Source organism: Mustelus asterias, chromosome 14 (genome assembly GCF_964213995.1).
Source record: "Mustelus asterias chromosome 14, sMusAst1.hap1.1, whole genome shotgun sequence".
In the NCBI taxonomy this organism is placed as follows: Eukaryota; Metazoa; Chordata; class Chondrichthyes; order Carcharhiniformes; family Triakidae; genus Mustelus; species Mustelus asterias.
In genome coordinates this window covers 23,135,218-23,279,396 of record NC_135814.1, presented here as the reverse complement: position 1 = coordinate 23,279,396, position 144,179 = coordinate 23,135,218, and positions in this window count along the sequence as shown.

Below are 144,179 nucleotides of genomic sequence, written 5' to 3'. Positions count from 1 at the left end.
CAAAGATCCGCCCAGAGTTTCAGTGAGATCAGTTTGCTCACGGTGGTTTTGGAGTGTGTTGTGCTCAGTCACAGTTTTTCCATTAGTTTTCACGTACCGCATACGTTCTTTTAATTTATTATTGTCACAAGTAGGCTTACATTAACATTGCAATGAAGTTATTGTGAAAATCTACTAGTCGCCACACTCACTCTGGTGCCTGTTTGGGTATACTGAGGGAGGATTAGCATGGCCAATGCACCTAAGCAGCAGGTCTTTTGGAGTGTGGGAGGAAACCGGAGCACCTGGAGGAATCCCATGCAGACATGGGGACAACATGCAGACTTCGCACAGACAGTGACCCGAGCCGGGAATCGAACCTGGGGCTATGAGGCAGCAGTGCTAACCATTGTGCCACCATGTCACCCATGTACTGTAAATATTAGGGCATAAAATAGATAATGTAAATCGTGTTATCTTTACAAATTTGTGTGTATCTGTAAAGGTATAGTTGGGGTGAAGGAATATTATAATTTGACTCATAAACTGGTATCTGTATTGAAAACTTTTGAACCTATTTGTCTAATGCAATCTCGTTATTTTTTCTTGTTCAATAAATGTATTATTATTTTATTAAAAGATCATTAGCAGTCTCCTGTGAATCTGTTCAGTAACTGCCCTCCATGGTTCCTAAATAAAGAATCAAAGCTCGAATTTTTCAAGCCAGGTTTCACTCTGGGATCTGACTTGTCCAACCGTAGCATCAGCTGGGAACCTAATAAGATAATTCTATGGTAAAAGGTTCACTTTCCACACCAATCAATGGGGACGAAGTAGAAAGGGTCAAGAGCTTCAGGTTTTTAGGTGTCCCGATCACCAACAACCTGTCCTGGTCCCCCCATGCCGACACTATAGTTAAGAAAGCCACCAAAGCCTCTACCTTCTCAGAAGACTAAGGAAATTTGGCACGTCAGCTACAACTCTCGCCAATCTTTACAGATGCAACATCGAAAGCATTTCTTCTGGTTGTATCGCAGTTTCTGTTTTGGCTCATGCTCTGCCCAAGACCGCAAGAAACTACAAAGGGTCCTGAATGTAGCCCAGTCTATCACACAAATCAGCCTCCCATCCATTGACTCTGTCTATACTTCCCGCTGCCTCGGCAAAGCAGTCAGCATAACTAAGGACCCCAGACATATTCTCTTCCATCTTCTTCCGTCAGGAAAAAGATACTGGGGTCATATATCAACCGCTTCAAAAACAGTTTCTTCCCTGCTGCCATCAGACTTTTGAATGGATCTACCTCGCACTAAGTTGATCTTTCTCTACACCCTAGCTAGGGGCGGCACGGTAGCACAGTGGTTAGCACTGCTGCTTCACAGCTCCAGGGACCTGGGTTCGATTCCCGGCTTGGGTCACTGTCTGTGTGGAGTTTGCACATTCTCCTCGTGTCTGCGTGGGTTTCCTCCGGGTGCTCCGGTTTCCTCCCACAGTCCAAAGATGTGCGGGTTAGGTTGATTGGCCATGCTAAAATTGCCCCTTAGTGTCCTGAGATGCGTAGGTTAGAGGGATTAGTGGGTAAAATATGTAGGGGTATGGGGGTAGGGCCTGTGTGGGATTGTGTTCGGTGCAGACTCGATGGGCCGAATGGCCTCTTTCTGTACTGTAGGGTTTCTATGTTTCTATGATTGTAACACTACATTCTGCACTCTCTCCTTTCCTTCTCTATGAATGATATGCTTTGTCTGTATAGTGCGCAAAAAACAATACTTTTCACTGCATACTAATAGATGTGACCATAATAAATCAAATCAAATCAAACCAATTGCCAAGCACTGACTATATAGTTAACCATATCAGGATCTGGGTAATGTTAAAGTTAAAGTTTATTTATTAGTCGCAAGGCTTACATTGACATTGCAATGAAGTTACTGTGAAATTCCCCTAGTGGCCACAGTCCGGTGCCTGTTTGGGTCAGTGTACCTAACCTGCACGTCTTTCAGAATGACCTCTACACATCTACAGATGGTCAGATCTTTTTCATCAGTACAACGTTGAGGTCGAGTATCTCGCAGGTTCACACAACCGAATAGCAGACATGTTTATTTGTACTACTAGCATAAAAAACATTCAAGATAACAAAGCGACTTACAACTTTAAAGACAGGTTTGTGGTGATTTTGCACATGACCGCAAATCTTGTTATACAAAAGGAGTCAAAGGCAGAATTGGAGATAACATACTGCGGAACATAAGTCAGCATCTAAAACCCAAGTAGGCTTGTATAATAGAGGAAGATTTGGTCCTGTAGAGTGTGCGCAATGAACTTGCATTGTTTGATGACAACCGTATCGCATGCAGAAGTCAAACCCTTTATCATGAAACTTGCATTGCATCTTGCCATTGAAGGACATCTGGGTGTTGTTAAGATGAAACAATGAAGCAGTCTGGTGATCAACAATAGATCATCACATAGAAGATTTCACTAGAGAGTGTGTAGCTTGTAAACTCAGGTGAAAAATCTGTTAAACCATGCTGCAAACCTCTACAGCTGACCTATGGCCAACAACGCCATGGCAACAACTCCAAGTAGGTATTTCTGGAGAAGTGCAAGCAGCCCCTAGGAATCAATATTTTTTGTTTGTTGTTCATGACCTACGTGGCAAATGGCTGGAAATCTCTATCACAAATTCCATAACCACCACTTCGGTCATTGATATTCGAGACAAGTTATTTACAAAATGGAGACCAACCTACAGTTTGTTTCCAGTCAGTTCGTGGAGCTCCAAGCAAACTACATAATTCACCACGATCTGACATTGCAATACAACCCATAATTGAATATTGGCATCAGACGTTTCAACAGCGTGACGTCTGAGAGCTGACATGTCAGAGAGGAAAAAGCTTGAACAATCTATTTCTATGTTACTTCAAAAATATTAATCCACTCCCAACACTCTCTATTGCAAAAGTCACCGACTGAACTTAGGACTGGTTGAAACTTTTACATCACTGAACATTCTGAAGGTGACACCACGATCCAATGAGAATGTCAGAGCAACAGCAAAAGACATCGCAAAGCAACAATTTAAAACAGAAACATTCTTCGATAAGCAGACATGGGGAAGGGAGTCACGATTTGAAGTTGGAGACTGGGTTTGCATTAAGTGAGCAAATCATAAACTTGCATCATCACTATCTGGACCAATGTTGATCAAACACTTGCTTGGTGCGAATGTTTATCTGTTGGATGACAACATGAAGTGGAATGTAAGATGTTTGTTAACGAGCAGAGGACAGTGATTATGAGAATATATTTCCTTTTTTGAAGACTGTTTTGTTTATTCCTTCATGGTATATGCTGGGCCAGTATTTATTGCCCATCCCTAATTGCCTTTGAAGAGGAATTTAAAAGTCAGTCATATTGCTATGGATCTGGAGTCACATGTTGGCCAGACCAGATAAGGATGGCAGATTCATTTTCCTTCCCCAAAGGACATTAGTGAACCAGATGGGTTTTTACAGAAATGGACAATGGTTTCGTAATCATCATTAAACTTTTAATTCCAGATTTTTATTCAGTTCAAATTTCACTATCTGTCGTCCCCAGAGCATTACCCTGGGTCTCTGGATTATTAGTCCAGAATCTAGCCTTGGGTGACTGTGTAAAGGTTGCACATTTTCCCCCTGTCTGTTTGAGTTTAAATTGGATTCTCTGGTTTCCTCCCACACTCGAAAGATGAGGTGGATTGGCCATGCTAAATTGTCCCTTAATATCCAAAGATGTGTAGGATACCATGGTAAATGCATGGGGTTATGGGGGTAGGACAGAGGGGAGGGTCTGAGTGGGATGCTCTTTCGGAGAGTCAGTGCAGACTTGATGGGCTGGATGGCATCATTCTGCACTGTAGGGGTTCTGTGCTTCTTAATGTCAAATTGTGAAGGAACTTTGCCATTCCTCTCTTGCTCATCTGGCCTAAAGGTAATTCCAGCCCCATGGTCACAATTACAAACTTGTACTTGCCTTCTGAACTGATCTAGCAAGCCACCCAGTATCAATAGCTTAATTAGGGTGGCCAATCATCATTTTCTCTGGTCAGATAGGGATGGGTAACAAATGCTGATGATATCCAGATCTAAAGCTGTAAAATACATTCTCCTACTAATTCCCACTGTATATTGCATTGAGGTTTTTGATATTTTTGAGTGTTGTATAAATGAATGTTGTTCAATCTTTCTGTTTCCCTTCATTTATTTTTTCCCCTAGTTTCTGTTGGACTCCTTCATGTTCTTTTATTTGTCGCTGTTATTCAGTATTCCTCTTATTTCCATCCCTTGATGATCTCTCCCCTCCAGTCTTTACTTTTCTTGGCATGCAAAGCCTCAAGATCCTGAGATGAGCAGATTAGTTGCACTCCTCAATCCTTTCCCCATAGCCCTGTACATTTCCCACCTTTAAATATTTATCAAATTCCCTTTTGAAAGTTATTACTGAATCTGCTTTCACCATTCTTTCAGGCAGTGCATTCCAGATCATAACAATGTAGCGTGTGAAAAAATAATTCCCTTCATCTTACCTCCTAGTTCACTTGCCAATTATTTTACTTCAATGTCCTTCGGTTGCTGCCTTTGGAAACAGTTTCTCCTTAATTACTCTGTCAAAATCTTTCATGAGTCTTCCCTTAGCTTTAAGGACAATCTTAGCTTCTCTTGTCTCAACACAACTGTGGATCTGCATCCCTGATACCTTCTCTGCACTCTGTCTAGAGCCTTGCCAGGGTTCCTGAAATGTGATACCGAGAAATGGCCATCTAGTGATCATTCTTCTTGATGGCTAGGGAAGCAGGGCCTCTTTGAGATTGAGAAGATTGCATGATGCAACACCTGGTGTTACAAAGGAATGAGATAGAGAATCTGGTGAACTGTTGCGACAACAATAGTTGTCAACAAAGCATAAAGGATTGTCATCGACTTCAGGAAGCGTAAAGGAGTACATCAATGGGGATGAAGTAGAAAGGGTCGAGAGCTTCAAGTTTTTAGGTGTCCAGATCACCAACAACCTGTCCTGGTCCCCCCATGCTGACATTATAGTTAAGAAAGCCCACCAACGCCTCTACTTTCTCAGAAGACTAAGGAAATTTGACATGTCAACTACGACTCTCACCAACGTTTACAGATGCAACATAGAAAGCATTATTTCTGGTTGTATCACAGCTTGGTATGGCTCCTGCTCTGCCCAAGACCACAAGGAACTACAAAAGGCCATGAATGTAGCCCAATCCATCACACAAACCAGCCTCCCATCCATTGATTCTGTCTACACTTCTCGCTGCCTCGGCAAAGCAGCCAGCATAATTAAGGACCCCACGCACCCCAGACATTCTCTCTTCCATCTTCTTCCATCGGGAAAAAGATACAAAAGTCTGAGGTCACATACCAACTGACTCAAGAACAGCTTCTTCCCTGCTGCTGTCAGACTTTTGAATGGACTTACCTTGCATTAAGTTGTTCTTTCTCTACACCCTAGCTATGACTGTAACACTCCATCCTGCACCTCTCCTTTCCTTCTCTATGTACAGTATGCTTTGCCTGTATAGTGTGCAAGAAACAATACTATTCACTGTATACTAATACATGTGACAATAATAAATCAAATCAAATCAAATGAAGAATGCTAATGGGGGCATGAAGTTAAGATAGCAAAATATGTTAATAGGAGAACAGAGGTCAGTGTTCAGCGGGAGCAAAAGTAGACAACAAGGGACAGGTAGCCCTGTGGGAGAGGGGTGGGTTTGTATTGGGGCAAGCCAAAGGAATTGAAAGCCAAAAAAGGCAGTCAGGATGGAATTGGTGGAAATGGAAGAGAGTGATCCTTTGAATGCGGAGGCTGCTGGGCCAGAAAGTAAGAAGGTGAGGACAAGAGGGGCGCTGTCATGGTTCTGGGAAGGAGGGGAAGGAGTAAGGACAGAGATACAGGAGATGGCGCGAACATAGTTGAGTGCACTGTTACCCACAATGGGGGGTAGAATTCTCAGTTGAGGAAAAAGGCAGATATGTCAGAAGCGCTTCGAAGATGGCATCATTGGAACAGATGTGGCAGAGGTGGAGGAACTGGGAGAATGGGATGGAGTCATTGACTGAGTAGTCAGCCTCCATAGTTCTGGAGCTTGTAGGAGCAGTTATGTCCCTATAGGACTGGGATTCTTCCCAACTGACTCGAGCTAAGCCCACAATCTATTTACATTGTGATTTAGTCAGTTCCATTTTGAAAATAGGCTGATTACTGGGAGTTGAACATGTCCTATTTTTCAGGGAACAGGCCCTTTTAATATGGAAATACAATATAAATTGCTTCTGGATTCTATTTTTGGTGAGGGTCAGGCTGATCAGAACAGTGCTGTGCAGGCTTCAATCAACTTTGCAGGCAATGGAAACAAATGGACTCGCCAAAGGTAAGTGATCGCTGGTGTCCACAGGAATGGTCTGCACAGCTGGTACCTCACATATCCCACCCTCCTTCATTGTGAGTCCTCAATCCAGCAGGCTACATCAGAACATTTGCTTGACACACCACTACTTCATCTCATTTGTCAAAATTAAACTAGATCAGGTTCTCAAAGTCACATGAATCTCATTGTTGCAGAAACAGGTTGCCAGCAAGAGTGGGCAACCCAAAAGCCAAAATGGCCACCATGGATTCCTCAGTAGCTTGGTCTGGTAGTCTTCAAACAGGGTGAGATGTTTACACATGTGGCAGATACCAAAAGCAGCTTATGAATGTCCAAAAGAGGCCAGCAGATTTTTATGCCACTCCAATCTAAATATTTTATTAATTTGTTTAAATTGCCACTCTTAAACCTGGAACAATAATATCTCTGAATTGCATGAAGTCTATATACAATAAAATTCATGGTCAACTTATACATTCTGTGTGCTATGGACCCGTTTACATGCTGCCTGAACTTAAGACGTTAACCCCATGCAAAAAAAGGGAAACTTTTTATCTGATTAAAAATTAATGAATGAAGTATTATCTAAGTTTGATCCATTTCCTGTTTTAACTTTGAACAAATAATGAAAAGGTGAAAGGAACGTTTCATCTCATCAAAGAATGTTTGTGTTTTTAAAGTAGGGATGTTTAAAGCGTACTCAATCTATGGATTATTTATTACAGGTTGACATATGGACCTATATCATCATAAATTCTTCTAATGATTTCCTGGCAAAGGTTAGGAACTTTTCAAGCTAAACTGTATTCCTGCAACATCTTAACTCTTGGCACTTTGTAGTGTTTTCTTTCAGGCATGCTTTCCAAATCCTATGGGCAGACACCGGGTAATACAACAAAGGAAAAAACTGCAATTAAAGTACTTCTCTCGTAATTTAGCAGGAAAAAATATTATTCTATTTCACTCTAGCTGAGTCTTCCTTGATGGTTTTTAAATCAGTAATAATCATTTAATGCCATTTCAATTTTCTGGAGTATGAGTTACACTGGTATCAGATAACCAGCAGACAAACAAGAATAAGATGTACGTGCTTGAGACAGGTTTCCACAGCCATGCTGCAGTACTGTTTTGTCCTTACCGCTGTTTCTTTCCACTTTATTTTTTATAGTTCCTATTTCACCCAGTAGCATTTTAAAGAAACAAAGGCTTGTATTTATGGAGAGCCTTTTGTGACCTCAGGGTGTCCCCGAGTGCTTTACAGACAATGAAGTATTTTGCAAAGTAGTCATCATTGCAACAGAGGAAAGGTAGCAACAAAATTGGGCACAGCAAGCTCTCACAAATGGCAATGGGATGATGACAGATCATCTACTTTTTTTCTGATGTTCATTGTGGGGTAAATAAAGGTCAGGACACCAGCGATAGCTCTCTTGCTCTTCTTCAAAATAGTGTCATGGGATTTTATTATGTCCACCTGAGAGGGCAGATGGGGTCCTAAAGACAGCACCTCTGGCAATGCAGCACTCCCTCAGTGCTATCTAAAATATTAACCTACATTAATAAGTTCAGGAGTGGAACTTGAACACACAACCTTCTGGATTAGAAGCAAGAATGCGACCAAGTTTGTTTTTTATTCGTTCATGGGACATGGGCATTGATTCAGCATTTATTGCCCATCCCTAGTTGCCTGAGGGCAGTTGAGAGTCATTGCTGTGGCTCTGGTGTTACGTGTAGGCCAGACCAGGTAAGGACAGCAGATTTCCTCCCCTAAAGGACATTGGTAAACCAGATGGGGTTTTTCTGACAATTGGCAATGGATTCATGGTCATCAGTAGATTCTTAGTTCCAGATATTTGTTTTATTGAATTCAAATTCTACCATCTGCCGTGGTGGAATTTGAACCCGGGTCCCCAGAACATTAGCTGAGTTTCTGGATCAATAGGCTAGCAATAATACCATTAGGCCATCACTTCCCTTAAGTGAGGCATAATATGTATGATGACACTGACCACCCATTAGCTTTTGCTTATATTGCAGCATTGGACATTTCAGTGACATAATTTTCTTATTATGCGATAGGTGTGGATGATATGGATTAAAAGAGAGAGGCAAGTGAGGATTAGCCTCCACTATTTTCCTTACAGTGTTCTGCATAATAAGTATGACTACAACATTTAAGATGCATGAGTTGAAGTAGAGGAGTAGAACTTGGTTTCAAACTAAATATGGATTTGATTTGATCAGAACTGAGTTGTATTGGATACATGAATATATAAATTGTGCCTCAATTCTGACCATTGAGAATCAAATGCGAGATTATAAGATTACTGAATGTGAAGATTTTATTGGAAAACAGGAGAAAAGTCTACTGGCATAATGGGAAAAGAATATGTCACTGAAAAATTATCTTGCAATGATTCTATATGCATATTATGAAAAGGATTACAATATACATAAGATCCATTACCTAATGGTATTCCTCATTCACTATGGGTGTATTGTTTTCAAAGTTATCCAAACCAATGATCATAAACTGAACAGTATACTCCAGTCACACTGTTTGCTACTACTGCTCTTACTCTGACGGAAGGTTTAACATTTGTTGCAGAATAATGTTAGCACAATACCACTAATGCAATATTTTATCTGTAGTCTATCATCATGTTAGGGTCAGGGCACCAGGTCGATATCCTACAATTGATTACTGGCACTTTTTGCCAACTCAGTCATTTGAACTAACATACCTTGCTAAGTGGAGAAAAGGATTCATAAATTTTGTTCTGATCAAACTTCATCCTGGTATTTTTACCGTCATATTAGCCATGTTTGTTTTTTTTTTAATTTAAATCAACGTAAAGTCAATTTGGCAAATTGTTTAAACAGACCCTTCAAAAGCAGTCCTTAAAGGAAGTGGAAGCTATACGTTGGAGCGCAAAATTCACTGTGATGTCAATTAGGATGTGGTATAAGGTTGTTCAAACACATTTCATGCAGTAATTATGCAACCACAGTCTGCATTAGTTCAGCTGGTTTCAAACACACATCTCTATTCTATAGACAACAGGAATTTAATATTAATTGTCAGTCAACTGTAAGCATCAGGTAACTTGGAACAAGGGCAGGACAGTGGCGCGGTGGTTAGCATTGCTGCCTCACAGCAACAGGGACCTGGGTTCGATTCCCAGCTTGAGTCACTGTCTGTGTGGAGTTTGCATGTTCTCCCCATGTCTGAGTGGGTTTCCTCCGGGTGCTCCGGTTTCCTCCCACATTCCGAAAGATGTGTTGGTTAGGTGTATTGGTCATGCTAAATTCTCCTTCAACGTACCCAAACAGGTGCCAAAGTGTAGTGACTAGGGGATTTTCACAGTAACTTCATTGCAGTGTTAATGTAAGCCTACTTGTGACACTAATAGATCAACTTAAACTTTAAACTTTATTTATGGTGTGCCAAGATGTACTAAGCCAAGTTATAGCCAATTGTAACAATTCTTTGCAAGGGTTGACATGAGCAGCGTGGTATACAACCATGTCCCATTCCAGAACAATATAGGTTGACACTTCAGAGCATCATGAAGGAAGTCCTCCATTGTGAAGGTTCAGCCTACCCCTGTTAACAGCGAGGCAACTCACCGGGTTCCTGGAAATGTATATCGGGTGGCCGAGAGTTGATAGGTCATTCGTCAAGGCAAGTCTTCGGAGACCACACTCAGGAGGAAATTTCATGAAAATTGATCATGGCTGGGACCTGAACAATTTTTGTGCATTCTCGAGGAATATCCTACTTTTCTTCGCTGCAAAAAACTTGAAAGAGTTTACACTTAACTACAAAGCCTTCATGCCCACTGTGACACGGGGTCATCTCCCCCGCCCATCTCCCGGACCACCCATAATTTGCTCCAACCCCCAACCTACACTATCTTGGGAAGTTGACACCGTAGGTTCCAAAAAACCCAACAAATGTTTTCGTTAGAAACTACATTGCAGCATCTTACCCAGAAAACCTTAAAAAACAACGCAAAGTGCAACAGAAGCTAGAAATCTGCGCCAGAGTTCTACCACTCCACTCGACACAAAATCGGAGCGGGCGGAGCGGGAAATGTCCATTGACCTCCGGTGGAAATTTCCAGTCTCGCTCGAGCGAGGCCGTAAAGCCCCGCCCCTGAAGTTGAAAAATTAAAACTGTAAACACTCAGCAGATAAAAGAGCTTCTGTGGCTAGGAGAAGGCAAAGTTCGTGTTTCAGAATTGTCATATAATAGGCCATCACCTGAAATGTTATGCCTACCTTCCCCTGTACATAGACAGAGACGACCTCATGTATTTACTCAATAACGAACCACAAAATGGTTTGTTACAAACACTGGACAGACCAGCACAGTTCTTAAGATCATTTGCATTATTTGCTACTGTGTTGGTCACTGGGCACACAGTATACAAGAGACAGGAAATGTATTGTCCGCAAGAGTGCCCTAAAATTGGACAAAATGTGATCTATGGTGTTTGTTTTGAAATATCAAAGAATGGGAGCGATTTAATTTGTTCATCCCTGCTTCAAATGAGCTCAAAGATGTTTCTGTTCACTGGAGGTAAACATTTACCGTTTAGTCAAGCTCACAACAAAGTGTGTCACTTCAAAGTGTGCTTTCATGTCATGAATGATATTTCCAACCTGGCACTGTTAACGTAATTACACACAGTCAGAAAATAGGCCCCTGTGTTCTTCGAACGACTGTTCACAAAAATCTGGAATAGTCTCACAACATCATGTCTTTCTGTTTGGCATATCTGAGTAATGATCAATGATGTTAATATTTGATGCGACTCTACAATACCGATTCCATGTTCAATGTGCTATTGAGTAACTTTTAAACTTCTCAAGGAAAGAGATTAAAAGCTTTCAAAATCTTCAAATCCATCTTTCGATAGGTACAGGACAAGAGCAATTGATGCAAGGATTGGGAAAGCAGGTATGGAAAGAGTTGACCTTTCACACCAATCATCTAAAAGCTAAAATCCTCTTGTTAGATTCATTCATTGCAATCTGCTGAAAGACTTATTTTAATAGTCCTTCAGTTGCAAGAGTAGTGAATTGCGGTGGTGTTGGCTGGCTCCATGTCAGTTAAAAACAAAGCTGTATTTGTAGCTGGGTGTTTTACTGTAATTGGACTGTTCTTAATTACATATGGGCCTTCTAAACTGTTTGTAATAAGCAGGTGTCTGCTAATACTAAAGTTCGTCTTATCTTGAGTTGGAAACAAAGAACAAGAACAACAAAGAACAAAGAACAATACAGTACAGGAACAGGCCCTTCGGCCCTCCAAGCCCGCGCCGCTCCCTGGTCCAAACTAGACCATTCTTTTGTATCCCTCCATTCCCATTCCGTTCATGTGGCTATCTAGATAAGTCTTAAACGTTCCCAGTGTGTCCGCCTCCACCACTTTGCCCGGCAGCGCATTCCAGGCCCCCACCACCCTCTGTGTAAAATACGTCCTTCTGATATCCGTGTTAAACCTCCCCCCCCTCACCTTGAACCTATGACCCCTCGTGAACGTCACCACCGATCTGGGAAAAAGCTTCCCACCGTTCACCCTATCTGTGCCTTTCATAATTTTATACACCTCTATTAGGTCACCCCTCATCCTCCGTCTTTCCAGTGAGAACAACCCCAGTTTACCTAATCTCTCCTCATAACTAAGCCCTTCCATACCAGGCAAACACTTTTACTTTTTGTTGCTGATGTATGTCTTTGTTAAGGTAACATGAAGTCTGACTACATAGACTGCTGGGTTCTGGTGTTTATATATTGCAGCTGATAACAAGAGAGAAGTCATTATGTTCTAATAGAATAGACTCCAAACTGTTAGAGTTTTAGTGCAATGCAGTTGTTATAAACAATGCTTTGTCCTCTTTTCTTTCTGTCCCATGTTTCCGTTAATTAGGAATTAGTTCCACTGATATGTTAAAAGAGACTAAACACAGCCGTGATTCTCAATTACAAATTATGGCTGGAATGCTCCGGTCTTGCACGCCCCATTGCCGCTGCCAGCAAGAACAGAGAATTTGGCACTTGGCCAGATCTCCGTTCGCGGCAACGGGACAAAAGAAACCCGGCTGCAGGTGAGGTTGGAGATTTGCAGCCAATATTTCTGAAAGTAGCTCCATAAATAGCATTCCAGTGTACTGCAATGGAATTCACTTCAATGGTGGGAACTTATTTTTTAAATTTGGAAAGCATTATTCCATGGGGTTTTAGAATTCCAATCATTGTGTATCCCTTCGAATGAACAAGCCTTTTGACATTGTGCAGACTAGAGTCTGAAAAATAAATATTCCTGACCTTTGTGACTCCCATATATCTCTGCTGAAATTCCTGCAAAGAAAGAAAGATTGATATTATTTTCTCTTTTAGTCCTGATTAGTTCACATGTAAAACAAAACCTCTCTATCTCCTGAAGGCTAATTTCCATCTCTTCAATGTCAAGTTGCCTTGTCTGGTTCTGTAGCTTTCCACCACCACTTGATGCACGTTTTGCGCACTGTGCAGACTGGTGGTGTTGGAAAGTGATACTAATTGTGCTGCAGATGATTTCTCTTCTGGAGAGTGTGCAAGGAACGCACAACTTGATTTGTTTTCCAATTTGTGCTGTTTTTCTCCCTCCTTCCTCAATTCCATCTCCAATATGGCCTGGCAGAAAGTGGAAACACACCACATGAAGAATCACAGCTGTAAATTCATTCTTTTCATCACCGTATGGAGTAATGTATTTGTATATAAACAGTCTCGATCACTTGCCCATTGGAGTGAGTCCTTGGCTTAATGAGAGCATTCCTGCTTCTGAGTCTGGAGATTCTGGTTCTGAGCCCTGCTCCAGATATTCCTTGCAAGTGGAAATTTTGTTAAATTTAACCTCAAATCTGGATCCCAAACCATACTCACAGTTCAAAATTAGATCCTAATCTAAAGATTTTCCAAATCAACACAAAACATTGCCACCAACACTCTCCACCCTGTTCCCCTCAACCGAACAATGCCTTTTTAAACCAATGGGAAACACCAAATCAGATCACTTTATCCTTTGGCCACCCAGCTAATCAAAACCCATTGCAACAGCAACATCATGTATTTCACAACATTGGCTCATTATGAAAACATGAACAAAAAATACATCAGCAAAAATGATATATTGGCAGCAGCAAGAAAATATATTACTAATAACGAGATAGAAATATAATGCATTATGATAAAGGGTAGGATAGGAGGTATTACACTAAAAAGCGTAGTCTACAGAACAACAGAAAATGGAAAGGAAGTGGAGGGAGAAATACGGAGGCAAGTTTTTGAAATAAATTAATGGAAACATTAGGAAGGAAATATTAGGGGGTTTCATCTACTGCATATCAACTGGCAGAGTAGGGAAAAGGGGATGGAGTTTAAACAGTATGGAAAATACTTTACTTTGATCCAAGAAGTGGAGATGCTCGTGTTGGACTGGGGTGGGCACGGTAAGAAGTCTCACAACACCAGGTTAAAGTCTAACAGGTTATTTGAATCACAAGCTTTCGGAGCGCTGCTCCTTCATCAGGTGACTGCTGTCCATGTGATGTAGGTATACCCATTGTGCTGTTAGGGAGGGAGTTTCAGCTCTTTGATCCAGTGACAGTGAAGGAATGGCAATATGTTTCCAAGTTAGGATGGTGAGTGGGTTAGAGGGAAACATCCAGGTGGTGGTGTTTCCATGAGTCTGCTCTCCTTGTCCTTCTAGATGGTAGTGATCATGGGTTTGAGCTTTGATGAGTTCCTACAGTGCACCTCTTTGATGGTGCATGCTGCTGCCACTGTCCATTGGTAGGGGAGTGAGTGAATTTTCGTGGATAGGGTGACACTCTATCCTGGATGGTGTTGACTTCTAGAGTGTTGTTGGAACTGCACTCATCCAAGCAAGTGGAGAGGATTCCATCACACTCCTGACTTGTACCTGATAGATAATGGACAGGCTTTGGGGAGTCAGGGGAGTGGAATTATTCACCACAGGATTCCTAGCTTCTGACCAGCCCTTGTAGCCACAGTATTTTTGTATGGCTAGTTCAGTTCACTCTTTGGTCAATGGTAACCCCTGGGTGTTGATGGTGGGAGATTCAAGATCCTAATGCCACTGAATAGCAAGTGGCGATGGTTAGATCCTCTCTTGTTGGAGATGGTCATTGCCTGGCACTTGTGTGCCACTTGTCAGCCTAAGCTACATTTGGATATGGACTGGTTCAGTATCTAAGCAGCCATGAGTGGTGCTGAACATTGTGTAATCATCGGCAAACATCCCCATTTCTGACCTTACAATGAAGCAGCTGAAGGTGGTTGAGCCTAGGACGTTACCCAAGGAACTCCAGCAGTGGTGACCTGAACTGAGATGATTGACCTCCAACAATCACAACCATCTTTCTTTGTGCCAGATTTGACTCCAACCAATGGAGTGTTTCCCCCAGATTTCCATTGACTCCGGCTTTGCTAGGACTCCTATTAGCTATGCTGTAAAAGTTTGACAAGGGTATGGCAAGTTCTGGAGCACACATCTTTAGTGCTATTACAGGTATATTGTCAGGGCCCATAACCTGTAGTATCCAGGACCTTCAGCCATTTCTTGATTTCACGTGGAGTGAATTGAATTGGCTGATGACTGGCATCTGAGGCCGAGGTGGATCATCCACTCAGCAATTCTGGCTGAAGGTTGTTCCAAATGCTTCTTTCTTATGTTCTGCACCAATGTGCTGGGCTCCCCCATCATTGAGGAAGGGGATACTTGCGGAGCCCCCTCCTCCGGTTAGTTGTTTAATTGTCCACCGCCATTCGCGGCTGGATGTGGCAGGGCTGCAGAGTTTACATCTGATCCATTGGTTGTTATCAATAGCAGAGAGCAAAATAACATATTCAAAAAACAACAAATCCGAAGGAAGAGAATTGAGCTAAGGAAGGTGAATGGGAATTCTTTTTTGACATAGCGGTAGAAAACTGTGAGCCAAATTTAAAGAGATTAATTGAAGAGTTCAGGGGAAATATATTCCATTGAATTGTCTGAATAAAATAACCAAGAATAAGATGGTAAGTTTCAACAAAAATGCAAGGATAAAATTGAATCAGAGGGGAAACACATTCATCAAATATGTAAAAAATAGAAGTCAGGAAGACGTAGAGGAATATGATAAGCTTAGGGAAGTGGCTAACAATGCAATTTAGAAGGCAAAGAGGATACATGACATGAAAATATTCAGGAATATAAGAAATAATGAAGCATGCTATAGATCTGTAAGCAATAAAAGGAAAATTAAGAAAGTGAAAGGGATGAGCACAATAATCTCACAGGAGATGATACTGAAATGTCATGCTGAATCGCTGCTTTACCTCAGTTTTTATTTAAGGGTCTGACAACGGTAAAAACATCAGGAAGGCTATCATATTGGTTAAAATGGAAAGAAAGGGGAATCTGGTCAAATTAGTAAAACTTACCAGAACAAAACCCTGGGTTCAGCTGGATTATGCCTGAAGAAGCTTGGAAGGAAATACCAAAGGCTCTAATATCCATACATAAAAATTCAACAGAAGGAGGAATAGTGCCAGAGAACTGTCAAACGGCAAATGTAATTCCTATCTTCAAAAAGAGAGATAGACTAACTCAGGGATCTAGAGACCAGTCAACTTAACGTCAGGCTTAGGAAAGATACTAGAATCTTTGCTAAAAGATCAGATAACAAAACTTCAAGAGATAGTGCATATAAAAAAGTAAACATAGATTCCTAAAGAAAGGTCATGTTTAACCAATCCTGTTGAATTCTTTGAGAAAGTAACAGAAAACATAATCACAGAATCATCGAATTGTTACAGCGCAGAGGAGGGCATTCGGCCCATCGTGTTCACACCGGCTCTCCAAACGATCCACTCACTCCGTGAAAACGATTTTTCTCATGTCACATTTGCTTCTTTTGCAAATCACTTTAAATCTATGCCCTCTCCTTCTTGAACAAGGTTAATTCAGAACGCTTTTGACAAAACGTCACCTAATAGGTACATGACAAAAATCGAGGAGATGTTAAATCAGGACCAGGTAGCAGAATTTATTTTAGTACGGCTATAATACAGGATCAACTGCAGGTTTCTCAGACTAGAACAAAGCAGGAAACATTTTCCTGTAGGAATCAATGCTGCAACCACTGTATTCACCATAGGAATGATGTGGAGATGCCGGCGTTGGACTGGGGTAAACACAGTAAGAAGTCTTGGCTTTTGCTACCAAATAAACCTGTTGGACTTTAACCTGATGTTGTTAGACTTCTTACTGTGTTCACCATAGGAATACATGTTTTGAGTCAGGGATTAACAGATGATTATAATTACCATAGAACCAGGTTGCTTGACAATAGATCCATAGGATCCCTACAGTGCAGAAAGAGCCTGCACTCTCCAAAAGAGCATCCCGCCCAAGCCCTCCCCTACTCCTTATCCCCGTAACCCAGTGTATTTACCATGGCTAATACACTATCCACATAACCGACACATCTTTAGACACTAAGGGGCAATTTAGCATGGCCAATCCACGTAACCTGCACATCCTTGGACTGTGTAGGAAAGCGGAGCATCTGGAGGGAACACATGCAGACATGGGGAGAACGTGCAAATTCCACACAGTCACCCAAGGCCAGAATCAAACCTGGGTCCCTGGCACTGTGAGGCAGCAGTGCTAGCCACTGTGACACTATAGGATTTTTTTCTTTATTATTTCAAGGGATGGGGGATGTGGGCATTGCTGGCAAGGCCAGCATATGTTGCCTGTCCCTAACAGCCCTTGAATAAAAATAGTTTTTAAAAATCTCCAACAATAATTAAAATTTCAAGAAATGAGACTACATGATGTGCAGCTGAGGTTAAATATCCTTAGTCACGATATATTGTCAATCAAATCTTTGTACAGGTATGTGGTTTTGCTTTTTACATCTGTAAGAATCTTTGATTGTGCTTTGAAATGGAACCACACAAACCTGAAGTTCAAATATGTCAGCATGTTCGGTTCTCATCACAAACTCTCCTCTCTTGCCTTATTCTTCCAGTCCTATATCCCCACCCTCTCCCCCCACAGTGAATACTCTATTGTTCCAGCTCCACCACTTAGTCATACCTTTCCCTTTCTTTAATCCACCATCTGTGGCTAAGCCCTTAGTTGCCTTGGTCCAACTCTTTCAAATTCCCTCATTAAATCTCTCCACCTTTCAAAATCTTGTTTAAAGTCCTTCTCCTTGCCCAAGCTTTTGGCGAGCCTTTCCAAGCCCCCATTTCTTAGTTCAACATATTTTTTCTCTTACCTATTTGTGAAAGGCTTGCGGACATTTCTTTGCTAAAGGTACTACATAAATGCAAGCAGTAATTATTTAAAGCAGTACATTGCAAAAACAAAGTGTAGGGGTTAAATAATCCTTGTGGAGACATTTGCTTTAAAATGAAGGTCAAATTACCAATAATAAATGAAGCTCAACAATATATAACTATGGTAAATTAGTTCATTAGCACCAATCACCGTAGTGTCAAATGACACTTACAGCATGACCATTTTTGGAAAATTTAGTTACATTGTGTTGGTGTTATTATTACTTTTTGATTAACTGGCTTCATTTCGTCTTTTGAAGGTGAATTTTTATCCAATTTTTTTTTAAAGTACTACAATTTTAACCTCTTGTTCCCTTAATGTCAGAAACTTGGGTAGCATAAATCTGCTCAAAGCATATTTCGAAAGAATGGATATTTTATGGCATTTGCTGAATCTATCTTTTAAGATTCAGAAACTGAAACAGCATATTTATGGAATTATTGAATCATTTGTGCGTGATGTAGTTGGTCACAAGGTGAGAGCAAAGCCAGGTATGGTCAAGGTTAACTGGTGTGTGAGCTGTTCCAGAAGTCAAACATTTTCCTCAAAATCTCCCCTTACGAGTGATTTTATGTACGACTCCATTGTTAACAACTGATTTTGCCATCTCACCTGAAGAAGTTGATAATGAGTGGAAATTGTTTATTTTTAATTTCATCAAATTAATTAAATTCCAGTTTCAATCCAGCTTCTTGTTACAATGCCCTTAGGTGCTATGATGTGCGTGGTTAAACGGCAATGGAATGCAAAGCAGTGTTTGATCGTAAGCATTTAATTCACTGGGAAAAATAACGGACAGCATATTAGCTCATTATTGTTTTGCCTTTGCTACTCGTTCCACGCTTTTGATCTTCTTACTCCGTGTTCCTGCACCTCCCAAACATGCCTGTATCTCTTTCGCTGATTTGTGCTTCTTCGGTTTTAATGGGGGAAATCTAGAGCCAAGGGTCATAAATATAAGCAAGTGACTGACAAATTCAACAAGGATTTGAGGTGAAACCTCTTTAGTCAGAGGGTGATTAGATTGCACATGTTTCTACCACAGGAAGACTTTGGAGTGATTAATGAAGACGTACTTATGGAGAAGCTAATGATAAGCTTTAGGATAGTACGGTGGCACAGTGGTTAGCACTGCTTCCTCATTTAGACAATAGGATGCGCTGACAGAGGAGGTGGTGGAAGCAGGCACATTAATAACATTTAAGAGGCATCTGGATGGGTACATGAATAGGGAAGGAATAGAGGGTTACAGTCCAAGTTAGGGCAGAAGGTTTTGTTTTAGTTTAGTTAGGGCATCATGATCAACACAGGCTTGGACGGCTAAATGGCCTGTTCCCATGCTATACTTTTCATTATTCTTTGTTCCTTTTACCAGCATGACATAAAGCAAATAGAAGCATTCCATCTTCACTGTCTAAGATCTATTTGTGACATCAGGTGGCAATACAAAATCCCTAACACCGAGGTTGCTGAGTACAAAGTGCTGCAAACTTGGCATCGAGAGCATGCCCATCAGAGCTCAGCTTCTCTGGGTGGTCATGTGGTTTGCATGGGGGATTCCCTCATAGCAAAGGCAGTAACCTGCAGTCAGCTGAACATGGGAATTCGTGCCACAGGATGCCCTAAATGTAGCTCTAAAGACAATCTGAAAACCAACCTCAGGGCTTGCAAGCTGGATCCCAATACATGGGGAAAAACATCATTCTTGGACAGACGCAGATGGAGAAGTCTCTGTCATCATTTGAGGAGAACAGAATCAACCCTCCACCATTGACTTCAGCAATGTTTGCAATCGGTTATGCAAATCAAGACTTGGCCTACTGCCACACGACCTAGACTGTAAAGTAGTCTCTTTTGTGAGCTTGCTGAACATTCATGTGTCAAAGTGATGGGAGAATCCTTCATTGATGTGGGACAAAGGAGAAAGAGTAGAAGAATATGATGCAAAAGTGGAAGGAAACCCATGTGGATCTTAACCAGCATAAACTGATTGAACCGAAGGGCCTGTTTCAGTGCTGTAAATTCTATGTAAGTCACTAATTTTATGTTCAAATGGTACTCTTGTCTACTATCCTTTTTGGCGCTTGTGGGTAGTGTTCCTTTACTTATTGCCACTTCCTGCCTCCCTGTCAAATTCTGGCCCCTATCTGAAGAATATCAATAGAATTTCACTGTCATGGATGTATCTCACTCTCGCTGCGACATTAAATAATGTATTAATCTTCTTTACTCAAGATAATCTACAGGGGATGTTGAGTACCTCAGCCATCTTTGTTTCAGTCAAGAACACTGCTGAGATGTACATAGGGATTGGTATGTTGTATGGAAAATGAGTCCTCAGAGATACCATAGATTGAGGAGTTAAGCTGCACATTGAAGTCTGCTTCTACCAGCCCAAGTGCATGACCACATGACCACCCAGAGCATCTAAAATGTGCTATCTCGTCCATGCTCAGGAACAGCATATTTTCTTGCCCCAGACTATTAATATAGCATCAGAATCATTTGTTGGCGTCAGAAGAATGTGATCTGAAGTAGATCCAGAGACAGGCAATCTACATTGAGGTCACCTGGCTCTTGATGGTGACCAGCGGTTAAAAAGTCCCGATTGTCAATGGACATCTTGGGGATGGAAGGCTAAATTCTTAGATGTTTCAATTACACTTGTATTATTGACCTATCCTAAAACCTCCATCACCCTTCGCTTTCATAGAATCATAGATTCCTACAGTGCAGAAGGAGGCTATTCGGCCTGTCGAGTCTGCACCAACTCTCTGATAGAGCATCTTACCTAGGTCCCATGCTCGTGACCCCTCATATTTACCATGGCTAATCCCCTAACCTACACATCTTGAGACACTAAGGGGCAATTTAGCATGGCCAATGCACCTAAGCTGTACATCTTTGGACTGTGGGAGGAAACCGGGGCACCTGGAGGAAACACATGCAGACACGGGGAAAATATGCAAACTCCACACAGACAGTGACCCAAGGCCGGAATTGAACCGGGTCCCTGGCACTGTGAGGCAGCAATGCTAACCACTGTGCTACTGTGTTGCCCTTTGTAGGGATCAATGTAGACCACAACACTACTTCTAGCTTTTTCAATTCCAGATTTATTCATTGAAGCCCAGAGCCTCCATGTTGTTGCCAGTCCAGTGACATTCCCACTACGTCGCTACCTTCCCAGCAACAGTACTTCAGTGGGTGCCACTGTATAAGATGCCAGTTAAGTAACCCTCCAAAAGCATGAGATAGGACATTCCTGTCCTGGAGGGACAGCAAGAGGTCCCTTGGAGGGAGGAGGACAGCAAGTGGTCTCATGGCTCAAACAGTACGTTTATTGCTGGGTTCCAAGCAGACCCAATGGATGAGTATTGGTTGTGTGCAATTCTCCTCGGCCTACTCTTTCGCATAGTCAGAAAATTGCATGTGATTTTAAGAGAGTGGGGACAATTAAAGAAAAGGTAAGTTGTAAAAGAGTTTTGAAAGACATTTCAAACCATTAGCAGCCTGGGCTAAGGATAAAGGGCAAGCCATTAAAATAAAAGATAAACTGAATGGAAAGGGAATCTAAACTGCAGACATGCATCTACAGACAACTGAGATCGTGGACTAACACCGGAAGCCCTGTCTCATGGTTGCTGAAGTTAAGGGGGTGATTCTTCCCAAAGAATTCTAAGTGAAATGCACATAAAAACTGGAGTCAATCACACTTTTTTCAGTAGGAGTTTCAAAATGAATCTCCCAGACTCTGTACACCGCAGAGTGCACTAGCATGAATCCCACTGGAAATCAGTGAGCGGGATCTATCCCTGCTAGAGAGATAGCACTCCCCGCATAGCACTAAGTGGGCCACTGCGCATGCGCTAATCTGTCAGCGCCAAGACTGGCGCATGCACAGTAGCCCGCACTGCCGGCCTCCTGATTGCTGTCCAGCCCCGTGACCCCTCATCACCGGCTGTACGACCCCTCCATGACCCAATCGTTGCCCCCTCCCCCCCCCACCTCCCCCGATTATGTATGGGCCAGACTCGACCCCCTCGCCCGATGCCCACCTTGATTTCCCACCCCCTCTCCTCCGATCTCCCAATCCCATCCCAAACAGCAACCTCTCCCCCTCCCACCACCACTCGACAGGCCACCCACCGCCCCACACCAATGGCCAGCCCCGGGGTCCGGCCTTGGGGGCCCCCCACACCCATCGATTGCCCCCAGAGACCCTGCCCCCATAGGCCCTGTTCCCCATTAGGACCTTCCCCTTGGCACTGCCCAATGCCCAACGGGCAGTGCCAAGACGCCCCCTGGGCATTTGAACTTTTTGCCTTGGGCAGTGCCGGGGGCACAGGCTGCCACTGCCAAGGTGGCAATGCCCAGGGGGCACCCCCCCTGGTATCTGACCCTCTGGGGGGCCTTGGTTGCTCCCCCCTTCACTCCAGCGGGTCGGACTGCCAGCTCCCTGCAAGTGGGGAGCTATACTAAACCCCACTGGAGTGAAATACGCCTGGCGGAAGGCAGGCAGAGGCTAGCGGAACCAGAGATTTCAATCTCGGGCCCGCTAATGATATTTAAAGTATATTAAAATTCTAATTTGCATAATTCATTCAGCTCCATGCCAATTTCTGGTGTGGAACTGATGATGCCAGAAATCCGTCTGCCGGAGACTCGTGGAGGCCGCGGTGCCCAGCGAGGAGTTCGCAAAATGGCCTCCACTAGAGTCTCCCAGCCCGCTGCGCTACAAAAGCAGCGTGGCGGGGTGGGAGAATCGCCCCTACGTTTTGTGCTCTGTGAGGCGCTGCCAAGGTCCAATGTCCTCAGTGCCACTCCATGACACCATTCCATTAGTTTGCATTGCCAACATATCTACAAGGAGTTGAAGCCAAATTTCAGGTCACAGCTGACCATTACTGTTTGTGACTATGCCAGACATATGCTGTCCTTGCAGCAGATGGCACAGCAGAACAGCTGCCTTCCTGCTAACTAAGAGGCTGAAAAGACGATTCTTCACAGTCATTGTCTACTAGGTTGCCAAGGCCTGCAGAGAATAGTTGATGAAATCTTGGCAGCTGCAGCGAGTCAGGCAACACTGGCTCTTAATTATCCTAGCGTGCCTTCTTTTATGCAGTGTCACTGAAGGCAAGCAATGTTGCGATTGGTGTGCCTGGAGTTACATATCTTAGTCACCCTGCTAGAGCTGCTTTCTCAGTTTCTTTTGGAAACACAGGGCTGATTATCTGTTAAAGTGAAGTGTGTTCACCTCCACAGATGTGGGTGTGTGCATATTAGCAAATAGACTTCCGGGAGCTCAATTTGTGCCATCTCTCTACAGGTTGTCCCCTTAATTCAAATACATCAAACAGAAGGATTCCATTGGAAAACCCAATAATGTCGGGACAAAACAAAAAAACACAACGGGCGAGACTTTACGGCCTCGCTCGTCCCAAAACCGTAAAATGGACCTTTCCATGTTCAGTCCTTGGCCTGTTCCAATTCCCGAGGCAGGCGGTGCAGTAAAATTTCAGCCAATGTTTGGGAGAGAAGATCATTCTGATCTTCGTGAAACGATATAAAAAAGCAAAAATATAATTAACTTTATAAACTTTGTCTTGTGGTTCCAATCTTGACACTGCAAGATGAAATCTCACTATGGAAGCTTGAGAATTTTTATTCAGTTTTGGAAGGATCTGGAAATAAAAAAATCTGTTCTCAGTAAAAGTGTCCATGGAGGTGATTGGTTGTTGACTGGTTCACTAAATGCCTTGGAAATTTGTCTAGTTTTGCACCATAGTTCCACAACTCTTCATTGCTCATTGAGGTGACCCTGCAAGGTTCTCCAGTTGTCACCTCCACCTCCATCATACAAACTGCAGTGCTTCTGAAAGAAGGCCCAATACCTTCCTAGGGCAACTTAGAGGTGACCAATAGTTGTTGACCAGTAATAGAGATAACTAATAACTGCCTCATCATTGGTAGCTTGAAAATTTATGAACAGCACCATTTATGCATATGCAATGCTCTTTACGTCTTGTGGTGCAATGGGTACCATCCCTGCCTCTGAGCCAGGAACTCTAGGTTCGAGTCTTACTCCAGGACTTGAGGGCAAAGGAAGGTGCATTCATAATACAGCCAACGGGTTAAGCATCAACCCGCAATATCCTTCCAACACACCAATGGCAGGCGGTAAGATTGGGAGTCTCCTGGTCAGCCATGCTTGATGTGGAGTGGCGCCCCTCAAGCTATAAGCCTCTGGCGACAGGCTAGCGACCAGTTCCAGGAAAAATTCACCAAATGAACAGATGAAAGTTTATCTTGGGCACCACGATGTGCAGGAAGCAAAACAACAACAATCCTTTGTACGATCACAGTTATATTGGCCAGAATTCTCCCATCTTGCCCGCCACTGGAATTTTGACGGGTGGGTTACGGAGAATGTGAAACGCCATTGACGGTCAGGTGGGAATTTCCGGGTTTTAGTCCAGCGCGACCGGAGAATTCCGCCCATTGACTGTGACACATGTCCAACTTACACAAAGGTAGAGCCTTAAAGTAAAACGATAGTTCTGGTGGACATTAGTGATCCCAAAGCTCTATCTGAAGAGGGAGATCTGAGCATGCATTGCCGAGCTGAAATATCAATGTTTCCTGCTCTTTTTCTTTTGGAATGTTTGTACAGTTATAGGCTCAACTTTGTAAATACAGGGCTCCTAAAGGAGAACTTTACATGGCAGGAGCTGTTTCTACCTGGAGAACAGTACTGGAGAACTTACCCTCACCCTGTGCCACAACTTGCAAAAATCCTCCCCTAAATTTAAGACCATTGAGGAAATTTGGTACTCAAGTGGTTAAATATTTAAATTATTGATAGCTGCACTTCTGGATTTTTATAAGCTTCAACATGACAGCATTTTTGGCAGGAATATGGTACTTGTCATATTCACTCTGATAAACACATTTCTTGTCACAACGTTCAAAGTTAGGAAAATAAAATCCAAAAGGGCAACTATGTAAACTGTCCAACACTAAAAGGCTACTTTGTAAACAAGAAATAAAGTTAGTTATGTAAGAATAACCTTCCCAGCTGCTCTCCCTGCTGCAGTAAGCCAATGCAGTTCAACATTCTGAAAACAAGCCTATCTCTGCTGATAACCCTTTGATTGCTGTATCTTCCAGACTCCCAGTCACACTGCACCATACCTTCCATTGCAAAGAACTGGTAAAATAGCCACAGGCTCTCTGTTTAAAATCTAATCATTCCCAAAGGAAAGGAAAGGAAAAGCAAATCTGATGACCTGCCTAGCGGATATCTGCTCACCCATCTCTCTCTCGAAGAGAAATATTGGTAAAATCATCTTCTACAGGGTTGCTTAAGCCCCACTAACTCTTTAACTTATACTGGGCGGCATGGTGGCACAGTGGTTAGCACTGCTGCCTCAGAACACCTGGGACCTGGATTCGATTCCCAGCTTGGGTCACTGTCTGTGTGGAGTCTGCGCGTTCTCCCCGTCTCCGCATGGATTTCCTCCGGGTGCTCCAGTTTCTTTCCACAGCCTGAAAGACGTTCTGGTGAGGTGCATTGACCATGCTAAAATTCTCCCTCAGTATACACGAACTGGCGCCGGAATGTGGCGACTAGGGGATTTTCACAATAACTTCATTGCAGTGTTAAAGTAAGCTTACTTGTGACACTAATAAATAAACTAAACTAAAAAAAAATTAAAACCATTCCAGTTTGACCATAGAACCATGGAACCATAGAACTATGGAAGCCCTACAGTGCAGAAGGAGACCATTTGATCCATCAAGTCTGCACCGACTCTCCAAAAAAGTATTTTACCCAATTAAACACCTCAAGATTGCAGCCATGGGATTGTAACATTCTTTGTCCAACATTGAGGAAGAGTGGTGGGAGGTATGTCACATGACCTCCCTTTTGCATTCATTTGTGGGACATGGGTGGTGCTGGCTGGCCAGCGTTTATTGCCCATCCCTAGTTCCCCATGTACTCAGTGGCTTGTTAGGCCATTTCAGAGGGCAGTTGAGAGTCAACCACATTGCTGAGGCTCTGAAGTCTCGTGTAGGCCAGACCAGGTAAGGACGGCAGATTTCTTTCTCTAAAGGACATTAGTGAACCAGATGGGTTTTTCCGACAATCAACAATGGTTTCATGGTCATCAGTAGATTCTTAATTCCGGATTTTTAAAAAATTGAATTCAAATTCCACCATCTGGCGTGGTGGGATTCGAATCCGGGTCCCCAGAACATTAGCTACATTTCTGGATTAATAGTCGAGCGATAATACCACTAAGCCATCACGTCCCTTAAGTTGCATTGTAATATTGTCCAGCGGAACTGAACTCAGGCAGTTACTTTTTGACCTCCAACCAAACAGCCATTCCAGGCAAGCCACCTGCGCTGTATCCTATCTTACTATCAAGCCGGTAGCAGCAGAAAGAACTCTGGCCCTCATTTGGAACCCTCTAAATTTAAGGGTTGGGTAAAATATGCCACCATCTAACAAAGAGGGAAATCAAAGTAAAAAACATTTTTCTGTTTACAGACAGGTGGTGAGTGGGGTAGTTTAAATTGACCCCCCCCCGTCTTGTCTGTAACACTAGCAAAAGTTAGATCTGAACTTAACCTTATAAATAACACTGTGCTAATTGAGTGAATATATAACTACTGCAACGCAAGTCAGTAACGTGCACCATCCTATGTTATAATGTGGAGATGTTGGCGTTGAACTGGGGTGGTCATGGCAAGAAGTCTCACAACACCAGGTTCAAGTCCAACAGATTTATTTGGAATCATGAGCTTTCGGAGTGCAGCTCCTTCATCAGATGAGTAGAGCTGGGTTCACAAACAGGGCATATAAAGGCAAAGACACAATTGCAAGATAATGGTTGGAATGCGAGTCTTTACAGGTAATCAAGTCTTTACAGGTACAGACATTGTGAGTGGAGAGAGGGATAATTACAGGTTAAAGAGGTGTGAATTGTCTCAAGCCAGGACAGTTAGTAGGAATTTGCAAGCCCAGGCCAAATGGTGGGGGTTCCATGTCTCCACTCTCCTATAGCTCTCTGTCTGCAGTTCTCCACTCACCTGATGAAGGAGCAGCGCTCCGATAGCTCGTGATTCCAAATAAACCTGTTGGACTTTAGCCTGGTGTTGTGAGACTTCTCAACATCCTGCGTTATAAGCAGGGATTGGATGAATACGCTGATTTTTAAAAGGCTACATAGCCATCTCCAATAGCCTACAAGGGGTTTAATTTTATTCTAAAACACAGCAAATTCTTTTGTCAACCTAATCAGCCTCTGGGTAATTTGTATCAAACTTTCAAAATTAAATAAAATCTTTCTTCGCACCCTGATTCTGTGGAATATGCCGTAGACACTCAATCACATAGAATCATAGAAACCCTACAGTACAGAAAGAGGCCATTCAGCCCATAGAGTCTGCACCGACAACAATCCCACCCAGGCCCTAGCCCCATATCCCTCCATATTTACTCACTAATCCCTCTAACCTACACATCTCAAGACACTAAGGGGCAATTTTAGCATGGCCAATCAACCTAACCCGCACATCTTTGGACTGTGGGAGGAAACCGGAGCACCCGGAGGAAACCCACGCAGACACGAGGAGAATGTGCAAACTCCACACAGACAGTGACCCAAGCCGGGAATCGAACCCAGGTCCCTGGAGCTGTGAAGCAGCAGTGCTAACTACTGTGCTACCGTGCCGCCCCAATCTGCATTATAGTAGGAAATGTTGAGGCACCAATTATAAGCCAGAATCCCATTGTGCAGCCAGTTTATATGCCTCAGCGTTTGTGTCAGTACTCTGTAAAACGATGCTGCATCATGGATTGTGAAATTCTCTCAATTGGATAAAACTCAGATACTCAAGAAGAAATTGGAAAAAGCCCAATTTTATTGAACCTCAATTTTATGCAGTGGTTCTTGTGACTAATTTCAGCACAGAAACATTTTGGTGAGAATTTCGGTCTGGGGTTCTCCTCCCATTTGACGTGTTTTGGCAAGGATAGATTCAGCCTTGCCCTCTGCCACAGTTGGAATCCTGATACAGTAAGGTGCCCAGATCTCACCTTGCCCAAGCAGGCACTGGGAAATGCCACGCCAATAGACGTTAGGGACATTTCCTGGGTACCTGAGGTCTATTTTCTTCCATGCACCATTTACACACAGCAGGCAAAGAAGGAGGGCAAGTAGGCCTCACCACCTGAATTTTCCTGTACTCTTTGTTGCAATCCAGGTAGATTAGGTCTATTATCCTTCCGGCTTCTGATGACAGAACACCTCTAAAGAGAAATAAGTGGAATATTTATTCCATTTGCAGTTTTGGAGTTCTTTTCATAGAATCATAGAATCCCTACAGTGCAAAAGGTGACTATTCGGCCCATCGGGCCTGCACCCACAATCCCACCAAGGCCTTATCCCTTATGTCACTTTGCTAATCCCCTGACACTATGGGGCAATTTAGCATGGTCAATCAACCTAATCTGCACATCTTTGGACTGTGGGAGGAAACCGGAGAACCCGGAGAAACTCCACGTAAACGCGAAGAGAACGTGCAAACTCCTCACAGACAGTCACCCAAGGCCAGAATTGAATCCGGCTCCCTAGCGCTGTGAGGCAACAGTGCTAACCGCTGTGCCACTGTGCCGCCGACATGTGCGTAACTTGTCTAAAATGTAAGTCGACATAAAAAACTGTGAAATATAATTAATTCGGTGGTGAAACATTTTGAGGACATAATAAGTGTATGAGTGCAGATTCTGCCTTTTTGGGACCCTTGTGCATTCTGAAGCAGGACTAAATGATAAAATGCTTAACAAAGCAAAGGCCTCTTCAGCAAATGTGCAGAGAGACTTCAATGGCAACCACTTACATGAGCTCCATCTGCCAAGCACTATTTTGTGTAGCAATGTCATTCTGGAGGAAGAAGTGAAAAGAAGCAGAGGAAAATCTAAAGCGAATAGTATGCGTAACATAGATTTATGATCTCAATCACTTGAAGTGCCTCATTGATGAATCTCATTGTCCGGTAGTGTAAATGAAGACAGGCTCCAAACTGTAGTAACATTATAACAACTGCAAAGCATTTTAGTGCACTAATGATTGACGATACGCTAGTGCAAGCTGATTCAATGACAGGGAAGTATTTTTGTGTCGATTAATTAATGGTAATAACCAATAAATGGTTGATTCATTGCATTTTAACTATCTTTAGTTCCTGTACTACATCTGCAGGAATAGATCATTTGCATCTCAAAACTGCAGCTGCATGGCCTGTGACGCAGATGGTAGCAGATAGAATTAGCCCAAAAATGTCAGAAGAACATAGACTCTAAAGTAGCATGGAAAATTAAGAGGGAACGGCTATTTTTAAAATCCGTTTGTTGAATTCTCACCCCAACAACAACAGCAACAAATTGCATTCATATAGCACCTTTAATGTAGTAAAATATCCCAAGGTGCCTCATGGGAACATCATCAAACAAATTTGATGATGTCAAAAAATTTGACACCGAGCCGCACAAGGGGCAGGATTTTATGGCCTCGCTCGGGCGAGACTGGAAATTCCCGCCTGAGGTCAACGGAGTTTCCATTGTCGGACCCTCACCCGCTCCGATTCTGTGGCGGGCAAGGTGGTAGAGTTCTGGCCAAGAAGTTATTAGGCCACATGCTCAAAAACTTGGTCAAACTGATGCATTTTAAGGGACATTTTAAAGGAGAAAAGAAGAGGAGCAACGAATTCCAGAACACGACCACCATTGGTGCAACAACTAAAATCAAAGATGTTCAAGGGACCACAATTAGAAGTTTATTTTATTTATTTATTAATTAGTGTCACAAGTAGGCTTACATTAACACTGCAATGAAGTTACTGTGACAATCCACTAGTCGCCACACTCTGGTGCCTGTCCGGGTACACTGAGCGAGAATTTAGCATGGCCAATGCACCCTAACCAGCATGTTTTTCGCACTGTGGGTGGAAACGGACATGGCGAGAATGTGCAGACTCCACACAGATAGTGACCCAAGCCGGTAATCGAACCCGGGTCCCTAGCGCTGTGAGGCAGCAGTGCTAACCACTGTGCCACCGTGCCGCGCAAGTCCACAAGTATCTCAGAGGTTTACGAATCTGGAGAAGATTACACAGATTGGGTGGGGTGTGGTCAAGGAGAGATTTGAACTCCAGGATAAGAATTTTAAGATGGAGACATTGAATAATCTGGACGCAATGTGGATCAGTGTGCATAGGGGTGAATGGTGAACTTGGTGTGAGTTAAGAATTGGCAGCAGAGTTTTGGATGATCTCAAGTTTACTGCATCGGAATCATCCATTCTCAAGCTATTGAAAGGATGAATGAGGGGTGCAGCAGCAGATGAGCTGAGTGGGCCGCTGCGCATGCGCTGACTTGTCAGCACCGAAATCGGCGCGTGCGCACTAGCCTCATACTCACGGTCTCCTGATTGCCGGCCAACTCAATCGCTAGCCAGCCCCGCGACCCCACATTGATGCACCTCCGATCCCCCCACTCCCGCTGAGCTGCCAGATGTCTCCAGGCCAGCCTCGCACCCCCCCCCCCCCCACCCCTCCAGACAGACCTGATCTACCCGTCCCCCATACCCGCAGCCTCAACCCCCCCTGCACCCTCCGATGCACCCTCCCGCCATTCATATCTCTCCCCCGCAGTCCCGACCACTTACCCCAGCCTGATGGCCAGCCCCGATCAGCCCTTCCCTCCCTCTGTCACTGCGGAGTGTAGAGTGGTAGTGGGATCCCCCCCCACCCCGTGCTCCGCTTCTCAGCCCCGCCTTCCCATAGGCCCCACCCCTTCTGACCCAGTCCCCTTGGCACTGCCCGATGCCCAGTGGGCAGTGCCAATGTTCCCCCGGGCATTGCCACCTTGCCCCTTGGGCAGTGCCAGTGGGCCAGGCTGGCACTGCCAAGCTGGCAAAGCCCAGAGGGCATCCCATCTTACCCCCAACCTCCTGGGGGGCCTCCATGGGCGCTCTTCACTCCAGCTGGGTTGGCCGCCAGCTTCCCATTAGTAGGGAGCTGTTGTAAATCCCGCTGGAGTTAAATACTCCTGGCGGGCAGGCTGGGGGTGGAGGTGGGGGGGAGAAGCTAGCAGGCTTGGAGAGTTGAGCCCCAGGTCCACCAATGGCATTTAAATTTGAATTTGAATATTTTAATCAGCTCCATGCCAATTTCCGGCACAGAGCTGATGATGCTGGAATTCAGGCACGGAGGCCGTGGCGCCCAGCGGGGAGCCCACGAAACGGCCTCTGCTTATGTCTCTCAGCCCGCTGCACTTCTAGAGCAGCGCAGCAAGCTGGGAGAATTGTTCCCCCCCCCATTGTCAAATACAAGCTGATAAGAATTTAATTTATGTAGAAAAGACTATGAGCGCAATTTTACCTGCCATTTACACCACGCTCCCCACTGCAGCAAGTACAAATAATTTGGCGGCCAGCCAAATCTCTGTAAACTGCAGGAGGACCAGAAAATTCCACTGGCATAAACAGCTGGAAAATTGTGCACCAGATTTGTGAAAGACCAAATAAATGAGACAACTTGTGTGAGAAAAGATTCAAAAGCAGGAATCCAAGTGGGACTCTATAGATACTCTATGGACACGCTGGAGTCATTCAAGAACATTGAGATTAGAAAGCTGGTATTTACTCACCCTGGATGGTAAAAATGGGGCATACTGCTGGTTAACATCAGGTCTTGGGCTCCTCTACCTTATTTCCCAATTACCAACAATTTAATTTATCTGATTCTGGCAATGATAGATACTAATCCCAAACAAGTGTGGTCATAATAAATAAGAACATAAGAACTAGGAGTAGGAGTAGGCCATCTGACCCCTCGAGTCTGCTCTACCATTCAATAAGATCATGGCTGATCTTTTCGTGGACTCAGCTCCACTTACCCGCCCGCTCACCATAACCCTTAATTCCTTTACTGTTCAAAAATTTATCTGTCCTTGCCTGAAAAACATTCAATGATGTGGCCTCAACTGCTTCACTGGGCAGGGAATTTCACAGATTCACATCCCTTAGGGTGAAGAAGTTCCTCCCCAACTCAGTCCTAAATCTGCTCCCCTTTATTTTGAGGCCATGCCGCCTAGTTCCAGTTTCACCTGCCAGTGGAAAGAACCTCCATGCTTCTATCTTATCCCATCCCTTCATAATCTTATATCCTTGCCAAGAGTTCAATGGCACACTCTAATTGCATTATTTCTGCCTCCTTTTAACTTCAAATTCTGGAGGCATCACCCAATCTTGAACTCTTCTTCAATGGTGCTGTACTTGCTGCTGAGGGACTCCTCTTTCCAACCAGTATTATCTCTGCAGTGTAGCAGGTCCCAAGACAGAAGCTTCTTTTAATAGTTGTCTTGTTTTGTAGAGACGTAGAACAATCCCATAACTACCTGATTGTATGGCCTTACAAAATTATCAGTGGCGTCACCATTTGCTTTAAGGAGGAGTTACAGCGGCTGTGATGACGGTGGTCACTAAATTTTTTTTAATGAATTAGTTCCTTAGGTGGAATGTCTTTGGTTAAGAACCACGGAGTGAGTCCAAACTGGACAAAGTGTCGAATAACTTTTTGAATCGCACACTTCATGCCCTTGGATGAATGTTTATTGTATGTCTGCCCAGTTTTAGTGTTGGTACCGGCTGCTCGTGTGGACAGCATGAACATACTTCACGTACTTGTTGGAGAATTTGATTAAGAACTAACGGTTACAAACTTAGTTTGTGATTAGTTATGATTTCCCGTGGGTATCGCGGATGATCGGGCCAGAGGCGACGGGGGGGGAGGGGGGGGAGGGAAGAGTGTGTGCAAATCTGGTAGAGTCTGCTTCAGCAACCCATTAGCCAGGTGCCAATTGGTTTCACACAGGCCTTTGGAAGGAATTTTGACCTGCTGACACACTTAATGGTTAGGTGGGATTGGCCATTCTAAATTGCCCCTTAGTGTCAGGGGGACTAGCTAGGGTTAATGCATGGGGTTATGGGGATGGGGCCAGGCTGGGATTGTGGTCAGTGCAGATTCGATGAGCCAAATGGCCTCCTTCTGCACTGTAGGGATTCTATGATTCTTACTAATGTAAGCCTATGAAAAAAATCAGGAGTCACTTTCCAAGTGCAGGCAATGAGCAATGAGCCTTGCATATGACTTAGTTTGTTTAAACTAATTCAGCAGGGGGATGGGAACCTGAATTGTAGATCCAGTGTACAGGAGGTTGAGAGTAGTGAGGTCATGGATAAGGTTTCAGCGTTGCAGGAGTGTACTGGCAGGCAGGAAGGTGGTTTGAAGTGTGGATACATCAATGCCAGGAGTATCCGGAATAAGGTGGGTGAACTTGCAGCATGGGTTGGTACCTGGGACTTCGATGTTGTGGCCATCTCGGAGACATGGATAGAGCAGGGACAGGAATGGTTGTTGCAGGTTCTGGGGTTTAGATGTTTCAGTAAGAGCAGGGAAGGTGGTAAAAGAGGGGGAGGTGTGGCATTGTTAGTCAAGGACAGTATTACGGTGGCAGAAAGGACGTTTGATGAGGACTCGTCTACTGAGGTAGTATGGGCTGAGGTTAGAAGCAGGAAAGGAGAGGTCACCCTGTTGGGAGTTTTCTATAGGCCTCCAAAAGGTTCCAGAGATGTAGAGGAAAGGATTGCAAAGATGATTCTGGATAGGAGCGAAAGTAACAGGGTAGTTGTTATAGGAAACTTTGACTTTGCAAATATTGACTGGAAAAGCTATGGTTTGAGTACTTTAGATGGGTCAGTTTTTGTCCAATGTGTGCAGGAGGGTTTCCTGACACAGTATGTAGATAGGCCAACAAGAGGCGAGGCCACATTGGATTTGGTACTGGGTAATGAACCAGACCAGGTGCTAGATTTGGAGGTAGGGGAGCACTTTGGTGATAGTGACCACAATTCGGTTACGTTTACTTTAGCGATGAAAAGGAATAGATATATACCGAATGGCAAGAGTTATAGCTGGGGGAAAGGAAATTATGATGCGATTAGGCGAGATTTAGGATGCAAAGGTTGGGGAAGGAAACTGCAGGGGAGGGACACAATTGAAATGTGGAGCTTGTTCAAGAAACAGCTGCTGGGTGTCCTTGATAAGTATGTACCTGTCAGGCAGGGAGGAAATGGTCGAGTGAGGGAACCGTGGTTTACTAAAGAAGTTGAATCTCTTGTGAAGAGGAAGAAGGAGACTTATGTAAAGATGAGACATGAAGGCTCAGTTAGGGCATTTGAGAGTTACAAGTTAGCCAGGAAGGACCTAAAGAGAGAGTTAAGAAGAGCCAGGAGGGGACATGAGAAGTCTTTGGCAGGGAGGATCAAGGAAAACCCTAAAGCTTTCTATAGGTATGTCAGGAATAAAAGAATGACTAAGGTAAGATTAGGGCCAGTCAAGGACAGTAGTGGGAAGTTGTGCATGGAGCCTGAAGAGATAGGAGAGCCGCTAAATGAATATTTTTCATCAGTATTCACACAGGAAAAAGACAATGTTGTCGAGGAGAATACTGAGATACAGGCTATTGGACTAGACGGGATTGAGGTTAATAAGGAGGAGGTGTTAGCAATTCTGGAAAGTGTGAAAATAGATAAGTCCTCTGGGCCGGATGGGATTTATCCCAGGATTCTCTGGGAGGCTAGGGAGGAGATTGCAGAGCTTTTGGCTTTGATCTTTATGTCGTCATTGTCTACAGGAATAGTGCCAGAAGACTGGAGGATAGCAAATGTTGTCCCCTTGTTCAAGAAGGGAAGTAGAAACAACCCTGGTAATTATAGACCAGTGAGCCTTACTTCTGTTGTGGGCAAAGTTTTGGAAAGGATTATAAGAGATAGGATTTATAATCATCTAGAAAGGAATAATTTGATTAGGGATAGTCAACACGGTTTTGTGAAAGGTAGGTTGTGCGTCACAAACCTTATTGAGTTCTTTGAGAAGGTGACCAAAGAGGTGGATGAGGGTAAAGCAGTTGATGTGGTGTATATGGATTTCAGCAAAGCATTTGATAAGGTTCCCCACAGTAAGCTATTGCAGAAGCTACGGAGGCATGGGATTGAGGGTGATTCAGTGGTTTGAATCAGGAATTGGCCAGCTGTAAGAAGACAGAGGGTGGTGGTTGATGGGAAATGTTCATCCTGGAGTTCAGTTACTAGTGGTGTACCGCAAGGATGTTTTGGGGCCACTGCTGTTTGTCATTTTTATAAATGACCTGGATGAGGGGGTAGAAGGATGGGTTAGTAAATTTGCGGATGACACTAAAGTCGGTGGAGTTGAGGACAGTGCGGAAGGTTGTTGCAGGTTACAGAGGGACATAGATAAGCTGCAGAGCTGGGCTGAGAGGTGGCAAATGGAGTTCAATGCGGAAACGTGTGAGGTGATTCACTTTGGAAGGAGTAACAGGATTACAGAGTACTGGGCTAATGGTAAGATATTTGGTAATGTGGATGAACAGAGATCTCGGTGTCCATGTGCATAGATTCCTGAAAGTTGGCACCCAGATTGATAGGGTTGTTAAGAAGGCATACGGAGTGTTAGCTTTTATTGGTAGAGGGATTAAGTTTCGGAGCCAGGAGGTCATGGTGCAGCTGTACAAACCTCTGGTGCAGCCGCACTTGGAGTATTGCGTACAGTTCTGGTCACCACATTATAGGAAGGATGTGGATGCATTGGAAAGGGTGCAGAGGAGATTTACTAGGATGTTGCCTGGTATGGTGGGAAGGTCTTATGAGGAAAGGCTGAGGGACTTGAGGTTGTTTTCGTTAGAGAGAAGAAGGTTAAGAGGTGACTTAATAGAGGCATACAAGATGATCAGAGGATTAGATAAGGTGGATAGTGAGAGCCTTTTTCCTCGGATGGTGATGGCTAGCACGAGGGGACATAGCTTTAAATTGAGGGGTGATAGATATAGGACAGATGTCAGAGGTAGGTTCTTCACTCAGAGGGCGTGGAATGCCCTGCCTGCAGCAGTAGTGGACTCGCCAACATTAAGAGCATTTAAATGGTCATTGGATAAACATATGGATGATATTGGAATCGTGTAGGTTAGATGAGCTTTAGATTGGTTTCACTGGTCGGCGCAACATCGAGGGCCGAAGGGCCTGTACTGCACTGTAATGTTCTATGTTCTATGACTATCATCCGTTGGAACTCGGAAGCAGCATGCTCACTGTTTTCTGATGGTGGTGTTGATAGTGACACTAGTTCCTTCACTAATGGCATTGACTGAGGAAAATGTCGGCTGTTGTTGATTAATGTGAAATTTTATACCCACCATATTTTATATTATATGATTATATTTCACACCTGCGACAGTCAGAGTTGATAATGAAAGGAAGTGAAATTATACTTAATGGTTGGCAGCAACATCCAGTGTTAATTGTTGGCAATGGGACTGGTGTTTAGTGATTCATTTAAATATGTTTAAGATTCTGTCTGAAGGGGAAACTATCTGTAGAATAGGTGACCTAGAATGCCACAGTGGTTGACAATTTTTATCTCACTCGTGAGAACAACTGTATTAACGATCAACAGGAAGTCATAAAAATAAGAGTCATAACATAGGATATCTACAGTGCAGAAGGAGACCATTCGGCCCATCGAACCTGCACCGACAACAATCCCACCCTGGCCCAATCCCCGTAACCCCACATGTTTACCCTGACATCCCCCTAACGCTAAGGAGCAAATTAGCATGGCTAATCAACCTAACCCACACATTTTTGGATTGTGGGAGGAACCCAGAGCACCCGGAGGAAACCCACGCTGACACGGGAAGAATGTGCAAACTCCACACAGTCAACCGAGCCAGGAATCGAACCCAGGTTCCTGGCGCTGTGAGGCAGTAGTGCTAACTACTGTGCTGCCCCTATGCTCTGTTCCATCTTGGATTCTGTGCATGATGGTGAGGTTTTATTCTGCTTTTCTTTCCCTTATATTTAGTTATCATTAAGTTTCAAATTGATAAAAGAGCCAGAGGTGAGGTGAGTGCTAGTTATTTTACGTAGCAAGTTATTATGGTCAGGAGTATGCCGTCCGGGAGGGTGGTGGAAGCAGATTCAGTAGTGACTTTCAAAAAATAATTGGATAAGTACTTGAAGGGGAGGAAGTTGCAGGGCTATGGTAAAAGAGTGGGCATGCCGGTGGGTCAAGATTCCTGCCAAAGGCCTGTGTGAAACCAATTGACACTTGGCTTATGGGTTGTTGAAGCAGACTCCACCAGATTTGCACCCCCGCCTCCCCCCCTCCTCCAGCCTGATCATCCACAATGCCAGCAGGGAAATCACACCGGTCCAGAACACGTCTGCACAATGTGACATGTAATAGTCAGTGCTTACCTTCAGAACGCCTGGGGCAACTCCAGAAATGAGAAGATGTATGTCTTCAGAGTCCAGGCTCTGGAACATCATATGTAGCATAGGGTAATAAGAGCGTCAACCAAGTGGATCTTCTCTGCAAAACAGTATCCAGGAGGTGGTTGTCCTCCGCACAGCAACGTCTTCCAGGAATCAGATCTTTCAGCATCAATATCTTCCAGAGAGGCCTGTGTGAAACCAATTGGTCTGGAATGAATGAGTAGGGTTGGTGTGCAGGCCGAGATGGAACAGGGACAGTTGGGGGTGTTAGAGGAAAGAGCGAGATTTAGCGGGGGTCTTCATAGAATCCCTACACGACAGAAGGAGGTCATTCTGCCTATCGAATCTGTACTGACCACAATCCCACCCAGGCCATATTTCCATAACCCCGCACATTTATCCTGCTAATCCCCCTGACAGCAAGGGTCAATTTAGCATGGCCAACTAACCTAATCCGCACATCTTTGGACTGTGGGAGGAAACCGGAGAACCCGGAGGAAACCCACACAGACATGGAGAGAAAGTGCAAACTCCACACAGACAGTGACCTGAGGCTGGAATTGAACCTGTGTCCCTGGCGTTGTGAGGCAGCAGGGCTAACCACTGTGCCACCATGCCGCTCTTGCAATGGGTGAGGTGGAACAGAGCAGGAGGATGCGAAAGGCTGTGTGGAGTGTGGGTTGAGGGTGGGGCTTGAGCAGATATGAAGGAGTTTAAGGGGTGATGTGCAAAGTGTGGATGGATGTAGGTGGGTGGCTAGCGAGGGGTAAGGGGTTCAGAGGGAGAGGTCAGTGGAGTCGATGGAGGATTTTGGGGGCCAACTCAAGCAACATCACAAAGAAACAAGATTATCTCGTCATTATTACAAAGCTGTATGTGGGAGCTTATTTTTTGCCAATTGGCTGCTGCATTTTCTGCACCAGTGACAGCATTTCGAAAGTACTTCATGGGTTGCAAAGCACTTTGGGAGGTGCAGTGAAAGTCTTGTCCGTCTCCTTCTTACAATTTATACACATTTGAAACCCAAGCTTGAAAGTGGCAAAATATTATTTCTTTATTTAGAATATCTTCTTTCCAATTCTTTTCAACATTAATGATTTCCCGCACCATGGGCCTTTCCCCTTCACCTCGCTTTCTCAATAGTGAAAAATTGTTGGCAAAAACACATTTCCAAATATTTATTTTAGCTCAGGCAAAACTCTGTGCATTGTCTAAATCTGTCAGTATTTTGCTGGAGTTTTCAATACTTCAAAACATCTTCCAGTTGCATGTACAGTATTTGACACAAATCTTCCAGGATCATTATTTTCTTTCCACATTTTTTCTCACTGTCCAACGATAAACTTAGAAGGATAGGAACAGCACACAGCTGACTGAATTTCTCAAAGTGAATCATATCCCGTCTCCAACTTACTATGTGCATTTAATGAACTTTTCTTCTGGGGTCTTCAGTACAATTATAAGGCTACCAGCGCTGGTTTTGTTTTTACTAGAAATGTTGGCACGTCGTGTCGTGTAAAGTGTTTTACTCTCACATAGTTTAAGAACATAAGACATCAAAATCAGAGCAGGAATAGACCCGATGACACAGTGGTTAGCACCGCTGCCTCACAGCACCTGGGACCCGAGTTCAATTCTGGCCTTGGGTGAGTGTGCAGAGTCTGCCCGTTGTCTGCGTGGGTTTCTTCCAGGTGCTCTGGTTTCCTCCCACAGTCCCAAAACGTGCAGGTTAGGTGGATTGACCATGCTAAAATTGCCCCTTAGTGTCTGGGGGATTAACGGGGTAAATACATGGGGTTATGGGGATAGGGCCAAGGTAGGATTGTTGTCAGTGCAGTGATGAGCCAATGGCCTCCTCCTGTACTGTAGGGATTCTATGATTGTCTCTGTTCTCCTCCAATTCCGGTCTCTTGAGCATTCCCAATTATAAATATTCCACCATTAGTGGCTGTGCCTTCAGCTGCCTAAGTTCCAAGCTTTGAAATTCTCTCTGCGTCTCTCGAACTTGTTTTTCTCATTTAAGACAACTCTTAAGAGCTATCTCTTTATCAAGCGTTTGGTCATCTGACTCAACACTTGCTTATCTGGCTTGTTGTCATACTTTATTTTAAAGTGGCCTTGGGATGTTTCATCATATTAAAGCCACTATATAGGTAGGAATTCTTGGTGCTGTTGTTCTTCCCCTCCTGAATAGAAGTGTTGCATTTGTTAATCTCCAATCTGCTGGGAGCATTCTAGAATCTAGAGGGTTTTGGAAAATTGCAACCAGCTCATTCACTATTTCCATAGCAACCTCTTTTAGAACCCTCCGATGTGGACCATCAGGTCCTGGGGATTCATCAGATTTTAGCTCTTAAGTCCCTCCAATAATTTTTCCCTGCTGATATTAATGACCTTCAGTTCTTCATTCTTATCGCCCATTAATTACCCTCTGTTTTTGGTATGTAATTAATGTCATCCACTGTGAAAACAGGCACAAAATATTTGCGCTATGTCTTTGCCATTCCCTCGTTCCCAGTGAAAATGCATCTTTGCCCTGCCTTTAAGGAAACAACCGCCGAAAACCTCTGACCTCGTCCGCGGCTGGGATTTTCCAGTATCGCTGCAGTGAGTGAAATTTTGGCTGAGCGCCAAATTCTCCATTCTCGCTGGCAGCAGGGCAAGAATGCACAGGACTGGAGAATCCCACCCAACATTTACTCTCCTTTTTATATACTTGTAAATACTCTTACAATCTGTTTTATATCCCTGACCAGTTTACTCCCATATTCCATTTTTTGTGCCTTTTATTAGCTTTTTTGTCACCCTTTGCTGGTTTCTGAAGTATCCCAGTCCTCAGACTTATTCTTTGCAAAATAATCAATCTCTTCTTTTAATCAAATACTAGCCTTAACTTGCTTATGGACGGATGTTTCTTGCTTATTTTTTAGTCTTGAAATGTATTTTTGTTGAACATTTTAAATGTTTTCCACTGTTCATTTACTGCCATAGTTTTTAGTCTATTTACCCAATCAACCTTAGCCAGCTTTCCCACCAATCTCAGTAATGGTTTAATTTAAAGTACTTATTTGGGACTGTAGTATGTCACTTTAAAATTTAATATAGAACTATTATATACAGTAAAGACCACATCAGCAAACCTGGTGTCATTGACACTGCAATGCCTATCAATAGGACTGACGTTTTCAATTGGCATTACAGCTTCCCTGCAAAACCAAACCCTGTTACCATATTTAGTACGGTTTGGCGCACACCGTGCCAAAACTTTAAAAGGAATTGCTTTGATTGTATTTCAAAGTAAGCGACCTTAACACTCTTGGGACCAATTTCAACTTGCCAAAATTGCTGAGCAGTTTTGGATTTGGTGCACTTACTATCCTGCAAATGTGTTGTCACTCCAACTACCACCATTAATGCAGGAGGTTGGCCAAAGATTTCCATCTTGTCTGAGCCCCTCTAATATATCGGCCGAAAATCTTTGGCCTCGTTCCCAGCTGGGATTCTCCGGTGCTGCTGAGAGTGAATGAAATTTTGGCTGGAATTTCAAATTCTCCATTCTCACTTCCAGCAGGGGGGACGGGGTGATATTGGAGAATTCCGCCCGTAATTCGGATCCCTATCGCATGAATTGGGACATTAATAGTAGGGAGATGCAGTTTATAGAAGTTATGAGTGCGCACTCTGACCAGTTTGACTGGAGCTATTACTGAAGAGGCCACAGTAAGGTGAGCTTTCAATTATGATATGTAGAGTCACAAGGAGCGGCAACTTTGGGCCCAACAAAGATAATCTGTGCTCCTGTTATTCTGTGTTCCGACTGGCCTCCTCCATAATCACAACAGACAATTACTACCAACTAGCCTCTTGAGATTGTGTTTGTCCAAATGTGCCGAACGGTATTGGAACCCCATTAAACCTCCACAACTCATTGTGTAATTTAACTGAGGCCCAGGCCTCAAAATGGTTCTGGCCTCTTCACTGTTAGAAGGTCACTGGTTGGTAAGTTTGTCAATCCGCCACAGTTGTCCTGGAGTCTCAGGAAAATAAGCATTAATCTCCCTTACACTGCCACAAGCATCACAGAAAAAATATCATCAGAATGCGAATAAGGAAAATTCTTTGGTGATTTTCCGCAATTGATTCAAACACTAAAGGTTCACCAAAGTAGTAACTTTGTGGTCTTGAGCTGAATTCGGCACTCAGCCAAATCTCTGTTCACAGCAGCGGGACTGGGGAATCTCAGCCACGGGTGAGATCGGAGAATCCAGCCCCTGGTATCACCTTGTTTTTTGGTTAACCTAACTTTCAGCACTGTTACCAAAATAAAACTACAGTGCTCCATGGAATATAGAAACCAGACTATTATCCATTTATATTCACAAGCTATTTTGCTCTCAAAAATTATTTCATATAATTTTAGAACTGATTAAATTAAAGTTGGTTAAAGTACAATACGCAGATGCTGGAATCTAAAACAAAAACAGAAAATGCTGGAAAATCTCAGCAGATTGGACACCATCTGTGGAGAGAGAACAGAGCCAACTTTTCAAGTCTGGATGACCCTTCATCAGACTGCTGAGATTTTCCAGTATTTTGTGTTTTTGTCTGAAATTAAAATTGGTGTCTAATACTTACGGTAATCAGAGGAATTCCTGTCAAACACATTGACATAGCTAAAATAAAAAAAATCCTGTCATGAAGTATGAGAAAGGGAAGTAGGCAAGTCGCCATTCTTACATTCAGAATGTAAAGTAAGATAGAGGGTGTAGATCGAGTGGTCATGTAAGAACATGACGACATAGCCAAATAAGAGGTCACGTAGCAGGAGCATGGGAGTTATCCCCAGCATCTCTGGCAGAACACAAGAACTGTCTGTAGCTGTTGAGCTTAGGAATAAACTACCTTTTTTGAAAATCCCCCATTCACACTCTCCGGTGCCTGTTCGGGTACACTGAGGGAGAATTTAGCATGGTCAATGCACCTAACCAGCACGTCTTTCAGACTGTGGGAGGAAACCGGAGCACCCGGAGACACAGGGAGAATGTGCAGACTCCGCACAGTGACCCAAGTCGGAAATCAAACCCGGGTCCCTGGCGCTGTGAGGCAGCAGTGCTAACCATTGTGCCACCCATTGGATAAGAATGGCCCATCAAGCTTGTCCAAACAGTTGATGCATCCAAACATCAGCATTCACTCCCATCATTGGAGAGGTACAAAAAGAGATTTTTTTTCAAAAAAGTACTCCAGATAATGCAGAAATAAAACTGGAAGGTTCTTCTCCCATCCCCAAAAGGCAATTAATAAAACTTACAGAAGTCAGGATGGATATCAACCCACTGTTCCACCCAGTTTGTGTGCATGATGATGTTAGCCACAGTTGGAACCTGATGTTATTTTCTTTACTATGTTTGGTGCGTTAGTACGAGGAAAATCAGAATGATAACATGAAGGCTCCTTAATATAAAACAAGCTTAACACTAAAATAACGGAAGCCAAAGTTGGCCATAAATTATGTTAGAATGGCCTTTTACAGTCGTGGAAGAAGACTAGATCAAGTAAATTGATTTATCCGGACCCTGTTTGCAGTAATTTCATTACCTTTTACTTAATGTAAGTCCGCCATTCAAATTGAAAAGTCTAAGTGCAAGTCCTGTTCTTTTTTTCCATATGGAAATAGCAATGACACTGAAATCAATGAGAGAGCCAAGTAAGTGACTTCTGTTCCGCAAGTGGCTTAATAGTCTCTTTTTTACTATTCAGGTTTTTTTAGTTGCCTGGCTCCCTTACTGATGTAGAAGTGATATTGGCCAACAATGCAGATTATAGGAGGAAAAAATACAGTGCACGCTGACTGATTGCCTACCTGTAGTTGTTCCAAAGAAAATGTTGAAGTTTTCTTTTTCTCACAATAAATACCCTCACTGATGAGCAAACTGCCATATGGAAAAGCAGGAATTTCTTGGCCACATCTTTCTTTCTTCTCATCTCTTCCCCCACCACCACCACCGCTCCCACCCAACTATCCCCACCCCCCCACCACCACCCGATCTTTATATGGCTGAATTGCCCTGCACGGTAGTTAAGGTGATTTTAACATCTCCAAAGTCTGACTTTATGGAGATACCTTCCAATGCACTTGCGTCCGTGAGAGGCTGTTGAGAGACTTGTAATAAGGAGGTATTGCAAGTGAAATAAATAACATCAGGCACGTGAAATAAGCAGCGATGAACATGGGAAGTGACATACTACCTATTGTCCCCTGCAAAATTTACCAGAGTCAGCAGAACTGGGACATAATTCCAATACCCAGATAATCACAGTCCCTGGTTCTATTCATAAAATATAAATTTATTGATACAGTGATCAACCCAGTGTTTATAATAAAAGCCTCATTTGTATTCTAAGTGGCACGCAATTAATATATTTGCACAATTATCAATGCATGACCTTTGAGGCTGCTTTTCTCAAAGGCGTAGGGTTTGGACGCTATGCAAACCTAGAAAATGGTTTGTCTTCAGTACTCATTTTGCTCAAATTCAGTGTTTTACATTCAGATAATGGTTTGACAGCTATTAACGGTTACAAAGTGGGCTTAGCATTTCCAGTTGCAAACCCATGCCACAAGTGTGTTCTGAGTTCAGTATTGAGTGTGATTGTGAATGTGCAGGAGGGCGAGTTATCTAGTTTCATGATTAAGGCCTCTTCCTGTGGCTGGTACTGATTCTATTTAGTTAGATCACAGAGGAGCAAACAATTTTTTTGTGTCACCAATAAGGTGGCACAGTGATGAGCACTGCCGTCTCACAGCGCTAGGGACCTGGGTTCAATTTCCGGTTTGGGTCACTGTCTGTGCTGAGTCTGCATGTTCTCCCCATGTCTACGTGTGTTTCCTCCGGTTGCTCCGGTTTCCTCCCACAGTCCGAAAGACGTGCTGGTTAGAAACATTGGCCATGCTAAATTCTCCTAGTGTACCTGAACAGGTGGCGAGTGTGGCGACTAGGAGATTTTCACAGTAACTTCAATGCAGTGTTAATGTAAGCCTACTTGTGACACTAATAAATAAACTTTAAACTTAAACTTATTCAATAAGTCTGCATCATTCCCTAACCTAGCTCTTCTTTTGTATGAGAGTCTGACATTTTCATTCTTAAACATAATTAAATAAGTCATAGAATCTCTAAAGTGCAGAGGAGGCCATTTGGCACATTGAGTCTGCACCGACTCGCTGGCAGAGTACCTTACCCAGGCCTTCTCCCCCACCCTATCCCCATAACCCCACACATTTCCCATGACTAACCCATTTATGATAGACATCTTTGGTCACTGAGGGGCAATTTAGCATGGCCAATCCATCTAACTTGCACATCTTTGGACTGTGGGAGGAAACCGGAGCACCCAGAGGAAACCCACGCAGACATGGGGAGAACATGCAGACTTCACACAGACAGTCACCCAAGCCGGGAATTGACCCCAGGTCCCTGGAGCTGTGAGACAACAGTGCTAACCACTGTGCCACAATATACCTCCTAATATATTTAGAATGATACATGCATATTCTGGGACAGGAATTTGGCAATTTGAGAAATAAAGTAAATATAAATAAGAAAAGATCTTGCATCATTTTTAGTTTTGTCAACTTCCTTGCTCAAAATTATTGCTTTAACAATCACCATCCAAATGAATGGAAATTAATAAAACAACTTTGGTACCACACAGAAATGGAGATGCCAGCGTTGGACTGGGGTAAACACAGTAAGAAGTCTCACAACATCAGGTTAAAGTCCAACAGGTTTATTTGGCAGCAAAATCCACTAGCTTTCGGAGCGCTTGCTGCCCCTTCGTCAGGTGAGTGGGAGTTTATTCACAAACAGGGCATATAAAGACACAAACTCAATTTACAAAATAATGATTGGAATGCGAGTCTTTACAGGTAATCAAGTCTTAAAGGTACAGACAATGTGTGTGGAGAGAGCGTTAAGCACAGGTTAAAGAGATGTGTATTGTCTCCAGACAGGACAGTTAGTGAGATTTTGCAAGTCCAGGCAAGTTGTGGGGGTTACAGATAGTGTGACATGAACCCAAGATCATGGTGAACAATCACTGAAACAACTAGATGATGACATCAACAAGTTCCATCCCACCATCAGACTCACCATGGACTACTCTCCGCAATCGGTTGCATTCTTGGACACATGCATCTCCATTAAGGACGGTCACCTCAGCACTTCACTGTACCGCAAGCCCACAGATAACCTCACGATGCTCCATTTCTCCAGCTTCCTCCCTAAACACGTTAAAGAAGCCATCCCCGACGGACAAGCCCTCCGTATACACAGGATCTGCTCGGATGAGGAGGATCGCAACAGACACCTCCAGATGCTGAAAGATGCCCTCATAAGAGCAGGATATGATGCTTGACTCATCGATCGACAGTTCCGATGCGCCACAGCGAAAAACCGCACCGACCTCCTCATAAGACAAACACGGGACACGGTGGACAGAGTACCCTTCGTCGTCCAGTACTTCCCCGGAGCGGGGAAGCTATGACATCTTCTCCGGAGCCTTCAACATGTCATTGATGAAGACGAACATCTCGCCAAGGCCATCCCCACACCCCCAGTTCTTGCCTTCAAGCAACGGCACAACCTCAAACAGACCATTGTCCGCAGCAAACTATCCAGCCTTCAGGAGAACAGTGACCACGACACCACACAACCCTGCCACAGCAACCTCTGCAAGACGTGCCGGATCATCGACACGGATGCCATTATCTCACGTGAGAATACCATCCACCAGGTACACGGTACATACTCTTGCAACTCGGCCAACGTTGTCTACCCGATATGCTGCAGGAAAGGATGTCCCGAGGCATGGTACATTGCGGAGACCATGCAGACGCTACGACAACGGATGAATGAATACGGCTCGACAATCACCAGGCAAGAGTGTTCTCTTCCTGTTGGGGAACACTTCAGCGGTCACGGGCATTCGGCCTCTGATCTTCGGGTAAGCATTCTCCGAGGCGGCCTTCACGACACATGACAACGCAGAGTCGCTGAGCAGAGACTGATAGCCAAGTTCCGCACACATGAGGACGGCCTCAACCGGGATCTTGGGTTCATGTCACACTATCTGTAACCCCGACGACTTGCCTGGACTTGCAAAATCTCACTTATTGTCCTGTCTGGAGCCAAAACACATCTCTTTAACCTGTGCTTAATGCTCTTGCCACTCACATCGTCTGTACCTTTAAGACTTGATTACCTGTAAAGATTCGCATTCCAATCATTATTTTGTAAATTGAGTTTGTGTCTTTAAAATGCCCTGTTTGTGAACAGAACTCCCACTCACCTGACAAAGGGGCACGCTCCGAAAGCTAGTGGCTTTTACTACCAAATAAACCTGTTGGACTTTAACCTGGTGTTGTGAGACTTCTTACTGTGTTTACCACACAGAAGTATATTGAATTTAACACACAGAATCAGGCCTTTCAGCCCAACCAGTTTAAGCTGGTATTTATGCTCTGCACAAGTCTCCTCCCACCTTACTTCATCTAGCCTTGTCTTTATATCTTTCTGAAGTTATTGGTGTTTTCCCTAAAGATTTACAGCTTTGCTTGTTAGTAAATTAATCCTGATTTCAAAGCTTAATATTACTTCCAAATCTCCGTCGCTCTTCCTACATGAAGAACAAATTGGCATTACGCACTGGCAGCGAGGAATCCTGGGGGGGAAACTGAGGAATGGGCTTGCCCCTGCAGACCTGGAAGGTATCACCAATCAAATTCAATTGGAGGTCCTCACTCTGAAGGTTTTATTATTCACTGCGGAGCATAGACTACCACAGGACGCTAACTTTCTTCCAGTCTTTATGGTCTTATTGCCAATTTTATTCAGGCTAAACTGCTAATGATAACATGCTTTTAATTACTTTTTAAATGAGCGCTTTATTGGCCCGTTTTAGAAAGTAAATTAGTAAAAAAAAAGTATGCTGTTAATCAAAAATGTGTTACTCATCAAAATAAATTTTCATTTTAAAAGAGGTTTAAAATAAACCTGGCTCATTGACTCTGACAACCTACAAGGACACTTGGGCCTCCTGAGGATCGCTCCTCCAATGTTCTCCTGGATACGCCTTGCTGCACGGAAGTTATAAGTAGAAACATATTAAGCTGTTGTAGTCATTCATCAGCTAACTTTTACTATCTGTACTCAGGGAAATGAGCCTCCCAGGAACTTTTCAAAGGATCTATTCTTTCATTAGCTAAGTAATATTGAGAGAGATGTTTCTGTCACTGTGGTAGAACTGGGGAGATTTATTGCAGCTGATTTTACTTAAAGCTACATCATCCACGTTTTATCTGGTGTTCATTTTCCTTCACACAATCAAAGGCCTTGTCTGTGATGTACATGACGCCGCAGTTATCTGCTAAGTTTGGGAGCTTCCTCTCAGGCAGAAAATCTGCTTGTAAAAATTTATATTGACAATGCACTGACAGAGAATGGGTTCCAATGATATTTCTAAATGAAAAGCTCAAAGTGTACAACCGCAGTGGGGAAGAAAAGATCTTTTAAGGTAAAATTAGGACTTGTATGATAATTCGCCTGGTGCTTGTTGGGTGGGGAGAAGGATAGAATTACATGTTAATGGTTCTTTAATTGTCCTGTGTGACCCATTAAAAAGAGATACAGCAGGTTTATAACCTGGTTTTGTACTAAACCATGCTTACAGCCAAGATTACACACACAAAGTTCTGCACCATTTCCTGTACATCTGTTCCCTGTATTTCACTATTTGATTTTTATACCAAAATCCAATTCAGTGGAACCCTCTTATAATGAACTCATGTTTGCAATAATGACATTTCATTAAAAACTGATTTTTATTGTATCGGGAGGCCACAGTCACACTGAAATTTCAATAGGAAACCTTGCACTGTTAAAGCAGTTTCATGCAAGCAGTGCTTTATGTCAGATCTTGCTCTACAATAATGGCAATTTCTTCAGAAACTTATGCATTCACTCTCCCCTTTTGAACATTACTGCTCTTATTTTGCCCTTCCCCAACATGAGTTACCTATAATATGACCTGGGTAGGTCTGATAGATCCAACAGGCCTGATTCTAGTTGTGTGACTGGGTGAGTTTTGAATGAGTTAAAATCAGGTCTCCTGCAAAGTTAGCGAAAGCGAGCCGATAGCAGACAAACACCCACTTGAGTGTGTCCCTCCTCTCCTCTCCTCCCCATGGGGCAAAACATTCAGTCGGGGCATGGCAGAAACTGAAGCACATTGTGGCCAAAGATCCTGGTGGGATTTTTAGCCTTTGATCACAGGTTTGAGGATGGGTGGACTGGCATGGCTGCTCCTAAAAAATAACAAAATACAACCTTTCTGAACCTGAATGTCATGAATCCAGCCACAAGCTACTTGTATTGTGTATTTGTATAAATCTATGCAAGAGAAAAAGATGCCTTTTCAGAGTCAAATTGCTTTATTTATAGTAAAATTAAAATTGGGAAGGGGGGCGAAAAGATGCTGGGAGGGTGGGGGAATGGTTCATATATATATACCCAAAAAGTGCCACGCAATTAATTTAATGCAAGCTCTTGTGGAGAGTAAATTCCGAATGAATGTGCAGATCTTCCTCACAAATAGGTTAAACACTTTAAAAAATACATTGACTGTATTAGTGGAGGAGGAAGCGGGTTGAGTCCACAGCCGTTTATATAGTGCATATTCTGCCCTCTTCAGTCCATTTGATGAGAGTGCACCCCAGAGCAAACTTACAAGTCACTCCCACTCCTCTTCTCCTTTGCCCTGTGGAAATTGCCCATTAATAGCAATTTTTGGCCAGTGCGCTTGACAGGAAACAGAACAGGAAATGATATAATGTTTCCAGAATTGTGCATTTCTCCCATGCCCATCTGCTCCATGTATGACCTTACAATTTACAGGGAAACGATGAGGTGGCATGAACCTTCAAAGATTTATACATTTGAACTTTTTTTTCTCCCCCCCCCCCGAAGAGTTCCTGTACGGTGAAAGAAGCTGGGAAAGTTTATTTCAAAGCTTCTGAGTAAACTCTTTAAAGGACCACAAAGATTAGATATAGAAAAATGAAATGATTATATTTTGAACGAACATTTTTTGAAAGCATAAATTTAATTGGGGAAGACGAAGTGCAAGATAAAAGTGGTGGGCAAGGAAGTGTTACGAAAGAGGTACTTATGAGGATTCGAAACCGCTTGATGTCACATCATTGATGCCACATCAGCTTTGACAAAGGTTCATCTGGACTCGAAACGTCAGCTCTTTTCTCTCCTTACAGATGCTGCCAGACCTGCTGAGATTTTCCAGCATTTTCTCTTTCGGCCACATCATTGCTTATTTTTAAACAGATCATGTCAGGCAAGGCAGTCATTAAACATTTTTCAAATTGTTACCGGAGTCTGCACATTACACTTTTTCCTGCTTCAATACCCTCCCCTCTCGAACGACGCTGCTCTCTGAAACATGTTGGGTTGTGTGCGTGTCATTTTCTGTCGACATTCTTACTGCTTATTGTCAAGGAACACAGATTTGGGAGCCTTTCCCTCCAGAAATGTATTCTATACTGGTTAAGGAAATGTCGACCAAGTTGAACAATTCCCCAACGAAACCCTCCCAAACAAATACTTCTCCGGAACGTTCTCCTGAAATTCTGTCGGCATGCAACTAAACAGCATTTGACAAGGGAAGAAAAAACTCCCAAGCTTTCAGTCCATCGCAGCACTGTGAGAAGCCGTGCCTGCAAGGGCTCCTACAAGGGGTTATAAAAACCGAGTAGTAATTTGAGTCCTGCTAAATTACAAGGAGACAGGGTAATATCATGGGGATCTGAAGTATTTGAAACAGAGGAACTACACCAGATAAGATTAGTGACATTAACTGCACAGTCATTTTAAGAAGATCTTTGAAACACCGGCCTCCCTCCTTCACTTTCCTGCCCACACTACAGTTCTTTTTAGTATTGATAGGGTTAAAATGAATAAGCAAAGAACGAATTAGCGGATGAGGGGCTCTTGTGACACAATGACACTTGCACTGTGCTCTACAGAAGAGTGTAATGATAAAAACACCACAAAGGGAATGAGCATGAATTTTATTAATGACTAGAAGACAGTATGCAAAAACATCAAAGGTCCAAGGGAAGATTAATGACCCTGTGCGAGACTGTTTAATTACCTAGAGCTAATTAGATTCTTGACCAAATTTTTAATATCTGCATTTCTTGTAAAGCTTAATTGAGATTCCCTAATATTTATCAATCTTTCAGAAATCCCTTAGTGAGCTGTTTTTCTCCTCTGTACTTTATGACTCAGTTTACAGTCAATTATTAAATAAATAGCACAAACACTCACCAAAAACAGTATGTGCAGAGCACTTTATGCCTGTTTATTTTGACTAAGGAACCATCATTGGGATCTTTTTGTATATAATGAAGCACTCCAGATAATAAACTCACTAACTCTACTGTAAACAGAGCAGGAGCTATTATGTTATCTGGATTATGCCGAGGAACTTCTCGTTTGGTTTCTGTAAATTATCCAATGCATTGGCCAGTTAATCCTTTTTCTGTTTACCCTGCTAAATCCCAGGCTGACTAGAATGTCATCGTACAGTTAGTGCAGCAGCCATTTCCACCCTGTAACCTTAACTCATTCCTAACTCTTCCCGGGCTTGGCAGCAGCATCTTTCTGAAGCATAGCACCTTTGCTCACACAACTCGGGCAAGGGAAGTTCCCGGCGCCAGACAAGAGGTTACTCTGCGTATCCCTTTTTTTTGTTGGTCAGTGAGAAGTCTGTGGGAGATCCTCGCTAGGGAGTGACTTTCTGCTGCTGCTGTTTAGCTACCTCTGACTGTTGTGTTTCTGTTCTTTACTATGGTAATAATGATCATTGCGGCATGTTTTATGCTAGAATAAGGCAAAAAAAGATGCCATCTAAGCATGAAATAAAGTGCTTTAATCAGCTCAAGCTGTTCTATAAACAAAATGCTGGAACATTCATTATTGCCATCGCACAGAATGGTCATTTGAGGACTGTGGGCTTCTATCATTTCTTAATGTCCCCCTGTCTCAGCCAATCAGTTGGCTCCTCTTGTTTAGTCTCTCAACTGATGAGTTATTTTATCGCTTTGGTAAAATTCCTTTTCAGTTGCAGCTGTTTTATACATTACCTTTGCAGAACGACTCACAGATCTGGCAATTCATTGACTGCCTGGAAAAAGGGACCTTGAAGGAGAAACGTGGGCGTTGCCGAAAAGAAAGGTGTCACTTACTCAGAGCTGGATGTAAGCACGTGTGAAAGGTCAAAAGGCAATTGAGAAGTTAGCTTTAACGTGCTGTTTAATTGTACACTTTAGTTGGAGCATCACATTTAACTGTATCTGCTTTACGAGCCCATGGAAGTGCACTCTGCATTCACAGAACGCCGCACAGATGTTAAGCAAAAGTCAGAGGATAGTATAGAAAATTAAGATCTACGTTTAAGGCATCTTAAGTCCTGTTTACACTCCAGCTGTAACTTCTGATATTTTTCAGCGTTTACAGCTGTTTTGAGTTTAAGCATACAGCATCAACACGTTTTACTCCATTGTTGGCAAGCCTACTGATGCCACTTTAACCCTTTCTCTGGTCTAGGATACCTAGAATGAACAATACGCAAAGCCGCAGATGACTTTCACCTGCAATGTTACAGATTTAAGTTTCTCCGTTCTAGAACCAGTCGCGAGGCGATTTTTCAAATGGCAAAGCCTGGCTTTAAATTGAACATAATTGGACGTTTAATCTAGGATTTCATTTTTTTGTTTGAGCTTGGCAAGGATGCAGGGCTGCAGTCAGCTGACCAGTCCAGTCAGAAAAATTACAGAAAAAAAATCACAGTAAAATCATTATGTGGGTGAAGGTTTAAACTGGCGTCACAGCTGATGGATTTCAATTAAACTGGGAGAGAATAATATGATTTTTGACTCGGAGTTGATCTCTCCTACCTTTGGACAGGTAATTTCTCCTTATTCTATTGCAAAGAATCTGCGAGTGTTGGTCTTTTGGGCTAAATAATAATGTGGGTTTATATCAATCCAAGGTTTTTTAAATTATGTCCAGCTATACTTAACATCTATTTTTTAAAAAGCAACATAAACAGCATTATCTTTATCAGACCCCAGACTCGTCGTACACTTCAAGGCGGTTTAATCTCCCCTGGTCACGCACTGATTAATGTGTTTGCGTAAAATCCTTCTGTGTGCTGATTCGAAGAAACAGGTTAACGGGTGCTTTGAAATAACACACAAAGGGATTTGATGTAAACCCTTTAACCAGTGCTATGCCAGACGGTAATAACCCCCCCCCCCCCTCTAACTAGCGTGGTATCGTTTCGGCGTCACATCACCAAACGCAACAAAATTGAGAAAGCCTCATCTTTTCTCCGGTCATACATTTGACAGACACGTGTTAGGTGTAGTATGTATTCATTTTCGTTGTCAGCTGCGGTACCAAATGTTAGTTTGTCACAAATGTTTATTGCATTAAAAAAAATACAGCCTAGCCTGATTATAGCACAGTCCTCTGAAACAAAGCCATCGTGTGGACTTAAACTGAGATGTGATCTAATGTAACCAGCTTATAACATGACATAAAACATAACTTCAGGGACCAAGATCCAAGCACAAATGATGACATTATCACAAAGAACTTTATAATAAAGGGGCTGAAAGAGTAAATCAGGTGTTAACATTGAATGCCATTAAGTGGCACAGTATGGTCATGACTGCTCAATGCTGCCAAGACATGGTACCTTAACCTTGCCAATACCTTAATGTGCCAACAGCTTTAGGAAGATAAGTGCCTGAATGAGGATTTTTTTTTATTTGATCGTGAGACTTGGATGTCGCTAGCTAGCATTTATTGTCCATCCCCTAGTTGGGGCAGCATGGTGGCACAGTGGTTAGTACTGCTACCCCTCAGTGCCAAGGGCCCGGGTTCGATTCCTGGTTTGGGTCACTGTCTGTGCAGAGTCTGCACGTTCTCCATGTGTCTGCATGGGTTTCCTCCAGGTGCTCCGGTTTCCTCCCATAGTCCAAAAGATGTTCTGGTTAGGGGCATTGGCCATGCTAAATTCTCCCTTCCGAACAGGCGCCAGAGTGTGGCGACTGGGGGATTTTCACAGTAACTTCATTGCAATGTTAATGAAAGCCTACTTGTGACTAATAAATAAACTTTACTTTGCCCTGAAACTGAGTGGCTTGCTAGGCCATTTCAGAGGGCAGTTGAGAGTCAACCACATTGCTGTGGCTCTGGAGTCATATGTAGGTCAGACCAGGTAAGGATGGCAGGTTTCCTTCCCCAAAGAACCTAAGTGAACCAGATGAGTTTTTCCAGCAATCGACAATGGTTTCATGATCAACTGTAGATTCTAAATTCCAGATATGCTGATCTCTAGGTAGAGAAAATAGCATCATGAAGGAGATGAGTTCATCTTTGGATCAGCTAACGGCATCACCAACCTCCAGCCATGAAGCTGCTGTATTGCACACCAAGGGACTGAACTTCCTCAGAGTGGCAATCAGCATCGGACTGCCAATCCGTGCCCAATTAAATTATGTAACATTTTATTCCACTCTGCCTCAGCTGACCCTCGACTCAGGCCAGGCAAGATCCAGGCAGCACTGAGTTCCCCGAGGCCCAGGGTTGAAGTGCACGAGAGTCAGTGATGAGGCTATAGCCTCTTTCTTTTAATGGCACCAGCTACCGTAAACTAGGTAAGTTTAACGGTCTAGTAAAACTAACCAGGGAGAAGGAAAGTTTCTGAAGTGGATAGGATTTGGAGTGTGGTGGGGTAGGATCCGAAGTTAGGGAGCAAACTGGAGATTCTGTGGGGAATCTGGGGTCCTGGGAGGATACGAGGTTGGGGAGAGAGATCAGGGGAGGGATTTTGGACATATGGGTCAGAGGTCAAGGGGATCAGAGGGTGGAGGGGTCAGAGTGTGTGGGGGGGGGGGGAATTAGGTCGGGGGGTTGGGAGATCGGGGGTGGGTCAGGTCAATCAGGATTTGTGAAGGATAGAGGCCTGGGGGATCAGAGGTCAAGAGGTTTAGAGTTTGTGGGGAGGATCAGAGGTTGGGGATTTGGGAGGTCGAGATGGGAGGGTGAAGGGGTTTCTCAGTGATCGGAGTTCGGAGGAGGATCCAGTTTTGGAGGATGGGGGAATTAGAAGTTGAGGGGGATCAGAGGTCAGGTCAATCGGAGGTTGGGGAGGAATTGGAGGTCGAGGGAGTTTGGAGATATGGAGTGGGGGGGCAGGCTTCAGTGGGATGGTGGCGGCATGTTGGTGTTAGGCCTCAGGACAGGATGGCAGGCTGGATCAGGCCGGTTAGGGGTGGGGTGTGTGTCTAACCTTGTGGAGGGAGGAGTGTGAAGGGTCAGGCCTGGATGCAAGGGGTGGAAGGGGTTGGTCGGTTAGTTTGCGGGATTGGGTGAAGGGTGTTCAGTCGGAATGGTGGGTGCTGTTTCGTGTCAGGCTTGCATGGGTGGGGACAGGGGTACAGAGCGGGATGGCCTCAGGTCAGGTCCAGCCAGTCCTGGGGAAGGGGGATAAGCCCCATGCTGAAGGAGGGGAGGGAGGGTCCAGTGAGGGGGGTTATTTGGGGAGGTGGACAGAGACCCCTGGGACTTCAGGGATGTGGGGTGTTCAGACTGGGACTGTACAATAGTTAACGCAAGTTCGAAGAGGTTTAATTCGTCTAGCTTTTTCTGGATTTTAAGTCGCATTTTCGGATAGTTGCCAGTTCGGGGTAATTACCCATAGGAAGTTTTCAAGTGCAAACCTTACCTGTGAATTTTCGAGAGGGGTTTCCCAGTTCATCATTGGGATACCCCACAAATCCAACAACTTGGGAGCTTGGAGGTTACAGCCCCACATCAATGAAAGGATGGTCATCTGCAGTCCAAAGCACAGCACTGTCAATAAGGACCGTAAGAAGTCCCACAACACCAGGTTGAAGTCCAACAGGTTTATTTGGCAGCACAAGCTTTCGGAGTGCTGCCCGTTCATCAGGTGAGTGGCAGTTCTGTTCACAAACAGGGCATATAAAGACACAAACTCAATTTACAAAATAATGGTTGGAATGTGAGTCTTTACAGGTGATCAAGTCTTAAAGGTACAGACAATGTGAATGGAGAGCGGGTTAAGCATAGGTTAAAGAGATGTGTATTGTCTCCAGCCAGGACAGTTAGTGAGATTTTGCAAGTCATGGGGGTTACATATAGTGTGACATGAACCCAAAATCCAGGTTGAGGCCGTCCTCATGTGTGCGGAACTTGGCTATCAGTCTCTGCTCAGCGACTCTGCATTGTCGTGTGTTGTGAAGGCCACCTTGGAGAACGCTTACCCGAAGATCAGACGCCGAATGCCAGTGACCGCTGAAGTGTTCCCCAACAGGAAGAGAACACTTTTGCCTGGTGATTGTCGAGCGGTATTCATTCATCCGTTGTCGTAGCGTCTGCATGGTCTCCCCAATGTACCATGCCTTGGGACATCCTTTCCTACAGCGTATCAGATAGACAACGTTGGCCGAGTTGCAAGTGCATGTACCGTGTACCTGGTGGATGGTGTTCTCACGTGAGATGATGGCATCCATGTCAATGATCTGGCATGTCTTGTAGAGGTTGCTGTGGCAGGGTTGTGTGGTGTCGTGGAGTGTGCCATAAAATGGTGGTCAGTCATAGGAGCTCTGAGGAAAATGGATGAAGATGAAATCTAATTCTTAAGTTGGACCTTTTTCTATTTCTGACCGCCTTTGGAATAGGAAAGCAACTTATATACAAGTGAGGATTGTGTTATGCAGATTCAATAATGATTTGTTGTACTTCTTTGGACCTGAAGATCTAAAGGGGCTATTGAGCAGTTGGGGAGAGGGAGTTGCTGGTGATGATTGTTTGGGGATGGGGAGCCCCAATACCTCCATGGTGGGGTTGGGGGAAGGTTATTTTTTGCTCTGATCAAGGAACCCTTGATCTCACTGCAGCTAGCTTTACCAGCACGTTTACACCCCACCCTTCAAAATGATGATGTGAAACACGCCCCCTGCTTTTTTTGACAGTGTTATAAAATCTGGAGAGAAACATGATGGTTTTTAGTCAGATCCTGACACTTTTCAACTTTTTGGTAAGATTCTATCCAACAGTCTTAAAGGGCTTGACAGGATGGATGCTGTGTGGATGTTCACCTTGGCTGGGGGTGTCTAAAGCTAGGGGTTTCAAAAAAAGTCATTTTGCAGGATGTGGGCATCGCTGACTGGACCAACATTTTATTGCCCTACTCGAGTTGCCCCTGAGAAAGTGTTGATAAGCTATCTTCTCGAATCACTGCAGTTCCTAAGCTGTAGGTACACCCAGAGTGCTGTTAGGATGGGAGTTCCAGGATTTTGAGCCAGTGGTAGTGAAGGAACGGTAATATATTTCCAAGGCAGATGGTGAGTGTACTGGAGGGCAACCTCCTGGTGGTGGTGTTCCCAGGTATCTGCTGCTCTTGTCCTTCTAGATGGTCGTGACTTTTGAAGGTGCTGCCTAAAGAACATTGGTGAGTTCCTGCAGTGCATCTTGTAGATGGTACTACGGCTGCCACTGTTCGATGGTGGTGGAGGGTTTGAACATTTGTGGAAGGGGTAGCAATCAAGCGGGCTGTTTTGTCTTGGATGGCGTTGAGCTTCTTGTGGCTGCACTCATCCAGGCAAGTGGAAAGCATTCCATTACATTCCTGACTTGTGCCTTGTAGATGATGGATATACCCTGGAGAGTCAGGAGCTGAGTTTTTTGGCCCAGGATTAAGAGCTTTTGACCTCCTTTTTGTAGCTCCAGTATTTATATGGCTAGTGCAGTTCAGTTTCTAGTCAATGATAATCCCCTAGGATGTTGATAGCGGGGTATTCCGCATTGATAATGCCACTGAATGTCAAGGAGCAATGGTTAGATCCTCTCTTGTTGGAGATGGCCATTGCCTGGCACTTGTGAGGTGCGAATGTTACTTGCCACTTGTCAGCTCAATCCTGGATATTGTTCAGGTCGTGTTGCGTTTGAGCATGAATTGCTTCAGTAACTGAGGATTTGTGAATGGTGCTGAACATTGTGCAATCATCAGCAAACACCCCCACTTCTGACCTTATGATGGAAGGAAGGTCATTGATGAAGCAGCTGAAGATGGTTGAGCCTTGGGCAATACCTGAAGAACTCCTGCAGTGATGTCCTGGAACTACCTGTGAGTCAGCCTTTTACATGTGAGATGTGAAGAAATGTATTCACTCATAGGCTAGTTGACCACAGGTGTTCTCCAAGCTCAATTTAAAACATATTCAATTCAGAGTCCAACAGAATTTTAGATGCTAAAGAAGTTGAGGGTTGTTGAGATAATGCGAGAAGATGGAGTTGAGGTAGGAGATGAGCAATGATCTTACTGAATGGTGGAGTGGGCTCAAGTGGCTGATTGACCTACTCCTCTTTGGCACAGTGGTTAGTACTGCTCCCTCATAGTGCCAGGGACCCGGGTTCGATTCCCATCTTGGATCACAGTCTGTGCGGAGTCTGCACATTCTCCCTGTGTCTGCGTGGGTTTCCTCCAGGTGCTTCGGTTTTCTCCCAAAAGGCATGCTGGTTAGGTGCATTGGCCATGATAAATTTTCCTTTTAGTGTAGCCAAACAGGTGCTGGAGTGTGGCGACTAGGGAATTTTCACAGTAACTTAATTGCGGTGTTAATGTAAGCCTACTTGTGACACTAGTAAATAAACTTTGAACTTTAGTGGGTGGGATTCTCTGAGCATGCACACCCCAAGACCAGAAATTTCCGCCCAAGCTCAACGAACCTTTGAATGATCCGTTGAATTTTCTGACTCGCCCACTACGATTCCCGTGGCGGATGAGATGGGAGAATTTCAGCCATTGTATTTTTCATGACAACCTGTGGCGAAACCTACAATTAAACTATTTGATTTCCCTATCGCCTTACAGAGTGAAGGCAGTGAATAATTAATTGATGGTTATTATGTTTACACTTGTGGGGGTGACTATAGCTCGGGGAATAAATTTAAGCAAGCCACTAATAAATTCAACAGGGACTTCTGGGGAATCATTTTTATCCAGAGAATTTGCTACCACCAGGCGTAGTTCAAATAGATGTGAGGAGAATCCAAATAAACACGTGAGGCAAAAAAATGACTAGAAGGTTCTACTGACAGGGTTAGAAGAAGAGTGATTGTAGGAGCCTTGTGCACCTCATAGAATGTTACTGTACGAATGTATTGAATGTTACTGTACGATACATTCTAAGTAATTCTATATAATGAGGTTTATATGGAAAGCAGTAGGTTAGTCAAACAAATTATAAAAATTCAAGCATCTGAGGGGCGGTGATTCCGGACGGAATTTTCCCAAAATTGTAGTGTGTTGGATCAGGTGAGAAAAGCTGTGCGAAACTCGCCGACTTCACCTTTTTTTTGCAGCTGATTTAACAGCACTCTGTGCAATCTCAGAGTGCTGTTGAGTATCACACAGCCAGCTGGAGGGGCGGGGCCCAAACACGCTGGCCAATCCCAGAATCTGATATCTGGATGCCCTTTATTTCAAAGTTAAATGTAAGCCCCAAGCCCCCCCTTGACTCCAAAGGACATTGGGGCCCACCTTTTCGGACATGCACCCCCCTCCCCCCCCCCCCCACCCACACACACACACGAGCATCAAGACCCACATCCCCACGGACATGGACATGTCCATGCCTCACCACCCCCCCCCCCCCCCCACTCCCACCCCGAACATCAGAACGCCCTCTTTTCACCCCCCCCCCCCCCCCATGGAAATGGGGTTTGTGCCCACAGGTAACGGGCTGCTAGATCGCTGACTACATGCCAAACTAGATCTTACTTCATTATCATTTACACATAACGCACAATGCAGTATGTGGCATTAATGTGAATTTTTTGTTGCACTTTCCCATATAAAGTCTGACTTATTAAATACCAGGAAATTTATTGATGAGATCTGAATTTCGACTGTTCAGAATTGCAGTGCACAGATTCAGAACGAGGTTAGCGCCTCTGGCAACTGATTGTTGTTTGAATCCAGTTCAACCAATTGAAAATATCTGAGTGTTAGATGATTAAGGGACAAAATAAACCTTGGACACACAGTTCAGTTTTCTCCAAACTCATTTCATTGCCAAGGTGCACATTTGCCATTAATCTCTGTCCTAGTGTGACATTCACTAGATGCTAATATGGGTGAGATTTCAAGAGATAAATAAGACAAGCAAACTTTTTAAATTGGTTTTGATTTATTAATAGCCTACCATTTATTTTTTTTAAAATACGGCTTGAAACTTTGCCATGTTTTCTGTTTGGAATCCTGGTAATATTTCTTACTGTTTGAGATAACATATGAATGATGGTGTGGCAAATCACCAAGGACATGATTTTACAGCCCCTTGTTGGAAGCTTTGCAGGCGGAGCAGGCGGTAAAATTTCTCAGGCAGCCTTCCTATCAACACTCCTGCCTGCCCTCAACCTGTCCGTACTTTAATGGGGGACAAGCAAGATCTAAGGCAGTCTCTCTCTGTTCTTGTCCCAATTGTGTCCAATTATTGGCTGCTTCGGGGTTGCTGGGGGAAGGAGTTAAGGAGCCAGTGGGAAGTCCAGAGGCTCACCTAGCTTGGGCCACAGGTGAGAAGTGGGAGGAGGCATCTTACTCAAGGGTCCCTTTACCACACCAGGTGTCCCGCCACCCAAGGTCTGTCGTCCGCCAGTTCTCTCTCCAACCGCGGCATGGTGACAGTGGTTAGCACTGTTGCCTCACAGCGCCAGGGACCCGGGTTCAATTCGGGCCTCGGGTCACTTCTGTGCAGAGTCTGCACGTTCTCCCCGTGTCTGCTTGGGTTTCCTCCAGGTATTCCGGTTTCCTCCCACAGTCTAAAGATTTGCAGATTAGGTTGATTGGCCATGCTAAATTGACCCTTAGTGGTCTGGGTGAGATTGTGTTCGGTGCAGACTCGATGGGCCGAATGGCCTCCTTCTGCACTGTAGGATTCTATGATTCCTCTGGGTGCTCTTTTTTTAAAAAGTTTATTTATTCGTCACAAGGCTTACATTAACACTGCAATGAAGTTATGTGAAATTCCCCTAGTCACCACAGTCCGGCGCCTGTTCAGGTCAATGCACCTAATCCGTTTCCTCCCACAATCCAAAGACATGCAGGTTAGGTGCATTTGCCATGCTAAATTGTCCCTTAGTGTCCCAGGATGTGTAAGTTAGGGGGATTAGCGGGGTAAACACGTGAGCCTATGGGGATGGGGCTTGAGTGGGATGCTCTGTTGGAGAGTCGGTGCAGGCTAGATGGGCTGAATGGCCTAATTCTGCACTGTAGAGATACTATGAGATGAAATAATCCTGGCCTCTTCACGTTCCCCATGCCTCGTCCCTTTCCACCATCGGGTCTCGCCTCCGCTCCCTGTAAGCCATCCCCTCTCCAGAGTTACCTTGCTCTGTACTCCAGAATTGAGAATTTGCGGAAAGCTTGTAGTTCCAGTCTAGGCACTGTTGCCTCTGGCATTGCTGGATCTACACAGCTGCCTGGCAGCTCTCTGAGGCGGGGCTTCTGCCTTAGTGAGGGGGACATCATTTCTATCTGTAGCTGGTTAATGCTTCTCAGAGTGTTCAAAGGCTTTGGGCTGTCGTGATTGGTGACGACACATTTCCTGCCATGTGATAATATCCTGCCACGAGATCAGTGCAGAGGGTAAGAGTAATAACAGTGAAAGAAAGCCTTGCATTTATATAGTGCCTTCCACAACCTTGTGCTGATCCAGTGAAATACTTTTGAAAGTATTCATTGTTGTAATGGATGAAACGCTACAACCAATATGGATAAGTATTAGCAGTGAAAATTCCCTTACTCTTAAAAGTAGTGACATTGGATCTTTTACATTCAATTTAGGAAACCGAGAGGGCCTCGGATTACCATCTCATCTCAAAGATGGCCCATCCAACAGTGCAGCACTCCTTCAGTCCTGCAATACTGAGAATTGAATTCATAAGCTCCTGACTCAGAGGCAAGGGCTGATGCAAAGTGCAAGGGGTAAAGCAACTACCTCAATGATACTTCAGTCAAGATAAATTAAATGGGCCGAGACTGGCCTAGATTTGGAAAAGATTGTCAATATTTTTCATGGGTTTGATTTCAAACTGTGCACTGTGGATTTAAAAACCCCTAGGCCAATATTTTCTAGCTCGCCCCGCTGGTGGGAGAGGGAGGGGTGTTGATTATGAGGAGAGACTGAGCAGATTGGGTTTGTACTCGTTGGAATTTAGAAGGCTGAGGGGGGATCTTATAGAGACCTATAAGATAATGAAGGGGCTGGATAGGGTAGAGGTGGAGAGATTCTTTCCACTTGGAAAGGAAGCTAGAACTAGAGGGCACAGCCTCAAAATAAAGGGGGGTCAGTTTAGGACAGAGTTGAGGAGGAACTTCTTCTCTCAGAGGGTGGTGAATCTCTGGAATTCTCTGCCCACTGAAGTGGTGGAGGCTACCTTGTTGAATATGTTTAAATCACGGATAGATGGAGTCCTGATCGGTAAGGGAATTAGGGGTTATGGGGATCAGGTGGGTAAGTGGAACTGATCCACTTCAGATCAGCCATGATCTTATTGAATGGCGGGGCAGGCTCAAGGGGCTAGATGGCCTGCTCCTATTTCTTATGTTCTTATGTTCTGGTCCTGCTGAAGGTGACCCCCCCCCCCCCCCCCCCATAGGTTCCCTGGTGGCACAGCTGGTGGGCAACACAAATGGCCATCAACCTTGGCAGGACCGGAAAATTTTGATGGGGACCAATGGCAAACCACATCCTCCCTTCAGAAAACACGCCACCAGGGGGAGGATGGTGAGGGAAGGGTTGCAGAAACTCCCAGCCATAGTCTGAAAAAGCCAAATGCCAGTAAAGTGCTGTGAGAACCTCCAATCTGCCAAGCCAATAGGTATCCAAATTGCTGCTTTTTCCAAGTCCCACCGAGTATTTGCAGAAGCGGTGAATGGCATGTGACACTGCACTGACTCAGATAACGAAGGAGTTAATAAACACGTCAAGAATGCAAAGGCGTCTCATCAAAAGGGGAAAGATAACCATTTTTCTTTTGCATTCTATGGTCTATCTCTGGTTCTATTTCAAAAGCAGTGTTTGGTTTTGTAACAGACTAAACACATCGTGTGCTGCGAGACACACCTGGTCCTTATCACACCAGCAGTTAAAGCCTAGCATGAGAACAAACTAAATCCTGAGGATCATTTCCTGTCAAGCAAGCGGATTTGGTCATGGGTTTATTTTTCCAAAAAAAATCCAGTGACCGCACGTAATTATATCACAGCAAAGTGGTCAGTTTAGTTAGTGGAGATAGTGCAAATTGTTTATTGTGCTTGCAGTCTGCAAGTTGAAACACTTCTTGCATGAAGTAGAATCGAATAATAACCCAACCTCATGTTTATTGATGGATGGAATTTTCCAGCAGCTCTATTTGTGGGGAATAAATGTATGAAAAACAAGTGTAGTCGAGGTTCTCTGAGGTAAACGAGAAATGACAGATTCCAGAGTGTCTGGCTACTGTTTACAAAGAGGAGTCTCCTGCTCTTTGTACTTTGCACTGATTCCATCGTGATGAATTACGAATTTTCATCCGGTTTGGTGCTGTTTGCCGTGTGAAGAGAAAGTTTGCGCTTTATGTTGGAGTCAAACACAACACAACCAGGAAACCCTTTTCAGTTTTTTTTCCAATGCTCAGGCACCTTTTTTGAGTTGATGGGGTGCATGACTCCACCCTGACAGTCAAACTAACCTGATCAGCATTCACAATCTCATGGAGCAAGAAAGACATCAATCATATTTTACAATAATACAATAAAAGAAAACAGTACTGGGAGAGAGCACTCGGGCATGTGATATTTTACAGTGTGCAAGGGTGGCAAAAAAGACATTAATTTTGTGGCTGCACCCTCGGTTACTTATGTCTAAAATAACACAGCCGTCTAGTCGGTATCTTGTAATGCTAGGGACAAAACTGTTTTGTACATCAATTGCAGTGTTGATGCCTGAAATTTTGGCCTGTATGCTTTCATTATTGGCTTTCATATCTACATCCTCGATTTTTGTAGACCAAGCATCCAGGCTGTTCAATACACTGCTGTCTTACACTGTGCAGGCTATCCAGGTCATATATCCTGACCGCCGGGGGGGGCGGGGAGAGAGAGTCCAGGAGGTGGAGGGAGAACCCTGCGGTAACAGGGTTGGAGGGAATCCCTTGAAGCTGCAAGGTGTGGGGGGATTCCTCTGGAGGGTCGGTGTGCGTCTGTGCAATAGTTTGCCTTAAGTTAGAAGAGGTTTTCATTCTTCTAATTTTTCTGGGTAACTATTGGTGTAACCCAGTCAGAACCATCCAAAGTTTGCGATTTAAATCACATTTGTCAGATGCTTCACAGTGCAGAACAGTTGCCTTGGGGATGTTTGCACTCACACATGGCAATTACCATGCAAACTTTAGCTAGGAACTTCCAGAGAGGATTCCCCAGCACTTCTTTGGGGTACTCCCCAATACCCTGCCCTGGAGGTTGGAAATTATAGCCTATTGGGTCTACTGACAAACTTATCACTGAGTTCATCTCACAACTAAAGAGAACTGTTGGGGTGAAAATGTGATCACCCGTCACCTTTACTTTAAACTTAGCTTGGTGGAATAAGGCCAAATGTTTACAATTTATATCTGATTTGGCAATTCAGATGTAACTCGAGCAATGCTAATCTTTCATAGTGGAAGAAGAAGTAGATGTTGGTCTGGATGGTAAAGTTTACTCTTTAAAATATAACATTTTTATATATAGGCATATATCTGGGGTGCCCTCCGCTTCTTTGCTTAATGCTACTGATTGCTGCAAAAGCATCTGACATCTCTCCACAGGCACCAATGCATCCACCCATGCCAATACTCAGTGCGTGCAGCATTTTGACAAACCTGTTCAGCCATCCTGGTTTTGGAGGAAAAAAATGGCAATGACTATGTGATTCCAAATGACAAAGGCTTTAGCCATGTCCATGGATCCTAATGTCGCTCCCTGCACTTCTCTTGTAGTTGTCTTGTTGCAAATACCTTGTTGAATGTCTCACGTTTAGCTTGAAACTCCCACTGCAATTCAGGAGAACATCATCTATGAGGCACTCCCGTGGACAGTATTATGTGATCCTTACTATAATTATTTATACAGTTATAATCCAGTCGGAAAACACATCAGCAGTCAAAGGCATTCAGCCTCCGACCTTTGAGTAAGCGTTCTCCAAGGTGGCCTTCAAGACACACGACAACGCAGGATCACCGAGCAGAAACTGATAGCCAAGTGCCGCACGCATGAGGACGGCCTCACACTACATGTAACCCCCACCATTTGGCCTAGGCTTGCAAAATCTTACTATCCTGGCTTGATACAATTCACACCTCTTTAACCTGTGATTATCCCTCTCTCCACTTGCATTGTCAGTACCTGTAAAGACTTGATTACCTGTACAGACTCTCATTCCAACCATTATCTTGCAATTGCATCTCTGTCCACATATGCCATGTTTGTGAAACCTACCTCTCCACTCACCTGAAAACCAGCCTTCCATCCATTGACTCTGCTATACTCGGCAAAGCAGCCAGCGTAATTAAGGACCCCACGCACCCTGGACATTCTCTCTTCCACCTTCTTCCGTCTGGAAAAAGATACAAAAGTCTGAGGTCACTTACCAACCGACTCAAGAACCGCTTCTTTCCTGCTGCTATCAGACTTTTGAATGGACTTGCCTTGCATTAAGTTGATCTTTCTCTACACCCTAGCTATGACTGTAACACTACATTCTGCGCTTTCTCGTTTTCTTCTCTATGAATGGTATGCTTTGCCTGTATAGCATGCAAGAAATGACACTCTTCACTGTGTATTAATACATATGGCAATAATAAATCAAATCAAATGAAGGAGCAGCGCTCCGAAAGCTTGTAATTCCAAATAAACTTGTTGGACTTTAGCTTGGTGTTGTGAGACTTCTTACTGTGCCTTACTATAATTGAAAGAAAACTGATTCCTTTGTAGTTACCGCATATATTTTTGGATCCTATCTACTTCCAGGGGCTAACTCTGCTGGCCTCCTTGAGGTCCTGATCACAGATAGCCTTAATGAATTATGTACTATTACACTCCCAAATCTCTGCTGGAATTCTTTATTCTCGCATGGGATGTGATTGTTGCTGGCAATGCAATGCAAGTTTGTTGCCCTTCCCTAATTGCTTTTGAACCGAGTAGCAACTCACTGCCATTTCAGAGGGCAGTTAAAAGTCACATGTAGGCCAGGTAAGGACAATTTCCTTCCCGAAAAGGAGTTAACAAATCAAATGAGTTTTACAACAATCAACGATAGTTTCATGGTTAACATTACTGAAACCAACTTTATGTTCCATATTTATTAATTAAATGTAAATTCTACCAGCTGACATGATGGGATTCAAATCCATGTCCCCAGAACATTAGCCTGGGCCTCTGGATTACTAGCCCAGTGATATTACCACAATGCCATTCTCTCTCCTGGCTGGGTTAGGGCCTGTGCCTTATTTGGTTGATTTGATCACCTTACTATTCAGTGGAAGGAGGAAGAGGCAGCTTTCATTCTCGGGCAACAGCTCAGTTTGATGCAGAGAATCTGCTGAGATGTGGGTGTCTCTGTTGAGGAGTTTGAAGTGCTCACACCCCCCCCTCCTTCACTTTGCAGATATTAGTTCATTTCCATCAGTCATTAAGGTGGGAATAAAGGGTGTGTGGGTGGGGCATATACAGTCTTCACTTTGTAAAAACACACATCGTGTCTCACAGCTTGATGTTACAACTCATTGGCTTTTGCATTCCACCAGTCATTCTGCAATTCTTGTAAAGCATTCTGGAGGTTGTGTTTAGCATTTTTGCAGGCTTGATGCTAGCGTGTTGAATGTGGGGCTGCTAGAAGACTCGCATGTGCAAGCTGTTTCTGTGTGAGAAACAGGGAGGTGTTTTCATCATTCATTCAAGTCAGTCTTGGTGCTTGCACTCGCTGTACCCCGGGCTGTCTACTGAAATCCTGAAGACCAGTCACTTGCCTGAGCAGATCAACATTAGGGAAGCTCTTCAAGTCTTTGATTACACACCTCTACCACAGCCACAGAAGCGACAAGCAGAGAGCTTCTGTATGCAGATGACTGGGTCCCAGCTGCCCACAACAAGGGATACATCCAGACTATGACAAATAAATTCTCAAGTGCTGCCAAAAACGTTGGTCTCCAAATTAATGTCTCCAACACAGAGTCTACGTTTTAGCCAACAGCAGGAAAAATGCAATGAATCACCAGGCCTATCTGTTGTGGAAAAATGCTCATACCTTGGTATTGTGCTCTCTGGGGATTATTGATGAAGATATCAGTGCATGCATCCAGAAAGCAAGTTCTGCCTATAGTCATTCCATGATCATGTCTGGAAGAAGCATGGCATTAAGGTGAAAACTACAGTCAAATTCTACCATGCCATTGTCCTTGTATCCTGCTATATGGCCCAGAATACTGGATCCTCATAAGATGAACATTCGTATGTTCGTCATAAGAATTCGATGGCGGGACAAAATAACAGAAAATTAGATCCTTCAACATGCTGGGCTCAATAGCATGAAGACCACCCTCCAGAAAATTGAACTTAGATGGGGGCAGGCCATTTTTCTCTAATGAATGTCCACAGAATCCCCAAGCAGATCTTCTATGGGGAATTGACTCAGGCCAAACAACATCAAGGTGGTCAATACAAATGGTACAAGAATACCCTGAAAAGGGCCTTATAGACTTCTGTGATTTGCAGAATACCTATCTTGGAAAAATATTGCAAATGACCAACTCATGTAGAGACAAGGAGTGAAATTTGGTTCAGCATGCTGTGGGGACCATCTACGTTAACCTCCCATCACTGCTACAGTTCACAGATTGTGAATGATTGGCTGAACTCCAAGACTCATTAATGGATTAACAGAGCAGGGGTCTAATTTTGCAGGTGGCAGCAAGATGTTTGCTGTGCTTCATTGAAATCTTTGAGATTATAATTTATTTGTTTCTTTCTTTGAACTCTTTCTTTCAATGTCTGCATGTTTATTTGGACAAGACTAGGAGGTATGTTCTGAGGCAAAGCTTCTGTTGTTGATACTACAATGGCTCTCTGTGGCACTTTTATCGGCTGTAGGAGCAGCAGTTTTTTCAAAGCAGATTCCCGAATAATTCTTTTTTTTTAGTGCATTTCAAGACTTGCCCTTTTTATTATGTGCCCCATTGGTTCTATAGTGCGGATTAGTGAGTGGGCATGGAGGATTCCGAGGGTCATGCAAAAGGAATGGAGAGGGGATAGGGGACATGAGGGAATGAAGTTGGCACGGAGAGTGGATGGGGTGTGAAGACTTGTGACAGGGTGTGATGAGTGAGAGTTACAGGGCCTAAGATCCTTTAATACAACAGGGGCAAAATGCCACAGAACAGAGGTGGACCTTCCAACTAGCCCGCTTCAGCACTCACCCACCGCCATAGCCTCTTCAAAACTGCCTCTGGAGGTGATGGACCTGACGCTACCCCATCCCCACCTTCCCAGAACAAAAATATGACTGACTGGCGCCTTTCAAAAGAAGACAGGTCTGCCGAGTGAGGAAACTTCCTGACTCAAGCTTCTACCTTCAGTGATTTTTGAACATCCTCTGCTTCTGCGCCTCCATTCAAATTGTTTCCTTTATTTCATATTGCCTCTTGTCATGACCGGCCCCCAAACAAGGGCCCCTAATTTGTTATGATCCCAGGTGAGGAGGAATGAGCTGGTTCCCCTTCATTCAAGCTGCTTGGTTGGTCACCCCAAGCTTAATTTTAAAAGCATTCCTTCCCCTTGTGGATCCTTTTCACAGTAATTATTTTTACTTTTTATCAGGAGCCAATTTAACCAGGATTTTTTGAGTAAAAAAAAAGATATATTGGTTACTAAAACTTGGGGGAAATAGTAAGGAAAGCAACACACATACAGATCAGAAATGAGATGTCATGGGTGGAATTTTCCGACCCCGCTCACCCCAAACTGGAAAATCCTGCCCAAGGTCAACAGACCTTTGCATAGACCACCACCACACATTCCTCCCCCCCCCCCCCCCCCCCCCCCGGGTCCCACCATGAGTGCTTGTCCGTGAGGTGTAGATGGTGGCATGTTATGGCTGTTAAGTTGAGTGATTGCTATAGAGCTGGCTTTGGCAGATTCATAGTCATTGATAGATACTTGGATCTTTGTGGCTGCTGCTGAGCCTTGCGTCCAACGACAAAGAGAGAGAGAGAGATTGTAGCCAGAATCTTACCACCATTCACGCCGGTGGAATTTCCCAACTTGCTGCAGTGAACGGAGATTTGGCTGGCCATCAAGTTCTCCAACCTCGCTGCAGCGGGAGCATAGCGTGAGTGGCCAGTAAGATGGCGCCTAAAATCTGCAAACTGTCGGGTTGACTGGTTGTGTTTCTTACCATTTCTGTGTCTCTCACATAGTACCCAGTATACCAGCACCAGTCTAGTGCTAGCTTTTTAACCCATTTTCCTGTGTATTCCTGGAAAAGACACAAACACCCATCTTTCACCCAGTGTCCATTTTCTTTCATCCAAGCTCATTTGCCCATTCTGAAATATTGATCAACAGAAGACGGATTTTGGGGTGACTGCTGAGGTATGTAAATCAGTCTTTTGTCTCCATCACCTCAGGAGATTAAGGTTCAGTCTTTTGCACCTTTCCTTTGTCCCTTGTAAGTGTCCCTACCTGAAGAAGGCCACGGCACCTTTTGCATCTCCTGTTCTCTCAGGCAGGTCTTGTCAACTGTAATCCACATAAGAATTTTCCAGGAAGTGGTCACTTTACATTATCAGCCATCTTTTGCACAGTGTCTTTGCTTGTGTTTACTGTAAAAATCACATGCCTGCCTTAAAAAGTTCAATATACCCGTAAATAATTTGCGGTTATAATCTGCTTTTCAGAATACTCTCCTTGTTCTTCCTGCCTAAATGTATCACTTCATTATATTCTGCCACATGTCTACCCACCAGCTTCTGTGTCCTCTTGTCATCTATCATTAGCCTGCTTGCAGTTTGCAATACTTTCAGGTTTTGTGTCATCTGAAAATGTTGAAATAGTTCCCTGCATACCTGAATCTAGATCATCTATGGGGATTTAGCAAAACAGTAGTTCTAATAGCAAATCCTGGGGAACCCCAGTGTCCTTTAGTCCAAAATGTGACCATTCACCGGTACTCTGTCTTCTTCACTCAGCCAGATCTGTCTCAATGCTGCCACTATCCTTTTTATACCATGGATAACTTTGCTGTCAAGCCTGTTATGTAGCACTCTATCACTCACCTTTGTGAAGTCCACGTACACCACACAGCAACCACAAAGTTGCCAATTTATTGAGAAATCCTAGTCCAATTTCAACTGAAGCATTAGAAGACTGTATAGGATAGATATAACCATCTAAGTCCATGTGGCTTGCACCTTTTGACTCCCAACTAATACTATGGTTTCCTTACCAATACCCTGTGTAATATTTTGTGTTTTGTTAGCCTTTAACTTTTATTTGCTTAATTCCCTCATTGACATTTCACAAGACCAAGATCAATAAAAATACTTTATAAGTTTGAAACTATCTCTTGCAGATCCTATCACATCCTCCAGTCTTAATGAACTGCCAGCCATTTTATTAACCTGGACCGTGCAACTGGCAAATTATTCCAAATCACTTTGTGACTTCTGCTGAATCTTCCTCACTTCAGAACATTGTGAAAAGTCCTCTACTTACGTAGACAGTAATTGATATCGAAAGAATATGATATTGTAATAATGATGATGTTTGTAAATTTTATAGATGCTTCACCACTGGTAATGGTGAAATCAATTTTGTATCCAGACAATCGAAGAGTGTTTAGCATTTTGGAGAGAAAAAGACTTGCATTGTCTTTCACAACCCCAGGCCATCCCAAAATGCATTAGAGCCAATGACTTACTTTTGAAATGTAGATTTTGTTGCTGGAGAATTGTACTCATGACAATGTAACTAATACTGAAGTCCTCACAAACGTGCATCTCTATTCTAAACACTATAAGATATATTTTTTGCTCTTGGACATGTCGGGCGAGATTACCCCAGAAAAGGTCAATAGCATGTGGGAAAAGCGGCTTTGAAGGCAACAACAGCAACGGCAGCTTTCTCCACCGTCCAGTACATAGAAACAAAACATCAAGGGATGGATCCCACCACGTTTAACTGGTGGGGCAGCCTCTGATTCACTCATCCTGCTCGCAACCTAGTCCTTGAAGGATTGGGCCACCACGGTGCAAATGAGTTCACCCTGGAATTTCTCCTCCCACTCTCCTGGCACTGCTCCCTGACATTATTTGGCAATGCCAGAGCCCCAGGGAAGTGCCCAGGCATTACCCTCTTTTCTCCCACCTCCCCCCAAGTGATGCACACACCCGAAGGCTCCCCTGTGATGTCTGCTCATCGGGTGCATGCCTTAGGAGACCACTTGGGTTCCACGCTGTTCTGCCATCACTCCAACATTAAAAGGATTTTCCGATAGGTGGGTAAAGTTGATCCAATCTGATAATGACATGTTAATAAATGGAAGTGATGTTCCCAACAGGGGGAGGGAATAATCGCCTCATGCGGTTATGTCAACATAATACACAATTTGGCTGTTCTCGTGATAAGTTTTAAGTTTATTCATTAGTGTCACAAGTCGGCTTACATTAACACTGCAATGAAGTTACTGTGAAAATCCCCTAGTCGCCACACTCTGGTGTCTGTTCAGGTACACTGAGGGAGAATTTAGCATGGCCAATGCACCTAACCAGCATGTCTTTCAGACTGTGGGAGGAAACCAGAGCACCCGGAGGAAATCCACACGGAGAAAGTGCAGATTCCGCACAGACTGTGACCCAAGCCGGGAACCGAACCTGGGTCCCTGGTGCTGTGAGGCCGCAGTGCTAACCACTGTGCCAACTGTTCACACCTGTTGTCGAAATTGCCCGATCAGGAGCGTCAAATCCCAGCCATTTGTTTATTTCCAAAATTTCCTGTTTCAAATACGAGTGACTGTAGTCACTGAAATATTTTCATGGGTCATTGAACAGGAACATCACAATGTCAGGGAAGATTGGGAAACCGGGCAAGTTGGAACACCCCCAGTAAAGGAACCAACCCAACTGAGCTGTTCGGGAAGGAAATTCGGGTCGGTTCTCCGGGTTGTCTAACTTTCTGGTATTCTCTGCATGTGGATAATTCAGTGCAATGAACAGGTACCCAAGCATATCTCCCACTGGCTCTTCTTTATCTCAAATTTTGGCTATTCACCTTTATTGTTTCAGTTGCTTTGCCCTTCTTTTGACCATCCAAAGGATAAAGAAATGGGTGACCATAGCAAGAACAAAAAGCCTGGGCATAGATCGTACTCCACTGACTTTTCATGAAACATATCTTCAAACAGAATTGGCTTAGATACAAAAGAATGCCTTGTTGTTTTCCTACCCCAAATGGTCTGCGCCCAGTTGAACACTTTCCTAACAATTGGACAACGACACAGATGCAAGCTACTGATAACAAAAGGCTATAAATTTGAGGAAAGCTGAAACTCGTACAACTAGCAGAAAATCAAAGAGATAGCTTTGCAGCACAGGAAGTAATGCTTCTGATTCTGTAATTATTTCCAAAACATGAATAATACAGCTATAATAAAAATTAACTATGGATTTACCTGTATTTTATATCTCGCTACGCTGCTGCGAGATCTATTCCTGTGTTTACTTTTTATTCATTCATGGGATTTGGGCGTCGCTGGCTGGGCCAGCATTTATTGCCCATCCCTGAGGGCATTTAAGAGTCAACCACATTGCTGTGGCTCTGGAGTCACATGTAGACCAGACCAGGTAAGGATGACAGATTTCCTTCCCGGAAGGACATTAGTGAACTCAGATGGGTTTTTATGACAATGGTATCATGGTCATCATTAGACTTTCAATTCCAAATTTTTATTGAACTCTGATGTTTCCATCTGTCATGGTGGGATTCGAACCTGGGTCCCCAGAGCATTACCCTGGGTTTCTAGGTTACTAGTTCAGCAACAATACCACTACGCCACTGCCCCTCCTCTTCTTCAAAGAAAAGTTCTTCAAAGCAAAGAGCAAATTACTGTGGATGCTGGAATCTGAAACAAAAACAGAAAATGCTGGAAAATCTGATAACATCTGTGAAGAGAGAATAGAGCCAACGTTTCGAATCTGGATGGCTCTTCGACAGAGCTCGAAATGTTAGCTCCGCTCTCTCCACAAACCTGCTGAGATTTTCCAGCATTTCCTGTTCTTGTTTCTTCAAAGTAAAGTTGGCTAAACCATAACAAAATATCTGTCACCCTAGAAATGTTTAAGAAACCATTCTGCTCCAATATAGAAATCTGAAAACCAACAATGACATGTTACAAAAATCTAAATCAAAGAACAGAGATGTGACCTTGACAGTACAAAGTTGTACAAATGCTGAGATGATAGGATTGAAAGGTCTGTGCATAGCAGAAAGTACCTTTTTTATTTGTTCATGGGATGTGGGTGTCACTGGCTGGGCCCATCCCTGCGGGCATTTAAGAGTGTAGATCTGGAATCACCTGTAGGTCACACCAGGTAAGGACGGCAGATATCCTTCCCTAAAGGACATTAGTGAACCAGATGGGTTTTTACGACAATCAACAATGGTATCATGGTTATCGTTCCAGATTTTTATTGAAGTCAAATTTCACCATCTGCCGTGGTGGGATTCAAACCCGGGTCTAGAGTATTACCCTGGGTCTCTGAATTGCTAGTGCCAATACCACTACGCCACTGCCTTCCCTGTCAACAATAATAATTAAACCCACATAGATTCAATGATTTTTATTAAAATATTCCACTAACTATGAAATGAAACAGTATTTGATGACTTTATCGGTTTTCTTTTGCATTATCTTATTCTCCTCTGGCTCTTTATTAATTTGAAGGATATAATCATATTTGACCATTTCCAGAATTTGACCAAGAATCTCAAAGAAATCCTCTACATCGTCTGTAATAGTTACAGTTCTGAATTTTTAAAAAAATGATCATGGACTTGTCAAACAAGTAACAAATGCATGGATGCAGTGAATGAGATTGATACAATAATTATTATACTGTGTGTTCTCTTATTAATAATAAATATTTAACACCTTAATGTCCCTTCAGCATTCAAAAGACATATCTCCACTTTCAAATACCATCTACATGAATGATTGTTCATTTTCAAAGCGTAATAGTGTGTAGTGGCATGGAAGAAATGCATATTATTATTGCACACAATTTTCAAAATGAATTAAAATGTATTTTATATGGTTCTGGTTCGTTGTTCAATTTCTACTTCTATAATCAAAGGTTTAAAAGCGGCAAAAGATTATTCATCTTTTTATGTTTTCTCTGCATTCGGTTTTATGCGTGTCTCTTAAACTAGATGGAAACGGGGGCAGGCGAGAGGCAGTTCAGGTTCAGAGTGGTGCAACCATTGACAGCTATTGAGGAACATGAGAGGAATGAATGGCACCCTCTTGAGATGGCTTCTCGCACACATTGGCAGCTTATGTGCTTTACTATTTCACTGCTTTTCCTTCAGTGATCACAGGAGACCTCTCCGCTAGCTCGGGGTCACTGGGGTTGCGTCCTCTTTCTCACAAATTCAGCTTTCGTCAGGGTTTTTCTGATGACAGAATGTGAATTTCTTAATGCACTAGTGAGCTATGTGACCAGTATGGGACTGTCACTTTAATCTAACTGTTTCAAAAAGGCTGTGTGCAGCATCAATAAATGTCTGCAGTTTCTCGCAGGGGCGGGAGATGTACTTTTGACCAATACATTTTTCCCTGAGCCAGTGACAATCAGCAATTGCCACAGTTAATATGAAAAAAATTGATAGGAAACAGGTGTTCCGAGCTAGCTTTCTCTTTTAAAAAAAAATTCTAAATAATGCATTTGGTTGGATTAGTGTAATTATTTGTGGTCCTTGCCAGTAAAAAGAAAAAAAAATTGGGAATTGTATTATGAAAAGAGAAAAATAAAGTCCAGATTCCAGTCATTTACATTAAAAAGAAATCAGACTCCTTCCAAATGAAATTTGATGGTGACCATTTTGCATTCAGGAAATTGTTTCCACCTTCTCCGTGTATCCCATGGTGCGTAACAGCTGTAAAAAAAAAAAATCGCAACATGCAATTTTCAAATGCTGAATATTCTAACATAGAATTAGACACACATTCAGAATCGTAGAAATAGTCTCAACTTCTTGTTTTATTAGGACATGCTGAGGAAAATATTTTATAATTTCTGTTTTGGGGCGGTTGAGGAAATACTACAGCACCCACGAATGCTTAAAAGAGGCATTTTAATAATGTGATGGCTACATTAATGCAAATAGTCTCTTTAATTTGTGAATATTGTCTATTCCCATAGTTATATTGCATTACAAGAGCAGTAAGACTGCATGGGGCTTATGGACTCTGGAAAAGATTGATGACTGAAGTCAGGACTATTGTCTTTATGATTTTTAAAACATATCAGTTGGCTCAGCACAAAATTGTTCACTTTTACAGCAGACGCATTGACACAAGTTTAGGTTTAAGTTTATTTATGTAAGCTCACGTTAACACTGCAATGAAGTAGCTGTGAAAATCCCCTAGTCGCCACACTCTGAAGTCCCACAGAAAGAAGGTCTTTTCTCCTTTTGGGATCCCAGAAGGAAAGAAATCAGTTTGGACCAGTATTTTTATTTCCCTGTTTTACGAGTGTTCCATTATACAAGACTAGTTCAGACCAAATTTTCTTTGTTTTGTTTTGTTTAATTGTTTTTACCTTCTAGGATGACAAGGAGGACTTTGCCACGGTCAGAATAGAACTTTCCCTTAACATTTTCATTGGAGGAATAAGTCAGATGGTAAGCGTTGATGATGGTGGCATATTGGTTACAGCAAAAAACTATTCGTAAAATTTCACGAGACTTTAACTCTCATACAATTAGGGAGTTTTGTCAGTACTTCCAAGATCCTTTTCTGGAGCCTCCAGTAGAAGGTTTATGCTCCTTCTCATTCTTTCACCCTCGCCACCAACACCCCCCGCCCCCATCTTCCCTCCCCCCCCCCCCCCCAGAGGTGGGTCTCACTGAGGGTGGTGATGTCAATTTGGAAGCTTGAGAGCTCATGAGATACGATTGCAGTGTTTGTTTCCAGACAGTCACCCTTGAGATTATTCATGGGTGTTCTAATATTCCAAGTTGCAAAATTTAAAGTTTTCTTTCTTTGCTCACAAAGATGGGGATCATGGAGGGTGTGGTCCCCTAGCCAGGAGAGAGTGGTGGGACAGCCTGTTTTTTTTAGCACATCCTTCCTAGCCTTCCCCTCATTTTGGGGTGACAAAGGGTATCGTGAGGTAAACTGCTCAGTCACAGATGTTGCTGCCCCAAGACACTTCTGTCGCTATGCAGATGTCCAACGGCCTTTTATGTAGATGTTTCCTGTGTGCAGATCTTGACTAAGGATTCCTACTTTCACAACCCTGTCCCTAAAGCCAATCCTCCATCGCCACATGTCTTGGCAAATGGACCCTGATGGAAGCCTGCACGTAACCTTGTTTAATGTGGGGACCTTGGGGCAACATCATTCACCGGTCCATCTTGGCAGGTTAGTAGTCAGATTTTGGTGATCTATTGAACTACAATGACTTTTGCCACTGCAGCTTCCTTCAGCTTTCACAGCTGGTGAGTCGTAGTCTTCCTTCATCTGTTCATTAGACCTTTTCGCACTTCATTATAACTTCTGTGAAATGCAAATTTACTCTCTGGTCAAGTGCCCTGAGGCATGCTTCTTTGAATGTACGAATCATTATAAAAATATAAACCCTATAGCAAATGCACACCTGAGTGGAGCAACCTGACGTGGCACAGTGGTTTAGCACTGCTGATTCACAATGTCAGGGACCCAGGTTCGATACCAGCCTTGGGTCACTGTCTGTGTGGAGTTTGCACGTTCTCGCTGTGTCTGCGTGGGTTTCCTTCGGGTGCTCCGGTTTCCTCCCACATTCTAAAGATGTGCAGGTTAGGTTGATTGGCCGTGCTAAATTGTCCCTTAGTGTCAGGGTAAATACATGGGGTTACAGGGATAGGGCCTGGATGGGATTGTTGTTGGTGCAGGCTTGATGGGCCGAATGGCTTCCTCCTGCACTGTAGGGATTCGCTGATAAACCTGGGTAATGTACATAAGAATGTAAGAACTCGGAGCAGGAGAAGACCATACAGGCCACCCTGCCTGCTGTGCCAACTTAATATGATCATAACTGATCTTGGGCTTCAACTCCACTTTCCTAGCTGCTCACCTTGATTCCCTACGAGACCAAAAAATCTGTCTGTATCTGCCTTAAATATATTCAATGATGGCACATCTACAATGCTCTGGGGTAGAGAATTCCAAAAATTCACATCCCTTTGAGCGAACAAATTTATCTTATCTCATTCCTAAATGATGGATGCCTTATCCTAAAACTGTGCTCCCTTGTCCTAGATTCCCCAACCAGGGAAAGCATCATCATCAGTAGCTACCATATCAAGCCCCTTCTTAATCTCAAACGTTTCAATGAGATTGGCTGTCATTCTTTTAAAAGTAAGAAGTCTCACAACACCAGGTTAAAGTCCAACAGATTTATTTGGAGCGCTCCGAAAGCTTATGGTATTTGCTACCAAATAAACCTGTTGGACTTTAACCTGGTGTTGTGAGACTTCTTACTGTGCTTACCCCAGTCCAACGCCGGCATCTCCACATCATTCTTTTAAAACCCAGAGTATGTTAACCCAATTTACTCAGCCTCTCATCATGGGCAACCCTCCCATCCCAAGAACCAATCTAGTGAACCCTCGCTGTACTGTCACCAACACCAGTATATCCTGGTGAATAAGAAAAGAGAGGCGTACAGAAGGTTCAGAGAGCTAGGAGGTGTTAAGGATTTAGAGGAGTATACGGGATGTAGGAAGGAGCTTAAGAAGGAAATTAGGAGAGCGAGAAGGGGTCATGAGAAGGCCTTGGCGGGTAAGATTAAGGAGAATCCCAAGGCTTTCTACAAATATGTCAAGAGTAAAAGGATGAGATGTGAAGGCATAGGACCCTTAAAAGGTGAAGGGGGAAAAGTTTGTGCGGAACCGTTAGAAATGGCGGAGCTGCTTAATGAATACTTTACCTCGGTATTCACGGTGGAAAGGGATCTGGGTGGTTGTACTGCTGGTTTGCGGTGGACAGAAAGGATCGAGCATGTGGACATAAAGAAAGAGGATGTGTTGGAACTATTGAATGGCATCAAGGTTGGTAAGTCGCCGGGACCGGATGGGATGTACCCCAGGTTACTGTGGGAGGCGACGGAGGAGATTGCGGAGCCTTTGGCGATGATCTTTGCATCGTCGATGGAGACGGGAGAGGTTCCGGAGGATTGGAGGATTGCAGATGTGGTCCCTATATTCAAGAAAGGGAACAGGGACAGCCCGGGAAATTACCGACCGGTGAGTCTAACCTCAGTGGTTGGTAAGTTGATGGAGAGGATCCTGAGAGACAGGATTTATGATCATCTAGAGAAGTTTAGTATGATCAAAAGTAGTCAGCACGGCTTTGTCAAGGGCAGGTCGTGCCTTACGAGCCTGGTTGAGTTCTTTGAAAATGTGACCAAACACATTGACGAAGGAAGAGCGGTGGATGTGGTCTATATGGACTTCAGCAAGGCGTTCGATAAGGTCCCCCATGCAAGACTTCTTGAGAAAGTGAGAGGGCATGGGATCCAAGGGGCTGTTGCCTTGTGGATCCAGAACTGGCTTGCCTGCAGAAGGCAGAGAGTGGCTGTGGAGGGGTCTTTCTCTGCATGGAGGTCAGTGACCAGTGGAGTGCCCCAGGGATCTGTTCTGGGACCCTTGCTGTTTGTCATTTTCATAAATGACCTGGATGAGGAAGTGGAGGGATGGGTTGGTAAGTTTGCTGACGACACCAAGGTAGGTGGTGTTGTGGATAGTTTGGAGGGATGTCAGAAGTTGCAGCGAGACATAGATAGAATGCAAGACTGGGCGGAGAAGTGGCAGATGGACTTCAACCCGGATAAGTGTGTGGTGATCCATTTTGGCAGATCCAATGGGATGAAGCAGCAGTATAATATGAAGGGTACCATTCTTAGCAGTGTAGAGGATCAGAAGGACCTTGGGGTCCGGGTCCATAGGACTCTTAAATCGGCCTCGCAGGTGGAGGATGCGGTCAAGAAGGCGTACGGCGTACTGGCCTTCATTAATCGAGGGATTGAGTTTAGGAGTCGGGAGATAATGCTGCAGCTTTATAGGACCCTGGTTAGACCCCACTTGGAGTACTGCGCGCAGTTCTGGTCACCTCATTACAGGAAAGATGTTGAAGCCATTGAAAGGGTGCAGAGGAGATTTACAAGGATGTTGCCTGGATTGGGGGGCATGCCTTATGAGGATAGGTTGAGGGAGCTTGGTCTCTTCTTCCTGGAGAGACGAAGGATGAGAGATGACCTGATAGAGGTTTACAAGATGTTGAGAGGTCTGGATAGGGTAGACTCTCAGAGGCTATTTCCAAGGGCTGAAATGGTTGCTACGAGAGGACACAGGTTTAAGGTGCTGGGGGGTAGGTACAGAGGAGATGTCAGGGGTACGTTTTTCACTCAGAGGGTGGTGGGTGAGTGGAATCGGCTGACGTCGGTGGTGGTGGAGGCAAACTCGTTGGGGTCTTTTAAGAGACTTCTGGATGAGTACATGGGATTTAATGGGATTGAGGGCTATAGATAGGCCTAGAGGTAGGGATGTGATCGGCGCAACTTGTGGGCCGAAGGGCCTGTTTGTGCTGTGGCTTTCTATGTTCTATGTTCTATCCTCATATGGGGGGGGGAAAGAAAATCTATCTTTGCCTTCATTTGACCTCTTTTTTTCATGGACACAACAGGTGTGGTCTCACCAAAGCCCCGTGTGTTTGTGGCAAGACATCTTTATCCTTGTACTCCACTCACCTTACTCCAATAAAGGTCAACATACTATTTGTTTTCCTAATTGGTGTACCTGCATGCTATCCTTTTATGTTCTTTCCTTTATAAGAATACACCCATGTCCCTCTGAACATCAACATGCAAGCCTTTTTAAAAAAAATATTCTATTCTGTAGACTAAAGTGAATGAGCTCACATTTACCCACATTAGACTCCACCTGCCATCTTGTTGTCCACTCACTTCACATGTCTATACCTTTTTGCAACTTCTTAGTGTCCTCCTCATAGCTTGCATTCCCACCTAACTTTGTATCGTCATGACTGAAAGATACTTCAAAATAATCTTGGACCAGAACTTTCTTGCTCTTCACACCAGCCGGATCTTCCAGTTCCACCGATGTGAATGGAAATTACAGTGGCAGGGGTGGACAGGTGTGGGCGAATGATTTAATGTGTTTTCTTTCTCTGTTTTATCAGTAAGCTTTCCAGACTCTTGTTGTTCTGCAATAGGTGGTCATTTTTCTGCTTTCCTCAAATTCCTAGCTGATCTGTTACTGTTTTATGAATATAATATTTAAGCTAATCATCAGCAACAAAATAACATTTATTAAAGGGTGACCATAATATAAGTTTCAGTATTGGTGTCACAAGTAGGCTTACATTAACACTGCAATGAAGTTATTGCGATAATCCCCTCGTTGGCATACTGTGGTGCCTGTTTGGGTACGCTGAAGGAGAATTTAGCATGGCCACTGCATCTAACCAGCACGTCTTTCGGAATGTGGGAGGAAACCAGAGCACCCAGAGGAAACCCAGATATGGGGAGAACATGCAGATTCCGCGCAGACGGTGACCCAAGCTGGGAATCAAACCCAAGTCCCTGGCCCAGTGAGGCAGCAGTGCTAACCACTGTGCCACCGTGCAAATGATGGATGACACATGTGAGGTTGAACATTTTATAAGGGGAAGGTTTCTTTCAGCACCCAAATGGGTTAATGTGAAAAAAAAGAATGTGGAAAACTATGTTAACTCTAGACTTTTTTATAATGGCTATTGTAGGATCATTAGTACAAGCTGTCAATGGTCAAATTGACAATCTTCACAAAATTGCATGGCATATTGTAACTTATCAAGGAAATATTGAATTGCCCCCGTGTGGGTTTCAATTGGATTCCAGTTCATACAATTTGTAGCTTGGTGAACTGATTGCACTGGAACCGTAGCAAAAGTGTTGGAGCTAAATTAGACTTGTGAATTAACCCTGTTGAAAAGACAGAAAGGCAACATTGCCTTTTTGGACTATAAGAACCCTTTTCAGTTTCCAATTCATACAATTGACAGTTTATCTCAATGATAGCCCTATAATTATGGTGGGGGAAAAAAATAGAACTAACATAAAAGTTCTTCAAACTGTACTCTGAAGTATATGACCCCTTAACTTATGCTTGTGGTTTTCGATACATATGTCATACTAACAATGAGATGCTCCCCGGGTAGTTGTTAAAAACTCCTGGAAAATCACTCAGTCTAATAGATAAATAACTGCACCAGAGTACAATATTAATTCACAATTTATGCAAGCATATTGCTCAATTTTAGTGGTATCAACATCAGACTGAGTCTTTGATGAGATCCCCAATGTATTAAACCTGTACTCCTTCATAATTGATTTTGCTAAAATCTCTGTCAAATCTGATTAACCAAAAATGGCACTTGTAAGTTCTATGGTTATTTATGCTGTCATTTTATGACATTCATGCACTGATGTGCAGTGTTTGAGCATGTATTGACATTAAAAAAAAACTTGTATTCATAGCACATCTTTCATGACCATGGGATATCCCAACCAATGAATTACTGTTAAAGTGTAGCCCCTGTTGCAATCTAGAAAACCCCACAGTCAATTCACACTGAGCAAGCTCCTCCAAGGAGCAGTGTGATACCTACCAGACAATCCAGTTTCTAGTGACGATGATTGGGGGATAGAAGAATAACTCTTTCTCTTCCTTGGAGTGTCATGGGATCCTTTATGTGAAGGTCAGATGGGGCCTCAATTTAATATCTCATCTGAATGACTATGGGCAGGATTTTCCAGTCCTGACTAACGTCAATGAACATTTGACTGGGCTGCCAAATCTGCTCCAACTGGTCCCGCCCCGATAACCCTGGAAAATCCTGGTCTACCACCCAGATTTTCACCAAGATAGACAGGCTCTCTGTCATGGCGCAGAAAGTCTGAGTCCTGCCCCCAAACACAGCAAGCCCCATTTCTGTGGGGCAGGTTTGGAGACCATCATGAGCCTTGACACTAAGGGGTTTACAAGTCCCCCTCTGTTTCAGTCACCTACACAGATCTGGGGATGGCTCCTAGGACCAAGAGACTTAGCAATTTGGCTAATGGTCTCCTTTGGTAACCCACAATCCAAGGGGAGAGCGCAACTACAACAGCAGCCATGTCATCAGCATTGAGCAGATCATTTGCAATATGAAGATGAGATTCAGATGCCTCGGTCACAGATGTAGAGATTTCCATCTTTCCATTCTGCCCCAACAAGTGTTTCAAGGATTCTTGTTGTTGCGTAACATTGATCAGCAGAGAGGCCTCCAACTAGATGATGATGATGAGGCCATAGACAGCGCTCCAATCTCTGAGGAGGAAGAACACGAGGAAGATAGGATGAAGCCCATGTACATTCAGGCCATTCCAAAATGGATGAGGATGATGAGTCAATGGCAGAGCAGCAGAGAGGCAAGGGCATGCATTCAGAACCGATACTGTGCAGGGGGGTAATCATTTCCAGATGGGTCATTGTTCAGAATACATTTTCATAAGGTCCTCCAATATGACAACTGCATTAGATAGCCCCTGGTAATATACCTCCATATAACGATCCTTAGACCTTGACGCCTGAAGGGACTGCCCATCCTCCACAAGGGAGCGAATGAACATCAATGAGTTTGATTCAGTCGCATTGAAACTGCAGCTACCTTCTCCATTATAAACATGGTGGTCAGCATCTTTCTAACACACATGGTAATGAGTCCCTCCTGCATCCTCTCATATCAATGCCACTGAGTGTGAAAGAGGCATCGATGCAGCCAACTCGACATAATGCCCACAATGTGGATAAGACATGAATAAAGACTTTAAACCTAGACACACAAAATGTTGCATCGTACGTGCAGAAATGCCATCTCAGGCATGACGATTACAACAACAAAAAAGATACAGAAGTTTGAGGTCACATCCCAACCGACTCGAACAGCTCCTTCCCTGCTGCCATCAGACTCCTGAATGGACCTACCTCGCATTAAACTGATCTTTCTCTACACAATTATGACTGTAACACTACATTCTGCGCTCTCTCCTTTCCTTCTCTAAGTACGGTATGCTTTGCCTGTATGGCGCACAAGAAACAATACTTTTCACTGTATACTAATACATGTGACAAATCAAATCAAAATCTTCCGTCAGGAAAAAGATACAAAAGTCAGAAATCATGTACCAATCGATTCAAGAACAGCTTCTTCCTTGCTGCCATCAGACTTTTGAATGGACCTACCATTTGGTAAGCTAATCTTTCTCCACACCCTATCTATGACTATAGCACTATATTCTGTACCCTCTTCTTTTCTTCTTCCTTATGTACTCTATGAACGGTATGTTTTGTCTGTATAGTGCGCAAGAAACAATAAGTTTCATTGTATCCCAACACGTGACAATACTATATCAAATCAACTGTGCCATAACAGCTCATTGTAATAACTTTGCGACATCTATTCCAGCCAATGGACCTGTTTGACAAATGGGTGCCACATGCAGCAGTCCTGGCTGACATATACCTTTGCACACTGCACAAACCACATCCTAAGACACTGGAAATGACAATGCAGATACCTATATTAACTTGACCAAGATTTCCCAAACTTTTCAAGCCATGGAACTCCTAGTGACCTCCCAGGAGCATCGGGGAACCCCAACATTCTCATAAAGTTGGTGCCCCATTTTTTTTAGTTGCGACCACTGAAAACAGACGTAAGGAGGTCTTTTCTAGCTATATCTATGTAATATTAATCTGGTAATTAACCAGTCAGCCAATCAGCATCCAGTGCTCTGAGAGACCTTGCTCTGATTGGCTCATTTGATTTTTTTAATTTTTGCACCTTTTTGAAATGGAGTTTACCCGTCATGTGATAGTCGCCCGCTTCGGAGACCTCCTGGTGGGCCATAATGGACTCCTGGTGGTCTGAGGACCCCGCTGGGGGAAACCCTGAACTGGACAGTACATGGTTTAATGAATTGCGCTGGCCCACCGAGCTGTGCTGCCTGCATTAAAGTCAAAGGGCAACACTACAGTGCGGGTGAATGTCTGACACCCAGTAGCTATGTTTGAGATTTACATTCTGGCAAGTACTCGGTCATGGAGTTGGATCATTAAACCTCCCTTACTGCCATGCATTGATAGAAACTGAACCATACAAGGGGCAACTTCATGCTTGAAGTTTTGACCTCTGGAGTCTTCTGTGATACAACAGAGAAGGAAAATAAACTCTCATATGCCTCACCAATCAAGCCACATCATTGTCGACATGCAACGCAGCTCGCCATCCTCTATTACTGGAAAGGAGCGACCTCACATTTTTATCATTCTTCCGAGCTCTCTCTTATACACACACATCGAGTCCAGAAGTGAAATGAAATATATCCAACAAGTGGGTGCCTGGAACTCGCTGCTGGGGGAGGGAGTGGAAGCAGATACGATAGTGACGTTTAAGGGGCGTCTTGACAAATACCTGAATAGGATGGGAATAGAGGGATATGGTCCCTGGAAGGGTAGGGGGTTTTAGTTCAGTCGGGCAGCATGGTCAGTGCAGGCTTGGAGGGCCGAAGGGCCTGTTCCTGTGCTGTAATTTTCTTTGTTCTTTGTTTAAGTGTTCAGATGAGCAATGTGAAAACAGGAGCCATGGTGAATCCATTCGTGCTCGAGGCAAGATGGCACCTTCTCTCCCACTCCTCCAAAGTGGACCCCTTGTTGCTTCGGAGGAGGCTGAGGAAGGCTGCTCACTTCTCTGTCTAAAAGGCAATGAGGAATGTGATGGCCGGCTCTGTCGTGTAGGCACCCATGTTCTAGAGGATTGATCCAGGCTGCCTGGGGTGGCTTGCACCCTTTCCTGGCCAAGATGCTGCTCTTCCATCCATTCCCATGTTGCTGCACTTGTCTCTCCACGGGATTGGCCGGTCTCCCGGGGTCAGAGGTCATGTGCTCGAGCCCCTAGGACAATGCAGAGCTCATGACAATGAGGGACTCTGCCAATCATTGCCCAAGAGCTCCTACTGCCTCAGGGAACTCTGCCAGATATCCACACATCAGCTCCTGATTGGACAAGTTGTGCCCCAGAAGGTGACAACTGAAGCTGTACACTGCTGCCCACTGGAGTGTCATCATGGCTTTATTCTCTCCTCTGAGTGGGACGTGCACAAATGTCTCTGACTCTGGCACATCCTCCTGCACTCTGATGCAGTGCCCTGTACCACTGACTCTAAACAGACGTGACATCTCTTCAATGTATCTGAGTTGGCAGAGTGTGGACTAGACAGAAGAAAGACTGCATACTCGGATGTCTCTTTATCCTCTTGAGGCCCAATGGCTGATCTGGACATGGGGGGAGAGTGAGCAGAGCTAGGACTTGTGCGAGACACAAGCTGAGATATTTATGCATAAATAACCATCGTCATATTGAAAGTATGCTCTGATGCCCACCGCTGCCTTAACATGTTGCCCACATATCTCAACCTCATCATTGCACTCCATCTCATGTCAACAGTCTGTTGTGCTCATCGAAGTGGCAGCATGATCTACACCATTACCACCATGTTCCAAGGCAACCTCAACACTTCTTTTATCACCGACTACTGGAGATTCACCTGCACCAACATCAGAAGCTCCAGCACCCTGAGGATCACCAAGGCCACTGCTCCACTGAGTGTATGGTCCTCAGCTTGGCTGATCCATCTCCATCCAGGCCATCTCTTTGGCATTCTTCTTCCTTTTCTCTTGCACAGTCAGTTGAATTTATGTCACCCTCATATATAGTTCATACAGAGATATCGCTCGACAATGTGTCTGTGTATCACAGTGCCCATTCGGTTTTGCGTGCTGCAAAGCAAGCTGCTTACACATAAATGCCTCACTCATGGAATAGGGATGTGTGCCATGTCTCACACCTTAGCTGCAGCATGCAGTTATGATCAGGAACAGAAAATGATGGAAAAAGCTCAGGAGGTCTGACAGCATCTGTGGAGCGAGAATATAGCCAATGTTTCGAGTCAGGATGACCCATCGTCAGATGCTGTCAGGCCTGCTGAGATTTTCCAGCATTTCCTGGTCTTGTTTCAGATTCCAGCATCAGCAGTATTTTGCCTTTGTGCAGCTATGACCCTTTCCTTGGACCTCCATGTCTATGAGACAAGCTATTCACCTTGCCAGAAAGCATAAGGCCACAGAACCTTTAACATCACTGGATCCATAATCTCTGGTGCTCTCCAGTGGCACTCACACCACTGTCATAGTCAGAACCTCTGCCTTCTTGGTAGCAGCAGCCAGTTTGCATTGGCCAGCTCAGCACCTGATCTCTCTTCTCCTGTGGACCTCTTCCACCAAGACCTGCAGGTCAGACTTTTGAATGGACCTACCTCGCATTAAGTTGATCTTTCTCTACACCCTAGCTATGACTTAACACTACATTCTGTACTCTCTCATTTCCTTCTCTATGAACGGTGTGCTCTGTCTGTATAGCACGCAAGAAACAATACTTTTCACTGTATGCTAATACATGTGACAAATCAAATCAAAGGTCCTAGTCAGAAATGTGGGGCAGCTGGCCCCATCCCGTCAAAAGCAGCTCCTCTGTGTGACATTCTAATAATTAATTGATTTTAAAGGTTGGGTTCGCAGAGCCAGGAATTCCCATTCTCTTCCCACCCAATCTGGGCCTGTGCCTTTAACAATGCAATATTCGCTGAATATGGAACTGGAGTGACAGCCTTGCTTTCTGTACTCCAGTCCAAGAATAGAACTTGAACTCACAACCTTCCAACACAGAGACAAAAGTATGACCAACTGAACCATAGCTGACATGAATGTTGCACTGCAACTAACAAGTCAGAACCCTAAATGGATTCCCAAGCACATTAAGGCAAGCAATGTGCAAACCGTTGCGCAAACCCAAATTCTGGTATGCAATACGAAGTAGATTGGGTGAAAGAGACATAAGGGGAACACAAGTTTATTTACTTCTGTAGTGACCACCAACACAAGTCATTCAATGGGGTTACCAGCCCTGAATCCCGGACTGTCAACATCCTTGGGGTTGCCATTGACTAGAAACTCAACTGGACTCGCCACATAAACACAATTGCTATAAGAGCAGATCAGAGGCTAGGAATGCTGTGGTGAATAACTCACCTCCTGAAACCCCAAAGCCTGAACACCATCTACAAGGCACAAGTCAGGAATGTAATGAAATATTCCCCACTTGCCTGGGTGCAGCTCCAACAACACTCAAGAAGCTTGACACCATCCTGGACAAAGCAACCCACTTGATTGGCACCACATCTACAAACATCCACTCCCTCCATCACCGACGCTCAGTAGCAGCAGTGAGTACTATCTACAAGCTGCACTGCAGCAATTCACCAAAATCCTTACACAGCACCTTCCAAACCCATGATCACTTCCATCTAGAAGGGCAAGGGTAGCAGATACATGGGGACACCACCACCTGCAAGTCCCCGCCCCAAGCCACTCAGCATCCTGACTTGGAAATATATCACCATTCCTTCGCAGTCGCTGGGTCAGAAGCCTGGAACTCCCTCCCTAACGGCATTGTAGGTCAACCCACAGCACATGGACTGCAGCGATTCAAGCAGGCAGCTCATCACCACCTTCTCAAGGCAACTAGAGATGGGCAATAAATGTTGGCCAGCCAGCGACGCCCATGTCCCATGCATGAATAAAACAAGCCAGAGTTCTTGGAAAAATTATCATAAACTCGAGAGATATCACTTGCCTTTACCCTTTCTTCACCTTGGAGGCTGCAGTACCTTGTTCTAGTTACTTTTCCAATACTTCCAAGCTAATGTGCTGGTTATTTTCTTTTTCACTATGACACTGAGACCCAGTAGATTCTTGGCCAGTTTCAAACTATGTAATCTCCCAGCTTCTGTTCCTGCACAAGATTCAAACTGAGATGAAGTCTCATCCACCTTCCAGGCAATCAGTGATGAAATTAATGTTTTACTCTGCTTATAATGCTGTCTGTCTAACTGTCATTGAGTTTGGCTAACATCTTTCAATGTCTTGCAAACCACACGAGGTCCAAACTGCTATTAAATACCTCTCCCAGATAACCTCCCGACAAATTGAAACCGGAAAGTCATCCTAAGCTCCATCTATGTCCATGATGACATAGCCTGCTGTGGGCTATTCCCAACTTTTCAGCCAGTTATCCCTCATTACAATTAATTTTTTGATCTGTTGAAGTAAATGTATTTTATAACCTTTCTGGATTCAGTCAGTGCTTTTAAACTAAGTTAACTCTAACTCCCAAAACACAAACATCCCTTTGGACTGCAATTGTTTGCAAGAAGGGCAGACGTCATGTCTCCAGCTCTTCAGCTAAGTGAATCCACGTGCTGTTTCATAGCTCCATCTCTTCTATTCTGACCCCATTAGGATTTATCTTATTGTCTACAGTTAAAGTTTAATTGTTAAAACTAAAATTTGTATCCTAAAACTAAAAGGTACATGCTAAAACACATGAACCAGCTATTCACAACATGGTTGAAAAGGCATATTCTGAAAATGACAAGGTTATCTATTCTGAAATTTTGTAAACTTATTTTACAATGTTTTAACATTGCAAAAGAAATGCCCATGCTTTGACAGCAGAATACTAACCAACAAAAATAAAGATTTATAGTTAAACAAGCAAAATTGTCCAGAATTATTTTTTTTCCTGTGGTCTAATCATCAGTGTGATTCAGATCTGCTTCACTCACTAACGGTTACATCTCATCAGGACAAGCTTCAGATGCAGTAACTGCATCCCCATTATTTGATAAGCAGAGATCAAGAGTGTGTACCTAGTACGTAGTCACTAGATATTTATCCCTAGTACAAAGCAAATTTATTCTAATTTAAATACAGTAGTTTGAACAGTTCAGAAGTAAAAGGTGGCCACTCTTAAACCCGGATCAGCAGATTTTCCATTATACTATCTCAAAATAAAATGGCTTGGAATTGTCATTTTACAGCATTGACCTGTTTGCTGATGTGCCTCTGTAAAATGATTGTGGGGGAATCCAGATTCAAATGACTTTGAAGCACTTTGCTTTTCTATCAGCAGCTTGTCTTTCAAGCAGGTTTTAAGATCAGAGCCTAACTGAAAGAAATGACATTGGGAAATTCTTTGAGATCGAGTTGGATTTTCAAAACTGCCCCTTTTCATCACCTTTCACTATTGCCTAAGGTCTATCGCTGCATTGAAGGTTAGTTCCCAACTGGCAGGTAGCAGCATCAGCCCATTGACATGCAACAGCAGGTTTTGTCTTTCCAGTACTTGATAAATCACCAGTGTGTATTTGCATAAATAATTTATTCTGTTTTTGCATAACATGTGTTTGATGTAATTTGATGTAATAGTTAGATCTATATCTCCTACACATCAATCAGGGAATTAGATGATGCTTGCACAGTGCTTTTGCGTACCATTACTCAATTTTCTTTCAAATAGTGAATCCTATATATCAATATTGTGACTCACCTTGAGTTGTTAAAGAGGAACATGAAGGAGTGTCATTTTTATTGGACTCTTGGTACTACTGATGCATTATGCACCATCATTTTCATATTTCATTGAGCTGTAAGCTTCAGTTTAATTATGATAATAAGATGATCCACTTTGCAGATTTTGAACAGAAATTCATAGCAACTGTTCTTCATTATCTGTTCAGTATTATCTGAACACTGGCCCAAAATATTAACAAGTGCTACCATACAAACAATACAGATATGTTCCCCATAAAATAAGTTAGATGTTCTTTAAATAAAACTTGAGCTCGGTGGGAGTTGTCAGCCATATAACAGATTGTGGTAACTTCTGGGGTTGACCTTGGCATTAAGGAATGATATTGAGGGGTTCAAGAGAAATGACCTTCTCCCAATGCTGAACCGGTGACACTTTTAAGACCTGCAGTATATGGGTCACACACATTTTAGGTCACTGCTGTTGCTGCAGAAATGTAATAAATAAACGCACAGAGCTGTGACAGCTGAATTTGATATGTGGCCTCCGTGTCCACTGAGGACCAGTCTACAATTTTACTTGCGACTCTTAAAAGCCAACAATGTTTGACGTGCTTTACCACAATTCCTTGCCTCCGTGTAAACTTTTGCCAAGTCTAGTTTTACCAACTCCTTTAATTTGGATCAACGTCCAAGGAAGATTTTCAAAAGCTCTTAATTGTTCAGCTACAATTTGGGAGAAGCCGCTTCAAATTTATTTTGCTCCAGTCTCGCGCTAAAGCATTTTCTTTTGAAGAATCACTTGAACAGTGTTGACTCCAGCGCAAAAATGCTATTACAGGCAGAACAAAGTGAACTGCCCAGGTCAGATTATGGATCACTATTTCTCACCAAATCTATCTGTCATTATGGAAACAATTTGAAAACAGAAGCAGACTGGATACAGTTAGTCCAATCTCCTTCAATTTCTGCAGTTTAAATAGCCCCCTTTAGGTCACTGTTTAAGTCCCGTGTGATTAGTTTTCCAAAGGAGATGCGAGCATTTAATAAACGTGTTTGGCTAATGTCAGTCTATTTTGAGGGTTATGTCATAATAGCTCATTCTCTGTTGTTAAGATGATAATGTTATAATAGTCTTTCCCCTCTGCTGATCAAGCATCTAATAATGTCAGTGTACCTTCGCTGAATTATAAATCAATAATGAGAAACGTCTAAAAAATTAATTTTGATAATTTCTATGACATCCTCCTTAATTTTAACCTGACTTTAAATTTCTATTGATCACAGACTTCATTAGATTATATCCATACAGTTGAAATATTACATTTAGCATTTGTATTAATTAGTTTTAATAAATCTTGACCAAACCCGGCTTGAAATAATTTTTTTTAACCATTATGCCTCTCAATTTGTCTCCTTACTTCCCTTATCAATTTGATTTTGAATGGTGGCTAGACTGTCATTCATTCATTAGTTAATGACATGTGGTCGAGACAATTTAAATAAAACACAAGGATCGTGCAGATCAGACCAGAGTACCTACAAAATAAATGCATTTTAGAGGGTAGATTACATTGTTAATTCACATTCTGGGTGCAAAACTTTGCACAAATTATTTTCCAGCGAATGAGATATCCTATATGGTTTGCTGAGCAATGCATGCACATTTGAATATCTACTCTTCTTTGTATCTCTGGTTTGGCCAGATAAGAACTGAATAGAATACCTACTGTGCAGAAAAGGCCATTCGGCCCATCAAGGCTGCACCGACTCTCTGACAGAGTATCTTACCCAGACCCTCTCCCCTGCCCCTACTTATTTACCATGGCAAATCCATCTAACCTACACATCTTGGGACACTAATGGGCAATTTAGCATGGCCAATCCATCTATCCTGCACATCTTTGGAAGAAACTGGAGCACATAGGAAATGCATGCAGACACGGGGAGAACGTGCAAACTCCACGCAGACTGGAATTGAAGCCAGGTCCCCGGTGCTGTAAGACAGCAGTGCTAACCACTGTGCCACCCAAATAAACTGGTAATTTTTAGCCGTTGTGGCTCTGACAGAACGGGCTGATTTAATTTATTTCCCAATACGACTAATGTTGTACGAAAGTATTCATGTCCAATTCTAGTACAGATTAGCTGTGAAAGTTTACAAGAACAGTTTTCCTTCAATCTTCAGCTTGAATTGAATATTATGTCCGGAATTTTACCGCCTCACCCGCCCGAGGCTCATAAAATCCCACCTGAGGCCAAAGGAGAATGCCGTTCTGCGAGTCTCGAGGTGGTAGAATTCCGGCCTATGTTTCCAAAGCTCAACAACTGTTGAATCATCCCCTGAGATCGCTGTCTGGGTTGTGGTTTGAGATAGTCTGGACCGTGGCCTCTAAAGCCGTCCGTGCTCTTCACATTTGTAAGATCCAGTAACTTTTCTCTTCACACACCACTGTGACCAGTCTCCAAATGTTCATTCCATTTCGCGTCCTCAAATGCAACTCTGCACACAAAGATGCAGGCATTTTCCTTTGTAGAAAAACACCATGGGTGTTTGCATGTGTTGAGCACCATTCGTTTTCCTTCTTTGGATGCTTGGCAAGGTAAGGAATCTTTGTGCGCAGGATAATCATGAAGGTTATTTGGCCCAACTATGTTGCTCAATCCAGAATGATCCTAAAAATTCCCACTTGCAGCATGCAATTCTTTCTTAAATACTGCCAGGGTTTTTAATTTCATATGAAACGCCACAACGTTTGTTGCACAGATTGATCATTCCCTATGTGAAGAATTTGTTTGCACCAGTCCTAAATTTATACTTACTAATTTTGAATATGTGGCCTCTTTGTCTTGCCCTCACAATTTAATGTAAAGTAATACCCTAGATTTTCTAATGCCGTCGTGATCTAATACAAATTCATCTTTTCGTTGCCTGCTTTCCAGGTTGTAAAGTCCAAATCTCATCAATCTTTCTTTATGCTTTGTCCTTTTGTACTTAATGCTCAATATTCCAATGTCTTTGTTAATCATTTTGAGTTTTTGAGTATTACATCTACTAAGACTTTTATGTATCTTTTAGTTTCATACTTGGTTATTTCATGGCCATTCAGGGAATACTTGGTCCAGAATATATCAGATGCTGGGGTTTCCCTTTCCACTATCCAAAGGGACAACAAAGATCGGCCTTCCCCACCGCCATTGAACGCTCAAATGAGCATCAATTGGCTTTTGGTTTTTGCCCCTCACTCAGGAGGAAGTCCCGCCTTAGAGAGCTGCTGTCCAATCTGATTGGCTGGCAGTTCTCTAGTACGCTGCAGTGTAAGAAGCTGCAATACTCAGAAAGGGAACCTCATAAACCTCGGCTCATTGGGCCGAATGGCCTCCTTCCGTACTGTAGGTATTCTATGATTCTATTCTATGAAGACAATGGCGCCTATGTCCTGGGACTGGATGGAAAGATTAGTTTTTGGGGCCTTAGCACGGAGAGAGTAGGGAAGGTCTGGGGGTGGGGGGGGGCGGGTGGATAGTGGGTGATTGGTGATCAGAGGAGAGGCTGGGTGGGGAGGGGGTGGTGGAGAACAGAGGACCAGTAGCCATTGGACATTAAGGGGAGGTTGCACCATAAGGGGAGTTCTGATGGAAGCACTGCCCCCCCCCCCCCCCCCCCGCCCCCCCAACTCTCCTTCCTGCCTGAGGCCTAAACCTGATCATTGTTGGATTACCCCCACATCCACCAGCCTAAAAATTGAGGCTGGTCGGGAAATGGGCCTTAAGTGGCCAATAATTGGCCACATAAGGGCATCAATTGGGGCAAGCACGGGCAGCCCATCGTTGCTGCTGCATGCAGCCAAGGTCATTTTTGCAAGCATCATGCCACCTCTGCATAACTCACTTCCGATGTGGAGATGCCAGCGTTGGACTGGGGTAACACAGTAAGAAGTCTCACAACACCAGGTTAAAGTCCAACAGGTTTATTTGATAGCACAAGCCACTAGCTTTCGGAGCACTGCTCCTTCATCAGGTAAGTGGGAGTTCTGTTCACAAACAGGGCATATAAAGACACAAACTCAATTTACAAAATAATGGTTGGAATGCGAATTTTTACAGGTAATCAAGTCTTAAAGGTACAGACAATGAGAGTGGAGAGAACGTTAAGCACAGGTTAAAGAGGTGTGTATTGTCTCCAGACAGGACAGTTAGTGAGATTTTGCAAGCCCAGGCAAGTCGTGGGGGTTACAGATAATGTGACATGAATCCAAGATCCCGGTTGAGGCCATCCTCATGTGCAGAACGTGACTATCAGTTTCTGCTCAGCAACTCTGCATTGTCGTTTGTTGTGAAGGCCGCCTTGGAGAACGCTTACCCGAAGATCAGAGGCTGAATGTCCGTGACCGCTGAAGTGTTCCCCAACAGGAAGACAACAGTCTTGTGTTCTCCGCACAACCCTGCCACAGCAACCTCTGCAAGACATGCCGGATCATTGACACGGATGCCATCATCTCACATGAGAACACCATCCACCAGGTACACTGTACATAGACTTGCAACTCGGCCAACGTTGTCTACCTGATACGCTGCAGGAAAGGAGGTCCCAAGGCATGGTACATTGGGGAGACCATGCAGACGTTACGACAACGGATGAATGAACACCGCTCGACAAATCACCAGGCAAAAGTGTTCTCTTCCTGTTGGGGAACACTTCAGCGGTCATGGGCATTCAGCCTCTGATCTTCGGGTAAGCGTTCTCCAAGGCGGCCTGCACCACACACGACAACGCAGCGTCGCTGAGCAGAGACTGATAGCCAAGTTCCGCACACGAGGATGGCCTCAACCGGAATCTTGGGTTCATGTCACATTATCTATAACCCCCACGTCTTGTCTGGGCTTGCAAAATCTCACTAACTGTCCTGTCTGGAGACAATACACATCTCTTTAACCTGTGCTTAACGCTCTCTCCACTCACATTGTCTGTACCTTTAAGACTTGATTACCTATAAAAATTCACATTCCAACCATTCTTTTGTAAATTGAGTTTGTGTCTTTATATGCCCTGTTTGTGAGCAGAACTCCCACTTACCTGACGAAGGAGCAGCGCTCCGAAAGCTAGTGGATTTTGCTACCAAATAAACCTGTTGGACTTTAACCTGGTGTTGTGTGACTTCTTACTGTATAACTCACTTCCACCATCTTTCCTACGTGACTGGTGAAAAATGAAGTGGGCAACAAACAAATTGCAGTTGATTGGCTTTTTAACAAGCTGAATAGCTTGTTAATTGACATTTTGAAAAGGGCAACTGCTTACCTTCCACATTATCGGACACAGGCTGGATGATGTTGGATTGCCAACCCAATGTCATCACGCCTTATTTTACGTCAGCATTTGGAGGGAGCGAGGGGATGGCCTGCTGGTTTGTGGCCACACCATCCAGCTGCTTGAAATATTCTTCCCAGCTTGTTCATTATCAGCTTTCATACCTTCATCATGTAGACTGCAGCGATTCAAGAAGGCAGCTCACCACCACCTTCTCAAGGGCAGTTAGGGATGGGCAAAACATGTTGGCCCAGTCAGTGATACCCACAGGCTGTGAAACACCTTGTTAAACTCCTAGTCCTATTGTGGCAATTACATCAGTAGATTCTAAAGAATGTAAACACAATATAAATGTCCAAATTCGAGCAACCTTCTGTTGAAGTCACCAGCAAGGTTGTCTCTGAGAGTTTGTAGAGGAAATAAAATACAGTATTTTTGTGAAACCAAATCATATCTGGAAACTACATCTGAAAGAAAATCTACGTTCTTACATTTTAAACTCTTTGTAAAGATGAGTTTTAACCAACTAGATCCCTATCATGTATCTCCATTGTTGGAAAGGAAGACCATGATACACAAGTACTTCTTCAGGGTAGACCATGATACACATGCTGGATCAAAACATCGTGCTTCGCTCTCTAATCCACATCAAAGCCAACAGTCTGCGGATGTTCACCTGCATTTTTTCTGTTGTTATCAGTTCTCAATAGGCCGAATGCAAAAAGAAGACCAACCTCAGATTTTTCCTTGCGCTCTTCGGCCCAGGTGCCCGGAAGGTATCTTTTACAGTCACTTCATTCCAGAGTTGTCACATCTTCTGTGACTGATGATTTCACTACATACAAAGATATTCACAGACATTTGGGGCAGGCGAAGTGGTCGAGTTCCGGCCTTGATGCGGTGTCCTGTGAAAAAGAGAAACTTCTATTAAATCATCACCGACACTGCCTCAAAGTTCCAGAACTGGCGTTTCGACGATGAAAATGTGGTGCACACTAACATTTTGGACTCAGATTGATTTGAACAATGTTGTGTTTGTGTAGAGAAAAAAATTAAACTGTTGCGCGGCTATCCTGTGTAGTATGAACCAAAGCTTACTTATTTTTACCATGGTGGTAATGAGAGGGGAAGGGGGATGGGTGGGGGGATGGGTGGGGGGCCGGGGGGGGGGGTGGAGGCGGTGGAGGCGGGGGGGGGGGGGGGGGGGGTGGAGGCGGGGGGGGGGGGGTGGAGGCGGGGGGGGGGGGGGGGGGGTGGAGGCGGGGGGGGGGGGGGGGTGGAGGCGGGGGGGGGGGGGGGTGGAGGCGGGGGGGGGGGGGTGGAGGCGGGGGGGGGTGGAGGCGGGGGGGTGGAGGCGGGGGGGGGCTGGAGGCGAGGCGGGGGGGTGGAGGCGGGAGGGGGGGTGGAGGCGGGGGGGGTGGCAGGGAGGTGGTGCAGTGGTGGTGGTGAGGGTAGTGGTGTGAATCGAATTATAAATCTAGCTAATATTTCTACTTCATTTTCTGTGTTTTTTGTCAAGCTATAATAAAAGCGATGATGAAACGCAATCATTAGTTGCAAACGCTGAAATTACAGTTTTTACATTTTAGAATTTTTTTTTTTAATTTGTGTTTTACACCCTGTGGCACCACCATCTCCATCACTCCATGTGTTACCCGTTTTCTAAACTTTACCCCTGCTGTTTGAAAAATATTCCTCATTTTCATCCTTCGGAGTACAAAAAACCCCAAAGGCAAAACATTAGTGATCTTTCTGCAAAGTAAAAGGCTTTACTCAAACAGTTATTACCATCACCACTAGCTCTCCCCCTTGCTTCATTGCTTTTTGGTAAAGTATGCTAATGAAGACGATATGTTCAGAGTATTTCTCTGCAACTGTTTGAGTTCACCAAGCTATCTAAAATGGGCAGGCTATCAGAAGTACTTGATCTGTCAGCAAGATTTATGCATCGGCAATAAAACATAAGGATGACATCCAGTTTGACATTACTTTTCATTTTTCAAAGATGTTTTACCATGAATTAACCATCTACTTACTGAAAGGGTGTGCTGCAAAATGCTCATTGTAGTTAAGGGTTGCTATGTTGTGATTTAAAGACCAAATTCCTTTTTAGCTAAAGCTGAATTTCAAAAACCACCAAAAATAAATCTATATAATTCTGCAATTGAAACATTAACAAAACCTTCACATACCGGTTAAGCAACAAAATTGCAGCATAACTCCATTGCACCCAGTGGCTAAAAAAAAACATGCATTAAACTGAAATAAATATAATACATTATGAAGGTAGTTAGGAAAAGGATTTTGGGCCCCCTGTTCTAATTAGCATTCCCAAGTAAAAAATTTGGATAATATGAACTATTAACGTAGCCTATCCATGTCATAATTCCTAATATAAAATATAGTGAATTTAATTTAAAAGGTACAGTTAATAAGGACAAAATGAGCAAATTGCTAAAATATAGGACATTTCACCCCCTTCAGGGTTTGTAGGGGGTTATAAATAGAAAGTTGAGTCAATCCATAACCCATCCACTTCCATTTTTAGCAGAGGTCTATCTGGCTGGGCAACCAGCCCACTGTCAAGTGGTGGCTCACAGGAAAATCTTCAAGATGGCTGCATGCGTGGATTTTAACATTGCTTGTACTTTTAATACCAGCGGCCTGCGGTTTCCTGAGCTTCGGGAATCTCGGCAGCTAAAGGGCGGAATGAAATTTCAGATGGATTAGGTAAGTTTCTCTACAGCACTGCTGGCTGGTCAGAAGGAGCAGGAGGTTTTCCTCATGGCACGAAAAACAAACCTGAAAATCAGATCCACCCACGTCCCCATGAAATGGGATTAAATGGAAACTTGATATGGTGATGAATTCTATTTGGGGCATTGGCTAGGTTTATGGGTGGGGTCCTGATTTCAGCATTTTTAAAAAAACTAGCAGAAAAGATTGTGGAAATTAGATTTGAGATGGGCGTAACTTGTGCTTGAAGTTCCTCGGTCTTTTGCCTAGTTGATTTGATTTATTATTGTCACATGTATCAGTATACAGCGAAAAGCATTGTTTTTTGCATGCTATATAGACAAAGCATACTGTACATGGAGAAGCAAAGGCGAGGGTGCAGAATGTAGTGTTGCAGTCATAGCTAGGGTGTAGAGAAAGATCAACTTAATATGAGGTAGGTCCATTCAAAAGTCTGATAGCAGCAGGGAAGAAGCTGTTCTTGAGTCGGTTGGTATGTGACCTCAGACCTTTGAATCTTTTTCCCAGTGGAAGAAGATGGAAGAGAGCATGTCCATGGTGCGTGGGGTCCTTGATTATGCTGGCTGCTTTTTTAAGGCAGCAGGAAGTGTAGACAGAGCCAATGGATGGGAAGCTAGCTTGTGTGATGGATTGGCCATTGTTCAGGACCCTTTGTAGTGTCTCGCAGTCTTGGACAGAGCAGGAGCCATACCAAGCTGTGATACAACCAGAAAGAATGCCTTCTATGGTGCATCTGTAAAAGTTGGTGAGAGTCGTAACGGACATGCCAAATTTCCTCAGCTTCCTGAGAAAGTAGAGATGGTGATGGGCTTTCTTATCTATGGCGTCAGCGTGGTGGGACCAGGACACGTTGTTGGTGATCTGGACGCCTAGAAACTTGAAGCTCTCAACCATTTCCACTTCATCCCTGTTGATATAAACAAGGGCATGTTCTCCACTACGCTTCCTGAAGTCAATGACAATCTCCTTCATTTTATTGACATTGAGGGAGAGATTTTTGTCTTTGCACCAGTTCACCAGATTCTCTATCTCATCCCACCACTCCGTCTCATCATTGTTTGAGGTCTGGCTCACTATGGTGGTGTCATCAGCAAACTTGAAAATCGAGTTGGAGGGGAATTTGGCTGCAGTCATAGGTGTATAAGGAGTATAGTAAGGGATTGAGGACACAGTCTTGAGGGGCACCAGTGTTGAGGATGATCGTGGAGGAGGTGTTGTTGTCTACCCTTACTCATTCCGGTCTGTGGGTTAGGAAGTCTAGGATCCAGTCGCAGAGGGAGGAGCCGAGCCGTAGGCCATGGAGTTTGGAGATGACTTTTGTAGGAATAATGGTGTTGAATAGGAGTCTGACATAAGTGTTTTGTTATCCAGGCATTCCAGGATTGAGTTTAGGGCCAGGAAGATGGCGTCTGCTGTGGACCTGTTGTGGGGATAGGCGAACTGTCGTGTTTCCAGTGAATCCGAGGCCAGAATTGATTCGTGCCATGACTAACCTTTTGAAGCACTTCATAATGATGGATGTCAGAGCCACTGGGCGGTAGTCATTAAGAGACGCTGCCTGGCTTTCCTTCGATACAGGAATGATGGTCATCTTCGCAAAGCAGAAAGGGACCTCAGATTGGTGTAAAGAGAGGTTAAAGATGTCTTTGAATACCCCCGCCAGCTGGTCCACACAGAATCTGAGTGCTCGTCCTGGTACTCCATCCGGGCCAGTCACTTTCCATGGGTTGACTTTTGAGAAGGCTGATCTGACATCGGCAATGGGACCTCAAATACCAGTTTGGCCGAGGCTTCTGGGCAGAAGGCATGCTCTCTCTGACCTCTTGCTCAAAACTGGTGTAGAATGCATTGTGCTCTTTGGGGAGGGGTGCATTAATGCCGGTGATTCTACATGCCTTCACCTTGTAGCCTGTTACGTCTTGTAGACCTTACCATAGTCGGTGGGAGTTGATGTGGCTAGCTTGGGCTCCAGCTTGGTCCAGTATTGTCTTTTGGCATCTTTAATGGATCTCCGTAGATCGCATCTGGTTTTCTTGTATAGGTCAGGGTCTTGAAACCTCAGATCTGGACTAAGCAAGCAGTGGATACCCCTGTTCATCCATGGTTTGCAGTTGGGAAACCCATGGATTTGCTTCTTTGGCACACAATCTTCTACACACTTACTAATGAAGGAAGTAAGTTACTGTAGTGACATACTCATTCAGGTTGGTTGCTGAGTTGGTCCGGTTTTGGGCAAATTGCGCTGTCAAAACTGATGCAAAAATTTAGAATAGATTCGAGACAAATTATCAAAGGAAAAAGTGAAAAAAAATTAAAAGTATTGAAGAATCTCTCAGTCGTTCAAAGATGCTGAAAACATGAATGTAAAAGCTTGGAACAAATGCTAACACAAAGCCTGCAAATTGTAATTTGCAAACATATTAATTATGTTGGGATTTTGGACATTTAGCTTTTAATATATACATGAGGCAAAAGTTAAATTTAAAACAAGGAATCTTGAACTTATACAGGAGGAAAATTTAACCATTTGATGGGAAAGGGCTGCAAATCTTTGTTCTGTAGGAAACAATAATCTCTCCTTTATGAGGTAAGAATCATCCATCAGATTAACATATACTTTGAAAGGTTTTTACTGAGAGTAGCTTTTCAAATGGTAAAAGCTAAGAAAGAAGCAAAGTTTCCCAAATGTTGATAACTACTGCCAATGTACCTACAACGACTATAAATGAGTCTCTGGAGATATTAAAGCCGCACCTGATTATAATCATCTATGCAACCTATTGCCTGACCAGTCAAAAGTTTAAGTTTATTTATTAGTGTCACAAGTAGGCTTACATTAACACTGCAATGAAGTTACTGTGAAAATCCCCCAATCGCCACACGCCGGCGCTTGTTCAGGTACACTGAGGGAGAATTTAGCATGGCCAATGCACCTAACCAGCACATCTTTTGGACTGTGGGAGGAAACCGGAGCACCTGGAGGAAACCCATGCAGACACAGGGAGAATGTGCAGACTCCGCACAGACAGTGACCCAAGCCAGGAATCAAACCCGGGCCCCTGACACTGTGAGGCAGCAGTGCTAACCACTGTGTCACCGTGTCTCCAAAAGACTGGATGGATACTAGAATGCGTTTTGATTGAGAACATAAGCTTTGCTTTTTTAAACAGTTTGGATTATTGTAATAAAATGTCACTTTGCTGTGGAACCTATATAAAGAGAATGTTAAAAGGAGATTTGATAGCTCTGTCCAAAACCTTGAATAGTTTTAACAGAATAAAGGAGAAACAGTTTCTAATGGTGGAAAGGTCAATAATCAGAAGACACAAATTTAAAATAATTGGCTAAAGAATCGCAGAGAACTCGAGGACCATTTTATGATGCTTCAAGTTGTTATGGTCTTGAAACGGCGGTGGAAGTAGATTCAAGAATAGCTTTCCAAAGGGGAATTGGATCAATACTTGAAAAATTTGTAGGGTGACGGGGAAGAGCAGGGAAGTTCTATTTCAAAGCTCTTTCAATCTGGGGTCGGCACAGAGACAATGGACAGAGTGGCCTCCTTCTGTGCTGTATTATTCTACGTGGTTTCATTTGTTTGCATTAAATCTCACAAATTAATAAACGGTCAGAGCTAACTTGCATTGATCTAAAATAACCATAGGCGAAATCTCATTCACAAGTTAAACCTTTCACTGTTCACCTATTTAAGGTGAACTGACTAAAGTTATCAAAGCAATGGAGGTGACACTACTCAACAGAGAGCCCTTGATTTCTGCAAATAGCAATTCCTTTCACAAGCATTTACATATTAACAATTACAACTGGCATTAAGTTTTTGTTTTCAATATAGTAAAACCTCCTGAGGCACTTCAGGAGTATTATCAGGGGTACATAGTCAAAGAGGCGGTTCTTAAGGAATGCCTGAAATGAGAAATGAGAGGTAGAGAGGCTGAGAGCTTTTGGGTGGGAATTCTGGAGATTAGTGCCTCAGCAGTTGAAAACTTAGCCACCAATGGTGGAGGAACTAAAAACGGGGATGCATCAGCAAACAAAATTAGAAAAGCTCAGGTGTCTCAGAGGGCTACAGAGCTGGAGGAGATCACTGAGATAGACAGGGGCAAGGCATGGAGGGAATTGAAAAAAGGGTGAGAATTTTAACATCTAGGCATTGCTCAAATGGGTGCAAATGGACACAACATGTTGGGAGAATGGGATTTGCTGCAAGTTAGGATATAAGCCCCAGAGTTTTGAATGATCTTAATTTATAGAGGATGGAAGCTGGATGTCTGGCCTGGAGGACATGAGACTAGCCAAAGCTAGAGGTTTTGACAGCAGGTGAGCTGAGGAAAGTGCGAGGTTGGGTGATGTTTCAGTCTTAACGATGATACGGGTATGTGATATCGGAAGCTCACCTCGGCGTCAGGCACAACACTATGGGTGCGATCTTACCGTTCGTTCATGCTGCAGCGGGTTCGGAGAATTTGGTGCCCAGCTAAATCTCCATTCACTGTAGCGGGGTGGGAAAATCCTGCCGGCATGAATGGTGGTAAAATTCCGACCCACATGTCTTCAAAACAGTCTGTTTCATCTCAGTTGCCAGGGGAAGGAGATGGAAAATCAGCTAGAATTTTCTGGCCCCCAGACATCTTCCAGTCCTGCCAAAGACAATGGACTTTTGACAGGCTCACTCCATCTGCCATGGGGGGGGGGGGGGGGGGGGAAGCCTGTCACAGCGGGCCAGGAAAATCCTGTCCCTAGTTTGTGGTGGGCATCATATCTTTAGCTTTTTGGATTTTCCCAGGGCAGATAAAAATCAAAAGCTGCTGGCTGCAGAGTTGATGTAGCAGAGCTATCTGAGGTGCTAGTGTCTGTGATTCTTCCACTGATACAGATTTGGGGAAAGGGCAGGGGAATGGCACCAAGTCACGATGCTCGTTTGGAGAGCTAGTGCAGGCACGATGGGCTGAATGGCCTAGTTCTGCGCCGTAACAATTCTGCGATTCTGTGTTGCAACCTTTACGTTGCATCTACTGCATATGTACACTTTGCAATCATTGCATGGATGGTATAAAAACAAGCTTGTGACACAGCAGGATTGAAATATAACTTCCTCTGTGACATGAGACATTTTATCTAAACAAGCACAAATACCTTGGCGTTGTGCAAGCAAATTAGAATATTCAGTTTTGCCTTTAATATGTGCTGCTTTACTAATTTACTTGGTGGATAATAATACATTGTTTATATATCACTTGCTGATTGCACTTCGTTTAAGTTCTTAAAGAATTGCACATTGCTAAGAAAGAATAATTTCTTTGAAGGAGATAATTGCTTCCACCTATTTTGTTGCTTTGATCTTAAAACAAAACCTTTCCCCAGCGAAATAAAGATTAAAGCTTGCGCCTACCAGCGAATGACAAATCTTTCCTAACCCCATGCGCCAGTTAAAACGCTTCCGCCAAATATTACTGTTAAAACATTGTTAAGCCCCCAACTTCAGCAGATTTACTTCCTGCAAAGTGCTGTTTTACAAAGCCAGGCAGGATACCAGTGAGTAGAATGAATTACAGGTTGCCAATGCATTTCCTGCGACAGGACTGACAGGGGATCATTTTGTCATGGGACCACCTCCAGCGTGTTGTGACAACCGGTCATTACACCTCTGAACACAAAGCTCAGCTGCAGGTTTTGTGCAACATGCAAATGGTCTCAAATGGACTCATTTGTTTGTTTGACAAAATTGGAAAAGGCTGATAATGTATTTTCTCCTTGCAAATTTCAGAGTGTAAAAGCAACCTATGACACCAGGATGATTCAATAAAGAATGTCTCCACTAATAATATGCTTTTTTTTCAGTTATCTAAAATCTTTCTGTAAAAAGGATCACACTGAAGGAAGTCAGCACGCTTTGATTTCATTCCCACAGTCAATGTAATATTGTTATTGTTTCTGTGGTGCCTACACTTATTTCTGAGGTCAAAATTTATTTGATGTTCAGTCTCAGAGCACTAAACACATTTATCTGCAGAATGCAGGAAAATGTTACATTCTTTGATAAATAGAAACAGCAGGGTGCTACTGAAAGTGTTTATCTAGACTTAGTATATATTTGACAAAAATGACAGATAAAAACTTTTTCCATATATCTGCTCATAGACCCCGCACAAAGGAATGGAATTTTCTATTAATTTAGCCAGTACTCATAGGGAAAGCAGCTGCATAAATTGCAGTTGGAGAAAAAAATAACCTATAATCCTCTTTTTCAGACCACCAAAGAGGCCTCTAATACAAGATCATTAAGAGGAACCTTTAATTTTCCTTTTCCTTGGTATTGTTTGCAGTAATTCTTATTCCCCATGGGATTTTAAAGTTCAAACTGCTTCCTTGTAAATCTGAAGATATGCCCCCTGGGTATTCTTTCAAGAAAATTACAAATCATGACACGAGTGACAATCAATCAGCATTGACTTTCAGCAAGCCCCTCGTATTTTCACTGAAAGTAGTCAAAGTTTGGCCACTTGAAAAGACAATCCCCCCGTACATGTTATTTTAATTTTATTTCCGCTCGGTCGAGTTCGCATTGCACTCAGGTTCACTAATATGGTCCCAAAATACTGCTGTAAACGTTAACCCTCTACTCACCCTGACCCATTGCCGAAAATTAGTCACTTATGACTGAGGTGAAACATTTGGTGGATTTGCTTTTCTACGCAAACACTTGAGGTTCTTTTTAAGAATAAAGCACTGGGGTGCTAATATTTCAAAGGCTAAACAACCCACAGCCTGAAATTATACATTTAAAATTGCATAAACGGTAACACATAAAAATCACTGCAGTTTTAACAATTTATTTTAAATATTTTTTGCTGAAGTGGTTTAGTTATAGATCTGAACACGTGGGCGGCACGATGGTTAGCACTGCTGGCTCACAGTGCCAGGGACCCGGGTTCAATTCCCAGCTTGGGTCACAGTCTGTGTAGAGTCTGCTTGTTCTCCTCGTGTCTGCGTGGGTTTCCTCTGGGTGCTCAGGTTTCTTCCCACAGTCCAAAAGACGGGTTGGTTAGGTGCATTGGCCATGCTAAATTCTCTCTCAGTGTACCCAAACAGGCGCCGGACTGTGGCGACTAGGGGATTTTCACTGTAACTTCATTGCAGTGTTAATGTAAGCCTACTTGTGACACTAATAAAAAACCTTAAAAGTCTCATTGTTGAATGATGATGATTCACGCCATTTTGCAAATACATTGCCAACATTTTTTACTTATTCTGTAGTTTGCATAAACCTGTTTACAATCACCAAAAGAGCTTGTGGCCTGACTATTTTGGATGTCAGGATCTTGCTACCTTGCAGCCATTTGACAATCTAATGAACGTCACTTAGGTGTAGCCAGGCCTTTCATCCCTCAACCGGATAGAAGTCCCACTATAGGGAGTTGCCAGCCAATCTAATCGGCCGACAGCTCTCCAGTTGCTGCATCAATGGCGCTGCAGTGGGCAGAATTGGAAGTTCAGGAGGACATCATAACCCCTGGGCCCTATTTTACCCTTTTGATTCTAAGTGCTGGGCGGACTTGAAACTGGGAGTGTTTCAGATCAGAATTTTAGACCCGTTCTCAGACGCCCCCATACGCACTCTGCCTGAAAAAATATCAGCAATTCCGAATCGTGTTGCAGAAGCCCGTGGATGGGGCTTCACGCGCCCAAAATCCTGCAGCCCCGAGCGGCGCCTCCAACTGCGCCTGCGCAGACAAAAAAATAATAGAATGCGGCTCCCCTGCCACATCGTTCCCGGGCCGGATAATGCCTCTCCCTGTCCCCCACAGACATTGCCCCCCCCCCAACAGCATTACTGACCCCTTAACCCCCACTCTCCCCGCCACCCAGACTGATCGCAGGCCCCTCCCCCCCACTGATCTCAGGCAGAGTGGCAGCGGACCCCTCCTTCCCCCCCCCCCACTCATCCCAGGCAGAGTGGCAGTGGACCCACCCTTGCACCCCACTGATCTCAGGTAGAGTAGCAGCAGAACCCCCTTCCCTCCACTGATCTCAGGCAGAGTGGCAACGAACCCCCCTTTCTCTCCCCACTGAACTCAGGCAGAGTGGCAGCAGACCCCACTTCCCCCCCCTCCTCCACCAATCTCAAGCTGAGAGCCATCGGACACTAGACACCTACGTCCTCACTAACTGGAGCGCCCGAATCGGACTTTTATGGAGCATGCCTGTTTTACGCTGATTCTGGATGGGTGAACACGGTGGTAAAGTGGGAAGTGCCGGTAATGTTGGGCATGCAGCCCATTAAGTCAATTTAAAGGCATGCAAATACATTTAAATGGCCGTTGCACCCGTTTCGGACGCAGTCCTGATCGCGGCCATTTTCAGGTCTTGGTAAAGAGGGAAACGGCGCAGAGGCGGGTGTGGATCACACTACTCACCCTGACTTTACCAAGTTTTCGCACCCGAAAACAACACAATGCGATGGTAAAATCGGGCCCGCTAAGTCCAGGCAACAGAAGCTTCGGTAAGTTCAAGGGGTCCCAGGGTGGGGATTTTAAGGAAGGTCTGGTTGGCCAGGGGAAGAGGGAAATCCAGAGGCCACTCGACTTTAAGAGGTGGGTGCTCAACTACAGAAGGTGGCCTTATATTAAAAAAAGATGGCGCCGGAGCGAGGTGACTTCCTTGTGAGCTGTCCCCAGCATACCCCCTAAGTCCATCTTTTATTCTCGTTCTATGCTCTTAAAACTTAACTCTGACTCCTTTCTGCAGCTGCAATGTTACATTCTGCACCCTCTCCTTCCCTTTTCCCTATGTACTCTATGAACGGTATGATTTTGTCTGGGTAGCGCGCAAGAAACAATACTTCTCACTGTATCCCAATACATGTGACAGTAACAAATCAAATCAAATTCTGATGGTGACCCTCCCTGCGCAACCCCCCAAATCTCCCATCTGGGATCTAACTGCGTTCTTTTTCGGGCTATCCCCATGGACATTCATTCCCACTACCAATTTAAAAATTAGAGATGTGTGTGAAACAACCCTTAAGTAGCCAAAATAATTGGCCCCCTGTTCCTATTTTCTATGCTTCCATGTGAAATATTAAAAGGTGTCTCATAATTGGATAACAAAATAACAACTTTTCAAATAAGATCAATTAAATATAAATGTATCTATTTGTGAATCATACTGGTTTTTCTCGGATTTCTAATGCTCTTTTACAAGTGGCTAAGCGCTTGTCTCAGGCCTCTGACAATTTTGCAGTTGGCTATATGAGCAGAGATGCGTGGGGGCAACTTGCGACAATAACAAAATGAAATTCCGTACAGGCAAGAATGACAAAAATACTCAATAAATACAGGATTTAAATTTACATTTGTGTTTCTAAAGAGAAAGATTAGCACCAAGGACCCAGCGCTGACTGATGTGACTATTTTATAGCGTCTGCAAATTAAATAGTGCTACTGAGAACACAGAAGTTACCCACGAGATTCCAAAACTGGCAAATTCATTAGAGGGCCCTGTTCCACAGAGCATTGCATGAATACAGCATGAATTAGCTATATTAAAATGGTCCTCATATAAGAATTATTTAACTGTTTGTTCCTCTGAAATCTTTGGGCCTCCTTGATGAATGATTTAACTGTTTGTGGTTGGTCTCTGAAGATGTCTTTCTTTTCTCTGCTGTTGTTTGTAGGTAGCACTAATTGCTTCTCTCCATTTGTACATTTCAAAGCAAAAACAAATTCTCCTCTCTTATGAAAGCATTAGTAACTCCTCACTGGGATATGATTCCGAGGTTTTACTGTTGCCATGCAAGCCTTGCAACCTTGCCCAAGTGATGAGCATTCATACGTGAACACTGACAGTGAATGTCAGCAGGTTACAAAGATGACCGTGCAGTCTCTACTCACCTGAAACCCATGTGTGCACACACTTGCAGCCAGGATCACTGTTTAAGAATCAGATGCAGAAATCCAGGCCAATTTCTTCTCTTTTTAAACTAAGAGGCGATCATAGCCCACCTACCACTGTCAACGTTGTAGCTAATTCAGCACAGATTTGAGCCTGGGACCTTTGTGACCTCCATGCTTTATGCATGGAGCCTTGGCTTTCTACTGCGGGCGGCATGGTGGCATAGTGGTTAGCACTGCTGCCTCACAGCACCAGGGACCCAGGTTCGATTTCTGGCTTGGGTGACTGTCTGTGTGGAGTTTGCACATTTGTCCTGTGTCTGCATGAGTTTCTTCCGGATGCTCCGGTTTCCTCCCACAGTCCAAAGATGTGTGGGTTAGGTTGATTGGCCTTCTGAATTGACCCTAGTGTCAGGGGGAGAGCTAGGGTAAATGCATGGGGTTACAGGGATAGGACCTGGGTGGGATTGTGATCAGTGCAGACTTGATGGGCTGAATGGCCTCCTTCTGCACTGTAGGGGTTCTATGATTCCACTTATATTTGCACTGCTAAAGTTTAAAGAAGGAAATAAGATGCAGCAGTATGTTTTGGAACTGTTAATTACGTTCAAAATGATCAGTCACATTCTATAACTCCGAAACATTATGTTGGAATGTATATATTTGGATTCTAGTGATAGTATTAACTGCTGTTGCACGTGGTTGGAAACAATTAATGAAAATGCACATTTTAGCAGAGGAAGGCTCATTTGCTTGTTCAACATCCTGCTTTTGTGTTTTGGCACCATTTAGCACTTTCAGTACTTTGATTTAATGCCATTTTGTAAATTTTTCCCTGAATGAGCTTTAATCACAGAATGGGGCTGTCAAATGGTATCCATTACAGTACAGCAGGGGAAACTGAGCTGTAAAGCAAAGAAAAAAATCAGCCTTCTGCCATCCAGGAGAAATCTTGTTCAAACCTAAAACATAAAGCATGCTAGAGAAATAATTAAGATTGCTATTCTGTTACATTAATACATTATGGTGTTTGTAATCCTTTCTAAGAACTGCAATTTACAATTGTTTTATGCAAAGATCTAGCGCGGAGAAGCAATAATGCAATGCAATTACTGCAAAAAACAATTTCTATAATGCAGCAAGGCTCGAGTTACCTTTCTTCTGAAGTGTCATCTGAAGTAGATTATCCCTATAAGGCATAATATGTTGCCTAGCAGTACAAAAAAGTCTGCAGAGGACATTACTGGGAACTGATGACTCGTATTCTTCAAGATAATAGATATAAAACATGACATCATTGATAGTTGGTCATTAACAAGTTCTCATCCCTGAAAATAAACTTCATCATTATTACCAAATATGTCCATTTTTGAATGATCTGTTTTGACAGTAACTATATCTTGTATAAACAAAGCAAACTGCACAGTCTATGCCAACAGTCTGAAATTGTTCCCCACAGTGCACTACAAACTATGTTTCTAATGGTAATTAGAAGTGTTTTATGAGCTAGCAGATGAAGCATCTGTAGGGGAAATCATAGATCACAAATGTGAAATTGCTGCAGGATTGCACCTGTATATAGTGAATATATACATCCAGACAATCAGCCACTGTGCCGTACTCCCAAGACCATCATTAATAATTGAGACAAATCTGATGGTAGTGATCACATGTCTGCCGATGATTGATTTGTCTCATTCCATGGGTGGTTACCACTCAGGCTTTGTACAATATAGCATTGCCTGTACCAGGTTTCACATACACATGGTGGTAGGGACTATCACCCGCCTTCGTCATATTAAACTAGTAGTCTGCAGCCCGCAGTTTTCCAATGCACTCTGATAAGACTTTCTGCCATCAGCAATTAACAAAGAATTGCCCCGAATCAAAATACTTCATCGGGTTTTTCTCTTAAGCGTTCTTAAAGTTGACAAGTCTCACTTTTCGCAGGTATAGCAAAGGATTAATGAGATACATCAACTTCATTTGAGCGCCCAGTGTCATTCAGGCTGGCTCTTTGTCGTTCAACCAATGATAAGCCTCTATGAAAGGCATGGCAATCGGATCGGGGAGGTGACGGCCTCTTGGTATTATAGCAAGATCATTAATCCATGAAACTCAGCTAATGTCCTGGGGACCCTGGTTTGTATCCCGTCATGGCAGATGGTGGGATTTGAATTCAGTAAAAAATATCTGGAATTAAGAATCTACTGGTGACCATGAAATCATTGCCAATTGTCGGAAAAACCCATCTGGTTCACTCCTGTCCTTTAGGGAAGGAAATCTACCGTCTTTACCTGGACTGGCCTACATAGAAGAAATCATAGAAACCCTACAGTGCAGAAGGAGGCCATTCGGCCCATCGAGTCTGCACCGACCACAATCCCACCCAGGCCCTACCCCCACATATTTACCCGCTAATCCCTCTAACCTACACATCCCAGGACTCTAAGGGGCAATTTTTTAACCTGGCCAATCAACCTAACCCGCACATCTTTGGACTGTGGGAGGAAACCGGAGCACCCGGAGGAAACCCACGCAGACACGAGGAGAATGTGCAAACTCCACACAGACAGTGACCCAAGCCGGGAATCGAACCCGGGACCCTGGAGCTGTGAAGCAGCAGTGCTAACCACTGTGCTACCGTGCCGCCCCATGTGACTCAAGGTCCACAGCAATGTGGTTAACTTTGAACAAGGGCAACCAGGATGGGCAATAAGTGCTGGCCAGCCCATGAGCCACAGATGAATCAAAAAAAAATTAGATCTACCATCGCTATTTTCATGTAAAATCAATTCCTGGATCTTTTTTTTCAGGCATCTCAGTTATTCTGTGAGGCTGTTTAAAAAAAAATCTCCAACAGGTACGTCACAGGGAATGGTGCTGGCTGATCATTTCAGAATAGGCCACACAATACTATTTAACGCAGGTTTCAAACCGTTTCCATTATTCCAGCTACTTACCTGCAGGGCATTCACCATGTCAGCAGCATCATGCGAGCTGTCAAGTTACTGGGATGGCTCCAGTCATCTAACAAGAATCATTTTTAAAAAAAAGAATGCTAGCAATGGTGTCACTCTCTAACAGAGTGACAAAATCAGTGCCAGTTCACAATAATCTTCATTGAGTGCTCAATGAACTGAGGTTGGAAGATGACCTGATACACAGCCAGAGATAAGTAGGCATTAGGCACACAATCTAACTGACAATACGATACGTGCTTCTTTTACAATGAAAACATTTGTTTTTAAACAACTTGTGTTTTCTTTCTTAAAATAGTAGAATATAAAAAAGGAAATCTGTGTAAATGTTTTAATTGGAAGTAACTCCTCTCTGAAATCTTGTATCCTTCTCTGTGGCTAATGTTGTAGATTGGCATCAACATTTGGATGCATTCAGAGTTTAGATTCTCCCTCTAATTTTTGGAATGATCACATCAATCTGAATCCAAATTCTGTTGAACAAAATGCCAGTGTACCGGTGGGGTGTAGCTTCTTTACATTGCCAGCAAAATTCAAAGACATTATCAACAGATGCTCTAAACCATCAGAGTGCTTAGAAAGCCAATGCATTTCCGCAGGGACACAGTATTACTCTTGAGAGGTCAATGGTCCTCACTGCAAAAAAACAAACGACTCCCTCCATTACATTTTCTCCCTATACCACCCATTGTGGCCTGTTCCACCTGCCATCAAATGTCCCATTGCAATTTAGCATTTCAAAAGATATTTAAAATACTTCCTTGAGCAAACATACACAGGGAAGTATGAATATAAGGGTGTAAAAAAAGTTGCATGAATGGGCCATTAAAACCTAATAATCTCATACTTTTTGATTGACTTGTATCCCACTTATTTGGCCTCTCACAGTTTATTCTTGATGCCTTCTTTGTCCAAAAGCAAACTGTTGAACTCATTTACAAGACACAGTTTGGAGAATCAAATTTAGGTGTGAATTATACTGTAAATGGCAGAGCCCTTGGGAACATTAACATACAGAGGAATCTGGGCGTGCAGGTCCACAGTTCCCTAAAAGTGGCAACACAGGTGGCCAAGGTAATTAAGAAGGCACATGGCATGCTTGCCTTCATCGGCCAGGACATTGAGTACAAGAGTTTGGAAATTATGTTGCAGCTGTATAAAACCTTGGTTGGGCTGCATTTGGTTTATTGCGAGCAGTTCTGGTCACCACACTACCAGAAGGACATGGAAGCTTTGGAAAGAGTGCAAAGAAGGTTCACCAGGATGTTGCCTGGTCTCGAGGGTGTTGGCTATGAGGAGAGGTTGAATAAACAAGGATTGTTTTCACTGGAAAGACGGAGACTGAATGGAGAACTGATAGAGTTTACAAAATTATGAGGGGCATATGCAGCATGGATAGTCAGAGGCTTTTTCACAGGGTGAAAGTGTCAATTACAAGGGGGCACAGGTTCAGAGGGGGAAAGTTTAAGGGAGATGTGCGGGGCAAGTTTTTCACACAGAGAGTGGTGGGTGCCTGGAACGCGCTGCCAGAGGAGGTGGTGAGAGCAGGCACATTAGCAACATTTAAGAGGCATCTAGATGGGCACATGAATATGGAGGGAAGAGAAGGGTACGGACCGAGTAAGGGCAGAAAGTTTTTTTTTAGTTTAGTTAGGGCATTATGGCTGGCATGGGCTTGGAGGGCCGAAGGGCCTATTCCTGTGATGTATTTTTCTTTTTTCTTTGTACTTTGATACGCTTCTGCAAAATCCAGCACACAAGTGATCTAAAAACTATGGAATGAATCACCTTAGTGCTGCTTTAAGCTTGTCTTCCATACAGTAACCTTAGAAGCCAATTTATGTAAGCAGTAATTAGCAATGGCTTGTGCTAAAAGCTAAAGGGCTAACAATTTGATAAGGCCTGATGACAGGCACAGGGATCACAATGTGCGATTAACCTGCGCCCACTGAAAGTAATGCAGGCAGCACACAAATTTTGTACTGACTGCTCATTCTTGTGGTATATGACCGAGCACTGAATGCACTGCCGAGAAGCTTCATACTCATTAGGAAGCTTGGGCGAGGAGCAATTAAAGCAGGCTATCACCCCTTAAAGTCAGCCTGCACCTCTTAAAAGGGAGGTGCGTTCTGCAGCAGTAACTCATTCCACTGGCTGAGAAACACATAAAGAACAGGGGCAAACCTGAATAATGGAGCAGCAGACAAGAGAGATGACTCCAGAAGAACATAAGAACATAAGAAATAGGAGCAGGAGTAGGCCATCTAGCCCCTCGAGCCTGCCCCGCCATTCAATAAGATCATGGCTGATCTGACGTGGATCAGTACCACTTACCCGCCTGATCCCCATAACCCTTAATTCCCTTACCGATCAGGAATCCATCCATCCGCGCTTTAAACATATTCAGCGAGGTAGCCTCCACCACCTCAGTGGGCAGAGAATTCCAGAGATTCACCACCCTCTGGGAGAAGAAGTTCCTCCTCAACTCTGTCTTAAACCGACCCCCCTTTATTTTGAGGCTGTGTCCTCTAGTTTTAACTTCCTTACTAAGTGGAAAGAATCTCTCCGCCTCCACCCTATCCAGCCCCCGCATTATCTTATAAGTCTCCATAAGATCCCCCCTCATCCTTCTAAACTCCAACGAGTACAAACCCAATCTCCTCAGCCTCTCCTCATAATCCAAACCCCTCATCTCCGGTATCAACCTGGTGAACCTTCTCTGCACTCCCTCCAATGCCAATATATCCTTCCTCATATAAGGGGACCAATACTGCACACAGTATTCCAGCTGCGGCCTCACCAATGCCCTGTACAGGTGCATCAAGACATCCCTGCTTTTATATTCTATCCCCCTCGCAATATAGGCCAACATCCCATTTGCCTTCTTGATCACCTGTTGTACCTGCAGACTGGGCTTTTGCGTCTCATGCACAAGGACCCCCAGGTCCCTTTGCACGGTAGCATGTTTTAATTTGTTTCCATTGAGATAGTAATCCCATTTGTTATTATTTCCTCCAAAGTGTACAACCTCGCATTTATCAACGTTATACTCCATTTGCCATATCCTCGCCCACTCACTCAGCCTGTCCAAATCTCTCTGCAGATCTTCTCCGTCCTCCACACGATTCACTTTTCCACTTATCTTTGTGTCGTCTGCAAACTTCGTTACCCTACACTCCGTCCCCTCCTCCAGATCATCTATATAAATGGTAAATAGTTGCGGCCCGAGTACCGATCCCTGCGGCACGCCACTAGTTACCTTCCTCCAACCAGAAAAACACCCATTTATTCCGACTCTTTGCTTCCTGTCGGATAGCCAGTCCCCAATCCACTTTAACACACTACCCCCAACTCCGTGTGCCCTAATCTTCTTCAGCAGCCTTTTATGGGGCACCTTATCAAACGCCTTTTGGAAATCCAAAAACACCGCATCCACCGGTTCTCCTCCATCAACCGCCCTAGTCACATCTTCATAAAAATCCAACATGTTCGTCAAGCACGACTTTCCCCTCATGAATCCATGCTGCGTCTGATTGATCAAACCATTTCTATCCAGATGCCCTGCTATCTCCTCTTTAATAATGGATTCCAACATTTTCCCTACTACAGACGTTAAGCTGACCGGCCTATAGTTACCCGCCTTTTGTCTCCTTCCTTTTTTAAACAGCGGCGTAACATTAGCCGTTTTCCAATCAACCGGCACTACCCCAGAATGCAACGAGTTTTGATAAATAATCACTAACGCATCCACTATTACCTCTGACATTTCTTTCAATACCCTGGGATGCATTCCATCCAGACCCGGGGACTTGTCCACCTTCAGTCCCATTAGTCTACCCAGCACTGCCTCTCTGGTAACATTAATTGTATTAAGTATTTCTCCTGCTGCCAACCCTCTATCGTTAATATTTGGCAAACTATTTGTGTCCTCCACCGTGAAGACCGACACAAAAAACTTATTTAAAGACTCAGCCATATCCTCATTTCCCACTATTAACTCCCCCCTCTCGTCCTCCAAGGGTCCAACATTCACTCTCGCCACTCTATTCCTTTTTATATATTTATAAAAACTTTTACTATCATTTTTTATATTAATTGCTAGCCTAGCTTCATAGTCTATCCTTCCTTTCTTTATCGCTTTCTTAGTCTCTCTTTGTTGTTTCTTAAATTTTTCCCAATCACTTGTTTCTCCACTATTTTTGGCCACTCTGTACGCAGCTGTTTTTATTTTAATACTCTCCTTTATTTCCTTAGTTATCCACGGCTGGTTCTCCCTTTTCTTACAATCCTTGTTTTTTGCTGGAATATATTTTTGCTGAGAACTGAAAAGGATCTCCTTAAAAATCCTCCACTGTTCCTCAGCTATCCTACCTGCCAGCCTGCTCTCCCAGTCTACCTTAGCCAATTCATCCCTCATCCTATCATATTTCCCTCTGTTCAAACAGAGGACACTGGTTTGGGACCAAACTTTCTCCTCTTCCATCTGAATCAGAAATTCGACCATATTGTGGTCACTAGACCCAAGAGGGTCCTTCACAATAAGATCCTTAATTCTACCTACCTCGTTACACAATACTAGATCCAAAATAGCTCGTTCCCTCGTCGGTTCCGTAACATGCTGTTCAAGGAAACTATCCCGACAGCATTCTAAGAACTCTTCCTCCATTCCACCCTTACTGACTTGAGTCTGCCAGTCAATGTGCATGTTGAAGTCCCCCATGATTATTGCCGTTCCGTTTTTACACGCATCCCTTATCTGCTTGTTTATAGCCCTCCCTACCTCAACATTATTATTTGGGGGCCTATATACCACACCTACTAGTGTCTTTCTCCCTCTACTATTCCTCATCTCTACCCATAATGATTCCACGTTTTGTTCCTCAGAGCCTATGTCATCCCTCAGTACTACCCTGATATCATCGCTTATTAATAGCGCGACCCCACCACCTTTTCCTTCCTGTCTATTCTTCCTAAACGCCTGATACCCCTGGATATTCATCTCCCAGTCCTGGTCACCTTTCAGCCACGTTTCTGTAATTGCCACTAGATCGTACCCACTTGTGCTGATTTGCACCATCAACTCATTTACCTTGTTCCGAATGCTTCGTGCATTCAGGCAAAGTGTCCTTATTCCAGCTTTTATCTGGACCCGCTTTGATGAGTCGCGAACACCCTCTCCCTCTACTCCCTTATCTAAATTACCGCCTTCATTCACTTGCACCCTCTCCTCTACCATTAATTTTGTAATTCCCCTTACCCCTGCATCCTCCCCCCCATCAATTAGTTCCTTGATCCTAGTCAACTCTTCTAGCTCCCCTCCCCCCAACCTATCTAGTTTAAATTCTCCCCAGTAGCCTTAGCCAACCTACCGGCCAGGATATTGGTCCCCCTGTGATTCAAGTTCCACCCGTTTTTTGTATACAGATCACCCCTGCCCCTAAAGAGGTCCCAATGGTCCAGGAACCTGAATCCCTGAAGCCCCAAATACAATGCTGGAGGCCTTCATGCAAGAGGTTGAAAGGAGGAGAGAGGTGATCTATCTTCAGGTGCTCAGGCTGCTGTCGTGGTAGACATTGTGAAGACAATGGGGACGGAAAGCTATGGAGGCCAAAGGCAGATGTCTGGCCCAACGAAACCCGGATGCAGTGCTGGAAGGGGTTCAATGACAGCATATGAGTGGCCAAGGTCAGTGAACACAGCTTCAAATGTTGTAGCCCAGAAACTACGCCAGCAATCTCACTGCTCAATACACCACAGCATATCACTCACCCATCATCAATCTCCTGCAATCAGGACTCGTACCTAATCTTCATATACTCCTCCTCAGTAGTTACCGCTGCTGAAAGCCTTACAACCACAGCTCATTGTGTCCAAATGCTGCCAGTTATTCAGCTATCAGACAGATCACCCAAACACCTTGCATCAATCTCACTGATACTGCTCTTGCAAAAAAAGGTTCACCCTTAACAGGAGGCAGCAGCAATGAAGCAGCAGGGTACAGTTGCATTTCTTCACCACCTTGGAGGAGGTAGTGCTGAGCATTATTGATAGTGATGTCACTGCGGCCAGTGGCAAGCAGAGTCATTGAAACTGTCCGGAATGATGGTGTGTTCCTGCCTGAAGCAACTTCTCAAATCCCACTTCATCATCATCCTGCAATCTGTTATAATGTACAAGCGACAGATTGTCCAATCGCACACCTCTTGTTTTCCCCCACCCTCCATCACCCCAATCCTCTCCATGTGCATTTCTGCTTTCAAATCATAGAATCATAGAATTCCTAAAGTGCAGAAGGAGGCCATTTGACTCATCGAGTCTGCACAGACTCCGGCAGACCATCTTACCCAGTCCCATGCCCTGCCCCATCCCAATAATCCCACTCCCATGTATTTACTCCACAAATCCCCCTAAGCTACACATCTTGGGTCACTAAGGGGCAATTTAGTATGGCCAATCCACCTAACTTGTACATCTTTGGACTGTGGGAGGAAACCGGAGTCATAGAGGTTTACAGCATGGAAACAGGCCCTTTGGCCCAACTTGTCCACCCCTTTTTTTTTAACCCCGAAGCTAGTCCTAAGTGCCCGCATTTGGCCCATATCCCTCTATGCCCATTTTACCCATGTAACTGTCTAAACACTTTTTAAAAGACAAAATTGTACTTGTCTCTACTACTACCTCTGGCAGCTTGTTCCAGACACTCACCACCCTCTGTGTGAAAAAATTGCCCCTCTGGATCCTTTTGTATCTCTCCCCTCTCACCTTAAACCTATGCCCTCTAGTTTTAGACTCCCCTACCTTTGGGAAAAGATATTGACTATCTAGCTGATTTATGCCCCTCATTATTTCATAGACCTCTATAAGATCGCACCTAAGCCTCCTACGCTCCAGAGAAAAAAGTCCCAATCTATTCAGCCTCTCTTTATAACTCAAACCATCAAGTCCCGGTAGCATCCTAGTAAATCTTTTCTGAAATCTTGCTAGTTTAATAATATCCTTTCTATAATAGGGTGACCAGAACTGTACACAGTATTCCAAGTGTGGCCTTACCAATGTCTTGTACAACTTCAACAAGACGTCCCAACTCCTGTATTCAATGTTCTGTCCAATGAAACCAAGCATGCCGAATGCCTTCTTCACCACTCTGTCCACCTGTGACTCCACTTTCAAGGAGCTATGAACCTAGGTCTCTTTGTTCTATAACTCTCCCCAATACCCTACCATTAACTGAGTAAGTCCTGCCCTGGTTCGATCTACCAAAATGCATCACCTCGCATTTATCTAAATTAAACTCCATCTGCCATTCATCAGCCCACTGGCCCAACTGATCAAGATCCCGTTGCAATCCTAAATAACCTTCTTCACTGTCCACTATGCCACCAATCTTGGTGTCATCTGCAAACTTACTAAACATGCCTACTATATTCTCATCCAAATCATTAATATAAATGACAAATAACAGTGGACTCAGCACCAATCCCTGAGGCACACTGCTGGTCACAGGCCTCCAGTTTGAAAAACAACCACCTTCTGTCATCAAGCCAAATTTGTATCCAATTGGCTACCTCACCCTGGATCCCATGAGATTTAGCCTTATGCAACAACCTACCGTGTGATGCCTTGTCAAAGGCCTTGCTAAAGTCCATGTAGACAACATCAACTGCACTGCCCTCATCTACCTTCTTGGTTAGCCCTTCAAAAAACTCAATCAAATTTGTGAGATTTTCCACTCACAAAGCCATGCTGACTGTCCCTGATCAGTCCTTAAATCTCTAAATGCCTGTAGATCCTGTCTCTCAGAATACCTTCGAACAGCTTACCCACTATAGATGTGAGGCTCACTGACCTGTAGTTCCCAGGCTTTTCCCTGCAGCCCTTCTTAAACAAAGCTACAACATTTGCCACCTTCCAATCTTCAGGCATCTTACCTGTGACTATCGATGATTCAAATATCTTTGCTAGGGGACCCACAATTTCCTCCCTAGCCTCCCACAATGTCCTGGGATAAACTTAATCAGGTCCTGGGGATTTATCTACCTTGATGCGCTTTAGACTTCCAGCATCTCCTCTTTTATATGTAGCTATCACTATTTATTTCCCCAAGTTCCCTAACATTCATGCTTTTCTCAACGGTGAATACTGATGAGAAATATTCCTTTAGGATCTCACACATCTCTTGTGGATCCGCACATAGATGACCTTGTTGATCCTTAAGAGGTCCTACTCTCTCCCTAGTTACTCTTTTGCCCTTTATGTATTTGTAGAAGCTCTTTGGATTGTCCTTTGCCTTATCTGCCAAAACAATCTTGTGTCCCCTTTTTGCCATCCTGATTTTTTTCTTAACTCTACTCCTACACCCTCTATACTCTTCAAGGGATCCACTTGATCCCAGCCGCCTATGCACGTCATGTGCCTCCTTCTTCTTCTTCTTGACCAGGGCCTCAATATCCCGAGTTATCCAAGGTTCCCTACTTCTACCAGCCTTGACGTTCACCCTAAGAGGAATGTGCTTACCCTGAACCCTGGTTAACACACTTTTGAAAGCCTTCCACTTACCAGACATCCCTTCTCCTTCCCACAGACTCCCCCAATTAACTGTTGAAAGTTCCTGCCGAATACCATCAAAATTGGCCTTGTCCAATTTAGAATTTTAACTTTTGGGCCAGACCTATCATTCTCCATAGCTATCTTAAAACGAATGGAATCATGGGCACTGGTCCCAAAGTGATCCCTCACTAACACTTCTGTCACCTGCTCTTCTTAGTTCCCAAGAGAAGGTCAAGTTTTGCCCCCTCTCTAGTCGGGCCATCCACATACTGAATGAGAAATTCCTCCTGAATACACTCCACAAATTTCTCTCCATCCAAGCCTCTAATACTATGGCTGTCCCAGTCAATGTTGGGAAAGTTAAAATCCCCTACAATTACCACCCTATTTTTCTTGGAGCTACCTGTAATCTCCTTACATATTTGCTCCTCAATTTCCTGCCGTCTATTTGGGAGCCTATAGAGCACCCGGAGGAAACCCACGCAGACAGGGGGAGAACGTACAAATTCCACACTGCCAGTCACAGAAATGCAAGGTGCATTGACAGACCTACCAGAAAATGTTTTGTCGCTGTCAAGGACCATGGAGGAGCCTCACTCCCAACATGGCACAGGGCTTCATAAGGAGCTGGCCCTGCTATGGGGAGAGGCTGGAAAATTCTGGCCGTTAAGTCTGTAGAGTTGTTAACAGACCCATCTCACACTTGTGGCTGTCCAGGTCCATTTCAAAAGGGAGTCATTTGTATCTTGATAAGCTTACCCCTCTACCGGAGTCAGAGGATTTACCTAGAGAAAGGCTTCCTGACACTAGACCCACAATATGGATGGAAACTCTTTCCAAAGCTCATGGCTAGAACATTATCCATCCTAAAATCAAAGCCAGTTCCAGATACTATAGAAACATCCCTCTTTAAATCATTGTGGATGACTCGAGTGGTGATTTTGAAATCTCTAGGTTCCTTTGAGAATTATGAAATCCTCAGTCTGCTGTTAACATCTAATCGATGAAAACCAAGAAGCAGAACTCCAGGCTGGACAACAAAGGCTCCTCAAAGCCTGTTGCTACTGAAATATTTCCGACCATTGCCTACAAAACTGACCCAGTCTCTGTGTACCAACTTCATCTTGCAGTATCAGCACCAACTATAAAGAGAACCCTGGAACTCCAATTTCTAGTCAGCTGAACTCAAGCTCCTACATGAAAGAACTCTTCTTTGGACTCTCGCTCTGGATTCTGAAAATCGCGTGAAATAAAATTGCTTTCTGTTGTTCTTTTACTATTGAATCATAGGATCCCACAGAGCAGAAGGAGGCCATTCAGCCCATTGAGTCTGCACTGACCACAGTCCCACCCAGGCCCTATCCCCATAACCCCATGCATTTACCCTAACTAGTCCCCCTGACACTAAGGGGCAACTTATCATGGCCAATCAACCTAACCCGCACATCTTTGGAGTGTGGGAGGAAACCGGAGCACCTGGAGGAAACTCACGCAGATACAGGGAGAATGTGCAAACTCCACACAGACAATGACCCAAGCCGAGAATTGAACCCGGGTCTCTGCCGCTGTGAGGCAGCAGTGCTAACCACCGTGCTGCGGTATCCATAGTTCTAAATTTTTTTCAATCCTCCCCTTATTCTGTGTGCACAGTGGAGTGGGATAGTCCCAGCACTTCTCCAGGTTTAGAATTTGGATGGACTAACCTTCTGAGTTAATAACAATGCAAGTTTGCTGTGAGTTGTCAGCAAATTAGATCACACAAACTGAGGGTTTGAGAAAACATGTCACAACCTCCTTGAAAAATAATTAAAGACCTCTTCTGCTTATGAACCGTTGGTGACTGGAATGAAGTTCAGTCCTGTCCTGTACACTAAATATTGACCATGAGAAATCCTCTTCAAAATCATTCCATGTGATCTGTCTAAGAGGGCAGATGGAATCTCAGTTTGCAACCTCATCAAAGGACTCTCAGTACTACACCAGAATGTCAGCAAAGACTGTGTGCCTAGGTCGCTGAGATAAGGCTTGAACCCACAATATCTTGATTCAAAGGTGAGAGTGCTACCAACTGAAAACTGACTTCTCTCTGTGACTAGATGCCAATCATGGCATTGCCATGTTTGACTCAGTTCCTTGTCCCATTGTGCCTCAAGAGCTATTGTATACTAAATAGGAAAGTAAAAGCAGAAAATTCAGCTGCATTGTGTTGGCATTTGCTGTTGAAATCAATGCGAATGAAAGCTTAAACCTGACAATATGAAAATTGGCATTGGCGAGCATATGCTACATCCACAATGCAATAGGGACATGCATGGACTCCAGGTGGTATGTGTACCTTCATATCAAATCTCAATGATAAACATTAAAACTTATTAAACTCTTAGAAATGGTGATTCATAGAATCCCTGCAGTGCAGAAGGAGCCATTTGGCCCATCTAGCCTGCATCAACAGCAAACCCACCCAGACCCTATCCGCATAACCCCAGATATTTACCCTGCTAATCCTCCTGACACTAAGAGGCAATTTTGCATGGCCAATCAACCTAACCTGCACGCCAATGCTATAGTTAAGAAACTCACCAACATATCTAAGGAAATTTGGCATATTCGCTATGACTCTTACCAACTTTTACAGAGGCACCATAGAAAGCATTCTTTCTGGTTGTATAACAGCTTGGTATGGGCTCCTGCTCTGTCCAAGACTGCAAGAAACTACAAAGGGTCATGAACGAAGCCCGGTCCATCACACGAACCAGCCTCCCATCCATTGACTCTGTCTACACTTCCCGCTGCCTTGGAAAAGCAGCCAGCATAATCAAGGACCCCACACACCCTGGACATACTCTCTTCCACCTTCTTCCATCAGGAAAAAGATACAAAAGTCTGAGGTCACGTACTACCCAACTAAGAACAGCTTCCTTGCTGCAGTCAGAATTATGAATGGACCTACCTCGTACTAAGTTGATCTTTCTCGACACACCAGCTATGACTGTAACACTACATTCTGCACCCTCTCCTTTCCTTCTCTATGTACGGCATGGTTTGTCTGTATAGTGTGCAAGAAACAATACTTTTCACTGTATAATAATACATGTGACAATAATAAATCAAACCAAAAATCTTTGTGCGAGGAAACTGGAGCACCCAGAGGAAACCCACACAGACACAGGGAGAATGTGCAAACTCTACCCGAGGTCCCTGGCACTGTGAGGCAGCAGTGCTAACCATTGTGCCACCATGCTGCCTGATTGAATGGAACCACAATCAGAAACAGGAAGGAACGTAGAATAACCTATATTGAGATGTACATGAGGTATCAGGCCTGAATTTTTATAGTCCAGGAAGACCAATAATATTTTATCTGATGCACCACCGTTTAATGCCCACTGGGAATGCCAAGAGCATTTAGAAATGAAAAACGTGGGTTTATGGAGGCAATTCCAGAGTTTGTGCTGCCATATTAGAAACCATACCCATTGCGATTACAATGATGCTCAGCTCATGACTTCCATCTAGTAATGATAAATCAGCGGAATGTGAGCAGCATTGCCCAACCTCTTCTGACACCATCGCTGGTGGGCAAAGCTTCTCCTCCCATCCTCACCACGTAAACTAAAAATTATACCTCAAACACTTTGCTTTGCCCATGAATAAATCTGTCTATTATTGATCGAGATGCAAATTGCTCATCCTGTTTAAAGTACTTGACAAAACAACAAGTGGAACTGTGTATAACCTCTGTGTAACTGTGACACACAGGATCCATTGGATGAGTAATTATGATAGTCCCTTTAGCCCTTGGGGTTTTGTATATGCAGAAGCAGTGAAAGGCAGTAAAACTAGGCCACAGGACTCCTGCTGCTATGATTGCTTCCACCACTGTCAGACATGTTACGTTGTGTTTGATGACCATTGATGTAACCTTCATGCCTACTTTGATTATGTTTATCATTATCATCCCAATCTGTATCATTAGCATCATCACTTGTGCATGGTCCAGGAAGACATAGATTCGACAGGTGTCACATTAATGTGCTTTGCCCTAAACTTGTTTGCTGCTTTCCCTTACTTGCCTCGTAATGTCAGCAGACTGCTTTTAGTTCATTATTGAGATGTATAGTAAGATGATTCCAGATGACAAATGTTGCTCGATAGTGGAGTCCCGATCCTGAGACTTCTATTCCTGGCAAGGGATAACATGCTGGTGGTTTGAACCTTACTGTCAGTGGCAGTTGTTGCTTTTTGCGGCAGTGCTTACGGGCCTTGGTAACAATGGCTGAAATAGTGGAAGCTGAGTGTGAATTACAGCAGCAGTGACAATGGTCTTTCTCGAATATTGAGTATGAGTGCTTTCATGAGTCAAATGGGACTGCATTAGAAGTAGCCTTAGGAAGGAAAGCAGATGAGATACTGGAGAACCAACACAATTATGAGCCTCGGATGGGGCAGGGATAAATTCAGGAGGATGCAGCAGCAATTTATGCATTGGACTGCTCTTGGTGATTTTTATAAATGACCTGGATGAGGAAGTGGAAGGATGGGTTGGCAAGTTTGCTGATGACACAAAGGTTGGAGGTGTTGTGGATAGTGTAGAGGGATGTCAACTGTTGCAATGAGACATAGATAAGATGCAAGACTGGGCGGAGAAGTGGCAGATGGACTTCAACCCAGATAAGTGTATGGTGGTTCATTTTGGCAGGTCGAATAGGATGGAAGAATATAATATTAAGGGTAAGATGCTTGGCAGTGTGGAAGAACAGAGGGATCTTGGGGTCCGGGTTCATAGGATGCTCAAAGTGGCGTCGCAGGTAGAGGCTGTGGTTAAGAAAGTGTATGGATTACTGGCCTTCATCAATAGAGGAATTGAGTTTAGAAATCGGGAGATAATGCTGCAGCTGTATAGGACCCTGGTCAGACCCCACCTGGAGTACTGTGCCCAGTTCTGGTCGCCTCATTACAGAAAGGATGTGGAAGCCATGGAACGTGTGCAGAGGAGATTTACGAGGATGTTGCCGGGATTAAGTGGTATGCCTTATGAGGATAGGTTGAGAGAGCTAGGTCTATTCTCCTTGGAGAGGCGAAGGATGAGAGGTGACCTGATAGAGGTGTATAAGATGTTGAGAGGTATTGATAGAGTGGATTCTCAGAGGCTTTTACTCAGGGCTGAAATGGTTGTCACGAGAGGCCACAGGTTTAGGGTGCTGGGGAGTAGGTATAGAGGAGATGTTAGGGGTACGTTTTTCATTCAGAGAGTGGTGGGTGCGTGGAATCGGCTGCCGGAAGTGGTGGTGGAAGCGGATTCGATTGAGTCTTTTGGTGGCTATGCCTTAAGCTGCCTTGGCCATTAGCCATGTACTTCTCTCCCTCTCTGCACCTCCTTTAAGATGCTCCATGTAACCTACCTCTTTGACCATGGTTCTAATCATATGCTTTAATATTTCCTTATGTGGCTCAGTGTCAAATTCTATTTGATAACTCTCCAGGAAGCACCCTGCTAATTTTAAAGGCAACATATGGAACAAATTGCCATTGTGGTCGAAAGCAAGAAAAGGATTGTGGAGCTGAATGGCCTACTGGTGTTCCTAGTGGTGGGAATATTTTCAAAATGGCCATTAAACTTAGCCTGACGTGTAGATTTATGAGTAACTTGCATTCTGTGGCATATTAAGTTTAGAGGTGTGACAATGATACAGAATTATGGAATGGATTGTCTTAAAGGTTGGTGGAAGCAGATTCAACAAGGAAAGGAAATTGGTTAGAGACTTGGAGGTGTAAGAATTTCCAGGCCGGTAGCTCTAGGAGCTGACATTGGCACAATTAGCCAAGTGTACACCTTCAGTGCTATACAGCATTCTTTGACTTAATGATAAAAGCAACAGAAACAACCAAAGTCTATGCTAAAGCTAAAATTGAAATGGCCACTCATGTCTACGTGGACACTGATTTTGGCTTTATTTATAAATGTTTCAGGCGATGTCAAATGGGGCACAAGTGTTTGATGTGTGAAGTGAGGAGAAGTTCTTATAGATTCCACAAAGGTTTGAAGGGAGCAAGGTAAAGCTGATTGTGTGTTTGTGATGAGCACGAGCAGTGGCCTGGAGTGACTTTGTGCTGGCTCATGAAGGAAGTGTATGGGAACGCGGCGGGTATTGTTGTGCGTGTGGGATGTAGGATTGTTGTTGCCTTGCATTCTAGTGTGAAGCAAATGAAGAAAATACTTTGATAAAGGTAGAATACTGCGGATGCTGGAATCTGAAACAAAAACAGAAAATGCTGGAAAATCTCAGCAGGTCTGGCAGCATCTGTGGAGAGAGAATAGAGCCAATGTTTCAAGTCTGGATGACCATTCGACAGAGTCGTTGAAGAAAATATTTCCGCTCGCTACTCTAGGGAGGTCATTGAAGTCTCTCCGGTGCTGAATACAGGTTCTGAGAGTGACATCTGAAACCTCTGTCTATGCCTGGGTACCTGGCAAGCCTCCTGGACTGTTCAGAAGCAGAATTTGCCTCCTTGACCTTCATTCTTCCAGAAACACCTTCTGGGATGTTTCTCTGAATTGTGCACCTTCTACGCCCCTAACACATACTTCTTCCACTATCTTGCAAACCAAACAAGCCACTAGGAAACACTGCCTCCCCTTATGGATTACAATACCTCTTTAAATAGGCCTCAGGCTGGCAAACTGAAAGTGGGCAAATTCCCCATGGGGGTCAACCAATTTAGTGGAAATCTGCCAGTGGGATTCTAATGCAGCTCAGGAGGTAAAATACTCAGACCAAAAGAGAAAATGCTGGAAAATCTCAGCAGGTCTGGCATAATCTGTAAGGAGAGAAAAGAGCTGATGTTTCAAGTCCGGATGACCCTTTGTCAAAGCTTTGACAAAGGATTATCTGGGCATCTGATCATCTGGACTCGAAACGTCAGCTCTTTTTTCTCCTTACAGATGCTGCCAGACCTGCTGAGATTTTCCAGCATTTTCTTTTTTGGGTTCAGATTCCAGCATCTGCAGTAATTTGCTTTCATCCAGTGGTAAAATACTCAGGTTTGCCTTGCGTATGTTTCTGAAATAAAGCCTGAACTCCCCCTGGAAAACAGACCTGGAATCGAAATCGGGCCGGATGTTCAAGTTCAGCATTAACTGAGTTAAACATTTTCCTTCCTTGGCACGTTTTAAATGTTCTAAGCTAAATTTATTTGAACAGTCTTAACCTAATTCCCAGCTGACATGAGTCAACAACATAAACATGCTGTACTTTAATTGGCACTAATTGGGGCAGTTTTACTCAGTGGTCGTTGGCATGGTTGCTGTGGGAAACAGAAATTTGCTTGCACAGTAGGGATTTCCCTCGTGGACATGAGAAAAAAAAACATCTTTGGGCCAGTGTGGAGATCACTTTAAAGTATAATATATGTGTAAAGTATGTCAGATCTGACCAGGAAATGCTTATAGTTTATATAGGAATCTAATCCATTATCCAGCCTGCTCTCCTTATGTTTTTATGAACATAAGAAGCATACTTAGCCTCTTCCCTGTCCAACACCCCAATTCCAGTACGCACCCACTAAGAAAGCAGACACTGGTAAACATGATAAGAGTTTATCCTGCTTTGTCTGTGTACCTTAACTCCAAATATCAAAATACAATCTTTTACAAGTACATATAGTTAGAACAATCTTTGGGAGTTAACACCTTACTGCCTTGACAATAACACGGTGGCACAGTGATTAGCACTGCTGCCTCACAGCGCCAGGGACCCAGGTTCGATTCCCGGCTTGGGTTACTGTCTGTATGGGGTTTGCACGTTCTCCTCGTGTCTACGTGGGTTTCCTCCGGGTCCTCCGGTTTCCTCCCACAGTCCAAAGATGTGCAGGTTAGGTGAATTGGCCATGCTAAAATCTCCCTCAGTATACCCAAACAGTTGCCGGAGTGTGGCGACTCAGGGATTTTCACAGTAACTTCATTGCAGTGTGAATGTAAGCCTACTTGTGACTAATAAATAAACTGAAACTTAACACAAAAAGGGCAATGACGAATCATCAGTCCAAGTTAAGTTCCGCACTACTGTATTTTTGATTGACTTCAAAGAAGGGAAATACCTGGTGGGTGGTAAAACCGGCCACCAATTTGTTGACACCAGTTTTGCGCTGTCATGAAGCATTGATTTCACCTCCATTACACCTATGTTCATTACTGTTATATTTTCCCACGATAACTTTGTAAGTCCACATCGATGATACAAATCACCTATGTAAACGATCATAATTCTATCTCCTTCACGATAGCATTGGAAAGAGATAGGGTCAGGCAGGCTAGGAAAGTGTTTCTCTGGAGTAAAGGGAAATACGGTGTCATCAGGGAGGAAATTAGACGGGTAAATTGGAAGGAGGCATTCTTGGGGAAAAGTACCGAAGGAAAGTGGAGGATTTTCAAGGAATGTTTGTCTGGAGCTCTGCATGACAACGTTCCGATGAGACAGGGGGGTGTTGGTAGGGTACGGGAACCGTGGTGCACGAAGGTTGTGATGAACCTGGTGAATAAGAAAAGAGAGGCGTACAGAAGGTTCAGAGAGCTAGGAGGTGTTAAGGATTTAGAGGAGTATACGCGATGTAGGAAGGAGCTTAAGAAGGAAATTAGGAGAGCGAGAAGGGGTCATGAGAAGACCTTGGCGGGTAAGATTAAGGAGAATCCCAAGGCTTTCTACAAATATGTCAAGAGTAAAAGGATGAGATGTGAAGGCATAGGACCCTTAAAAGGTGAAGGGGGAAAAGTTTGTGCGGAACCGTTAGAAATGGCGGAGCTGCTTAATGAATACTTTACCTCGGTATTCACGGTGGAAAGGGATCTGGGTGGTTGTACTGCTGGATTGCGGAGGACAGAAAGGATCGAGCATGTGGACATAAAGAAAGAGGATGTGTTGGAACTATTGAATGGCATCAAGGTTGGTAAGTCGCCGGGACCGGATGGGATGTACCCCAGGTTACTGTGGGAGGCGAGGGAGGAGATTGCGGAGCCTTTGGCGATGATCTTTGCATCGTCGATGGAGACGGGAGAGGTTCCGGAGTATTGGAGGATTGCGGATGTGGTCCCTATATTCAAGAAAGGGAACAGGGACAGCCCGGGAAATTACCGACCGGTGAGTCTAACCTCAGTGGTTGGTAAGTTGATGGAGAGGATCCTGAGAGACAGGATTTATGATCATCTAGAGAAGTTTAGTATGATCAAAAGTAGTCAGCACGGCTTTGTCAGGGGCAGGTCGTGCCTTACGAGCCTGGTTGAGTTCTTTGAAAATGTGACCAAGCACATTGACGAAGGAAGAGCGGTGGATGTGGTCTATATGGACTTCAGCAAAGCGTTCGATAAGGTCCCCCATGCAAGACTTCTTGAGAAAGTGAGAGGGCATGGGATCCAAGGGGCTGTTGCCTTGTGGATCCAGAACTGGCTTGCCTGCAGAAGGCAGAGAGTGGCTGTGGAGGGGTCTTTCTCTGCATGGAGGTCAGTGACCAGTGGAGTGCCCCAGGGATCTGTTCTGGGACCCTTGCTGTTTGTCATTTTCATAAATGACCTGGATGAGGAAGTGGAGGGATGGGTTGGTAAGTTTGCTGACGACACCAAGGTAGGTGGTGTTGTGGATAGTTTGGAGGGATGTCAGAAGTTGCAGCGAGACATAGATAGAATGCAAGACTGGGCGGAGAAGTGGCAGATGGACTTCAACCCGGATAAGTGTGTAGTGATCCATTTTGGCAGATCCAATGGGATGAAGCAGCAGTATAAAATGAAGGGTACCATTCTTAGCAGTGTAGAGGATCAGAAGGACCTTGGGGTCCGGGTCCATAGGACTCTTAAATCGGCCTCGCAGGTGGAGGATGCGGTCAAGAAGGCGTATGGCGTACTGGCCTTCATTAATCGAGGGATTGAGTTTAGGAGTCGGGAGATAATGCTGCAGCTTTATAGGACCCTGGTTAGACCCCACTTGGAGTACTGCGCGCAGTTCTGGTCACCTCATTACAGGAAAGATGTTGAAGCCATTGAAAGGGTGCAGAGGAGATTTACAAGGATGTTGCCTGGATTGGGGGGCATGCCTTATGAGGATAGGTTGAGGGAGCTTGGTCTCTTCTCCCTGGAGAGACGAAGGATGAGAGGTGACCTGATAGAGGTTTACAAGATGTTGAGGGGTCTGGATAGGGTGGACTCTCAGAGGCTATTTCCAAGGGCTGAAATGGTTGCTACGAGAGGACACAGGTTTAAGGTGCTGGGGGGTAGGTACAGGGGGGATGTCAGGGGTAAGTTTTTCACTCAGAGGGTGGTGGGTGAGTGGAATCGGCTGACGTCGGTGGTGGTGGAGGCAAACTCGTTGGGGTCTTTTAAGAGACTTCTGGATGAGTACATGGGATTTAATGGGATTGAGGGCTATAGATAGGCCTAGAGGTGGGGATGTGATCGGCGCAACTTGTGGGCCGAAGGGCCTGTTTGTGCTGTGGCTTTCTATGTTCTATGTTAAACCTGCCACACTGCAATGATGCTCCATTGTTAGCATTGATCGATCCAGAAAGGGGAGAAGAAATAAACTGAAACCTCCAATTCACTTCCCTTGGTGTCCGCAATCAGCCTGCTTCCCTTTGAAAGGTCGACAGATGTGTTTCAAAGCTTCCTCTAACATGTGGGTTAATTTAAAGAAACAGCAGCAGACTTTAATGGATTTAAAAATAAAGAAGATTGTTACCAACACAATGGGATTTATTCCGATTTCAAGTGGCATCTCTGCACTCTTTGCTGCAAGCAGGGTTTGAAGCCAACAATTGTCCTGGAGGACAGTTATCTCTTTTCTTGGAGCCTGGGATACAAAATGAGTCATTTTCCCTTTGTGCAAAAATCTCTGCTGGATATCCTTGTTCATCCCAGTTACGGTTGAGCTCAGGATTATTACCCTTGTGGCTACAAACACCATCCTGACTGCAGTGCCTCCTGTTGGTTTCTTGGTACATCAACAATTTTCTTTTAATATGCTTTGATATCCCAGACTAAAAATACATAGGGTGGCTTCCTGCTGGATTGCCACACTTTCTTTTAATGATTGGAGGTTGGTCTGCTTTTCCTTCCCTACTTGCCTTTTCTCTGGATTTTCATCTACCTCTACCTTATCCCTCCCTGGATTTTAGGAGTTACTAAACACAAGTTTATCCTAAGTTAGAGGTTTGTAGGTTAATTCATAGTCATTTGCAATGTCAGTCATGATGTGGAGATGCCGGCGTTGGATTGGGGTAAGCACAATAAGAAGTCTCACAACACCAGATGAGTGCAGGACTTGGTTCACAAACAGGGCATTTTTGACACAAACTCAGTTACAAGATAATGGTTGGAATGCGAGTCTTTACAGGTAACAAAGTCTTTACAGATGCAGACAATGTGTCTTGCATTGTCTGCACCTGTAAAGACTTGATTACCTGTTAAGACTCACATTCCAACTATTATCTTGTAACTGAGTTTGTGTCTACATATGGCCTGTTTGTGAACCATGTCCTGCACTCATCTGATGAAGGAGCGGTGCTCCGAAAGCTCGTGCTACCAAATAAACCTGTTGGACTTTAATCTGGTGTTATGAGACTTCTTACTGTGCAACGTCAGTGGCTTCTTTGGACTTTGAAACTCTTTGTTCCTCCACATGGGTTTTTGTTATATATTAATATGATAAGCTCACTCATACAGCCAGATAAATGGATGAAAAGATTGCCACATGGTGGGTTACTTCACTAGTTAGTCGAGCTTTATTAGATAGGTGTTGCTTGCTTACAACCCTGAATGGGAGAGAGGGAAAAGCCTGCAAATGTCAACTGTTGCCGTCACTACACATCATGCGACAATCAGAGATGCATTGGTTTACAATATATGACATCCCTTCCCCTTCACTTCAATAGTACGACAAATACAAATATTTGTAAAGTTTCTGACCTGAGCACAACTATAACATACTTGCATATTAAGAGATTTCTTTCTGTCAGATCCCATCTTGTGTATTTTGGCTCCTGCTCCAGTTTAGGAAATTTATTTCGCAACCAACTCTATGGAAACCATGATCTCAACAGCAGGTTTTAGTGTTAAAGAGTTTTCGATGAGCAGTCATTTTTCAATTGTTCCACTTTGAAGTCCACAAACAAGTCTGTCTCGCAGAGTGTCTTTGAGGTTCAGGCCAAACTCACAGTTCTTCGCTAGCCTTCTTAACGCTGCTATGAATTGTGATATGTTTTTGCCCTCTTCCTGGTTCTGTCAATGGAACCTGAATTTCTCAGCAATTATTAGTGATTTAGATGAAAAGTAATTTCGAGAATCTTGGTCAGTTCCTCATAGGTTTCTCCACCAGGCTTCTCAAGATGGACAAGGTTGTGTAGTAGTTTAAAGGACTTATGACCTACCACAGTAAGGAAAGTAACTACTTTAAGTTCATCTGGTGTCCTGTTTGCTGCAAGATATTACTGAAATCTCTCTTCATAAACATTTCATATTTCCATCGAGTGCTTCCATAGCTCCACCTTTGCCCACCATTGCAGTTACCGGTTCTCAGGTCGCAGTAGTTCTGAGACATCCTCCCCTCTTATTTCTTTTCTCTTCCTTGTCAATTTGTATTCTGTCTTTTGTTCTTTCCTTAAAATTGTTGGCTTTTTGGGAACTGTAGCTTTTTTCAAATATGCAACCACCAATTCAATCCAAAATAAGAAGAGTTAAGAATTAATTCGTGTTTGGTTTCATTAGTATAACTTTATTTCTGGAGCAGTAGCTTTCCCTTCTTTTTAAAGAATGCAGGCTCTCTCTTCCTCTCTCTCTCTCTTTTCGAGCACAAAGTTTCCAATGCTGCAGCTCGTCACGTGTGAGGACTCGCAGTTTGGAAAAGTCTCCCCAGGATTATCGGAAAGTAAAAACAGCCTACTCAACAATTCTTCTGGTTTCCTTAATTTCTGGAAGTTTTTATTTGTTCTTTTTTTACATCTATTGATTTGATGTGATTTGATTTATTATTGTCACATGTATTAGTATGCAGTGAAAAATATTGTTTCTTATGCGCTATACAGACAAAGCATACCATTCATAGAGAAGAAAAGGAGAGTGCAGAAGGTAGTGTTACAGTCATAGCTAGGGTTCAGAGAAAGATCAACTTAATGCAAGGTAAGTCCATTCAAAAGCCTGATGGCAGCAGGGAAAAAGCTGTTCTTGAGTCGGTTGGTACGTGTCCTCAGACTTTTGTATCTTTTTCCCGATGGAAGAAGCTGGAAGGGAGTACGTCCAGGGTGCATGGGGTCCTTCATTATGCTGGCTGCTTTTCCAAGGCAGCAAGAAGTGTAGACAGTGTCAATGGGTGGGAGGCTGGTTTGAGTGATGGACTGGGCTTCGTTCGCGACCATTTGTAGTCTCTTGTAGTCCTGTAAAGCAGGAGCCATACCAAGCTGTGATACATCCGGGAAGAATGCTTTCTATGGCGTACCTGCAAAAGTTGGTGAGAGTCATAGCAGGCATGCCAAATTTCCTTAGTCTTCTGAGAAAGTAGAGGCATTGTTGGGCTTTCTTAACTATAGTGTCAGCATGGAGGGACCAGGACAGGTTGTGGATGATCTGGACGCTTAAAAACCTGAAGCTCTGAACCATTTCTACTCATCCCCAATGATGTAGACAGGAGCATGTCCTCCACCAAGCTTCCGAAGTCGATGACTATCTCCTTCATTTGTTGACATTGAGGGAGAGATTATTGTTGTTGCACCAGTTCACTAGATTCTCTATCTCTTTCCTACACTCCATCTCATCATTGTTTGAGATCTGACCCATTACAGTGGTGTCATCAGCAAACTTGAAAATCGAATTGGAGGGGAATTTGGCCACACAGTCATAGGTGTATAAGGAGTATAGTAAGGGGCTGAGAACACAGCTTTATGGGGCACCGGTGGTTGAGGATGATCGTGGAGGAGATATTGTTGCCTATCCTTACTGATTGTGGTCTGTGAGTTAGGAAGTTCAGGGTCCAGTCACAAAGGAGAAGCCAAGGCCCAGGCCACGGAGTTTGGAGATGGGTTTCGTAGGAATAATGGTGTTGAAAGCTGAGCTTTGGTTGATAAATAGGAGTCTGACATAGGTGTCTATGTTATCTAGGTGTTCCTGGGTTGTGTGCAGGGGCAGGGAGATGGCATCTGCTGTGGACCTGTTGAAGTGGTAGGCGAACTGTAGTGGATCCAGGCAAGCTGGGAGGCCGGATTTGATTCATGCCATGACTAACCTTTCGAAGTACTTCATAATGATGGGTGTCAGAGCCACCGGATTATAGTCATTAAGGCACGCTGTTATAATGCTGTCTGCTCTGAAGAAGAGTCATACAGGCTCGATGCATCAACTCCGTTTCTCTCTACACAGATGCTGCCAGATCTGCTGCAGTTTTCTGTTCCTTTTTCAGATTTCCAGCATCTGCAGCATTTTGCTTTGATTACTAATGCTGTCTGCTTGTTGTGTTCTGGTCAACTACAGTTGATTACTGTGAGTGTACATATTGACATCGAAATAGTAATTAAGTAACATTAGTACAGGGCCGAAAGGACTGTTGGAGTTTTGTTAACACTAAAGTGTTTTAAATTATATTTTACAAAGCAGCTTATTGCCAGCAAAATGTTTAAAGTTCACTTAGACCATAAGGACCATAGGATATAGGAACAGAATAAGGCCATTCGGCCCATCAAGTCTGTTCTGCCATTTGTTTCTCAACCCCATTCTCCTGCTTTTTCCCCGTAACCTTTGATCCCCTTACCAATCAAGAACTTATCTATTTCTATTTGAGTCTTGAATACACTCAATGAACTAGCCTCCGCAGCCTTCTATGGCAATGAATTCCACAGATTCACCACCCTCTGGCTGAAGAAATTCCTCCTCATCTCAGTTCCAAAGGGACGTCCCTTTATTCTGAGACTGTGCCCTCGGACCCTGGTCTCTCCTACTGATGGAAACATCTTCCCCACGTTCACTCTATCCACACTTTTCAATATTCTGTAAGTTTCAACGAGGTCCCCCCCCTTTCTAAATTCCATCGAGTACAGACCCAGAGTCCTCAAACGCTCCTCATACGTCAAGCCTTTGATACCTTTTCAAACAGCTGAAGTTGATCAGAGCTCAATGCAGCCACAGATTGGTGTCTTCATTCTCTGCTGATACTGTAGCTTCCTTTTGCATTGATGTGGCTCAAATTCTACGCTGCAGTCAGCCCGCACTCGTAAAAGTTAATGCAAATACGTCGGATATGATCCTATCAATTATAGTGGGCTTATGCCTGCTAGTGTCTGATCATAGGCACCCATCAGAGCCCATGAAGACCACATCCTGCCTTTCCTCAGCTCTCTGTGTATTTAAAAAAGAGTTTCATCATCATGTTTTCAACCCACTCTCCCACCCTGTGCGGACCTCGACCACCATTCCTCACATGATGGAGTCCAATTTCACCCAAATGGAGACCAGCGTGTCTCATCTGATTTGACTTTGAAACCTCAGTTTTTACATCAGTTTCTTTGTGGGCTGAGGGAGTGCAAATTCCCTGAAATTATAGTTGTGGAAGGGCAGAAGAAGCAAAGAAGTAACCTGCATTTATTTAGCACCTTTAATGTTGTAAAATATCCCAAGCAAGTTTTAAGGGACAAATTGATACTCGGTCAATGAAGGCAGTAGATGAAAGTTGGTCAAAGAGATTGTTTTTAAAGAGTGTGGTAAAGGAGTCATAGAAGAAATTTGCGCTCCAATTGGGTGGCACGGTAGCACAATGGCTAGCATTACTGCCTCACAGCACCAGGGACCCGGGTTCAATTCCGGGTTTGGGTGACTATCTGTGTGGAGGTTGCACATTCTCCCCGTGTCTGCGTGGGTTTCCTCCAGGGGCTCCAGTTGCCTCCCACACTCTGTGCCGGGTAGGTGGATCCGTCAGACTAAATTGGCCATTAGTGTCCCAAAATGTGTAGATTAGATGGATTAGCCATGGGTAATTTGAGGGGCTCGGGAATAGAGTGGGGGAAGGGGCTTGGGTAAAATACTCTGTCAGAGAGTTGGTGCAGACTTGATGGGCTGAATGGTCTCTTCTGCACTGTTGGGATGCTATGATTCTTTGAAACTTGCAAATGCTGCCACCTAGCATAAAAGAAATAATTCACGTTTGTGTAGACTCAAGATGCTTCATAGTCAATTAAGTATTTTTTGACATCACAGTTGTAATTTGATTTGATTTGATTTATTATTGTCACATGTATTAGTATACAGTGAAAAGTATTGTTTCTTGTGCGCTATACAGACAAAGCATACCGTACAAAGAGAAGGAAAGGAGAGGGTGCAGAATGTAGTGTTACAGTCATAGTTAGGATGTAGAGAAAGGTCAACTTAATGTAAGGTAGGTCCACCCAAAAGTCTGATGGCAGCAGGGAAGAAGCTGTTCTTGAGTCGGTTGGTATGTGACCTCAGACTTTTGTATCTTTTTCCCGATGGAAGAAGGTGGAAGAGAGAATGTCTGGGGTGCATGGGGCCCTTGATTATGCTGGCTGCTTTTCCGAGGCAGCGGGAAGAGTAATCAGAGTCAATGGATGAGAGGCTGGTTTGTGTGCTGGACTGGGCTTTGTTCATGACCCTTTGTAGTTTCTTGTGATCTGGGACAGAGCAGAAGCCATGCCAAGTTGTGATACAACCAGAAAGGATACTTTCTATGATGCACCTGTAAAAGTTGGTCTTAGCGAACATGCCAAATTTCCTTAGCCTCCTGAGAAAGCAGAGGCGTTAGTGTTAAATACATTGGTCACCATTGGCAGCTGCACTGTGAGACCTGGAAGTGGAGAGTCACATTTTCACAGGCACATGAACCTTCCTCACAGTTGGGGTTAATTTTTTTTTTTTGCCTGGTATTGAGCAGCAAGGAGTCTAACAACACCAGGTTAAAGTCCAACAGGTTTAAAACCTGTTGGACTTTAACCTGGTGTTGTTAGACTTCTTACTGTGTTTACCCCAGTCCAATGCCGGCATCTCCACATCATTGAGCAGCAAGCCAGAGGTTGAACGTAAATGGCAGAGTGGTGCTGGTAAGCCAGCGCACTGTTGCTCTCCGGTTTTGAAGTAAGATTGCCTGAGGTCTGTTAGCCTAGAATGCTGGCTCACAGACCTCAGTCATGTCTCACAAATTTGATTGAGTTTTTTGAAGGAGTAACCAAGAAGGTAAATGAGGGCAGTGCTGTCGATGTTGTCTACTTGGACTTCAGCAAGGCCTTTGACAAGGTACTGCATGGTAAGTTGTTGCATAAGATTAAATCGCATGGGATCAGGGGTGAGCTAGCTAATTGTATACAAAATTAGCTTGATGACAGAAGACAGAGGGTGGTTGTTTTTCAACCTGGAGGCCTGTGACCAGCCTCAAGGATCGGTGCTGGGTCCACTGTTATTTGTCATTTATATTAATGATTTGGATGAGAATTTAAGAGGCATGATTAGTAAGTTTGCAGATGACACCAAGGTTGGTGGCATAGTGGACAGTGAAGAAGGTTATCTAGGATTGCAACGGATCACTAGGCCAGTGGGATGATGAATGGCAGATGGAATTTAATTTAGATAAATGCGAGGTGATGCATTTTGGTAGATCGACCCAGGGCAGGACTTACTCAGTTAATGGTTGGGCATTGAGGAGAGTTATAGAAAAAAGAGATATAAGGGTGCAGATTCATAGTTCCTTGAAAGTGGAGTCACAGGTGGACAGGGTGGTGAAGAAGGATTCGGTATGCTTGGTTTCATTGGTCAGAACATGGAATACAGGAGTTGGAACATCTTGTTGAAGTTGTACAAGACATTGGTACGGCCAAACCTGGAACACAGTGCACAGTTCTGGTCACCCTATTATAGAAAGGATATTATTAAACTAGAAAGAGTGCAGAAAAGATTTACTAGGATGCTACCAGACTTGATGATTTGAGTTATAAGTAGAGGCTGGATAGACTGGGACTTTTTTCCCTGGAGCGTAGGAGGCTTAGGGCTGATTTTATAGAGGTCTACAAAATAATGAGGGGCATAGATAAGTCTAACAACACCAGGTTAAAGTCCAACAGGTTTAAAACCTGTTGGACTTTAACCTGGTGTTGTTAGACTTCTTACTGTGTTTACCCCTTTTCCCAAATGTAAGGGAGTCTAAAACTAGAGGGCCTAGGCTTAAGGTGAGAGGGGAGAGATACAAAAGGGTCCAGAAAGGCAATTGTTTCACACAGAGGGTGGTGAGTGGAGGCAGGTACCAGCTGCCAGAGGTAGTAGTGGAGGCAGGTACAATTTTGTCTTTTAAAAAGCATTTAGACAGTTACATGGGTAAGATTGGTATGGAGGAATGGGCAGCACGGTGGCACAGCGGTTAGTACTACTGCCTCACAGCTCCAGGGACCCAGGTTTGATTCCCGGCTTGGGTCACTGTCTGTGTGGAGTTTGCACATTCTCCTCGTGTCTGAGTGGGTTTCCTCTGGGTCCTCTGGTTTCCTCACACAGTCTAAAGATGTGCGGGTCAGGTGCATTGGCCACACTAAATTGCCTCTTAGTGTCCCGGGAAGCATAGGATAGAGAGATTAGCGGGGTAAATATGTAGAGTTATGAGGATAGGGTCTGGGTGGGATTGTTGTCAGTGCAGACTTGATGGGCCAGATGGCCTCTTCCTGCACTGTAGGGATTCTATGTTCTAAGAGATATGGGCCAAATGTGGGCAATTGGGACTAGCTTAATGGTAAACACTGGGCAGCACGAACAAGTTGGGCCGAAGGGCCTGTTTCCATGCTGCAAACCTCCATGACTCTATGCTGAATATGAGCCTGTAGTAACTGATGAAGGGGGTGGCTCTTTTAAGCAATTGAACCTAATGAGTTTGGAAGGAGATCTCAATCAACATAAGCGAAACAATGACACGGTTAAAGAAAAGGACGTGGGAATCCAAAGATTCTAATTTCCTTCTCCTCCCACAAACAAATGAAAAAAAGATTTTGGACATTAACTCCGCCAGTCATTGTTCATTTCAGTCCATTATCAAATCAAAGCCCTGCATTTTAAACTGGTAGAAATCTGTTTTCCATTTGAAAGCAATGTTGATTAGCTGCTCTCTGGTGATTTGAGGGTTGGCACATAAACCTGTTGGCAAAAACACAGTTCGAGCTGTTGTGTAAGCGCTGATCCTCCAGTGAGCACTTTAAACCAGGGAAGGTAGCCCCCAGATATTATACATATTTTCTTGGAGACATCAGGGGAGGGAGGGGGAAGTCTGTCCGTTTGTTTAAGACATTACCTGTAACCTTAACATCTGCTTGGAATCAATAAGAGCAAAATCAAAGTGTAACCAGCATTCCCACTTGGGTAAAACACCCATTTGTTGAACCACTGATGAATGTAATTGGTGACTTTTCTGCTAATGTCAGGTTGACAAATGTTTTATGCAAAGTTATTTTATTTCGTAACCCGCAGAGCTTTCTTCCAAAATGCACTGACCGCTCCATATCAGTGTGGAGCCAGCACTGTCATTTTTTCCGTTTAGAGGTGGTCTCAACTTTAGGGATAAGTGCAAATCCAGGCCAGAAATTTGAACTCATCCAGATTGGATCAGACTGAGTTAAGACACAGAAGAGCTTGGAATTTTTTTTTTAAATCATGGAATTTGTGCTTTTTCAGCTGGAAAACTTGCTTTTCCCATTGAAAAAAAATGCTCGTGAAAACGTACCAGATCGCTTGAGACCCGGTCAACTTGTGTTGCGCTCAGCTCCATGAGACTGTGAGATTTTATTTATTGACCTGAGAATATTGTGGTTGGTGCTAGTCATCCCCAGGCCTGCAAGCTTTATCTTTAGCTCTTTTATAGGAATTTAACTCTGATAAAATCTTTGTTTGTGACGAAAAGTCTACGGGAGTATTATCTCAAAGAAAACAGACTACGGGCTTGAAACTATGTCCTGAGAAATGATCATGCAAATGTTTAACGATCTCCCTTAGTCACTTTAGTGGCAACATTAATCCATTTAATATCCAATAAATCAATAACTCCACCAAAATAACAGGAGTGAAAAACTGACTTGCATTTTATGCCACAGGTACTTTTTTGAAACTTACTTAATAACTGCTGCAATGGGACAAAGCACCAACTGCTACCCTCGTTTAGTTATAGGGACCGAGTGCTTTCCAGTGTACATAAATGTATCCTCATGGTTCCATTATTGATGATGGAAAGGAATTGAGGATGATCAGGGAAGCTGTCTAGACTCTTTAAAGACTTTGGTTGAAGGTCCATTGTTCTCTCCACACGTTCACATTTTTCCTCTGATAAGTGTGGGTGAAACTAACTCCTTTGAGTATTGGAGCTAAAGGAGTCAACTTGGACTACCAGTCTATCAACTGATGCAAATGGCCTCCAAATGGAGTCAGTGGCAGTACTGCTTCATTAGCACTGATGAAGAAGCAACTGGCATCATTTCTTGAGGTGGTTACTGCTGGGCACTCAGACATTAATATGGCCTCCCGCTAAACATGCGAATTGGGGTTCAGTGAAATGAAATTCGGGTGAGGTGTAAAATGGGCCACTGATTTGCTCCTGCCAATTCATGCCACTGCCCAACTCCAATTAAACCTATCTTGTGTTCCGAAAGTTTTAGTGTTTTAACCTGAAAGTTAACAAAAGTTCAGGGTAAACACATTCCTCTTAGAGTGAAGGGCAAGGCTGGCAGAAGTCGGGAACCCTGGATGACTCGGGATATTGAGGCCCTGGTCAAGAAGAAGAAAGAGGCACATGACGTGCATAGGCAGCTGGGATCAAGTGAATCTCTTGAAGATTATAGGGGGTGTAGGAGTAGAGTTAAGAGAGAAATCAGGAGGGTAAAAAGGGGACACGAAATTGTTTTGGCAGATAAGGCAAAGGAGAATCCAAAGAGCTTCTACAAATACATAAAGGGCAAAAGAATAACAAGGGAGAGAGTAGGGCCAATTAAGAATCAACAAGGTAATCTATGTGTGGATCCACAAGAGATGGGTGAGATCCGAAATGAATATTTCTCATCAGTATTTACTGTTGAGAAAAGCATGGATGTTAGGGAACTTGGGGAATTAAATATTGATGTCTTGAGGAGTGTACACATTACAGAGAAGGAGGTGCTGGAAGTCTTAAAGCGCATCAAGGTAGATAAATCTGCAGGACCTGATTAGGTACATCCCAGGATGTTGTGGGAGGCTAGAGGGGAAATTGCAGGTCCCCTCGCCGAGATATTTGAATCATCGATAGTCACGGGTGAGGTGCCTGAAGATTGGAGAGTGGCAAATGTTGTGCCTTTGTTTAAAAAGGGCTGCAGGGAAAAGCCTGGGAACTACAGGCCAGTTAGCCTCACATCTGTGGTGGGTAAATTGTTGGAAGGTATTTTGAGAGACAGGATCTACAGGCATTTAGAGATGCAAGGACTGATTAGGGACAGTCAGAATGGCTTTGTGAGTGGAAAATCATGTCTCACAAATTTGATTGAGTTTTTTGAAGGGGTAACCAAGAAGGTAGATGAGGGCAGTGCAGTTGATGTTGGCTACATGGACTTTAGCAAGGCCTTTGACAAGGTACCGAATGGTAGGTTGTTGCATAAAGTTAAATCTCACGGGATCCAGGATGAGGTATCTAAATGGATACAAAATTGGCTTCTTGACAGAAGCCAGAGGGTTGTTGTAGAGAGTTGTTTTTCAAACTGGAGGCCTGTGACCAGCGGTGTGCTTCAGGGATCAGTGCTGGGCCCACTGTTATTTGTCATTTATATTAACGATTTGGATGAGAATATAGGAGGCATGGTTAGTAAGTTTGCAGATGACACCAAGATTGGTGGCATGGTGGACAGTGAGGAAGGTTATCTCCAATTGCAGCGGGATCTTGATCAATTGGGCCAGTGGGCTGACGAATTTAGACTATTAATTTAGACAAATGCGAGGTAATGCATTTTGGTAGATTGAACCAGGGCAGGACTTAGTCAGTTAATGGTAGGGCATTAGGGAGAGTTACAGAACAAAGAGATCTCGGGGTACATGTTCATATCTCCTTAAAAGTGGAGTCACAGGTGGACAGAGTGGTGAAGAAGGCATTCGGCATGCTTGGTTTCATCAGTCAGAACATTGAATACAGGAGTTGGGACGTCTTGTTGAAGTTGTACAAGACATTGGTAAGGCCACATTTGGCCACATACTGTGTGCAATTCTGGTCATCCTATTCTAGAAAGGATATTATTAAACTAGAAGGAGCAGAAAAGATTTACTAGGATGCTATCGGGACTTGATGGATTGAGTTATAAGGAGAGGCTGAATAGATTGGGACATTTTTCTCTGGAGCGTAGGAGGCTGAGGGGTGATCTTATAGAGGTCTATAAAATAATGAGGGGCATAAATCAGCTAGATAGTCAATATCTTTTTCCAAAGGTAGGGGAGTCTAAAACTAGAGGGCATAGGTTTAAGGTGAGAGGGGAGAGATACAAAAGTGTCCAGAGGGGCAATTTTTTCACACAGAGGGTGGTGAGTGTCTGGAACAAGCTGCCAGAGGTAGTAGTAGAGGTGGCATTAAAAAGCATTTAGGTAGTTACATGGGTACGATGGGTATAGAGGGATATGGGCCAAATGCGGGCAATTGGGATCAGTTTAGGGGTTTTAAAAAAAAAAGAGGGCGGCATGGACAAGTTGGGCCTCCAATGCTGTCATTTGCCAGTTATAACCCCCATCTTCGCTCAATACACTTACAACCCACCTGTGGAAAAACATTTACCATTTAAACTCAACTCCTCAAGCCGTCCACCCATCCCTCTATGTCTACTGCAGTGAACTACTCAACTGTTCTTTCCCATCTGTCGTCAATAATTACTTTCCCACTGAATCATTTACTGCCTCCAATGCTGTCATTTGCCAGTTATAACCCCCATCTTCGCTCCAAGTCCAAAATTGAACAACACTGGATTTTCCAGCTCCTCCTGTCAGTAGGATGTTCTGACCTTGCTGAAGTCGACCCTTCACGATGGGTTCCCTGGTGCCGGACGGGCTAACCATGCAAAACTCCGTAGACGTCTGTGGGACTAGAAGATCCCATCAATGGCCAATGGCTCACTATGGGAAAACCTGCCATGGTGGGAGAGGGTGGGGGGTAAAAAATCCTGGCCTGTAGCATAACTGGACTAAACAATCATTGGCATACATGCGTCAATCCTGTTCAGCTTTACATGTGAATGTATGAAATATAAATTAGGAGCAAGAGCCAGCCATTTGATCCCTTGAGCCTGCTCCACCATTTGATAAGATCATTTCTGATCTGATTGTGGCCTGAATTCTACTTTCCTCTCTAGCCACTATGTCCTTTGACTCCTTTGTCAATCAAGAACCTATCGAACTCAGCCTTTAAAAACATTAAGAGAATTCCACAGGCCAAAGACCCTCTGAGAGAAACAAATTCTCCTCATCTCCATCTTCAGGAGACTGCTTGGGCTGGACTCTCTGATCTCATCCATTCCAGTCTCGCTGCAATGAATGGAGATTTGTCTGAACACCAAATTCTCCGTTCTCGCTGGCGGCGACAGTGGGACGTGAACAGCTGGAGAATTCTGTCCTTATTTTTAAACTGTGTTCCCTGATTCTAGTCTCTCCTACAAGGGGAAACACCCTTTCAGCATCCACCCTGTCAAATCCCATCAGGACATTATTTGCCTTAGTAAGGTCACCTCCACCTCTCATTCTTCCAAACTCTAATGGGTTTAGGCTCATCTGTCCAACCTTTCCTCTGAAGGTAACTACCTTATCTTAGGAATCGGTGAGTGAACATTCATTGAACTGCGTGTCTGATGCTCATATATCTTTTCTTAAGTAAGGGGATCAAAATTATACATCGTGCTCCAGATATGGTCTCACCAATGCCCTCTATAGCTGTAGCAAAACTTCCCTACTTATTTATTTTTTATTCTCTGGCTGGGCCTGCATTCATTGACCTTCCATAATTGCCCTTGAACTGAATGAACTGTAGACCTGGAGTCACGTGTAGATCAGACCAGATGCAGATGGCCGATTTCCTTCCCTGAAGGGTCTCTGGATTACAAGTTGAATGACAATACCACCACATCATCGACCCCATTCCAACCCCCTTGAAATAAAAGACAACATTCTATTTGCTTTCCTAATTACTTGTTGTACCTGCATTCTAACAAAAAATAAAGACAATTAGAGCACAGGAACAGGCCCTTCAGCCTCCAATCCTGCACCGACCATGCTGCCCGACTTAACTCAAACCCCCTACCCTTCCGGGGACCATATCCCTCTACTCCCATCCTATTCATGTATTTGTATCACCGCTTAAAACTCACTATCGTATCAGCTTCCAATCCCTCCCCCGGCAGCGACTTCCAGGCACCCACCACCCTCTGTGTAAAAAACTTGCCTCGTACATCTCCTTTAAACCTTGCCCCTCGCACCTTAAACTATGCCCCCTAATAATTGACTCTTCCACCCTGGGAAAAAGCTTCTGACTATCCACTCTGTCCATGCCCCTCATAATCTTGTAGACCTCTATCAGGTCGCTCCTCAACCTCCATCGTTCCAGTGAGAACAAACCAAGTTTCTCCAACCTCTCCTCATAGCTAATGCCCTCCACATCAGGTAACATCCTGGTAAATCTTTTCTGTATTCTCCAAAGCCTCCACATCCTTCTGGTAGTGTGGCGACCAGAATTGAATGCTGTATTCCAAGTGCGGCCTAACTAAGATTCTATAAACCTGCAACATGGCTTGCCAATTTTTAAGCTCAATGCCTCGGCCGATGAAGGCAAGCATGCCGTATGCCTTCTTGACTACCTTCTCCACCTGCGTTGCCACTTTCAGTGACCTTTGTACCTGTACACCCAGATCCCTCTGCCATTTACTGTATATTTCCTATCTTTATTAGACCTTCCAAAATGAATTACCTCACATTTGTCCGGATTAAACTCCATCTTCCATATCTCTGCCGCAGCCTCCAACCGATTTATATCCTGCTATATCCTCTGATGGTCCTCATCGCTATCCGCAAATCCACCAACCTTTGTGTCATCCGCAAACTTACTAATCAAACCAGTTACATTTTCCTCCAAATCATTTATATATATTACGAACAGCAAAGGTCCCTGAGGAACGCCACTTGTCACAGCCCTCCATTCAGAAACACACCCTTCCACTGCTACCCTCTGTCTTCTATGACCGAGCCAGTTCTGTATCCACCTTGCCAGCTCACCTCTGATCCCATGCGACTTCACCTTCTGCACCAGACTGCCATGAGGGACCTTGTCAAATATCTTACTGAAGTCCATGTAGACAACATCCACTGCCCTACCCTCATCAATCATCTTTGTCACTTCCTCGAA